Raw genomic sequence first — 142,829 nt, forward strand, 5'->3', positions numbered from 1 at the left:
CTTTCGGAGTATAGTATTCATGTTCTAACTCATGGCTGCAACCTTGAAAAAGTAAATTCTCCTATTTTTCCTAATCATAAGGATTTCCTAAGAACCTGCGTTCCAAAAATTATATGCCCACATTTATAAAATAAAATAAAATTTAAAAAATGACAAAGTCCACCCATGGAAATTTTTATAGCCAGAACGTGTTGGAAGAAATGTCCTTCTGGGTTCAGTTCCAAGTGGGGGAAAAGATACTGGAAACACGGAGGCTGCTTGGGAAGATGGTGGACAGGATCACAATGGTTTGAGCTCCTGAACAGAAAAGGGAGGAGGAGATGCTGAGAATGCCCTGGTTTTATGCCCTCTCTGGGTCCCACCTCAGAGCTTCCTGTTCCTGTATAAGAAATGCATTCTGATTGGTTGTCAGACTCCCAGGGGGGTGGAGGGAGCTAACTTTGTAGGCTGTTCTAAGACCCAAGCTTGTTTGCTTTGCTGGTTGATGTAATTTCCCCAGGTGTCTTTTTGTTTGCTAGATGGGTCTGCCTGAAGTGGGTAGATTTTGTTATGTAGAATAGACTGGCTCAGGCCTTAATGGCCCATTGACAAAGTGGGGGGGGGGAGCTGAGTTTCTGCCTCTCCCTTTTAGAGAAAATATTCTGGCATTTTAATACATCCTAAATTATTTCATTTGCTGGTAGAGGGGTGGATTTTAACTTCCTACCAAATAAAAGCAGACCTTTTCACAGAAATTCACTTTCTGACATTTTTAAAAAATAAAAATCTGGGGCCCAAGGCAAGTGTGCTTGGGAAACTTACCAGTACGACTATTAATTCATGGTATTTCTATTTCAACTGAGAGTTGAGGACAGTCCCTCATGAAGGCCTTTCCTAATTTTAACTCAACAACTTCCCAGAAAGATAAGATGGGTTTATCTGGCTCAAAGTCACCCAGTAATGATGACTCCTCCTCCTCCTCCTCCTCCTCCTCCTCCTCCTCCTCGTTGCTGTTTCTGAAAGAAAGAGAGCGGAGGAGGAAGAGAGGAAATCTGGTTAGCAGCTAATACCCATGAAGTCATCCAGGCTACCTCCTTGAAAGTGCAGTAAAAGCAATAATCCACTTAGTACAGTGTTTCTCAACCTTGGCAACTTGAAGATGTCTGGACTTCAACTCCCAGAATTCCCCAGCCAGCGAATGCTGGCTGGGGAATTCTGGGAGTTGAAGTCCGGACATCTTCAAGTTGCCAAGGTTGAGAAACACTGACTTAGTATCTTTGACACAGCTCCCAAATCAGGAAACGCACATCGTAACATCCGGTGCTCCAGAAGTCATCAACCTGGGAGCACTTTAATTCTTCGGAGCGGCATCTCCAGACGGGCAAGAGGAATAGAAGGCATCGCTCAGGGCTCACTTTCTGAGCAGACAGAGTAAGATTGCATCTTTTTTTTTCACAGAATAACAGAGTTGGGATCCCAAAGGTGCTTTTTCCAGAGGCAACTGGACTTGATTTTTTTTTTCTTTTGAAGATGTGTTGCTTTTTATCCAAGAAGCTTCTTCAGCTCTTGACAGGGTAGTGGGGAATGGAAGGATGGATATTCCTTGCAGACAGCTGGTCATTTGCATCCTTTTAGAGGGTCGGTGAAGCACTTGGAGGTTTATCTGTGTCCTCAGCAGGAGTGGGTTCCTGCCAGTTCCTACCTCTTCTGTAGAAGAGGTTCCACAAATCTACAGTGCCGTTTAGAACCGGTTCCAGCTCCCTCCCCCCGCTCGTCCCCACATCATCAAGATGAAGAGCGAGAAGAAGAATTCTGGGAGTTGAAGTCCACAAGTCTTAAACCTGTCAAGTTTGAACACCCCTGGCGTTTTCAACGCTCTTGCTTAGCATCCAAAATGTTGGCTCAGAAACTCTGGCATTTGAAGCATGCAAGTCTTAAAGCTGTCAAGTTACAAGACCCTTGCACCCCTAACCCTTTAGAAAAAAAACCCCAGGGGTGTTCAAACTTGACAGGTTTAAGACTTGTGGACTTCAACTCCCAGAATTCCTCCTCTCGCTCTTCATCTTGATGATGTGCGGACGGGCGGGGGGGAGGGAGCTGGAACCGGTTCTAAACGGCACTGTAGATTTGTGGAACCTCTTCTATAGAAGAGGTTAGAACTGGCAGGAACCCACCCCTGATCCAGTTCCAGGTCTAAAGGGTATTAAGTGACCAATCAACGGGCCCCTTTAAAGCCACCACTCGGGAATGTCTTTCCCATGGCGTCTTCTTCAGTATCTTTACATAGCTAGACAATGACACTGGTTTCCTCCTAAGCATTTTAATCAATCAATGAGTTAATGTTCATTTGGTTCTAATTATCTGAGCTGCCGTATTTGTTCCTCGACTGGAAATGTGATTTTATTATTGAGTGCTATTTTTTTTTAAGTGTTTTAATTGACCAAGGCAGTGATGGCGAACCTTTTCAGCACCGAGTGCCCAAACCAGTAATGCGTGTGCATATGCATGCATGTGTGCATGCCGGAGCACTGAAAACCCAAAGACAAGCTAGCTGGCATTCACTTGCCTGGGTTTTGGCTATTTTGAGGGGCATTTTCAGGCTGTTTCCAGCCCGTTTTAAGGCCATTTTAGGGTCATTTTTTTGGAACATTTTTGGCCCAAAAAGCAGTCCAAAAACAGAAAAGAGCCCGACAAACGGCATGGTTTTGGGTCATTTTTCTGCATGACCTGACAAATGCGCGAACGTCAAAAGCGCGCCAACAAAACCACGGCGCTAAAACCGCGATGTCAAAAGCGCGCCGACAACAGCGTGCCGACAAAAGCGCGCCGACAGAAGCGCGATTTAAGTTAAGGTAAGGGTTAGGGTTAGGTTTAGGGTTTGGTTTAGGGTTAGGGTTACAGTGCGTTTCTGTCGGCGCGGTGTTGTCGGCGTGCTTCAGTGCTCATTCGTCGGCGCAGTTTTGTCGGCGCGGTTTTGTCACCGCGGTTTAGTCAGGCACGCTTTTGTCGTTCGCGCATTTGTGGTGGAACCATTTTTCTGGCCATTTTCAGGCTGTTATTGGGCTGTTTTCCAAGTCATTTTGGAACATTTTCAAGGCCACAAATGGCTCAAAAAAACCAGCCCAAAAAACTCCCCAGAAAAATGACCCAAAAGCAGCCTGAAAATGGCGTGGAAAATAGCCTGTTTTGGGGGGGTGGTTTTTTGTCCATTTTCAGGTCATTTTCTGGCACCCCGCTTGACCAGTTGGCGATGATGCCCCTGCCCACAGCGAGGGCTCTGGGTGCTACCTCTGGAATGCGTACCACAGGTTCGCCATCTCTGGACTAGGATCATCCTGATGGGCTTGTCTCTGTAGAACAGCTACACATTTTTAAAAGTGAAACACAAAACAAAACAACGAACGAATAAAAAAAAATGAATAAGTCATCCTATAAGGTGTGAACAGTTAACACTGCAACCACACATCACACTAAGGCCCCGATGGGCCACGGTTTGTTGCATAAACCACTCTTAGCTATTTCAGTGCGCTAAGCCATAAACTACCATTTATAATAGCATAATGGATGGGTTCACCGTAGGGTTACAAGGAGTGGGCTGCCCAGATCCAGAGGTTTTCTGCAGCTCTTAAATTGCCCTCTGGTGGGCATCTGGGATTCTTGCAGCACAGATCAATAGGCCTAATTCACACATTATTCTAAGCCACTGCCAAACACGTTGTGGCTTAGACTGATGGGTAAACACAGCAATTGCAGCAAAGTCAATATGAATGCAATTAAATCCTGACAAGTCTCGTTTCAAATAGCTGTGAAGGTGTCAAACGGCCTTAACTCAGCAAAGGCTAGAAAAGCAGAGGTTAACTTTGCCTTCTACATGTCATTTTCAACAGCACCATGCGTTTATTTTATTTCCCAAATGTTCCCAGGTTTTCTTCCCATTCAAAAAAATAGGCACTTATTTCTCTACCTTCTTCTTAAACTATTTAATTTACTTGGCTCCCATTCTCAGAGGAGCAATTTAAAGCTAGGTCTCAGATCGCAATCTGAAATACGTTCAGAGTAATACAATACAATACAACAGCAGAGTTGGAAGGGACCTTGGAGGTCTTCTAGTCCAATCCACTGCTTAGGCAGGAAACCCTATACCATTTCGGACAGATGTTCTTAAAGACTCCCAGTGTTGGGGCTTTCACATCAAACATCAACACTAATAATCAAAGCACTAGATCAGTGGTTCTCAACTTGTGGGTCGGGACAACTTTGGGGGTCGAACGACCCTTTCACAGGGGTCGCCTAAGACCATCAGAAAACACATATTTTCAATGGTCTTAGGAACCGAGACACCAACTTTATGGTTGGGGGTCACCAAAACATGAGGAACTGTATTAAAGGGTCGTGGCATTGGGAAGGTTGAGAACCACTGCACTAGAGGTTAGCAGACAGTGCTTCTGCAAACTTCTTCCTTGTCAGATATGGAGAACTGTTCCAGCTAGAAGGAGATTTATAGTAAGACACCCACCCACCCCCAGTTACAGATAGTCTTCAACGTAGAACCACAATTGAGCCCAACATTTCTGTTGCTAAGCAAGACAGTGGTTAAGTGACCTTTGAAACCATCTCATGAACTCTATGGCTACAGTTGTTAAGTGAATCGCTGCCGTTGTTAAGTGAGTAGCCTGGCTGTTAAGTGAACCTGGCTTCCCCATGGACGTTGCTTGTCAGAAGGTCCACGAAAGGTCATCACATCACCCGGGGACACTGCAACCCTCATAATTAAATGCAGGGGTGGGCTTCAAAAATTTTAGCAAGGGGTTCTCTGCCCGGTTGCTGGGTGGGCGTGGCCATAGTGGCCATGGCCTAGTCGGCCTCCTGAACCATGGGGGGGGGTGTTGCCCTCCCCAGACTCCAGAGGCTTTCATCGAGCCTCCAGGAAGACAAAAACTGCCTTCTGATCATTGTAGATGGGGACTGCAGCCAAGAAATTAAAAGACGCTTGCTCCTGGGGAGGAAAGCTATGGCAAATCTAGACAGCATACTAAAAAACAGAGATATCACCCTGCCAATAAAAGTGCACGTAGTCAAGGCTATGGTTTTTTCCAGTTGCAATGGATGGCTGTGAAGGTTGTACCATAAGGAAGGCTGAGTGCCAAAGAATGGAGGCCTTTGAACTCTGGCGCTGGAGAAGACGCCTGCGAGTCCCTTGGACTGCAAGGCGATCCAACTGGTCAGTCCTAGAGGAGCTCAAACCTGGCTGCTCTTTAGAAGGCCAGATCCTGAAGAGAAAACTCAAATATTTTGGCCACCTAATGAGAAGGAAGGACTCACTGGAGAAGAGCCTCATGCTGGGAAAGACGGAGGGCAGAAGAAGAAGGGGATAACAGAGAATGAGGTGGCTGGATGGAGTCACTGAAGCAGTCAGCGTGAGCTTAAATGGACTCCAGAGGATGGTAGAGGACAGAAAGGCCTAGAGGAATGTTGTCCATGGGGTCGTGATGGGTCGGACACGACTTAGCAACTAACAACAACAATGAATCCAGTCACGGTGCGACTAAGCTCCAATGAATTATCATGAGCAAATGCTCCCACTGTCTATTTCTATGTTGCTACTTCTGTATAACTCATTGGTTTTCTTGAGAAGGAAAAGATGGGGGGTTTTCCCCCTCCTTTGGAGCTTAATTCTATGTACCATCCCAAAATATCTTACCAAAATGTTCTTCTTCCTAGGAAGAGGAGGAGGAGGAGGAGAAAGAGGAGACCCATTGCTTGTCCATAAAAAAGGAAAAGGGAACAAAATGCAGGCGAAATTTCAGAACAGCAACAATATTAGCAAAGAAAGGATAAATGCAACATGTTGTTTCTTTTACTGTATTGTTAAATAAGAGCCCAAAAGTGCTGCCCTATGTTGGATGCTACAAAAAAGGACATGCGTCACACTACTTTTTAAACACAACTGCAAACTTTGTAGAAGAACAGTGTTAATCAATGGTAGCAAAATTCAGAAGGATCCAGTAGCATCTTTTCCAACGTGCACATTTTATTCAAAGATAAAAACTGCAGTTTGCGAAAGCTTATAATAACCTTTAATAAAAAAATTTAGTTGGAAAGTTTTGAATAAAATTTATTAGTCAGAAAATTTTGCATAAAATTTGTGAGCTGGGAAATGACAACATTTGTTTGTCATTTTGATCAATCACAACAGAGGTCTCACAAAGAGAGACATAGCCTAAACTATTCTAGGTTATTGATGCGATTTTTCAGGTTATTGATGTGATTTTTTTTAGTGCATTCAGTCAAACCTACCATTTATGGAATGTCTTCCCTCAAGCCACAATCATTTCTTACGCGTCTCTAAATGTCAGAACGAGACACGTATCGTAGAATGTGCTACACCATGATATAACTATGGTTTGCTAAGTAAACCATAATTGACTAGGTTGGTATAGAACACTGTATTAAAATCAAGGTTTTCAGAAGGCTGCCCTAAACCAAGTTTACCCAAGCACTGTTGTGATGATAGTCTGTTTCTATGCTCGACATTCATCGACCTAATACAGGATATTAATTTTATTACCATCAAGTTCCATATCAAAATAACTGAGTTTATTTAAAAGGCTTCATATAACAAGGCAAAGTGGTGAAAAAATCCTTTAAACCACAACTTAAAAAGGAACACATGTTATCCCTATGGCAAATATTGTGTATGTGTGTGTGTGTTGCAATTGTGCTGATAAACAAATAAAGGGAGACTAGCATAGATCTATTTCAAGCCATTTTAGCTCTCATCAGCTAGCCATACCCTTACTGATGAGAGCTAAATAGCTTGAAATAGATCTATACTAGTCTCCCTTTATTTATTTATCAGCACAATTGCAACACAAATGTAACAAAGGCAACATTTTAAAAAAATGGCTTTCTGCCTGGATGGCTCCCAGAGTGAGCCGATACACAGAAAAGGGAAACAGTATGCTCCCTCCCGTATTTGGGCACACCAGGGATTGTGACACCATGTGTGTGTGTGTGTGTGTGTGTGTGTGTGTGTGTGTGTGTACACATACGTATGTATATGTGTATGTGTGTGTATATATACATATATGTGTGTGTGTACAGGGCGGGGCATAACCTTTTCCTAGGGGGTCACAGCAACACTTGTAATAACAACACAAATAATTCATACACCATTCGAAAGCCCATCAAAAACTGAGTTTATTGACACGATTTAATAGTCAGTATGACCACCATTAGCCCTTCGAACAGCATTCAAACGAGGTGGATAAGAACACAACAAATCTTCAAACAGTTCCGTTCGATTTTCCAGATTTTTCAACACAGTTTCCAAATTCATTCTCAAAGTTTCAACCGAATATCGATTTTGACCTTGCTCCTGAATCATCAGAGCTTCCACTTCATCCTTAATCCTTAATTATGGCCCCAATGTTCTCTGCCGGATTGAGATCTGGCGAATTTCCCGGCCAGACGTCATTGCCCCAAAATTCGACATTGTTTTCCTTTAACAATTGCTGAGTCGCATTTGCATTTCCGAATCGAATTTTCCAGCCATTCTTAAAGCAAATTTAACATTTAATAGCTCATTCAATTCAGTTTTTTATGGGCTTTAAAATGAGGTGTCGCGGAAGTTGTAAACTGCTGTCGATCTTGCTGTGACCCCCTAGGAAAAGGTTATGCCCCGCCCTGTACATACGTATGTATATGTGTATATGTCTGTGTGTGTGTGGGTGTGTATGAGCTTAACTTTTTTTAAAAAAAGAAATTTTTCAATGCACAAAAAGATTTGTAGATTTGTGAATATAAGACACAGGAAAGAGGAGGATTGGTCACTTCTGCCTTCATAAGCTTGAGAGCCCATACCTAACACTCAAACCATAAGTATTGAAACCGCTCGCTTATTTCTCATGGCACTGTGTAACTTTTTCCCTTGGGAAGTTGGCACTCTTTGAAAGTTTTCAGCTGAAGTCACGGTCTGGAAGTGCAAGTGGGGCAATCAACGTCCAAAGATACAGGAGAAGCCCAACCCAGCTGGATGAAATCTTCACCCAGACAGCAGTCCATGGGCTGGTCAGCTCTTGGCGGCTTTCATTAGGCCTGGAGGAAAGACAAGAGGTATATCAAACATTCAAGAGTTTAAGAGATTCAGAAAGATCCCTGCCCGTCATATCCAACCTTTTGTCAATTATCAATATTCCTCAGGGTGACATATGTGATTTTTCTAGTGTTTAATCACAGTCATCCTATAAGGTTGGAGAAAATCTGACTCTAGGACAGCTGATGGGTTTAAATCCATGCTGCTCCCATCTCTTAGAAATCTACCCATTCTAAGAAACCATTATTCCTAAATGTTCAAGCTTACACTGAAGCTGAACAGCCGCGCACTGGTATACCAACCAAAGCATTTTCAAAGTTTCTAAGGAAAAGAACTCTATGCACAGAACAAAGCATATTCAAAGCATGTTGTTTTATGCGCCAAGAACAAATGGAGCCCTCTTCAGCAGGCTGCAAACACGTTTGCTACAGAAACCCACACTGTTCATGTCAGATTATTTGTTGTGTTCTTCTAAAGATAAAGGTTCCCCTCGTACATATGCGCTAGTGGTTCGTGACTCTAGGGGGCAATGCTCATCTCCGTTTCAAAGCCAAAGAGCCAGCGCTGTCCGAAGACGTCTCCGTGGTCATGTGGACGGCATGACCAAATGGCAAAGGCAGACGGAACGCTGTTACCTTCCCACCAAGGTGGTCCCTATTTTACTACTTGCATTTTTACGTGCTTTTGAACTGCTAGGCTGGCAGAAGCTGGGCCAAGCAATGGGAATTCACTCCGTTACACGTCACGAGGGATTCGAACCGCCGAACTGCCCACTTTTCTAATCAACAAGCTCAGAGTCTTAGCCACTAAGCCAGGGTACAGCTAAAACAGAAACTTATTTGTTCCTGGATCTGTGCACAGATTTGTTCAAGCCGGTACACCTATTTGTTTCAACATCTGTACACAGCTGGATAGCAACTGCAACGCCGAGTTGACGCACTATTGTTAATCAGATTCTCAGGCCTACCAAATGCAACAGAAACTTGTAATGGAGAGAACACATGCATCAGCTGTAACCTTCATGTTCAGTTCAGACCTCCTTCTAGGTCACTCTCTAATGCCGTCACTAACACAATTATACGGAGTGCCATTTAGAATAGTGTTTCTCATTTGGTAACTTGAAGACGTGAGGACTTCAACTTCCAAAATTCCCCTGCCAGCATTGAGTTGCCAAGTTTGAGAAAGAAGTTTAGAAACTTCAGAAATTTCACCCTTCCAAACACACTACAACAAATTAATCATCCGAAATTCTATTTTTCAGGCACAGTAGACCAGTGTTTCTCAAGCTTAGTGACTTTATGTTTATGGAGGTTCTCCGTAGAAGTTTCTTGGATGAGAAGTGAAACATTTTCAAAGAAAGACAAGGAAGTCTAGGTCACCCCTTGAAAAAAGCACCTATGGGACTTAACAACTTTTAAACTTGGGGATTCAGTGGTTCAGTGGCTAAGACGCTGAGCTTGTCAATCAGAAAGGTTTGGTAGTTCAGCAGTTTGAATCCCTAGCGCCATGTAACGGAGTGAGCTCCCGTTACTTGTCCCAGCTTCTGCCAACCTAGCGGTTTGAAAGCAGGTAAAAATGCAAGTAGAAAAATGGGAACCACCTTTGGTGGGAAGATAACAGTGTTCCGTGTGCCTTCAGTGTTTAGTCATGCCGGCCACATGACGTCTTCAGACAGCACTGCCTCCCCCTAGAGTCAGGAACCACTAGTACATATGTGCAAGGGAAACCTTTACCTTAAACCTAGTTGTTTGGAAGTCCACATATCTTAAAAGGTTGAAAAACAGGGCACTAGACTAATACCACACTAGTTCTAATCCAATTTCATATCAGTCAAAAGCTATACTACCAACAGAATGCTTTTTTTTCAATTTGCTGATGTATTAAACTGGATGGGCCTTCACAGTAGCAACTGCATAAACTGCCATTGAAAACAGACCTGAGACAACCGGGTGGATTTGCATCCCAAACCCAACTAGGGCCAATTCTTAATTCCTTTCTGGGTTGGGTTGTTTTTTTACAGATCATTTTAGGTCAGCTCGAATGTTATGTAAGAGAAACTTACAAAAAAAAACCTTCTACTCAAATCCAGGGGTGAGCTGCTACGGGTTTGCCTGGGCTCGGGAGAACCCATAGCTAATGTTATGGCCGGTTCAGAAAACCTCCAAACCCCATCCCTGGCTGGCCCCTCCTACCCCTCTCCACCCTTCAACCCCTCCCCTCTCAGGAGTCTCCACGCAGCACGGTTTGGATGCGAGGTAAGTGCATGGCCTGCATAGAGGCTCAGGGAGTGTGGGAAACGGGCAACCCAGAAGTTCTGGAAGACCAAAAATGGGCCCGTTTTTGGCCTCCGGAGACTCTCCGTAGCCTGAGTGAGGCCATTTTTGCCCTCCTAGAAGCTCAAGGACAGCCTGGGGAAGGCAAAAATGCCCCCTCCCACCATGGTGCAGGAGTCTGACTAGGCCACACCCATCATGGCCACACCCACCCAGCAACCGGGCAGAGAACCTGTTGCTGAAGCTTTTGAAGCCCACTCCTGCTCAAATCCACTACATGTTTTACAATTCCCTCCCTCCCACTGTTCGCCCCCACACCTCTGCTTTAACACAGGCATTCCCAAGGTTAAAAAGAAGTTCTATTCCTCACGGTTTTTAACCTTGAATTTGTATGGAAGTTGGAACTCATACTCATAAATGAGCTGCCTATAAGTAAAATGGGTGAACAAGGATTCCTTCCTGAAGCTGACAAAATGCAGAAGCCACATAACGTTTTTATGAACCCCTGATGCCACTTGTTTATTTAATATACAGACTCTTTTTGACAATTCATGAAAACATTGTGAAGCTTCGGGGTTCCTAACTGTGTGTTGTCTGTAAGTCGGACTTTCTTCCCACAGGACTACTGTGTTTTCCCAAAAATAAGACAGGGTCTTATTTTCTTTTGACCCCTGAAATAAGCGTTTGGCCTTATTTTCGGGGAGGTCTTATTATTCTTGAGGTGCAGGAGGTGGCGAGCGTGGTCACTTCACGGATGCTGCTGTGCTGCAATATTTTCAGGGAGGGCTTATTTTTGGGGGAAACAGGGTATCTGTACATCCCATTGCACTCCATCAGGATAGATGCATATAAGCATGACACATTCAGTATTTATTAATCCTAAAAATAATTCCCAAATCCTTGAACATGTCACTCCCAATGAGGCTGGCTTCTAGCTCCCTTAGAAGAGAAAGAAAAGACCATTCAAGGGAAACTATGAGGCCTGGGATTGCTTACAAACGCCTCCAAACTCACGGTTCCAAATCAAACAACCAGGCCACTCCAACTAATGGAACACAGCCTGTGTCCTCAAAGGCCTTGTGGAAGGCCAACGAAGGGGAAACGAGGGCAAGGGAAGAACTGTTGCTCAGAGGTAGAACACCAGTTTATGTAGGCAAAATCTCCTGATAGTTTTAAGGGCAAAGGTCAGAGGTGGGTTCCTACCAGTTTGCACCTATTCGGTAGAACCGGTTCGTCAAATCTACCGAACCAGTTAGAAGAGGTTCCACCAGTGGACCCGGAAAGCAGGCCACACCTACAGAAGAGGTTTCAAAAATTTTTGAAACCCACCACTGGCAAGGATCTTGTAACTTGACAGCTTTAAGACTTGCATGCTTCAATGCCAGAGTTTCTGAAAGCTAAGGTGGCGCAGTGGTTAAATGCAGCACTGCAGGCTACTGCTAGATCAGCAGGTCAGCGGTTCAAATCTCACCGGCTCAGGGTTGACTCAGCCTTCCATCCTTCCGAGGTGGGTAAAATGAGGACCCAGATTGTTGGGGGCAATATGCTGACTCTCTGTAAACCGCTTAGAGAGGCCTGAAAGGCCTATGAAGCGGTATATAAGTCTACTGCTATTGCTATTGCTACTTGGACCGACCTAAGTACTAATTCATAATTTCATATCCGGTCACATAGGTGGCAAGCCACTCCCACAAAGGAGGCCACACCCACAGAGTAGGTTCCAACAATTGTTGAAACCCACCACTGGCAAAGGTCTACTACCAAAACCTTGGGACATTTTTGCAAATCCGTATCAGTAAGACTAGTCTAGATGGAGCACACCATGCTAAACCTGGAACCTAAAAAATATGAAGAATGGTTGCAGGAACTGTGCATGGCTAGTCTAGAGAAGAGAAGGATCAGGGATGACATGATAGCAATATTTGAGGGGCTGTCACAGAGAAGGAGGGGGATAACCTATTTTCCAAAGCACCTGAAGGCCAGACAAGGAACAATGGATGAAAACAGTTGAAGGAGAGGTTCAACCTAGAAATAAGGAGAAATTTTCTGACAGTGAGAACTATCAACCAGTGGAATAAGCTTGCCTTCAAAAGTTGTGGTGCTTCATCACTGGAGTCTTTCAAGAAGCTACACATCCACTTGTCAGAAATAGTATAGGGTCTCCTACTTGAGCAAGGGGTTGGACTAGATGACCTAGAAGGTCCCTTCCAACTCTGTTATTCTCTTATTATTATTAAACTAGTGTTTCCCAAACTTTTTCCTTCACTACCCAAAACCACTTATAAGAAAGTTTTAATAAATCTTGAGAACTGATTATAAGTCTCTTGCTTCAGCATCGTCGTAACTTTGAATGGTCACTGAACAAATGGTCATAACTTGAGGATTACCTCTATTATAAAAACAGTATCATTGAATGATCTTTATGTCATTTGAACAAGTTACCGTTGGTCATTGATGAAATTATTCAAATTTTTGTCTTGGGAACTTTTCAAGTCTATTTTAGTAAACTTTAAACATCCTTGTTGTATAAATGGGTTTATGTGTTGTTACCCAAAGAAAAACCACTTTTATCCAGGTTTGGGTAATTAATTTAAGCCTGGGCTAAACCACACTGTGGTTTGTTTGGTTCTGATTGAGCTTCTGCTGCAAACTCAGCCAATGCGGCTTGTAAACCAGGATCTGGCACATAAATCCAGCCGAGCGTAGCTGATTCAATAAACCTTAGTTAAACATGCCGCAGTTTAGGGCAAGGTGGGAAACCAGCCAAAGCCTTTGTAAATGAGTAACAGCCCTCCCAGACAACTTTTTCCTGCCTTCTTCCCAAATAAACTCCAAGGGGGAGGCAGAAGGACCTCCAGAAAATCTGTAGGGCACTGCTCTCCCCAACCTTGGCAGCTTCAAATTATGTGGACTTCAAACTCACGCTGGCTGGGAAATTGTGCCGTTGACGTCCCCACATCTTAAAGCTGCCAAGATTGAGCAATACTACTGTAGGGCCTTGTTGACACACACACACACACACAAACACACACACACCAATAATGTGGCAGGGCTGGATTCTCCCAGTTCTGTCTATGCGGTAGCAAAGCCAGCCCGCCTGTCCGTCTGCCTGGGGGGGAGAAGAATAATAGGATTTATTTGCTGCCTGAGGTCCTTTCCTGGCCCTTTCCTTGTTTTTCAAGCCTGGTTCTTGCAGTTACGCACTCAGCCTGACCTTGGACGTCCTCCTCTCCGAGGGAAAGCAAGATCAAGAACCCAACCCCAATTTAGCATGCAAGGCCTTCTCTGGTTTGTTTTCATTCGGAAAGGGCAGCGGCAGCCAAGAATTTGGCAGGGCAGCCCAGTTTTTTGGTCAGAGCAGTGTCACGGACCGGACCATCTTCTAGTACACACACACACACACACACACACACACACACACACACACACACACCGTGTCAATCCTGCTGAGGCAATATATGGCCAGTGCCAGCCCACTGCAGCGCGACTTGGCACCGTTGCAGGTCTGGGGGGACGTGACAGAAAGTCATGCGCTAAAAATAACCGAAGGACTCGGCGATAATGTTCTGTGCCATGGAATATAGTGGTCTTCGGGATGAGGCAATGCCGTTTGCAACCACGGTCTCACCTCCCCTGCATTCTCTCCCCCGCCGCCCCCCCAACCGCCCCCTCCCCGGTCCCTCACCCCAAATGCTCCATTCTAGGCACGGCTTGCCAGCTTGTAAGAAGCACCTGCTTCTGCTTCCCCAGCCAACGCCGAGTTCATCTGAGGAGAAATTTTTCTTTTTTGCTCTCCCCAAAGCTTGACTTGCGCCAAGCTGACAAATCATGCTGGTTTCCTAGGCAACGGGAAGAGGGCAAAGCAGGAATGCTAGAAACCTGAAGAAGCATAGCGCATCCTGAGACGCTGGGATTTTTTTATTTTTTAAAAAAAGATTTGAGAAAGCCATAGCACGTTGCTTCAGCCAGCACGCTAAATTATGTTGCAAAGGTTTGCACCACACATGAAGCCCAATCCAACCAAATTATGGTTCAATATCTTCTCGGTACCATTCTTCTCTATACGCCCTTTTTCCTAAGCTTAAGAAACCCCATTCAATTTGGGTGCCAAAGATTCTGTTTATTGATTTGTTAATTGTATATGGGAACCATTTCAATCAGGGCCAACTCTATAAACGATTGTCTCTAGAAGGTTCCGAGGTGCAGGAAGGCAAGGCGCTAGAAGAGTGAGGATACACCATGTCACTTGCTCTGCACCTTCTACATTACTGTTTATAGGAAATGTCCAAATATCAAGTCTTGAAAGAGTTTGCACCAGAGGTAGTATTCAGCCAGTTCTGACCGGTTCTGGAGAATCTGTTGTGGAAATTTTGAGTAGTTTGGAGAACCAGAAAATAGGCTGGCCATGCCCCCACTCACTGCCTCCCAGCTGATCTTCTTTTGTTGTCCTGAACAGGAGAATGGAGCTGGAAAGCAGGCTAGTGGGGTGGGGAGGGAATGGGGATTTTGCAGTATCCTTCCCCTGTCATGCCCACAAAGCCACACCCACAAATCCATGCCACGCCCACAAAGCCACGCTCAGAGAACCGGTAGTAAAAAAATTTGAATCCCAGCACTGGTTTGCACCTTAGTTTGCACTTGAAAAAGGAAGGAACACCATCTCAAAGAAGCAACATCTATTCGTCTTTAGCTTTAAAACAGACAAGTTCATACAAGAAAGTAAAACCTAGGATACCCACCATTGGGGCCTCCTCCAAAACCACACGGGAAGTCCACAAAGACAGCACTAGCTAATACGTGCTCAAAAGGTTAAAATCCCAGAGCATAAAGTTCTGGGCCAGTTGATGTTTTGAAACAACCTTCAGCTAGCCACCCCCACTCCTCAAACACAACTCAAGCTAATGAATCTTGAAAATTATTTGACACAGATGGAACTGGAGCAGGAGAAGAAGGGCAGTGCCACTTGTACCTACCTATACCAGTTGGTAAGTGTCATCATGATGTAGAGGGAGGCCAGGAAGAGGCAGATATGGAAAAAGGTGTAGTTGTAAGACACGCCTTCCTCTTCGTTGTCATAAGCTCGGTTCATCCCATCTTCAAGGTTAGTGTTTCCACCCCCTAGCATAGCTGGGCTTTCTTCTGTGAGCATCATCTTGTTCACTTGTGTGTGGTCCGAGGAACGGATGCTAGAATCAAAACAAATGAGGCTTAGTAAGTTGATCTGCAATCAGTATCACCCTCCCTCCTGCTCATCTTCCATACTCACAATCCATTATTCACTTACCAATGGAGAAACTATTTGGATCCATTGTTTTAAAGCTTATTGAAAAGTTTAAAAGCATCTTTTAAATCTAGTTTTATCAAGAGTGTCATAGGGCAATGATGGTGAACCTATGGCATGCGTGCCAGAAGTGGCATACAGAGCTATCTCTCTGGGCATGCCAGCCGTCGCCCATTTCTCTGGATTGCGCCGGTCAGCTGGTCTTTATGCATGCATGCGTGCCAGAAACCAGAAGAGCAGGTGACTGGCATGCATGTGCACATAGGAAGCCAGAAGCTCAGCTTCCCAGCATGCACATGTGCACTGGGGAGCTGCTCTTCTGGTTCCCGGTGCTCCCCTCCTGTGCATGCGCACACTCCCGTTTCGGCACTCGGTGCCAAAAAGGTTCAGCAACATTGTCATAAGGTAAATGAAGAATTGGGGGTGGGAGAAACCACCTCCAACTTCTATGGCCTGTTTTAGAAGCAAGTCCTTTGGGGCTGGTAGAGATATTTGATATTTTGAAAATAGATCATGGCAGTTTCTTTTAAAATTGCTGCCAAGGTCGATCCAACCAGTGACCAAACCTCCATTTACCATAAAGCAAACACACATGAATAAAGATGTGGAAAGCCTCTCGGAATTGGGAACAGAACATTCTGGAGATCTTGGGCTGTTCAATTTCCTTTCCAGACCATGCCCTTCCAAGAGTGATTGGGTGGTTTCTGGAAGTTAATCCGCCAAACCAGAAGTGATTTGTGATGTACTAGGAGTAATCAACCCCAAAACAGGTAGATCATCTCAAACAGTGTACAGGATTTACTTAGACAAGCATTCCTGGAATGGCTAGGAAATCTGGAGGAGATTCAGTGTAGTGTGAAGGAGAAATCAGAGAACTCCAAGCTCCTGTAGGATGTTCTATTTCAGGGTCTGTGAATATTGTATCTCCCTACAAATAAGACTAATCACCACTATAGTCCTCAAGTCCTACTCCTAGTAATTCCATATCATAATCACCTCAAATTTAATTTGCCTTGGTTGACATTTATAGCCCACCATTGCTATCTCTAAAGAACGCCTAGAGGGACCCATGCAAGGTCCACAGGCATTCTTGTCAACAAAGACAGGGGAAGGGTTGGCCTATTCTCCAAAGCACTTGAAAGAAAGACAAGAAGTAACAGATGGAAACCTATCAAGGAGAGAAGCAACCTAGAACTAAAGAGAAATTTCCTGGCAGTGAAAACAATTAATCAGTTGAATGGCTTACGTCCAGATGTTGAGGGTGCTCCATCACTGGAGGTTTTCAAGAAGAGATTGGATGGCTATTTGTCCAGAATGGTACAGGGTCTCCTGCTTGAGCATGGGGATAGATTAGAAGACCTTCAAGGTCTCCTTCCAACTCTGTTATTTTGAAAGTGCAACATGCCAAATTCCCTTTTCATTGTGTCTCATTAAGTGTATCTAATAACACATGGGACGTGATGGTTCAGTGGCTAAGACGCTGAGCTTGTTGATCAGAAAGGTCAGCAGTTCGGTGGTTCAAATCCCTAGTGCCACGTAACAGAGTGAGCTCCCGTTACTTGTCCCAGCTTCTGCCAACCTAGCAGTTCGAAAAGCACATTAAAAAATGCAAGTAGAAAAATAGGAACCACCTTTGGTGGGAAGGTAACAGCGTTCCCTGCAACTTCAGCATTTAGTTATGCCTGCCACATGACCATGGAGACATCTTGGGACAATGCTCTTCGGCTTTAAAACAGAGAGGAGCACTGGCCCCTAGTGTCGGGAACGACTAGCACATATGTGCAAAGGGAACCCTTACCTTTAATAACACATGGCAAGCAGATGGGTCATGGAATCTGCCACACCTCTGATATGACAATGTGACTGTCACTGTAGTATCTGCATATCTGGCACACCCCAGAGAAGGGAGGATGGACATCTACCTTGAGTACAGGAACCATATGGGGAAAGAGCACAGATCCTAGAGTCTGGTTCTGCTCCCTTATCAATAAACATGTGATACAGGCTTTTCCATGGCTGTTATTGAAATATGATTTGATGCATGGGGAGAATGATCTTTATAATCCAGCCTATAAAAAGTACAAATACTTGCCAGGTTGATTAAAGCTGTACTTTCTAGGCAGAGACTGTAAGGAGATTGTTTTAACCATTTTAAACCCTTCCAAGTCCCTACTCTTCTAAATAACCTGCACTAAAGACTTTCAAGAACACCATGGATAGCCAAGAAAACAAACAACTAGAGCACAGAACAAAGAAATCCAGAGTTTTCATTCAAGGCACAAATAGCCAGGGTCAAATTTTGGACACATCATGCAAAAGACCTAACTCCCTTGAGAAATCCATCGTTCTGGAAAAAGAGGAAGGAAAGAGAAGAGGAGAAGCAAGTAGATGGACTTCCATTACAGTAATGATGGGTGCAACAACACTGAAAAACCACAAGGGGCAGGACTGGGGCCAGTCATCCTGGAGAACGTCAAGATCTCCATGGTGGCTCAGAATCAATGGCATATATTCAATTTCTCAGTATGTACATGTATACATCCGAACTAGACTGTGTTGTTTCTCTGTGTCATATAATATATGTGGGTATATGCCGGAGGTGGTATTCAGCCAGTTCTGACTGGTTCTGGTGAACCGGTAGCAGAAATTTTGATTAGTTCAGAGAACCGGCAAATACCACCTCTGGCTGGCCCCGCCCCCATTTATTCTCTGCCTCCCAAGTCCCAGCTGATTAGAGTCCCAGCTGATTAGAGTCCCAGCTGATCGGCTGGGTCTTCTTCTGTTGCCCTGCACAGGAGAACAGGAGCTGGAAAGCAGGTTGGTGGGATAGGGAGGGAATGGGGATTTTACAGTATCCTTGCCCTGGAGTTGGATGGAAATGGGAATTTTGCAGCACCCTTCCCCTGCCATGGCCCTCAAGCCATGCACACAGAACCGGTAGTAATAATGTTTGAATCCCACCACTGGGTATGTGCATAATATTTTATTTTTTATTTATTTATATTTTTGTCATGTTTATACAGTGTATATTGGAGGCGGTGACCCTTCGAGAGCTGTATGCAATGAAATTTTATTTTAATGCATGCTGATTAGGGTACATTTAAAGCGACAGTAAAGTTATTCTAAGTCTAGTCTAATCAATCAAGAGCCTTTCATTTATAAATGAAGAGCAATTTGAATCTCATAACCAGCAGAGGGAGTCCCGCAGCTGAAACGGAGAGACTCAGCGTACAGAAAACACCTCAGCAAAGCATTGTTGGAGGCCCCGGAACAATATCGCACTGAGCTACAATGCGATTTGTTTGGTTTTGGCTTAGGAGGAGGAGGACATGCTGATCTGCAAACCAGTTGATGGATTAGCACGTTCTGTAAACCTAACCAATGTTGTCGCGTCGTAAAACAAATGCTTAAGCAAACCGAGGCTTAAATTCATGCAGGTCATTGGATCAGGAATCTCACCTTATGAAGAAAGTGCAGAAGACAAATATGATTAGGCCTACAATGCTTGGAGCATCCCACCACTGAGTTGCTTGGCCAGCCTCCGGCAGGCCTGCTGTGCTGTTCATTGCCACCCTGATCAGGAGAGTGGGATTGCAGTGTTTCTCTAGGAAAAGAAAAGAGAAATTCTATGCACGTTTCATTTCAAGTGTGACCACTGCCTGCTCCTCAAAGTCTCCCAGGCTTGCTGATTGGTCAGGTCTTCCAAGGGAGCGAGGTAGAAATATTCACCCACCCACAGCACCAGGAAGAAGCTTAGCCCTCTTCTCTCTGGCCAGCATGAATCATGATCCTTTGTGAGAAAGGTTTTTTTTTTCCCAGAAGAGGGCACTATGCCTGAATTTGTAGAGAAAACTAGAGAAAAGTAATGGAAGATGTTTAAAAGTCCAAGAATCCAGGAATGTCTCTTAGAGCAGGGGTGTCAAACTCAAGGCCCGGGGGCTGAATCCGGCCCTCGGGGTGCTTCAAACTGGTCCATGGGGCCATCCTGGAAACAGCAAAGGACTGGCCCGCGGTGCCTCTGTCAGCAAAAACGGAGCTTTGGAGAGCCTCAGGCAGCCCTCGCAAGCTCTGTTTCCACTGGCAGAGAGTTGCAGGAGGCCATTGCAGCCAAAAACAGAACTCCCAAGAACCACAGGCAGCCCTCTGGAACTCCGTTTTTGCTGGCAAAGGGTTGCAAGAGGCCATTGCAGCCAAAAACGGAGCTTGGGAACCTGTTTTTGCTGGCAGAGCACACAGGCGCCCCCAATACGAGTGACGTCGAGCTGACCACACACACCCTGCCCTCCCCAGGTCAAACACAACTCTGATGTGGCCCTCAATGAAATTGAGTTTGACCCCTCTGTCTTAGAGGAATTAATTGAATTAAAAGTTCTCCCAAGAATTAATGTCATGAAAATTAGAAAAAGACAGAAAGTTGGTCAAAAGAGTCTCCACTGGGTGTTTTTTTTTAAAGGCACAAAGACTTCAAAAAAGAACAAAGCAACACTGCTTACCTGGTACGTTGGCCAAAGCTGACCAGGTGACATACATGGTGTAGAGAGTAATGATGGAGGCTTGGAGAAGGCCAGAATGAGGCTGAGCATCCTGTAGAGAAGCAGAAACTCTTCTTACGAGGAGCAAAAAACCAGATTCAGGGCAAACAAGGGCTGAACTAGGTACAATAATGGGGGTTCCTTTGCACTATGCTACCATGATCATATTCATTGAATGCTCTAGATCAAAACAATCAAACTTGTGGCCCATGGGCTGGATGCATCACATGCTGGCCCTGTCCCCGTCCGGTTAAACGAAGGGGGGGGGAAGTCCCAATATGTCATGTGATGCTGCTGTGACAATATTATTGCTGTAGTTCAGGATTGTCAAATTCGATTTCATTAAGGGCTGCATCAGGTTTGTGTTTGAACTTCGGCGGGCCAGGGGGCTGGCCAGGGTGGGGGTGGCCAGCTTGACACCACTAGTGTCAGGGGCACCTGTGGTGGCCCGAGTGCTCTGCCAGTGAAAACTGGCTCCTGAGCTCCGTTTTCAGCTGCGATGGCCTCCTGCAACCCTCTGCCAGCGAAAACGGAGCTCGGGAGAGGCACTGCGGGCCAATCCTTTCCTGTTTCCAGGGCAGCCCCATGGGGCAGATCGAAGCACCCCAGGCCTTGAGTTTGACACCACTGGTCTCGTTGCTGGCAGATAACAGTCCAAAGGATCCCCATCGGTATGGAAAGAAGATGATGGCAGTGATGTCCTTTCCTATGGAACAGCCTGCTCCCTGTTGGCAAAACTGGTCATTAGAAGGCCCTCAGTGTCTACGATGGAGCTCCCATATTACTTTTAATGATAAACTAATCGTGACCCGTCAAAACTGTGCTCGACTAAGCCATGCCTGATTAAACCGCGTCCCTGACGTCATCAACAGGGCGACAACTGCCAGCGCGGAGAAAGAAGGGCGCTTTAAATAGCACTTTGAAAGCAAGCCGATTCAACTTAAGGTAAGGGTTAGGTTTAGGGTTAGCTTTAGGGCTAGGTTTAGGGTTAGGTTTAGGGTTAGGTTAAGGGTTAGGGTTAGGTTTAGGGTTAGGTTAAGGGTTAGGTTAAGGGTTAGGATTAGGTTTAGGGTTAGCTTTAGGGCTAGGTTTAGGGTTAGGTTAAGGGTTAGGTTTAGGGTTAGGTTAAGGGTTAGGTTTAGGGTTAGGTTAAGGGTTAGGTTTAGGGTTAGGTTAAGGGTTAGGATTAGGTTTAGGGTTAGGTTAAGGGTTAGGTTTAGGGTTAGGTTTAGGATTAGGTTAAGGGTTAGGTTTAGGGTTAGGTTAAGGGTTAGGTTTAGGGTTAGGTTAAGGGTTAGGTTTAGGGCTAGGTTTAGGGTTAGGTTAAGGGTTAGGTTTAGGGTTAGGTTAAGGGTTAGGATTAGGTTTAGGGTTAGCTTTAGGGCTAGGTTTAGGGTTAGGTTAAGGGTTAAGTTTAGGGTTAGGTTAAGGGTTAGGTTTAGGGTTAGGTTTAGGGTTAGGTTTAGGGTTAGGTTAAGGGTTAGGATTAGGTTTAGGGTTAGGTTAAGGGTTAGGTTTAGGGTTAGGTTTAGGATTAGGTTAAGGGTTAGGTTTAGGGTTAGGTTAAGGGTTAGGTTTAGGGTTAGGTTAAGGGTTAGGTTTAGGGTTAGGTTAAGGGTTAGGTTTAGGGGGGTTAGGTTTAGGTTTAGGGGTTAATTTTAGGTTTAGCGTTTACAGCGTTCTTCTGTCTCCGCGCTGTTGTCGCCCTGTTGATGACGTCAGCTATGCGGTTTAGTCGAGCGCGGTTTAGTCGAACGCGGTTTTGTGGTGGAACCAAACTAATGGCAATAAACAATACACATTGCATTGTAAGTGTCCACCCTCCCTCTACCTAAGATTAAGGCGGTGGGGAAACGATACAAATAAATGGTTTGCAATACACTTACCTGGACCTTGGGCAGTACGGAGACCACCGAGACCACAATGCATAAGATGAGATTGAGACTGATAAAGACCTTGCTTGTGGTACAGCCATCTGATTTGGTGTAATAGACGTAGAGTAGCACGATGGCAGCAATGGAGACAGCGTACAACAGAAAGGTGAAGACAAACAGAGCTACGGAAGAGGAGGAGGGAAGATTTGGTATTAGATCTGGCAGTGTAGAATATATGAGGCATTTGCTCAACATGCTGAAGATTTGCCTGATACACCCCTTAGCTCAAAATTGCCGGATTACGCCATCATATACTAGTAGTCGTTTACTTGCTTTTAGTTAGTTTACTCCAGTTTACTTCATGCTTTTCGCTTCATGGGTTGCAGGAATGCCCACCATCATGGTTTGTACATCTGAATTCAGGCTTAGTAAGGAGTTTACAACCAAAGCCCCAGCTCCAGACGGCCCATTCAAACCTTGGACGCAGAGGCCCTACAAAAATTGCCTTTGAACTGTGCTATCTAATGAGGTAGAAGGGATAAGGTGACTGAATGCAAGGAAAGTAGCCAGATTAAATGAGCCATGGTGGCGCAGTGCTTAGAATGCAGTACTGCAGGCTACTTCTGCTGACTGCCGGCTGCCAGCAATTTAGCAGTTCGGATCTCTGACTCAGCCTTCCATCTTTCCGAGGACAGTAAAATGAGGACCCAGATTGTGGGGGGCAATAGGCTGACTCTGTAAACTGCTTAGAGAGGGCTGTCAAAGCACTATGAAGCGGTATATAAGTCTAAGTGCTATTGCTATTAAATCAGTGCTTTTACATGATATTGTTTAGTAGTAGGGAAAGATGTAGAGTTTCTTCTAGTCTTAGCTGCATCGACCGTATTCTGAAACAGGCATGTTTCATACACACCTGCATACCAGGACTTGCTGTTGCCTTCATCTGCATTGCGCAGCCAATTTTGACTCCAGGAGTGAGCAAAATCAATCAAGAGGATGAGCTGGATGAGGACGAAGAAGAAGGAACCAACCACGCCAAAGTAGAACCAGACTTCATTGGGGAGAAAAGACACAAGAGACACAAGATAGTCATTCTCAACTTCCAGTCAGGCCTGGCAGCCATCTTTTGCATTGGGCCTTCCAGCCTGCTATATTCAATGCTATGGGAAAATGGGAGGGGGGGATTATATGGAGTATGGGAGATATATAGTCCAAACAGCATTCCTTTCTTCGAGAGTCAAGGACATCTTGCCTGCAGTTGTGATGGTGTGATTAGGAGACATCTCCAGTTGGAGCGGTGCCTGATTGGATCATGTTGTTAGGAATAAAATTCCAACGGTTGTGTTGGCAATATATAACTCATGTAAAAATGATGTACCTGTTTTTTTAAAATCATACTGTAAAATGTGATTGGTTGCCGTTTTCCTCAATCGGCCATAAGAGGGAGCCAGAATGACTGTTAGCTCTCTGTTCGTTAGATGCTGGGCTGATCTGATCTGAGTGCCGTGAGCTATTGTAAAATTTGCAACTGCTAGCAAACTTTGAGTACTGAACTGATTATATGATACTGGACTATGTTATTTGGATTATCCCTTAACTGAAAGACATTGATGACTGACTATCTTATCCGTGTATGACTTGGACTGTTTGATGGACTCTGATACCTCTGTTTCCACGAAAGTAAAAGCCTATTTAAACTGCAGTGTCTCTGGATGCTGGTTTGTGTGTTCTCCAACACAACTCTCACAATGCTTCGCTGAACGTACTCGCTCTCCCAACGGGGAGCTTGTGATGGACATGTGTGTGCTGGGCAGGGACTTGGACTTTCATTTGGGTGGGGGAAACCTGGAAACATTCAGATTCGGGTTTCCCCAGATGTGCCAATATGACATTGCTAATAAAGTGGAACTTTGAGGAAACTGTAGCCTCGGTGTCTTCTTTTTGTTGAGGGTGTTACTTGGAACCTTATTAACCCAAATCTCATGCTACCATCCTTGAATGAGACAACAAACCCCAGGAAGAAGTTTAAATATATCACAGAGGCCTAGTGGATGTGTAAGCTTTAAAAACACTTTGGAAGCACTGTGTCAGCCTTAAATGGATTATAATTTCTCTCAGGCTTAATTTCTTCCTGTTCCCAAAAATTTGGCATCCATTAGACCTGCACAACCTTAAGTAGCCTTACCTTAATATCTTTCTATTTTTCTGTTGGCAGACTCCTCAAGAATTAGCCCCCAAATTAGCCCACCTCCCTGGAGGTAGCTGCCAGTTCGATGGCGGACTTCACCTCGCTCCGCCTTGCTCTCTGCTCTCCATCCACCCATCCTTTTGGCTATCAGATTGATGTGTTATTCTCGCTGTGTTCCTTTGTCATTGCTTGTTTCATTGCTCTATTATTTTACTTCTGTTCTGCTTGCACGCCTTTCCGTTCCTTCCTTCTGATTATCGTAAGCGGCCCAGAGTGGCCCCACAGTAAAGACAGGCATTAAATAAAATTAACAAATATACTTAAGCACCATCATTAAGTGTTGCATCTTACGATTCTTGATGAATGTTTTTTTTTTAATATACACTGAGAGCATATGCACGAAAGAGAAAATTTCTTGTGTGTCCAATCACACTTGGCCAATAAAGAATTCAATTCTTTTCAATTCAATTCTCTATTCTATTCTGTACTCTATTCTATTGTATTTATTCTATTCTATATTCCTATTCTCTATTCTATTTTATTATCTATTCCAGTGTTTCTCAACCTTGGCAACTTGAAGATGTCTGGACTTCAACTCCCAGAATTCCCCAGCCAGCGAATGCTGGCTGGGGAATTCTGGGAGTTGAAGTCCAGACATCTTCAAGTTGCCAAGGTTGAGAAACACTGAATTCTATTCTATTTCTTCTATTCAATACTCTATTCTACTCTATTCTCTATTTTGTTCTATTCTATTTCTTCTCCTCTATCCTCTATTCTACTCTACTGTCCTGTTCTCCTATTCTATTCTATTCTATTCTATTCTATTTTATTCTTTCAGCCCTGAGACACTCCCTTTAATTAAAGCAATTCCTGCATACATATAAACAAAATTTTGCATCACAGATTCATTTAAATACACAGAAAAAAAGGTTTTTTTTTCTTTTACCAGATGTGAATGTTCCATCGGGAATATAGAAGGCACCCACGGTTATTCCAATCAGCATCAGGAGCTTGAAGAACCAAAACCTGAAGTTGGCAGCAAGAAAATTTCTCTTTAGAGTTGTGGAAGAGGTAAGTCAACTACAGTTAAGATATCCCTCACTAGCAATCATGTCCTGCAGAACACAAAACTATCGCTGGCTTTGTGATTTGATCAGGTTCTCAGCATCCTTTGTCCTCTCTAATATTCCCTTTTTTTTTCCACGTTCCAGCAATGGACAACGTGTACCCCTCCAATCCAAATAGAAATTATTAGATTTGGAGCACTTGCATGTTAGGTGGGCAAAGACTAATTGTCAGGCCTGGAAGCCATCTTTTGCTTTGGCCCTTCAGGCCTGCCACATTTTTTGCTGTAGGAAATTGGGAGGGAGGATTATATGGGGTAGTGAAAATAACATTCCTTTTGTCAGAGAGTCAAGGACACATGGAGTGGTGTGACTGGGAGGCATCTCCAGTTCAGACGGTGCTTCATTGGGCCATGTGATGGACATGGGGATGCTGGGCAGAGATTTGGACTTTCTTTTGGGTGGGGAAAACCTGGAAACCTTCAGATTTGGGTTTTCCCAGATGTGCCAATATGACATCGCTAATAAAATGGAACTTTAAGGCAGAGGAAGAATGGGAGGGAATGTAAGAGTAGGAAAGAGGGGAGGAATGGGAAGAAGAAGGGAAGGGCAAAGGGGAGGAAGGGGAAGGAGAGGAGGAAAAGGAGAGGAGGAAGGAAGGAAGGAGAGAAGAAAGAGAAGAAAGGGGGTAGGAAGGAGGGAGGAAAGGAGGGAGGGAAGCAAGGAGGGAAGGAAGGAGGGAAGGAAGGAGAGAAGGAGAGAAGAAAGGAGGGAAGGAAGGAGGGAAGGAAGGAGAAGGAGAGAAGAAAGGAGGGAAGGAAGGGGGGAATGTAGGAGAGAAGGAAGGGGGGAAGGAAGGAGGAAAGGAAGGGGAAAGGAAGGAGAGAAGGAGAGAAGAAAGGAGGGAAGGAAGGAAGGAGGGAGGGAAGGAAGGAGGGAAGGAGAGAAGGAGGGAAGGGGGAAGGAGGGAGGGAAGGAAGGAGGGAAGGAAGGAGAGTAGGAGAGAAGAAACGAGGGAAGGAAAGAGGGAGGGAGGGAGGGAAGAAGAAGTAGGACCGTTGTAAGATAAGATGGATCTATGGGATGGTAAGAAAGCAAGCTTCAAGTATATTGTCAACTGTAAGGAAAAAATTGTTATAAATAAAAAAAAATGGAACTTTGAGGAACCTCAAGCCTCGGAGTCTTCTTATGCTCGGGGTGTTACTTGGAACCCTGACACTAATCTTTTCTTCAGTATTTTTATAGCCGTCCTTTCATTCTGCCAACTGTGCAGGGGTGGATTCCTGCCAGTTTTAAGCTCTTCTAGAGAAAAGGTTCCACAAATCTACAGTGCTGTTTAGAACCGGTTCCAGATCCCTCCCCCTGCCCATCCACACATCATCAAGATGAAGAGCAAGAAGAGGAATTCTGGGAGTTGAAGTCCACAAGTCTTAAAGCTGTCAAGTTTGAACACCCCTGAGGTTTTTTTTCTAAAGGGATAGGGATGCAAGGGTCTTGTAACTTGACAGCTTTAAGACTTGCACACTTCAATGCGAGAGTTCCTGAGCCAACATGGCTGGAGGAGGAATTCTGGGAGTTGAAGTCCACAAGTCTTAAAGCTGTCAAGTTTGAACACCCCTGGGTTTTTTTTCCTAAAGGGTTAGGGGTGCAAGGGTCTTGTAACTTGACAGCTTTAAGACTTGCGTGCTTCAAATGCCAGAGTTTCTGAGCCAACATTTTGGTTGCTAAGCAAGAGCGTTTGGTTGCTAAGCAAGAGTTTCACCACATTTTACAAGCTGGCCATGCCCACCCAGTCACATGGCTGGCAAGCCACTCCCACCCAGTCACATGGCTGGCAAGCCACTCCCATCCAGTCACATGGCTAGCAAGTCACTCCCACAAAGCAGGCCACACCTACAGAAGAGATTCTAAAAAGTTTTGAAACCCACCACTGCAACTGTGGGGGATGGGGGGAAAATAAACCAGGAAATGCCAGAAATGAGTGCAAAAAGCAGTCCTTGTTTTGCAGACATTCTAACAATATCACTTTCCTGAAGGACTAATTGTGATATTGTGATTGTAAGTTAATCATTACTTCAGACCATATGGCTGAACTGAGTCAAGTCAAGCTAGCCTACAACAACCTACATTGCAGACAGTCCTCAAGTTACGACCACAACCGAGCCCAAAATTTCTGTTGCTGAATGAGACATTTGTTAAGGGAGTTTTGCCCCATTTTGCCACCTTTCTTGCACAGTGAATCACAGTAGCTGATCGCATAATCTCGGGACACTGCAAACCGTCATAAAAATGAACCAGTTGACAAGGATCCGAATATTGATTATGTGATCATGGGGATGCTGCAAATGTCATAAGTATGAAAGATGGTCGTAAAGTCGTTTTTTTCCCCAGGGCCGTTGTAACTTCAAAGGGTCACTAAACAAATGGCTGTAAGTGGCAAAGGTAAGGTACAGGTAAGGACTACCTGTAGTTCGGATTTCATGACATACCTGGCTATATTTAAGATGAGCTGTAAGAAAACATGACTAAAGACCTTGCTGAAGAACAGTCTCGATTCAGAAACTAAGCTGAACTACAGTATGGGTTAAAAAGGTAAAGGTTCCCCTTGCACATACATGCTAGTCATTCCCAACTCTAGGGGGCAGTGCTCCGTTTCAAAGCCAAAGAGCCAGCGCTGTCTGAAGACGTCTCCGTGGTCATATGGCAGGCATGACTCAACTCCAAAGGCACACAGAACGCTGTTACCTTCCCACCAAAGGTGGTCCTTATTTTTCTAATTGCATTTTTTACGTGCTTTTGAACTGCTAGGTTGGCAGAAGCTGGGAGAAGTAACGGGAGCTCACTCCATTATGCGGTGCTAGGGATTTGAACTGCCGAAATGCTGACCTTTCTGACTGACAAGCTCAGCGTCTTAGCCACTGAGCCACCGCGTCCCTTATAGTATGGGTTAGTATACTTCTAAACCAGGTCACTAATGGACCAAGGTTACGTTTATTTTAAGAGAGGATTTATTTATAAAGCTTGCATGGTCCTGTTTCAGGGAAGGCATGGAGATATTTAATACCGCCTTCCTACAAGCCTTGGTATTCTAGATTCACATCGGAGCCTTTACATCAACAGACAGTGCTATAAAATTTGGGAACTAATGGGGAGAAACTGAATTTCAACAAGTCATTGGAACACATAAAAAGGCACGGAGAAATAAGCTGTTTGATCGGGCTTTCAATCCTGAACTGGCTTTAAAAGAGGCTTTAAAATAAATATCCGTCCATTGATCCGGCTGTTTTTCATGGGCAGTTTATTCTGCCCTGCTTAGAGTTTTTAATTGAATTTGACAATACACAATAAAAATTGACCCAATTCTCTGCACAGGCAAGGTCAGTTTCAACATTTTTATCTGTTCCTTGGATCTCTTGTTCTTTTTTGACTGGAATTTTGCCAGAGATGATCTTGGCAACATCTACAAGAGAACTATACTTCACAAAAGTTTAATTTTTAAAAAAAAATCTATTAGAAGCTTGGAAGGAACAGATCCGTGGAGAAAGTTATGGAAGAGGGGATGCAAGAAAGAAGCCGGAAATTTAAAAGAAAAAAACAACCACCAATGTTTTACATGCGGAGGTGAAACAGGTTTGGGTTTACACACAGGACAATCCTATCAAGTTCAGCTTAATGTCCCGAGATGACAGCTGTGGAAAAACTAGCTTTAAATGATGCCGGAGCAACAAAAAAAAAAAAGGAAGGGAAGGGGAAAAGCCCTGAAATCAGTCAAAATCAGAGATGGGATTCAGTCAGTTCGGATGGTTCAGGTGAACCGGATGTTAATTTTAATCTGGTTCACTGAACCAGTAGTTGCAAGGACTGGCTGACCCCCATCCACCCTGCCTTGCCCCTCCCAGGAATCTCCACGTGGCCCATTTAGGATGCCAGGTAAGTGCAGAACCCATGCAGAGGTTCTGGGAGGGCGCAAAATGGGCCTACCAGAAGTACTGGAATTCAGTTCACCGACAAAAGGGCGAACGACAAAACCGCGCCCAACTAAACCACGTCGCTGACGTCATCAACAGGGCGACAACAGCGCAGAGAGAGAAGCACGCTGTAAACCCTAAACCTAAACTTAACCCGTAACCCTAAACCTAACCCTTAACCTAACTCTATACCTAACCCTAAACCTAACCCTAAACCTAACCCTTAACCTAACCCTTAACCTAACCCTAACCCTTAACCTAACCCTTAACCTAACCCTAAACCTAACCCTTAACCTAACCCTTAACCTAACCCTTAACCTAACCCTTAACCTAACCCTTAACCTAACTCTAAACCTAACCCTAAACCTAACCCTAAACCTAACCCTTACCTTAAGTTAAATCGGCTTTCTTTCGACGCGCTATTTAAAGCGCCCTTCTTTCTCCACGCTGGCTGTTGTCGCTGCGTTGATGACATCAGCGATGCGGTTTAGTTGGGCGCGGTTTTGTTGTTCGCCCTTTTGTCGGGTCACACTGGAATTCTGGAAACAGGCCCATTTCCAGCATCCACACAGCCTCCGGAGTCCGGGGGGAGGTGGTTTTTGTCCTCCTGGAGGCTCAAGGAAATCCTCTGGAGCCTGGGGAGGGCGAAAACGCCACCCCCTGCTATGGTGCAGGAAGCTAACTATGCCACGCCCCCATGGCCATGCCCACCCAGCAACCAGGCAGAAAACTGGTTGCTAAAATTGTTCAATCCCACCCCTGGTCAAAATCAATATTGCTTCTGCAGCTTCATTTGTCTTTTAGTCACAGATACACAAACACCCGAAGTGAAACTGCAAGTTGAATGAAAGGAAGGTTCCCAGAATTAACCCCCGGATTTCCTGAGCTGGTTTTTTTGCTGTCTTGGACAGGATAAAACATGAGCACGAATAGCATCAGCTGAACGAAGGGCCTCACCCGTTCTGTATTGAGGCTCGGGGATCCTTGCTGCTCCTGACACAGAGCATCAGCAGGGCGAAGAAGAAGAAGAACGAAGCTGTGGCAAAACACATGCGGTACACTGATTTGAGTCCCAGGAAGGCCTTACAGTCAACCTTGATGCCGACAGGTGAACTGCTTCCTTCGCAGAATCCAGGAAGCTGGTCAAAGGAAAAAGACAGCTTTAGAAAAGCCCTCATCTTTAATGCAACAATTACTGATTATTTCCCTGCCTGTTTCTCAGCATTATTTTTCAATTGAACAAGGGGGGGAAAAAACCTATTGATGCAATAATTTGTAAAGGGCAATATTATAACGTTGGTGAAATTCCCCGTGTTGCGTATGGACCATATAATGGCATGTTTGGGAAGAGGTTCACATTCTAAACAGCCACTCATGGCTCGGCTTGAGAGAAAATTAAAGTTAATCAAATTAAGAGAAGAACTTCTTTACCCATTCATATGAGCCAGAGATTGAGAAATGTCTCCCTCTTATGAATCTATGAGCTAAACTGAATCCTAAATAGGGGAAACAATCTAGTTGCTGGGATTTTTTGTAACCGCATCCTCTCCCCCCCCCCTTTTTTTCTTTTTATGAAGAAAAGGATGAACTTTTTTTCTTTTATATAATCCCTTTTATTGAGATGGAGTTGGGGTAACTGAATGGAGCTGAGCATTTACTAGCAAGATGCCCTTCCTGATGCCTATACAGAGTTCACAGCAGATATTTTCTCTTTGCGCCCTGATAAAGAATCATCTGTCCCTACCTAGGATTAAATTCTCAACCTTCTGAGACTGAGACAAGAGTCTTCATCTCTAGGCCACCACACCACTCATACTCTAATTTCCCCTTTCAATAAATCTTGTTAAAGAAACTTGGGGAAACTGTTGCCTTTGGTGGAGGTGAGGAGGCCAATGACACCATTATCTTTCTATCTTCCACGGCATGTTATTTTTCTGTTCAGTTCCAAACTCAGGATGAAACACTTCCCTTGGGTGTTTTCCCAACCTGGAAATCTGAACAACCAGGAAAGCTATGGGGTGATGAAGAAACATACAACAGAAACCAATCAGGAGTAGCACCCTCCACCCACTGATTTGTCAACAAAGGTAGCACAAAAAGACCACCAGAAAAAGCTCTTTAAACACAGCAAGTGTGAGATGTGGAAGGAAGACATTATACAAACAATTTAAAGAAGAAACATACCACAAATTGAGCTCTTTGCAAATTTTCACTCTTGTTAATTGGAAGGTTAAAGGACCAAGAGGAAATTTGTGTATTTATTATGCGTTTTCTAAAGCCCCAAAATACTTATTAATGGCATAAGGAGAGAGCCATATGAATTAGTTTAACAAATAACATGTATACATGTATGAGGGTGGGGAGATAAATCATTATGGTCAATTTTGGAAGTATCCCAATATAGCCACTCTTCCAAAAGAGTTCTGGAAATATTTTGGAGTTGCCTGGAGTTCAAATGTTTCCAGAATATCAAAAGAGTGTTAGAACCATCCAATAACATTAGACCAATCCATCTCAAACTTGTAACAAAGTCTGCTACAAAGTCAAAAGGTCTCACACACCCCTAACAATTACAATAATTGCAAAAATTACTTGTCAGGGTTCCAAGTAATAGACCCATAGCAAGCAAAACTCAGAAGCAAGTAGATTCCTCAAAGAATAGCTTTATTAGATATATCATATTGGCACAGATCTGGTGAAAACCCTGAAGGTTCCCACGGTTTTCACCTAATGAAAAAGTTTTTCATTTTCTCAAAACAGTCACATGGTCCAATCATGGCTCCATCTGGTTGCCTAGTGACATCACTCCTCCTTCCACTGACCAGGTGTGAGAATGCCCTTGGTTCCCAAGGGAAAGTACCATATTTTTGGAGTATAAGACGCACTGGAGTATAAGACACGCCTTAGTTTTTGGGGAGGAAAATAGTGGGGAGGGTGGAAATTCTGCCTGCCAGGTATTCATCTGGCTAGCATCCTTAGTCTGGTCAGCTTCAGCACATAAGTTTGCTGGTTTTTAGCACTTGTGTGCTTTTTATCCCTTTGTAGGGGATAAAAAACAGCTTCTAAAGCACAGCTGATTGTCAAGAGTGAAGCAATGAGGAAAGCAGGGGAACCCCCAAAGATGCTTCACTCACTAGCGCCTGATTAGGGCTGAAAAACAGCTTCTAAAGCACAGCTGATCGTTAAGAGTGAAGCAATGAGGAAAGCAGGGGAAGCCTGGAAGATGCTTCACTCACTAGCGCCTGATTAGGGCTGAAAAACAGCTTCTAGAGCACAGCTGATCGTTGGAGGGAGCAACAATGAGAAAAGCAGGCAAAGCATGGAAGATCGCTAGCGCCTCATTAAGGCTGAAAAAAAAGCTTTGAAAAAGCTACATTCAGAGTATAAGACGCACCCACATTTTAGCCTCTTATCCTCCGAAAAATACAGTATTTAATTTTGCGCTACAAAGTCCCAACTATCTCAAATTGTGCCTCCCTATCCCTCAGCTCCAGCTCAGTGGCAACATTGAAAGCTCCAAGATGGCTTCCGTTAGGTCAGTGTTAGAGTTGACATTACTTTCAGTACTGTCAGCTCACTTGAGATTCTGAAGCACCTTTGGCCTCGTTTCAAAAACCCCGGGGGAATCCGTGTGTTACTCACCTTGTGCAGCTTTTCTTCAACTCCTGGAATTATCATGATGATGGACACTAATGTCCCCAGGAAGAGAAACAAGGTGAAGCTGAGGCGTGTTACAGTTGAATTCTTGGTAGAGGGACAACAGCCACACAAGAGACAAGAAGCTGAGCCACAGAGACATGATACCTGTCGAGAGGAAGAGGCAGCAGCCGCGTGAGAAAGCAAAGAAATATTTTTTTCCTTTTAAGATCACATGCATTTCTTTTAGGAATCACGATGAACAGGGGCAATATCAATATTTCCTATTAATATTTAAAGCTTTGTGGTGATTTTCAATTATTTCTTAAAATGATACAAAGTTGTACATATTCATGGATTCATCTATGAAAATGAATGTTAAACTTTATGACAACCGTACATTTTCTTTACCAGATCTTTTCATTTTTTTACTATGTACTTTTTCTTTTCTTTTTTTCTCTTTTCCTTGTATGTGGTCATTTATTTTGTTTCTTAAATGTTTTGAAACAAACTTTAAAACGTTCCAAATTTAAAAAAAACAGATTACGTGGTCACGAAAAATAAATAATTTTTCAAAGGGACTCCACACGGAAATTGTTACACTTAGTTTTTGTTTCTAGGACAACAAACTACCCAAAACTACCATTAAGGAATTGGTTCACCGATAAATGTGCGTACGACAAAAGTGTGCCGACAAAACCGCGGTGAGAAAACCACGACCTCGAAATCGCGCCGACAACAGCGCGCCGACAAAAGCATGCCATCAACAAACAATGCGAAAACAAGGTAATAACCCCAACCCTAACCCTAACCCTTACCTTAACCTAATCGCGCTTTTGTCGGCGTGCTGTTGTGGGCGCGATTTTGAGGTCGCGGTTTTCTCGCCACGGTTTTGTTGGCGCGGTTTTGTCATGCGCGCATTTGTCAGGTCACGAAGGAATAAACATTATTATAAATAAAAATGCCTAGAATATAATTTAGAAACAAAAATCTGTTCTCTTTCCCAGCTGGTGATAATGTCCCCATGCAGATAAGGTAAAAATCAAGAGAAAAGTCCAGCTAGGCAAGTTTCTGGAATGGTCTTTGCATGATATTAACATCTTGATGCATCTTGATCCTATCTGCTCTTCATGAGATTATGAGCATGTAGACTTGTTTCGCACACCACTTTAAACCACACAAGTGATCCTTGGCTTATGACCACAGCTAGACCAAGAACGTCTGTTGCTAAGCAATGTCATTATTTATCCAAAGTCCAAGTGTACAATCTTTTTCCCTGTGGTCATTAAACAAATCCAGCTTCGCTCCTCAATTTTGCTTGTTGGAAGCAAACGGGAAGCTTACAAATGATTATCACATGACCCCAGAACTACGCAATAGTCACAAATACAGGCTACTTGCCAGGGCCCGAATTATGATCATGTGACCATGGGGATGCCGGGATGATAACAAAGAGCCGAGGTGGTGCAGTGGTTTAATGCAGCACTGCAGGCTACTTCAGCTGACTACAGTTCTGCAGTTCGGCTGTTTAAATCTCACTGGCTCAGGGTTGACTCAGCCTTCCATCCTTCCAAGGTGGGCAAAATGAAGACCCGGATTGTTGTTGGGGGCAATATGTTGACTCTGTAAACCGCTTAGAGAGGGCTGAAAGCCCTATGAAGCGGTATATAAGTCTAACTGCTATTGCTATTGCTAAATACAAGGATTGGTCGTAAGCCAATTTTTTCCCCCAATACCATCACAATTTTAGCCATTAAGTGACTTGTCAGACACAAGTAACTCAAACCACCAAAATCATTCCATGAATAGACCCAAGTATTATTATTGCTTTATTGCTGGTCACCTCTATTACAAGAATCTCACCAGGCCTGTCTTCTCTTGGGAAACAGCAGATGGAGACCTAAGGGTTTGACCTCAGACATTTCTTCCACTAAACCGGGTCCAAGCTGGAATGTATTTTTATTCCCCTTAGAAAGCCCCCCCCCCTCCTTCAGCCTGTTATTCCAACACACCAATAGTCATTAAGTCGATGACTACCTGTACTTTAACTTATGATGGAGTGAGACTGGCTGACTCAAGGTGAGGAGTCAAGTGGGGGATTAGTCTGGAATCTTTACATAAGCATAGAAAGGCAAAATCCAACCACCCCTTGAATGTAGTTGGACCCTATTTGGTCTGGCCCAGGTGCAAACCATCTATTTGTGAAACATCCAGTGAAAAATAGTTCATTGAACTTTTCATGTGCGGAACTGGTTGTTCGTGCCTGACAACTATGACCTACTGAAAGAATGGGTTCACAATAATTGTAAGAACAGCCTATGGTTCGTAACCTGCAATGGTTGGCCTGATTTAGTGTATTATGCTAAAACCAAACCAACCTACATCGCTTTGCGCAGCTTGCTTTCTAAAGCAGGAGTCTGCAAGTTCCACTTTCTCTCTACACACATCCGGATGTATTTCCTGAGTACTCATTACACATTTCCCCCACCTGCATGCTCATCAGGTACTTGAGAGACCGCCTGCTGCCAATTACCTCCCACAGACCCATTAGATCTCACAGGGTTGGCCTCCTCCGGGTGCCATCTACCAGCCAATGCCATCTGGCTATTACCCAGGGGAGGGCCTTCTCTGTGGCAGCTCCGGCCGTCTGGAATGAACTCCCCGCAGGGATTCGGACCCTCACCTCTCTCCAGGCCTTCCGAAAAGCCGTCAAAACCTCGCTTTGCCGGCAGGCCTGGGGGTGATGAGTTCCCTCCCCTCTCGACATGTATGGTTGTGCGACTGTTGCTTTTTTTTATTATTTGTATTTCGTTTTTATGTTTCCCTTTTTCCCCCTTTTGAATTGTTCGCCGCCCTGAGTCCTACCAGAGAAGGGCGGCATACAAATAATAAAATTCTATTCTATTCTATTCTATGAGCTAAACTACGATTGATATAAAAGCTCTCTTAGAGCACGAGTCCCCAAACTCCAGAGCTGGCTGAATTCTCCAGAGCTGGCTTAAAGTTGCCAAGTTTGAAGACCTCTGCTCCAGAGCAAGACATTACTGGAACTCAGCACGTGGGGTAGGTCTCGGGCTAAAGAAGGCAGAAGCAGTAACTGCACACCCAATTCACTGAACGACATTCATCAAGAAACCAAAATGGCAGCACCCATGCTCAGGTGGATAGTCTTGGTTGAAGGGCAATGCCAACTTCACCCGCCCGTTGAGCCTCTGCCCCAAACCTTGCAGTAGGCAAACCTGCTCAGAAATGACTTGGCATTCGGTTGTCTTCTTGATGCATTGGGAGCCAACGTGAACTTGAATGACACCTTTGAGGATGTAGACTGATGCCTACAGAGGTGTCTAACAATCACAGGATCACTGCCACTTGTACGAGTGATAAGGGGGCCACAAGGTCTGTCTGGGGAGCCCCACTTGGCTCTTTTGCACATATTCAATGCAGGAATTGTTTCACTGGCATCAAAAGTACATGGAGTGCCAGAGAATGCATACATAGCCATGTTCTCTAGATAAGTCAGGTTAAACAGTAACTCCACAGGATAAGTCACATAACATGTCAGTAGCTACCGTAAATCACACAGAGAAAATAAAGCACAGTGGGGAAAAAACTTGTTTTTATTTAGATTTGCTGCCTATTATGTTCTGAGATGGGATGAAAATAACATCCTTTTCAGGAGCTTTTCAAGGAGAACAGCTATTTAAGGAAGCACTGCTTATACTCTGCCGTTTTCCTGTTTTGAAACTTTGGAGAGCTTGGTGCAAATTCAGAGTCAATTAAATACTTGGCAAGTACTAACTGGTGTATACAGTCCTTTCAGAACTTGCACTTCCCTCTGAGATACTCCAACTTTAACCATACAACGTGACCACAGAATGAGACAACTGACTGTGGCCAACTCACCCTGGTGGTCTTGCCGGGGCCAACTCACTGCAAAACAACTTTCCACATGATAACTCGTAGCGGGAATAACTCAAGAGACAGACAAGTAGAATCGCAGCTCACCCCAGCCTCAAGAACTTCTAACTTGAGAAGGTTCATACCTGAAGCAAGACAAGGCCTGTTGCAATTCACTGATCCCACTTGAGTGAATTGTCCAATGGTGAGTTGGCCGGGGTGAGAGGGCTGGGGCAAGTCAGCCATGGCGAGATGTCCTAGACCAGGGGTCTCCAACCTTGGCAGCTTTAGGACTTGTGGACTTCAACTCCCAGAGTTGATTCTGGGAGTTGAAGTCCACAAGTTTTGCTAAGGTTGGAAACCCCTGTCCTAGACCCACATGGCCAAGTCTTGTGTTGTTGTAGTCCTAAACAGCCAGAATTCAGATGCTTTTAATTTGCTTTTTTTCCCCATTTTTTTTCTACTTTCGTTTAAACCAGTGGCCACCAATCTATTAGGCACTTGGAACTGGTTCCATGGAGAGAGTTTTTTTCCATGGACTGGAAGGAGTGTGGTTTTGTATCCCACAGATGCGGCTTCGCTTGTTTGCATGGCCTGATTTCTGGCATGCTATGATCCAGTGCTGCTTCATGGACGGGGGGTTGGACATCCCTGGTTTAAATGAACTAAATGTTTTATTTCACATTTTTGTATACCAATTTTGTTTTTCCAAATTGTAAAGTTGTTTTTTTTTAACATTGGCTAGAGCTTGTTAAGTAATAGTGTGGATAAAAATGCTTTAATTAGTTGACTCTCAAAAGTTCTCCAGGTTGTGGCATTCCACTTCATAGCTAAAAGGTACCCTCGCACATGTGTACTAGTCGTTCCCAACTCTAGGGGGCAGTGCTCATCTCCATTTCAAAGCCAAAGAGCCAGCGAGGTCTGAAGACATATGCGTGGTCATGTGGCCAGCATGACTAAACGCTGAAGGCGCATGGAACGCTGTTACCTTCCCACCAAAGTTGGTTCCTATTTTTCTACTTGCATTTTTACATGCTTTTGAACTGCTAGGTTGGCAGAAGCTGGGACAAATAGTAGAGATTCAAACCGCCGAGCTGCTGATCTTTCTGATCGACAAGCTCAGTGTCTTAGCCACTGAGCCACTTCATAGTTTTACTTCTTAGTTACTTAACAGCAAATTGCTTTTGTCTCAGTGTTCCCAAGAATTAGGAACAATGTGTTTCCTTTCCTGAAGTTTCCATACAGTCCGTCCAGAAAATACTAATAGGCACGCAACGATATCCTTATCTTCCCTTTCCTTTTACAAACTCTTTCAATGCAACTGTCTTATTCATAATTTAGTGTATTTCTTAATCCAAGAAAACATACAACATCCTGATTGATTCAAGCAATAACCCCGTCCACAGTAACTGTTTATGGAAACTTTACAATTTCCTGCATTTCCTAACTGCTACCGCATTACACATCACAGTTTTTATGCAACACACCAGACTTTCAAATCGCCCGACACAGTTCTGTCTCTGAATTGTCCAATGCTAACACATATTCTGAGCGAGTTTGGTGTAGTGGTTAAGGCATCAGGCTAGAAACCAGCAGACCGTGAATTATAGTCCTGCTTTAGACACAACATGTGTCTTAGTCTAGCCATTCTCCCAGCCCTTGGAAGGAGACAACGGCAAACTACTGCTGAAAGTCTTGCCAAGAAAACTGGAGGGTTTTTATCCAGACAGTTGCCAGGAGTTAACATTGTCTAAAAGGCAAACACACACAAAAAATAAATCCTAAGAACTTTTCACAAAGCCTTTACCCTCCATTGGTTTTAATAGGAGGACATAAAATAGTCTCCTCCCACTTCATGGAGACTTACTGCTTCGTTCTGGAGCCGTAGAATGAAAGGTTTGAATTCCTTTGCTTCCAACAGGATTCAGGAAAAAGTTCCACTCTCAACTACTGAAACGTTCTCTCAACCCAGCCTACCTCACAAGATTGTTGTGGAGAAAAGATTTGGAAGAACAAGTGCGATATAAACTATCTGCTCTTTTTAAAAAAAAAAATTGCAGTGCATAAATTTAAAAACTAAGTGGACATAAGATCAATACTATTTTAACAATCGGCATACATGAATCTTGCTAATAAGCAACTATCACTGTAATTATTATCAATCACCAATAGCCTCACACACGTGTATATGAATATAATGCCACTCAGAGAGATTCTATCTCATTAAGTTTTAATAGTCAGATTCTTGGCAACAGCTCTGTTTTCTTTAAAACGGCTTCTGCTGAAAGCTTTGGAATATCCAGCAATTAAATGTTTTTAAAGTTTAATGCCAACACCACATTTACTCAGAGGTCCATCCCACTGACTGCAATTTGGTTCACTCCCAGATGACTTTCTGTGAAGTCATATACCCTACGTGTGTCCGGCCACCTCCTTATAACATGGTGTGTTGCCTCACACCCATCTTCCCAATTCGCCTCTCAGTTATGGCTTCCAGGGCACAGACAACACCCTACAAAAAATCTTCCAGCAACATCACTGCAAAGATTACTGTTGACATAAACTTCATTTCCCAGAACCAATTATTAGGTTTTTTTTTAATCATTCTTTTTTAAAAGGTTTTTATTTTTTTTATTTTCATACAAATAACCAAATATACCATTACATAGCCAACACTATTTTATATTATTCAGTATTATGTCAATTCGTCTTACCATCAACCCCCAAAAACTATCATTACCTCTTCTGCTCTCCATACACCATATTTATACCCTATCCATCACTTTCTTCTCCCTCTCTCCTCCTCCCTACATCCTTTCTTCCCTCTGTCATCCTTCTCTTCTCTACTTCCCCTCCCTCCCTCCTTCTCCTTTCTCCTCTTTCCACTCCTTTCTCTCCTCCTCTCCCCCCTGCCCTCTCTCCTAACCCTCTCTTCTTCCTCTTGCCTCTTTTCTCTCTTTCACACTCTTCATCTCATTTGCATGGTGTATTTCTGCATCTGAGTGGGCTCCATTTAATGTTGATGATGTTAGTAATTTCATTTTAATAAACATCTTTCAAATTAATAACTTTGACATATATCTTCCTTCTTTCAAAGCATTCTTGTACCATAGATTGGTGGGGGTGGAGTATTTCAGAAGAATGAGAAAAGTGGCAGGTTTCCTGTGTCTGTGGTCCCCATTTTAGAGAAGTAAAAAACAAAACATATCTGAAAGACTCATTGTATAAATATGGAAAACTCAATGGCATCTCTTATTAAACAAAAGGAAAAAGGATTACTGTATCAGTTCATTGTACACCAACTTTCTGAAAAGATTCACCAAATATCTTCAGCCTGCTTGGAATTTAGAATGCTGTCATGGCAAGTAGCCCATCTTAACTTCTCCCTGAAGCTTGTTAAATTTAAAATTCAACCCTTGCAAGATGAAAATGGGACACGCAGGGCATCATTGGATTGAAAAGACTGTCCAAAACAGTGAAATATGAACATTAAATTGTTATTACACCACAGCTTAAGGAACGGATTTCCTTCCCATCCAACTACCTGAGTTCTGAAATGTTTGATGAGAGTTGAATAGGATGTATGTAAACCTACAATTCTACAATAAAAAAACAATCCTTGAATACAGTTCATCTGTCTGGAATCCGCACTGCATATTGGACATTAATACAATCAAACGAGTCTAGAGATATTTCATGAAAAGAGTCCTCTACTCCTCTGCTCGCAACAGAATCCCTTATGCCACCAGACTTGAGATTTTGGGCTTAGACAACTTAGAACTATGCCGCCTTCGGTCTGACCTAAGCGTAGTACATAAAATTATCCGCTACAATGTCCTACCTGTCCCATGACTACTTCAGTTTCAACCACAACAATACAGGAGCACACAATAGATGCAAACTTAAGGTAAACTGCTCCAAACTCGATTTCAGAAAATACGACTTCAGCAACAGAGTGGTCAACGCCTGGAATGCTCTACCTGACTCCGTTGTTACATCCCCAAACCCCCAAAACTTTAACCTAAGACTGTCTATTGTCAACTTCATCCAATTCCTAAGAGGTCTGTAAGGAGGCGTGCATAAACGCACCAGCGTACCTATCGTCCCTACTGTCCCTACTCAATTTCTTATGTATATACTTATACCTGCTTACACTTATATGTTTATATGTTATATTCATACTTGTTTTCTCATACATGTTTGACAAACCAAAATAAATAAAAATAAAATAAAATTAGGCAACCCTGGTTGAGACCAGACTGAGAACCTTAGCCTTTCCCCCATCCATTCCCCCCCCCCAAAAAAAAAGAAGGAAAGGAAGAAACTAAGGAGCTATCCACGAACTTTCGGGAGATTGGGAACTCCCGGCTGAACCGCGAGGGAATCACCTGCGAGTTTCCCAACCCGAGACTCAAAAAAAGAACCAGGAAGTATTACTCGTATCGGTAAGACTTTTTCTTACCACCCACGGAACACAGGTAAGCGGTGTTGGGAGGCGGGGGAAATGTCTCTTTGTATAAGAGCCACACCTGTTGAATTTTCTCCCGTGGGTCACCCATTCAGTTAAAACGGCCTCGCAACCTACTGTTGACCTCACCCCATTCCTAAGCGGTCTGTAAGGGGGGTGCATAAGCGCACCAGCGTGCCTACCGTCCCTGTCCTACTGTCTCCATTTATTTATAGTTATACCTGTTATTTTTTACATGTTTGACAAACTAACTAACTAACTAAAAAGAAACCTTTCTCAGTAGGGCGTGAACGAAGGGGCGGGGAGTAGGAAATATTTATTCATTTTACTTTATTAGTTGGTCAAACGTATACAAGATCGCAGGTAATAAGGATGGACATGAACAAAGGAGATGAATACAACTATTGGGGCGAAAAAGCGCTTTCCCACGGAGGAAACCAAACAAGAGAATCAACTTTTCGCCCGTTTCCAAGTAAAGCCGGGCAGGATCGGAGCGGGACCCAGAGAAGCGGGTTCCTCAATAATTGGGGAGGGAAGGAAGGGGGCGAGAATGGCGTCGGTCTCAGGTCTCCGGACTCCTCCTTCCCCTTCTCCCCCCCCCCCGAGGCCAATCCGTGTCGTCGTCCCCCCACGAGAAGCAAAAAAAAAAAGAACCCGACATGTCGAAGAAATAACAAAAAAGCCTCGGGAAAGTCAGGCTCTCCCCCCCCCTCCCACACACACACACACACACACACTCCTCCCCACGCGGGAAACGAGACACTCACGCAGCTCATCAAAGAGCAGACCCCCAGACAGGCTCCCATGTCGCCGGCCACGCCTCCGGAGCCCCCCCGCCTGGCAAACTCTCAAGTTCGGTCCGGCGCAGTTGCCGAAAGCGATCGACTCCGCGGCTCGGGCTTGGCTCCCGAAGAGCGACCTGCCGGAAACCGCTCGGCAATCTTCGGCTGCTTTCGCCTCTCTCTCTCTCTCTGGCTTTTCCGAGGCTACTTTCCCAGACTCTCTGGCCACGCCCCCTGGGCTCTGCCGGCGGGGAGGGGCGGCTGGGCAGGAGTCCAACATACCTGGCCTCCAGGGGCGGGGCGCAAGATTAAGAGAGTCACGTGACGAGCCTGAGAGAGGGAGGGAGGGGGAAGCGAAGAATTCGGCTGCTTTGGGAGGCTGTTTTGAGGTGGACCTGTCAGTCCGGGAGAGTTGGAAGGCGTGACGTCACTTGACTCGCCTTCCTTATAAGGGCGGGGTAGGGGTAATTGGTATAGATAGAACTCTGGCTTTGAGCTATAAGCAGGATTGATGCTTCTCGCCAGCACGCCGGGAATTTTTTTTTTACCCCCTTCACCTTTATTGTTTCAACGCCTTCCCTCAAAAAGACGCTATAGTGCACTGCGCACCAAGACACCAAGACACAAGGACAGTTTTTCCCCAAACCCAATCACTCTGCTAAACAAATAATTCCCTCAACACTGTCAAACTATTTACTAAGTCTGCATTACTATTACTATTAGTCTTCTCATCGTTTCTATTACCCATCTCCTCCCACTTATGACTGCAGTTCTGTAACTTTGATGCTTGCATCCTTACAATTTATATATTGATTGTTTCTTCGTTGCTTATTTGTACCCTAAGACTATCATTAAGTCTTGTATCTTATGATTCCTAACGAATGTATCTTGTCTTTTTATGTACACCGAGAGCTTATGCACCAAAGACAAATTCCTTGTGTGTCCAATCACACTTGACCAATAAAGAATTTTATTCTTTCTATTCTATTCTATTAGCACTATTGGGTCTTGAAGTCGTGCTTTTTAAAGACTGGACTATCATGAGCGGGTGCCGTTGAATAGGATACCTGCAGATACGAACACAGATCTTGGCGTGATTTGAGGCTTCCTGTCCCGTTTTACTGTAGATCGAAATAAGGAAGGCTGCAAGAAGAAATAGGATGAATGTCTTATAAAACTAATGAAATTGCAATAATATTTTGGAAGTAGAAAAGTGGGTTTGACTCTACTAAAATGTCCGTTGTGGATTGGCAGAGTTCACACATCATGCTACATAAAAGATGGTATTCGATTTTCTTCACTACTGTTTCGGTAGCGGGAACGCATGCACAGAAGGTTCTTGATGACGTCAGGGTGGATGAGTGGAGCCATGCGCTGCCTCCACTACTGGTTTGCCCGAACCGGTGCGAACTGACAGCATACCACCTCTGTGCTACATGATGTTACATTTCAGCACAATATCTATCTCTGCCTGCCTGCCTGCCTGCCTGCCTGCCTGCCTGCCTGCCTGCCTGCCTGCCTGCCTATCTATCTATCTATCTATCTATCTATCTATCTATCTATCTATCTATCTATCTATCTATCTATCTTTGGTTTTTACATAAAGAGCCAGTTTGGTGTGGTGAAGAATCAGGAGACTGTCAGTTCTAATCCCACCTTATATACAAAGCCAAATGGGTGACCTTGAGTAGGTCACTCTCTCTCTCAGCCCTAGGAAGGAATCAATGGTAAGCACCTTTTGAAGAACCTTGTCAAGGAGACTGCAGGGATCAGTCCAGACAATCATCAAGAGCGTTAACTCTGACTTAAAAGAATCAAAAGAAAATGATAACTAAGCAGTAAACAAGTACAAACTGTCCTGTCACAAGAGAGAGGAGCACCTTTATCCATATTCCAATAGGAATATTTAAACCTGAAAATTGTTCTTAAAAATAGTTCCTATCCCATCTATACACGATGGCTCAGGGGCTAAGACGCTGAGCTTGTCGATCAGAAAGGTTGGCATTTTGGCAGTTTGAATCCCTAGCACCACATAATGGAGTGAGCTCCTGTTACTTGTCCCAGCTTCTGCCAACCTAGCAGTTTGAAAGTATGTAAAAATGCAAATGGAATAATAGGGACTTTGGTGAGAAGGTAACGGCGCTCCATGCGCCTTCAGTGTTTAATCATGCTGGCCACATGTCACCACAGAGAACGTCTTTGGACAACGCTGGCTCTTTGGCTTTGAAACGGAGATGAGCACTGCCCCCTAGAGTCGGGAACAACCAGCACATACGTGCGAGGGGAACCTTTATATTTACCAATTTATCCCATGTATTCTTGGGCTGGGTTCTCTTTCAGAATTTTACAAACCATTTTGTCTCTGTGTGCTTGTGTAATAATTAAAACAATTTCAAACAAGAAGATAAAAGCTAATGGAAACTAATAGAAAGTAAAAAAAGGAAAAAATGCAAGGAAAAAAAATAAAAAAGTTAACAATACAGGAGAAGAAAGTATAAAGTGGTTTCTGATATTCTTCACAGCAATTGTGTGTTTTGACCTCTCATTCTAAAGTTACATCCTGACACTCTTCTTTCTATAACCTACCCTTTCTAATCATCACAACCATAAGTCAAAAGTCCTTTATTTTTACACACACACACAATCATAAAAGGCTTCCAGTCACCAATAAATTCTCTAATCAAAGAAATCAATGTATTCATTTCAGTAAAATCTGTCAACTTTAACAACCACCCCTCCGGAGTGGATAGTCTCAAATCTTTCCATCTGAGAGCCAAGGTGGCACAGTGGTTAGAGTGCAGCACTGCAGGCTACTTCAGCTGACTGTTAGCTGCAGTTCGGCTGTTCAAATCTCACCGGCTCAGGGTTGATTCAGCCTTCCATCCTTCCGAGGTGGGTAAAAATGAGGACCCAGATTGTTGGGGGTGATATGCTGACTCTGTAAACTGCTTAGAGAGGGCTGAAAGCCCTATGAAGCGGTATATAAGTCTAACTGCTATTTCTATTGCTATCTCTGCGCGTACAGTAATCTCACTGCTGTGATCATATATTTAATTAATCTCCTGTTGCTTTTTTTCCCCCTGTTTATCCATTAATCCTAAAAGGAAAAGTTTGCTACCTAATTTGTTAAACAATTTCTTGCTCAACCCACTTGGCAAAACAAAGGGGCTCCGTTCGTATACAACACGGAGCCAAAAACCAAACAAACCCCATAATAGTATAGCATAAAGGCTACACCGTTTATGGTTCAAAGCCATCATGCAGGCGGGTTTTGTACATTTCGCAAAACGAGCCATTGTATGGATTTGCAGCGCGAGGATTATTCTTAGCATATTGTGTGAACTTAATTGCAAGCTGTTTGCTATTAAACCCAACAAAGAAGTATGCAAAATCACCAGCAGTCACAATAAGCAACTGAAGACTCAACCAGAAAGAGCAAAATTCATACAAGAAGAAATGCCAGGCTGGGGGGGTGAGGGAGAGAGAGGGAGGGAGGGAGCAAGCAAGGATTTCATGAGCAACCTGAGTTACTGAAACTGAAATCAGACTGCACTAGAAATAAACCTGGAATAGAACTGGTGCAGAGAGGGAGGAGGGGGGGGGGGTTGATCAACCTCAGATTGCAAGTTATTTTCTCTCTCTTGCAAACTGCCCCCAAGATCTGTTCCATAGCTGCTGGTACACAGCCACCCATACACCAGGCTGCTAAGTGAATTCTGCTTAGCTGCTGGGACTATATTTAGAGTCCTATGAAAGGGGTTAGTGAGTTGCCTGGAGCCAGCACAGTATCTAAAGAGGATGTCAATATAACAGCAGTCAGGGATGAAAAATAACCCAGAGCTTTAAGTAAATCCTTCAGCATGAGCTGGGCTTGTGAAGGAGGGCATTGTGCCCTGCAAAACTGCAACTGGGGCTGGAAGAGTGGGCAGTGGGTTGACTTCTCCGAAATGAGGGTGAAAAGACAATGTCTGTATGGGTCATGGAGAAGGTGAGGTAGTCCTCGAACTGGCGATCATTCATTTAACGACCATTCAGAGTTATAATAGTTCTGAAAAAAGGACTTCTGACTGGTCCTCACATTTACAACCATCAGTGTCCCCAAGGTCATGATTGTGATTTAGGTGCTTGGCCACTGTGTGTATTTATAATGGTTGCAGCTTCCAAGAGTCACGTCACGTGATTTTCATTTGTGACTTTCCCAAGGGACTTCCCACAAGCAAGGACAATGGGGGGGGAGACCAAATTCACTTAATGACTATGTGATTTGCTTAATAACTGTGGCAAAAAACGTCCTAAAATTGGTCACAACCCACTTAACTGCACTGCTTAGTGACAGAGGATCCATTCCTATCTATGGTGATAAGTTGAAGACTACTTGCAGAATGCACGGCTAATGGGAAAAGCAGATTTGCACAAAGAATGGAGGCCTTTGAACTAAGGTGCTGGAGAAGACTCCTGCGAGTCCCTTGGACTGCAAGGCCATCCAACCGGTCAGTCCTAGAGGAGATCAACCCTGACTGCTCTTTAGAAGGCCAGTTCCTGAAGATGAACCTCAAATGCTTTGGCCACTTAATGAGAAGGAAGGATTCCCTGGAGAAGAGTCTAATGCTGGGAAAGATTGAGGGCAAAAGAAGAACAGGACGACAGAGAATGAGGTGGCTGGATGGAGTTCAATATATTAGTCTGAAAAGATGCTATCAGGCTGCTTTTGATTTTAGGGCTTTAAAAAAGATTTTAAAACAGGTTTAAACATTTCATGCTCACATTTTTGGAAATAATAACAGGATAGCCTTTCTCACTGGGAGAACTATTTATAGCTAGTGTGAATCCATGCATAAAAATACCCAGAAAGGCCAAGAACAAAAAAGTAGCATTTACATTTTACTAAAGACTATCAGGGTATTAAGAAGCCATTAATTGAAAAGTGTGACAACCTTCAATATTACTTAATACTTACGCACTGATACTTTTGTCTTTTGAATATGGTGTACATCAGACTGCTTCAGCAGTATCTGGGTATCTACAGACCCCTCAAATCCTGGACATAAACTATTTCAATATTTTCCCTCAAGATGCTATAGGGCATTGCACACTAAAAGAACTAGACACAAGGACATTTTTTCCGCATGCCATTACTCTGCTAAGCAACTAATTCCCATAAAACTGTCAAACTACCTAGAAGGGCTGTCTTACTATTCTTCTTCTCATCTTTCATGTTACTTATTTCCTTATCTTATGACTATAACTTTGTTGCTTATATCTTATGATTTATATTGTTTTATTTAGTATCCTAGTATGATTTATGCTGATTGCTTATTTAGTATCCTATGACTATCACTAAGTGTTGTATCTTATAATTTATGATGAATGTATTTTTATGATTATGATTTATCACTTGTGACATGTATGTACACTGAGAGCTATGCTCTGAAATTCCTTGTGTACCCAATCACACTTGACCAATAATTCTATCTATCTATCTATCTATCTATCTATCTATCTATCTATCTATCTATCATCTATCTATCTATCATCTATCTATCTATCTATCTATCTATCTATCTATCTATCTATCTGCCTGCCTGCCTGCCTGCCTGCCTGCCTGCCTGCCTGCCTATCTATCTATCTATCATCACACTCATCCAGATGTTTCTGCTGGCTGCAAATTTTGCATATTACAGTCTCTTCGCTCCCCCCCCCCATCCCATATCAGGGACCACACCACGCCCGGGAAACTTTGCTAGATTTGCACATATTGCTTGGCTATAGCTGAGTTTAGTCTTCATTTGTTGAATAAACTATTACAATCTATAAACCAACTTTACAAATCACAAAGCTGAGCTCACACAAGGTGTTAAGCCAAAACCAAACCATGTGTGATAAGCATCAATTCAGAAATGCAGATACATTTCGGATTTCACTTCCCATCATCCACAGCTGGAAGGGCCAAAGGCAAAGAATTGTGGGAAGCTGTGGTCCAGAAAATATTAAGACTACCTGCCTTTCTTCTCAAGTTTTTTTTCAGGACCTTGGACAGTCCCATCAAAGCAATAACTGGCTTTATCAAATTGTCAATGTGATTGTCCCTTCAGGGTCTGTTCCTTTCATGCAATGTAGATACTTTAGCCTTCTTTAAGAAGGTAGGAATGCTACTTGGCTGACTGATTACATGGTCTGATTTTATTTAGGCTCAGGAAGTCACGGTGAGTGGGTCATAGGCAAGGAGGGTTTTGTAGGGATTTCCTGCTGGTTCTAGCCCAGAGCCTTGGGCATGGAGATCTCTGGTCTCAGGGACCATCACTAGTGCAACTAAAATTTCTCTGTTGCCCCCTCCCCCCGCAAGCTTAAGTCATGGCAAGTCCTGTTTTATTCATTTATTTAATGATATTACTCATTTCATCAAAGGGTGCACACATTATGTTTTCTCCTTCTATTTTTCCCTATGGCAACCTTGTAAGGTGGCTCAGAGAAAGCATCTGGACTAGAGTCACCCTATGAGTGAGTTTCTGTGATTGAGGACTTGACCCTGGATCTCCTTGGCTCCAGTTCACTACACCACACTGTGTCTCAAAGGTTACGCTTCTTCTTAAAAGTCTATCTTGCCTGTTAAAGGCTAGGAGCTCTCTGCAGGATATACAGAAGAACCCTCTGGGCAAGGAATAAGAGCTAGAAACAAATATTCCAACTGTGAGTCCCAACTGAAGTCAAGCTTCCATTAAAGGAGAATATTTGCAGCTCAGGCTTGACATGAGGGGTTCCTGCTGTTTTCTGGGTCTGCCTGTTTTCTTGCAGACATTTCATTACCCAAACTAGCTAACGTCATCCATGGTTTAAGTCAAGGTATCCTGAGTCCAAGTGTGATGATTTGGAGCCATTTTTTCCGTTAGTGTGGATGAAAAAGTCTATTAAACCTTGGCACATGGTTGGCTTGAAGACTTTTGATGCAAGATTTCGATGCATGTGATTAAACACAATCAACTGACTGTGTGTTGGCTTAATTGGAACATATCTGGAAAGCCATATTTAGGTTTGGCTAAGTATGTTGTGTAAATCCATCTGTTGTGGATTAGATAAGAAACCAGTGGTTTTTAAAAACTACATTTAATGCAATAAACAGCCCCGCCTTGATTGGGCAAAACCAGGCATTCCACACAGTATCAAGAGCAGCTTTCGATTTCCTGTCTTTCTAAATGTACTTTCGCTTCATTCCTGAAAACCAGATGACCAAGAAGGTGTAAGAAGCAAACACTTCCTTGAAACAGAACTATCAGGAGTGCCGTTTTATTGAATGTGCTGCTTGGGATTCCTTCACTTTAACAGCCAAAACCTCCTTGTAAAAAAATAAATAAATAAATCCAGGTGGCTTTTTTCTTGGATTGGATTGTCACCCCTTCCTCTACTCTGAAGAATGAAGTTAGACTGGTAGCCAGCCTATCTGTCATGTTGATTTAGCGTCTAATTTAAGAGCCCAGTCAGACTGCCTCTCTTAGAATCCATTAACTTCAATGCCAATCCATGTTCCTTTTCATTCCCCCACTTCTCGTTATGTGTTTTCCTTTGTTTAAAGCTTAGCAAGGACAGTTCTCAAAACCTGAATGCAAAGATTAAACCTTGGAACCTGGAAAGCCCACTGGTGTCCTTCCAGGAAATTGCCTTTCTCCCTTAAGAAATATTTGCTTCTGCTCCACCCTAGAGCAATTTTGGAGTGGCCATGGGGCCGTCCTACAGCTGCAGGTGGGGTGCCTGTGTGAAAAGAACAGGGATGTGCAAAAATAAAATAAAACCGATAACCTGTTGCTCAGAAATGACGGGGGTGGGGGGGAGCAGGGCATGGGAATGCTGGGGAGAGAAGCGAACTAAACACAGCCTTGCTCGGCAGGGAGGTGAATCTATCAACACCCCCCATCTCCAGCTGCTGAAAACAAGCATGTGTAGCAGAGGCAGATTCCCAGAGTTGTGCCAACTGAGAGGCAGGGCAGGAGGAAGCCGAGAGAGGAGAAAGGGGGGGGAGATTTATGCAAGGCTGATGGGAAACAAGGAATTCGAGCTATCTTCCTTTGAATTAGGGGAGGCCGAAAAGGCAGAGGGGGTGACGCCAGCTTACCTGGCCAAGGAGAGCCACCAAATGTATGCGAGCCTCCCCCTTGCACCCCCTTCGAAGCAATTGGTAGATCCGGCAGGCGTTCCAGGCAAGCAACTCACAGTCTGCTGATAGCCAAAAGCATCTTGCAAATTGAGGAAGAGGGATGCTCCGGGAGACCATGGAGACGCATTAGGAACAGTGGGGGCAACATGCTTCGAGGCAGATTCCATGACTGATCATTCTTCTCCTGCACCCCGACCTTGTCTAACAGTCCTCCTTGGAGATCAGCCCTTCCATTTTTTCCACAACTCCCTTGGTAAGTATGTCAGCTTGCTTGCTCCTCTTGTTGGGAGTAGAAGGAGGAGGGGTTGCACTTTCCAGATAGGAAGGGAGGGAGGGAGGGAGGGTGGACTAGGGCAGCAGGCAGGGCAGGTTACAGGTAACCGTCAACGTTATTCATCTGGTTGGCTTGGATGCAATCTGTTGATGAGCCCCTGGTTAGGATGCTGCCTCCCTGAAGGTTTGAAGAACAAAAGAAGACGATGAGGCAAGGTGGGGAATAGAATAGGAAAGAGCAAGGTGGTGAAACTTTCCACAATGCAGCATTCGACTCTCCAGCTGCTTCCATCTCTGGGTGCATTAGGAGGTTTTATGAGCATTCTGCAAAGATTCCAAGCCAGCACATTGCGATTCCCAAAGGGAAGCAGGGAAGGGCTGCCAAGCCTTGAAACCTCTTCAAGGATGAGGAGAAGGTGGGGTTGGAGGGTTTTGGGTGTGGTGGGGAGTTGGGATTAGCAATGCTCATCTGTTGCTGCTACAGAAGGGTTCTTGTGAGACCCCACCACCCCTCCTTAAGGGCTAACCATTTCTAGTGCCATGAGGATGGATTAAGAGCATCAGCCTAAGCAAGGCTGGGATTCGCTTGGTTGACAATTGCAGACACCTTGGATGGGTTGGTGTGGGAAATGTGCCCTGGATGCTTTGGTTTCACTTCAATGGGCTTTCATGCATTTGAGTGCTCGATGTTAACCAGAGGTTGGGAAGTCAGTCAGGGTATATTGAGAAAGAGAGAGGACATTGTGCAAGTACCAAAAATTAGGCAGGTAGCAGAATTTGACTATTATCAAGTCCAGAATATTTTGTGACAATATATAAGAAAGGGAATGCAGCCAACCCACAAAAACTTCTCCTCTAAATCCCAATTTAAAGGGTGGATTTACACATTGGAGTAAACTCATTCATTCTTGACTTAGCTGTGTGTTGCGTGATCTCAACCGTAGTCTCTTGTTCTTTTACCAACAACCAGCCTCTGAGAGGGCACAAATGATCCAACAGCCAGCTCCTTTCCTACTATAAATGTGGATGCCAGAAATCCACCTTCCACCCACTCGTGCCCTATTTAAGCACTTCCCATTTCTTCCTCTCTCTCTCTCGTTTTCCAGCTTTTCTGCTCTGGATCTGGAGGGAAGCTCCAATTGCAACCCTTAGAATGGTGCTGAGTTGCCCCTTCTGCAAAGGCATTTGCTCATTCTTCTGCTCCTAAGCCTCCTGGTATTAAAGTCTGCCAACTGAATTGCATAATCCCAATGTACTGTAGGAAGGTGCCGCCTGGGTCATAGGTAATAGCTTTTCATCCCTGGCAGATTAGCTTTTAATATGCAGGCTGGGTATGATTTCTTTTTTTTAAGTCTGTTTCCCCAAGGACTTTATATCAATATACAACTTTAAAATCAATCAGCTGAGGGCAGTTCAGACAGCAGACTCAAACAATAGCTAATAAAAATGAAATAGCCTGCTTTGTTCACAGAAGTTAAACAAGCATGCCAGATGATGTCGCCTTTCCCTTTGTGCCCTTCTGCATTTCCTATCACTTCTCCTTTTTTTCTTTTTATTTTGTTGTCCTTATCAGAAAAGTCGAATTAAAAAGAGAAAAGATGGAATGGCATCATTCCCAACCCAATTTTGATGGCTGGCACTAAGGACTATCAGTAGGAAAACACCAGCAATTTTTGCAGCCCTCTTAAACCAAAATGAGCAAAAATTATATCTTCCAAAGTAATTTTCTTCCAGGACTGAGGTCCACAACCAGGGTGCTAACATAGAAAGGGGTGTGAGATTGGTTTCTCTACCAGCTTTGGCTAAAAGGGCCTATACAGCGCAGGTAAAGTAGCAGTATCTTTGGCTTTTTTTAGAAAATGAAATGGATTGGACCTGGTTAATATTTGTCTGGGAAAATATTTGAAGGAGAAGCCACTAGGAAATCCCTCAATTGTAGATTAGATTGGAAAGTTAGGGGGGGGGGAGGAGAGAATATCCTGAAAGAAGAGAGTGACAAACCACTTTCGTAACGTTGCTATGAAAGCTGCACAATGTACCCAAGTAAATCAACAAGTGTCAAGCTCAATTTGAAGACATTTTTTTTCCTGTATGGAAAGAAGTGATTTCTCCGTCATCTTGCTGACAAAGAATGTACAGTTTCATAAAGAACAATTGGCATGTTGAATAGGGCTCTGAAAGAACTTGTAAATGCAAAAGCTACTTGGCTCAACTCCCTGCTGATATAAGACATCAGGTGGATACACCATCTGGGATAGCAAGGGATTACCTGGCACTTAAGCTTTAAAGAAGGAAAAACCCACAAAACAGTGATTGAGTTGGCAGATTGCATGTAGCCTTCTGTGATTCTGGGTTTTCTTTTAATCTTTGGCCGAACTTGTTGGGTTAAGCCGGCTATACTGGCTTGGGACCATAGATTATATTTCAGGACAGGGGTGTCAAATTCGGGGCCCAGGGGCTGGATCTGGCCCACAGGTTGCTTAGATCTGGCCTGCAGGGCCACCAGTGGTGGGTTTCAAAAATTGTTCAAACCTACTCTGTGGGTGTAGCCTCCTTTGTGGGAATGGCTTGCCACCCATGTGACTGGTGGGAGTGGCTTGCCACCCATGTGACTGGTGGGAGTGGCTTGCCACCCATGTGACCAGATATGAAGATGCCGACAACACTTGTCAGAACCACCTTAAATTACCTCACACACACAGCACTGGCATGCATAAGAATATGATGTAAACTTGTTTTTTAAAAGGCATCTTTGGTTTGCGTTAAAACAACTTCAACACACGCAATGTTCTGATTGCACCACAAACGCAGTAGTCATCCTTACCTTTCACAGAGGCACTGAGTTTTATAAATAGGAGCATGATAGTGTAGAATTATCATATCCAAGGACCAGTGGTGGGTTTCAAAAATTTTTGGAACCTCTTCTGTAGGTGTGGCCTGCTTTCCAGGTCCACTGGTGGAACCTCTTCTAACCAGGTCGGTAGATTTGACAAACCGGTTCTACTGAATAGGTGCGAACTGGTAGGAACCCACCTCTGAGGGCCACCCTGGGAACAGCAAAGGAGTGGCCCACGGTACCTCTGCCAGCAAAAATGGACCTCGGGGGCCCATTTTTCCTGGCAGAGTGCTCAGGCCGCCACAGGTGCCCCCGACATGAATGACATGGAGCTGGCCCCACCCGTCCTCCCCCCCTCGAGGTCAAGCACATAACCCTGATGTGGCCCTCAATGAAATTGAGTTTGACACCCCTATTTTAGGGGCTTGAGGGTGGGGGAGGGAGGGGGTGGACGTTGTGCCTTCAAGTCAGTTTTTTAACTCCCAGGGACTGTCTGGATTAGTCCATGCAGTTTTCTTGGCAAGATATTTCAGAAATAATTTGCGGTTGCCTCCTTCTTAGGGCTGAGAGACAGTGACTGGCTCAAGGTCATCCAGCTGGCTTTCCATATCTAAGGTGGAACTAGAACTCATGGTCTCCTAGTCTGTTGTCTAAACCACTACTCCAAACAGGCTTTCATGCTTTAGCACCCTGTTTCCCCCAAAATAAAATCTCCACAGATAATAAGCCCAATCAGGGGTTTGAGCGCATGAGCTAAAATAAGTCCTCCCCCCAAAATAAGCCCTCCCTGAAAAAATTGCAACACAGCAGCAGACATGAGGTGACCACACTCGCCACATCCTGTACCTAAAAAATAATAAGACCTTCCTGAAAATAAGGTCAAGTGCTTATTTGGGGGGGCTTATTTTCAAAGAAACACATTTAACTATATCATCACTTCATTTTATACATAATGCTCTAAATTTAACTAAATTTGACTTAATTTTTTATTATAAGTTTTCATTACATCAATCTGTGTCTTTTCAGTAATAGTGCAGTCTTATGTCTCTTGCCATTTGTGGCATTAGTATTCTGGTTATTTCCTTAGTATGTTTTGTATGGGCTTCTCTTTGCAACTTATTGCTTGTTGCATATCATGTATAAGCTCAAAACCCTCCATCTGCTTCTTTGATCAGCTTATCTTTGGTTATCACTAGTGCTTCTGACAAGATTTCTCTCCTTAGTTCCATCAATTCTTCTCTCTTTTCTTCTTCTATACTTTGAAATCTGGGGTAGAGCTCCAGTCCATCTATCTCCCCTTTCCATATTCCATTCTTTCCATTTTTAACCACGCTCAGTTCATTGTTAGTATCGACAATTTTCTTGTCTCTTTGTTTATTTTTTCCTTCAGTTTTTAGAACTCTGACCTCCACTTTCTTCATTTGATGAGCATCCTCAATTTTCCCATCAAATTTTACTGTTCTACGATCTACGATTCTCCAATCTCTTCTCAATTTTCTCTGTTACTTCTAATAATTTTTGAATTTCAAACATAATCTTTTGCAATGTTAAGGTTTCTTTTCATGTTGCACCATTCTTCCAACTTGAAAACATTGCCACTCTGGCATTCAAAACTTTTTATTAAATTTAAAGCAAGTTCATTTATAATCTTTCAAGACAAGGCTTTGTTTTCACTCCACTCCAGCTGCCAATAAAGCTCCCAAAGAGCATATTTATAAACAACCCATGCTCTTCTCACTATCACTCTTTGTAAACAAGCTGAAGAACCTTGAAATGCAAAGTCAAATGATCAAAGAGAAAAAAGAAAAGACAATATTTCCAAGCCTTCCAAGCCTCCAGCCTCCAAGTGGCAGTGTTACTTCCTTTCCCTCTGTTATTACAGCCCTCTTTGTATTCCTTTTATATTTTCTTTACATTCTGGGCTTAAAGAAAACAAAATTCTTAAATGGAGCAAAAAACAACAACCATCCAATCCAGCATTATAAAAATAGGGGAAAAGATTTTAGTCCATAAGTATAAAAAAAAGAATATAAAAAGTAGAAGAAGGAAAACTAATCCGTTCAATTTAAAGAATAGGAAACATTTGCAAAAGTTCCATCCATAAAAGAATTCTTTTTAAAAGGATAACACACTGTCTAATGTAGCTTAATTTCGCCGCTTACTCTCTTCTGTTTTCAAATTAAATTTAGCTTTAATGTTTTTTTGGCTAGTCTCTTTTATAATAATAATATTTCCTCACTAGATGGACACACTTTCTCTTTCAGTTTTCCTTCTGTTCCGGAGCTGTCCCAACTTCAGCAGCTTCAATGACTGTGTTTCTGTCACTGGCAAAAAGAGAATCTCCTGGATCAATCAGGGACTTTGTGCTGTCCCTGAGATCAGCAGAACATACTCTTCCCTGTCACTCTCCCCTTGGAGTTCCAAGATCGCACGTCGTGTCGTCGCGATATCAGCTCCTCCAAGTCAAACTCCCCTGTGCTGTTTGACTCTTGAAGTGAAGAAGATATATAGGGCTTGTGATTAGTCAACATTTCACAACATTTCACAACATTTCACCAAAAGTGTGAGTTCTTTCCATTGACACCATGTCATGTGAAAAATCTATCAATACATATTCATCTCAGCTGTCTTGTTCGCTTACTGTAAAGGATGTAGAGAAATCAGAAAAAGCTAATAAGGATGATCTGAAGTATAGGAAGAAAACCCTACGGCCTGGAAGAGAGGGGAAAACCTTCATAGACTAACATGAGTTGGAAGGAACCTTGGAGATCTTCTAGTCCAACCTCCTGCTTAGGCACGAAACTACACCATTTCAGACAAATGGATATCCAACATCTTTTTAAAAACATCCCGTGTTGAAGCATTCACAACTTCTGGAGGCAACTTGTTCCACTGATTAATTGTTCTAACTGTCAGGAAATTTCTCCTCAGTTCTAAGTTGCTTCTCTCCTTGATTGGTTTCCACCCATTGCTTCTTGTCCTGCCCTCAGGTACTTTGGAGAATAGCTTGACTCCCTCTTCTTTGTGGCAGCCCCTGACCACATTCTTCCACCAGATATCACCTAGAAGTAGGTATTGATTGTCATTTATTCTTCCCACTTTCCCCAGACACCTGGCAATCAAATAGGTATTTTTACTGCCACAATTACTTCCAGGGCCAAAATTAAGGGAAGAGAAACATGTAGACTGCGTTCATGAAGAGAATAAGCAAGTCCATGTTATATTTCCTATAGTGAAATCTTGATGCCTTCTGAGCTTGATTGTGTTTTTGCGGACAATTCATTGCCCAGCTGGATAACATAATCACCTTGTGCTGCTGATGTTACCTGGTTGGGCAATGAAATATTTGCAAGCAAAGAACCCAAGCTCAGAGACCACGAAGAACTTCATAAGTCAACCCTGAGCTATAAACATTCGCTTCTATGCCCCACAGTGTTCAGATGGTTGGATGAAGTCAGGAGCATTTTCTTAACTGGTATCTTCTATAAGTGCAAGGATTTGAAAGAAACTCCAGCAGAAGCAGGCCCTGTTCAAACATGAGAACTTAAGAGCTACCTGGGTAATCCAAAATGCTGATGTGAGCTTTGGCTGGGATCTCAAATAGTTTTGATTTTTAAAAATATTTATAAAAAAATAACTATATATTGGGAAAGTGAATATTAACTTTTGACATGGACACCGGGTTGGAAAAACTCAGAAAAAGGCAAAGTCACCAGTGGCCGTCAATCTATCAGCTTTGCCCTCCTGTGGCACAATCACTTTTCATCCAGATGTTACAGGTACCCTTCCTTCATCAAGGGGAAAAGGCAACTTTCCTTAGAACATGAGTTTGCATATCATAGTTGCTGGCAGGGCTTTAACCACATGTCAAAAGCAGATGGTGGAGTGCCTAGAGAAGAGGGGTGGGGGCGAGCATCTGTAAGACTGTCTGGGGAAAGAACAGCTGAGCAGGATTTTCTTTGAAGAGGTGGGTGGCAGCAGCTGGCTGAGTGATCCTTCAAGGTTTTCCCTTCAGCTGACTACCCCAATTATCTAGTCTGGGAATAGCAATCAGGATGCCAGCATGCATCCACACAGATGCTTGTACACACCAAGAGACACAGTGGATGCCACTGTATCACAAAAAGCTCCCATTCTGTATCGTTTTCTGGGTCTAGCTATGCCTTCATCATCTAGATCAAGGCTACCCAACCTGGCCCACTCTGCGATGTGTGGATTTCAACTCCTAGAATCCCCCAACCAGCATGGCCATTATTAAGAATTCTAGGAATTGAAACCAAGGTTTTCTAGGTTGGATAACCTGATCTACATAAAGGTTGAGAAACTCTTAGGTCCCCAGATATTATTGACTCCTAGTTGCACCACATCGTGGGTTCAGAAGACTGGATGTTTTCCAGTTTTATTTGGGGATGTTGCTGCCATTAGAAGAAAAGAAAGAGGTTAGTTAGATCAGAGGTGGGATGCTTCCGGTTCGGCCCGAGTCTGGCAAACCAGTAATAGCAGCGGCGGGAGGCTCCATTCATCTATCCAGACACTTCTGCTCATGCCCAGAGGCATTGTGCACGTACGAGCGAACTGGTAGTAAAAAAATTGGAAACCCACCACTGAGTTAGATCTTGTTTTCATTAAAATCCAAGAATTGCCCAGAACTAAGGGCAAGGAGAAACATGGGGAGGCAAGCATACATCATAAGAAGCCATTGTTTTCTTATCAAGTTTTACTACAGTGATGCCAAAGTCAGGTCCAATCCAAATAAAATAGCCAGCTTCATTCATAAAATTAATTCAGTTCATAACCCCCTTCATAAATCATTTGCTTTGATTAAAGAAACCAAATCATCAATCCATATCAGAATGTTGATTCAATCTGATGACTGCTCTTCCAATAAATGTCCCTGAAGAAAGGCTTCCCACTGTCCTGGCTTTTGAAATAAATTAACATTGGCAGGCTTCATAAAACACACTTAGCCAAAACTGAAAAAACTACAGATTAATGTAGGAGAAACTTATCTAAGAGTTGACCAACTCTAATGGGCACATTCTGGATGTGTATGATTTGGCTGAATGGAAGCTTGTTTGAAGGGGGGAAATTTCCATCTACCTTAGTTGAGATGGTTGGGCCAATGTGGCGTTTCTGGTGTCGTTTCAGGGAAAGTATGACTGAGGTGGAACCTGTGCTGGATTTTGCATCATCCGGGCGCACTGGCCGAAGAAACGCCTTGCCGGATATCCTGGGCTCACCAGCTGGTGTCAGCCCCACCGACTTGCCCCTGAAACTGGCAGAAATGTCTATTACCTCAGGTAGACCTTATTTGCCTCATTTCTTGTATCATGGGAGCTCTTTGCCAATGGAATAGTTCCTTTTTTCATCATGTCCTCCGTCCTGGTTTGGAAGGGTTTGCTCACAGCCATTTGTGCCTTGACCACTTCCTGTTTGGATAATTGCAATGTGCTCTACATGGGGTGCCCGCTTCTAACCATCCAGAAATTACAACTAGTACAGAATGCAGTGACACATATAGTATTGGCTGCTGTAGGCTTCTTCACAGTGCTCCGCAGTTCCACAAGCAGCTCTGAACTCTAGTTGCTGTCAGTGCAGGGATATATCCCCATACAAGGGTCTCCACCTCCTTACTAGCATGTTGCCAAGGCAGGCTGAAGCAGGTCGAAGTCTTCTGGCTTTCAAGTAATTAGCTGAGAAAAGAATTCTTCCCAACTAGAGTTTGTCAGAGTTTGTTGCAGAAATCACATCCAGAAAGCGCACACAGATAACTGATTCAGCAGGATTCATTAACTTCTTTATATACATAACAACACATGAGTAAATGTATAATACCAACAGCGGATTCTTCCAATGTGGTAGAGAGGAGCGAATGGTTTCAGTTCAGAGCTCAGAGCTGTTTAGTTAGCAATAGCAGTTAGACTTATATACCGCTTCATAGGGCTTTCAGCCCTCTCTAAGCGGTTTACAGAGTCAGCATATTGCCCCCAACAACAATCCGGGTCCTCATTTTACCCACCTCGGAAGGATGGAAGGCTGAGTCAACCCTGAGCCGGTGAGATTTGAACAGCTGAACAACTGCAGAACTGCAGTCAGCTGAAGTAGCCTGCAATGCTGCATTTAACTACTGCGCCACCTCAGCTCTTCGGAGTTCTCAGCACAGATTTGCAGTTTTATTATAGAACAGTTGGACTAAGCCGCACCCAGGCGCCTAGCCGTCTGGCATAGCTCTGTCACCAAATAGTTCCCATTGGCTGACTCAGTTGCCATGCCTATACATTGGCTGACCTTGTTACCATGTCCTCTTCCAGACAGTCCCTAATGGCTAACTTGTTGCTATGTCCTATTCCAGTTCATGAATATTCTGACAGAGATGACTCACATGGAAGAGTTATATCTAGACATCAATGGCTTGCTGAGCTTTAGCAAGACCATTCTCTCCCTTCCATGGCTGGCAATGACTGCTGGACATATACCCAGCTGTATGTCAGGGTTCCAAGTAATAAATCCATAACAAGCAAAACTCCAAGGCCAGCAGATTCCACAAAGAACAGAAATATCATATTGGCACAATATGATTGGTGAAAGCCAACTCTGAAAACGCCCACGGTTTTCACCTAATTAAAAGTAAATGCTTTTCTACCTTCTCAAAACAAACAATCACATGGTCCAATCATGGTGCAGTCTGGTGACTGGGTAGCATCACTCTGCTTTCCTCCGACCAGGTGTGAGAATGTCCTTGGTTCCCAAGAGAAAATATTTTGTTTTGGCTACAGAATCACCTCTCTCTCAAATCCCCCCTCCCTATCCCTCAGCCTCCAGTGTAGCAACACTGAAGTGGTCCAAACGCCTTCAGTTAGGTCAGCTTCAGAGTTGACACCATGACTTATTTGTGGCTGTGAAATTTGGTAAAAAGATGATTATGAAGGACTTTATGAAGGACTGAATATGGTCTTCCATGGGTATGGATTCCCTTTTGTAAGGAGAAAGCAGTAGCTGATTTGCTCTATCCCATCCCATATTTAGGATTAACAAAACTGAGATTTATGGCCAAGACAGAGTGCTTTGTGAGAACTTCACAACTTTACAATTTATTTGTCAATAAATCACAATTAAACAAGACATGGCTTAGCACAAAGCATAGATCTCATCGGTTGTCTCATTTTCTAGTCACCACTGACAAATACTTTCTTTATATTTCTCTGCTTTTCTTTCCCCAGACAGATCACAAGAAATGCAGTCCCCAGCCACAGAGGTGCCTCCACCAGCACCTCAAAGTCCAGAGTTGAAAGATACCTCTTAACCCTTCCTCCTGGAAGCCAACTGAAGAAGGAGAAGCTTCCTATCATCCAAAGAAGTTTGCCTGGAGTTTGCTGGGGCTACCTGGTGAAACTTGTCTTAACATCCTGTGGCATGAAGGAGAGACACAGGAGGATGGAAAAAATAAGCCACCACACATTTTATAAAAACCTGAGTGGGACCTTTAGGGATTCCTTCTTCACTTGAAGAACTGCAACACAGAATGGAAGGGGTTGTTACAGAGTTAAGTTTCTTTCCGCAGCTCTGATGCAGAGAGCAACTATGAACAGGAAGTTACGTCCAAGTTGCTTGGAGTCATCTAATTCAGGATTGTCTTGGTTGAAAGCTGCAAGTTCTCTGAGTTTCAGCCAGGGGCGTTGTTGAAGCTCAACTGGAGATGCCCAGAACTTGGCACGGGAACCAGCTACATGCAAAACAAAGACGGTTCCACTGAACGTCATCCTTACCTGTGCATCTGCCACATATTTGTGGGTCCAAAATGTTATTCAAAGATCCATGAGCTGTTGTTATTTTTTAACAATGTGCATTTTTTCACAGTATGCATCTGTCACTGTGATGTTTGGAAGCAAAGCCTTCCCTTTTTGGAGACTGTGTGTTGGTTTCACCACCAGGTCTATGGTCCTCTCCACAAAATATTTTAGAGGCAACGGAGGTCGGCTCCTTCTGCCCTTGTTGAATTCCTCTCAAGGGGGAAGCTCTTTCCAAAGTGATCTGCCTATTTTGGAAAGTGTTCTGGCTTGTGGAATAAATTGAAGAGCATCTCACGTACAGGAAATCAATATGGCTGTTTATTACCAAAGGTGGCTGTCCTTACCTATGAGATTTTCAGGTCAATTCATAACGATTGGACAAGCCATTTATAGTCATTTTAGAGATCCCTTAGTTCCCACTAGAAGTAGCCGATTGACATTCATACTTTGGATAAAGTGCCATTGAAGTGGAATTCCAACTGGTTTTTCTTGATGAATGGAGTTTTCAGTTAATAGATGGAGAAGAAAGATTGTCTTGCTTTTTGTGGCCCATTTCTGGGTTTCTATTTTTAGAAATCAGTAAGGAAGGAGTCACATGTGGATAAAGTAGCTTTTGCTAAAAACCAAGCACACCGAAAGACCTGAAAAGTCAGGTTAGGGATAGACCAACATGGAAAAAAGCTATCCATGTGGTCACTAGGAATCAAAAATCACTTGGAGACACATAATGAAACCCAACCCCCTGCTATTTATTTTTTTATATTTATTTATTTATTTATTGAGGCTTCTAGTCCCAAGTGACTGAACGGCTTCCTCTCCAATATGCAGAAACAGGATTTAAAATGTTCGGTAATATCCAATAACGCTCCCAAACAAATCAATAACAGATACCCCCTTCTCCCAAAAATTATAAGTGCACTATTGAAAGATCTGAAGAAGCCGGTTGGGGACAGATCACAAAGGAGAAAATCTACCTAAAGTTACAACCAGTCCTTGCACTTACCACTCACAGCATCCACATGGTCATATAATCAAAATTTGGGTGCTTGGCAACCAGAAATTCTGGTCCCAATTGTGGTAGTTACTAAGTTGACACCAACTTGACAACACATAAGGAAGCAAGCAATTATCCCAGAAGGACCTCAAATCATATTGATCGTTTGTGTGTGAATATAGGTTAAAAAAAACACATATCATTGAGAAACATTTGAACTGATGATCGGGTGCAAATCATTTTGAGAAGTTGAAGATAAACGAAGCACAGAGATTGTATAGTCCCAATTTATTTTATAGCTGTTGCCTCTAAAGAAAATGGCATTTATAAAAATCACATTAAGGCAGGATATATTTAATATGTTCCATTCATAATAGAAAATAAACGGGGTGGTGGAATCCTGAAAAGTCAACTGTGTGTTCAAAAATACAACGTAATTTTTGGGGGAGGAAGGGAAATGCATATTTGCCCATTTTTCTGGAGTGAAAAACTATGTCTAGTGAGGATCTGTTTGTGCAAAACTCATTAAATTTCTACCATGGAGACCACCATTCGCTCTTCCTGTCTCACTTGCAGTATGAATCTTTCGCACAAGGCAAAAACTCCTTTTTTTGAGGGCACATCTTTTCATTATTGGAAGTACTTTTACTACAAATTGAGGGTGAAGTGTTGCTTGGCTCAATCTGAGTGATTTTCTGCAGCATTTTTTTTTCTTTTGGATATATATTCCAACCCCCATGGCCCAGCGCTCCCCAGAACTTGCCATGTGGCTCAGTGGCTAAGATGCTGAGTTTGTCGATCAGAAAGGCAGTTCGGCGGTTCGAATCCCTAGCACCGCGTAACGGAGTGAGCTCCCATTACTCTTCCCAGCTTCTGCCAACCTAGCAGCTCAAAAGCAGGTAAACATGCAAGTAGGAAAATAGGAGCCACCTTTGGTGGGAAGGTAACAGCGTTCCGTGTGCCTTCAGCATTTAGTCATGCCGGCCACATGACCACCGAGAATATCTTTGGACAGCGCTGGCTCTTTGGCTTTGAAACGGATATGAGCACCGCCCCCTAGAGTTGGGAACGACTAGCACAGATGTGCGAGGGGAAACTTTACCTTTTACTTCCCTTCAGGCAGTTTCTCCTTCTGTTGATGGGCCTCAGCAGCCTACCTGAAGTGGTTCTTGGTCACACAAGGCATTTGTTCTTGAGGCAGCTTCAGAGAATGCTCTTCCAGCCTCAGAAAATCACCCCAAAATACATCCCCATTTCCTCATGATTTTTGGAGGCTCTGCAGGCTCCACAATTTCTGGTGGCCACAAGAAAAAATACCCAATTTTTTTGTGCAGCCTCTGAAAAAGAGTCATTGACTAAGATGGGCCATCATGGAGAATGAATGAATGAATGAATGAATGAATGAATGAATGAATGAATGAAAACACACAAGAACAGGGTGTGCTTTCAAGGGCAGTTGCTGTTAAGTTGTTGGCGAATGCTGACATGCACTCAAAATATTGTGGCATGTCACCTTTGGCACGCATGTCATAGATTCTCAATCACTGATCTAAGGTTTCTTTATTTTTTTTTCCAAACAGCTGAGTACAGAAATATGATGACACGACCTAACCAATAGGTGGTGCTGCTCCTCAAATACTTTCCAATGACTTTGACAAAAGTGAACAACCTTGGTTTGCTTTCCTTGACAAAAAGAAAACGTTTAGATTTTTACTATTTCGGATTGGCTGTATTTAATATTGATTTCACTCTGCCATCACTTAAGACTGTTAATTTGCAAGGTATGGGTGGACTGCAATTCTCATAATTTCTGGTTAACGTACGCTTGCATCCTTTTAAATAAAATTTCATTCCATTACATCAGGGTGGGGTCAAACTCGATTTCATTGAGGGCCGCATCAGGGTTGTGTTTGACCTGGTGGGGGGAGGGCAGTGGGCGAGGGTTCCACCACAAAACCGCGGTCGACTAAAGCGCGCTCGACGAAACCGCGTACCTGACGTCATCACAGCGCGACGAAAAAAGCACGCTGTGAGCGGTAAAGCTAAAATTAACGCGTAAACTTAAACCTAACCCCCCAAAACCTAACCCTAAACCTAACTCTAAACCTAACCCTTAACCTAACCCTAAACCTAACCCTAAACCTAACCCTTAACCTAACGCTAAACCTAACGCTAACCCTTAACCTAACCCTAAACCTAACCCTAAACCTAACCCTTAACCTAACGCTAAACCTAACGCTAACCCTTAACCTAACCCTAAACCTAACCCTAACCCTAAACCTTAACCTAACGCTAAACCTAACCCTAAACCTAAACCTTAACCTAACGCTAAACCTAACGCTAACCCTTAACCTAACCCTAAACCTAACCCTAAACCTAACCCTTAACCTAACCCTAACCCTAACCCTAACCCTAACCCTAACCCTTACCTTTACGTGAATCGGCTTGCTTTAAAAGCGCTTTTTAAAGCGCCCTTTTTTCTCCACGGTCGTTGTTGTCGCGCTGCTGATGACGTCAGGTACGCGCTTTAATCGGGCGCGCTTTAGTGGACCGTGGTTTTGTCATGCCACGGTGGGCGAGGTGAGTGTGGGTGTGACCAGTTCACTCATGTCAGAGGGGTGGCCCAAGTGCACTGCCAGCTAAACAGGCTTTGGAGCTCCATTTTTGGCTGCGAAGGCCTCCTGCAACCCTCTTCTAGTGAAAAACTAAGAGCCGAGGTGGCGCAGTGGTTAAATGCAGCACTGCAGGCTACTTCAGCTGACTGCAGTTCAGCAGTTCGGCGGTTCAAATCTCACCGGCTCAGGGTTGACTCAGCCTTCCATCCTTCCGAGGTGGGTAAAAATGAGGACCCGGATTGTTGTTGGGGGCAATATGCTGACTCTGTAAACCGCTTAGAGAGGGCTGGAAGCCCTATGAAGCGGTATATAAGTCTAACTGCTATTGCTATAAAAAGGAGCTTGGGAGGGCCATGTGCGGCAAGGGTGGGTTGCTCCCAGATCGGCCCAGATTGGGCGAACTGGTAGTGGCGGAGAGGGGAGGCTCCGCCCACCCACCCGGACGCTTATGAGCATGTGCAGAAGCATCACATGCACATGAGCAAACTGGTAGCCCCGGAATTTGAAACCCACCTCTGGTGTGCTCCGTTTTCACTGGCAGAGGCACCAGCCCTTTGCTTTTTCCAGGGTGGCCCCACAGGGCAGATCTAAGCACCCCATGGGCCTGATCCAGCCCCTGGGCCTTGAGTTTGACACTCCTGCATTAGATAAAGGGGACTGGGTTCAGGTCACACACTAAACCATATCCTATGTTTTGTATGCTGCATAATCTAGGTTTACCCGATATACTAAGCCAAGACTGTAATTAATAACGAAGGATATTATGTGAATAGGGCCTAGTGGAAAGTATGAGCTCATCTGCTGACTGTAACTGCGCAACAAATTAAGCCAAAATGTCTAGCACGCCTTTTCCTCTTGTTCCAACCTTTTTTAAGCAAAGCTCTTAGAGGTTTTTCCCCACTGAGCTTTAATGCTCTCTATTTATCCTTGAACCAGCAGAAACGTAGACCAGCATAACATTTCTTGTTGCTCATTCTGTCTCCATGGCTACTGTTTTGAGTCCAGACAATCACCTGCGTTCCCTTTCAGGTAAAAGGTAACCAAGCCTAATTGGTTTAACCCGCAATTTGTGGCTGCCCTTGGAAGAAGGGTAGTTAGGATGTGGGAGGGGATACTGTGACATCGATATAGCTAAGGGTGACTTATTTATATCCTGCCTGTATTATTTTTATGAACAGCACAAGGCAGCAAATATACTTAATACTCCTTCCTCTTTTTATTTTCCCTCCAGTGGGGGGTTGCAGGCGGTACACCCCAGTACAGGCATACCGGAGCCTGCCCGGAACACCTGGTACCGTTCCGGGAAGGTGCTCCAGAGGGCCCATCCGCCCGCCCGAGCTCCTTACCTATCCTTTAAAGCATTCAGCACTTCTGTGCATGTGCATGGCGTGAACAGCACCTGCGCGATGCTCCGCCGAGTTGCTGGAAGCTTGCGAAAGCATCACCGGCAGGTACAACGCCTGCGCGCAGTTGGATCCGGAACCCACCACGGATGGCAACCTACGCCAGTGATGGCTAACCTTTTTGGCACCGAGTGCTGAAAAGGGAGCATTTCGCATGTGTGTGCTCGTCTAGGCCGCGACCAGGAAGAGGACTTGCCCAGGGGGTATGCGCATGCTGTATGTCATGAAAAATATATATTGCCTTTCAAAAATACAAAGTGGTCATCAAAAGCATTCTAGATCCTACCTTTGTAATCTCCTAACAAGATATGCTTTCTTGCATGCCAAGGATGGAGATCAGTGTAATGTCTAAACACTTAAAAGAGAATAAATGTGTGCATTCAAATTCTAGTTTGCAGAATGACATGCTGGGTATCTGTGACTTATTCTCCACTACAATGATTCAGACACAGGAACTATGAGCGCTTGCATGCAGGCCGGCTGGCATGCATTCTGGTTAGCTGGCCGGAAGCGCATGCTCACCGTGGAATACGGAAGACCAGCTCTTCTGGTTTCCGGCACTGGCACATGCACAGAGGCCAGCTGATCGGCACATGCGTATGTGCACCAGAAACCCAGAAGAGGAACAGCCGATGCTGCGTACACCAGGTGACATGGCTCCACATGACACTTCAGGCAGGTGTGCCATAAGTTCGCCATCACGGACCTACCCTATGAGGAGTAGTGGGCTGAAAGTGTCTGGCCCAAGTCACCCATCTGATTTCATGCCTAAAACGGGACTAGAACTCACAACCTCCAGGTTTCTAGACTGATACCTTGAATGACTTTACTGTAACAAACTCCTGGGCTGGGGATAAGATGAAGACCTGACACCCAGATGCAGAAGGAAAAAATTGCCACTCTAGTTAAGTGAAAATGATAATATGGCCTTAAGCTTTCTGGGCCATTGTTACTGAAGTGGCCAGTGGATGGCAATTGTAAGCAAAGCTTCCATAAAACCATTTTGGGGGGGGGGGGATTTGAGTGACACTGCTTTGTTTGCTTCAGAGTTGCAGCATTGCTGAGGGTTGCTTGCACACACAAAAATTGTTTTTTTGGCTGTGATATAAAAAAGATACTGAGACTCTAGAAAGAGTGCAGAGAAGAGCAATAAAGATGATTAGGCGACTGAAGGCTAAAACATATAAAGAACGGTTACTGAAACTGGGTATGTCTAGTCTGATGAAAAGAAGGACTAAGGGAGACATGATTACAGTCTTCCAATACCTCAGGGGCTGCCACAAAGAAGAGGGAGTCAAACTATTCTTCAAATCACCTGAGGGCAGGATAAGAAGCAATGGGTGGAAACTAATCAAGGAGAGAAGAAACCTAGAGCTAAGAAGAAATTTCCTAACAGAACAATTAATCAATGGAACAATTTGCCTCCAGAAGTTGTGAATGCTCCAACACTGGAAGTTTTTAACAAGAGATTAGACAACCATTTGTCTGAAGTGGTGTAGGGTTTCCTGTCTGAGCAGGGGGTTGGACTGGAAGACCTCCAAAGTCCCTTCCAACTCTGTTATTCTATTCTAAAAATTAAGATATTTTTTTGCTTGACTTTAAGTCTAGAAACCTGGTCTCTGAATATGTAGAGATAACAGCTGCAATCTCTTTGCTAGTAAATGTGCCTGCCTGGGAAGCAGCATACGGTTTGTTAAAGAGCAACAGGTGAGGTGGAATGTAAGCTATCACCTCATGTGTGCTCATTAACCCATTGCAGAGGCTTAACATTTAAACAGACATCCAAGGAATATTAAACCACAACCTGGCTTTTTTCAATGAGGTGTTGTAACCCAAAGGCCTTCTGAGTCTTCCCCCCACCCTCTCCAATTACCATGTTCACTGCTGCTCAAACTAATGTTCGGCCAGCAAAAGTGTGTAATCAGCTTGTTCAGTTGAGATGTGTTAAAAAGTAACTATGCTGGAAGAAGCAGAAGTAGTTAAGGAGCCAGTGGGGAGGAAATGAAAAAAAATGGACTTGTGAACTCACTCCAGCCATTACAGGTTGGTTCCCCTTGGACGTGTGTTCCTGACTCTAGGGGGCAGTGCTCATCTCCGTTTCAAAGCCAAAGAGCCAATGCTGTCTGAAGACATCTCCGTGATCATGTGGCTGGCATAATTAAATGCCAAAGGCACGCAGAATGCTGTTACCTTCCCACCAAAGGTGGTTCCTATTTTCCTACTTGCATTTTTACATGCTTTCGAACTGCTAGCTTGGCAGAAGCTGGGACAAGTAACGGGAGCTCACTCCATTACACAGCACTAGGTATACGAACCACCGACCTTTCTGATCTACAAGCTCAGTGTCTTAGCCACTGAACCACCACATCCCTCCAGCCGTCACAGAAACCTTTCCCAAGGTGGCGTCCTCCAGACAGATTTCTCTCAATATTTCCTGCAACATCGCTGGGCTATTTGTTACGGCAGAGATTCTAGGGCAACACCTGTCTTTCCCAACAAGGTCACTTTGTACCACTGACCTCTCCTTGGGCTGCTTTCCCAGGATGGGCTCCAGGCCAGAGATGGTGCGAGAAGTCAGATGGCCTGTTCTAATTCCTTCCCCAGCAATGGCCTTTAAACTGTTCCACATTAACCAGCTGTAGAAAGATTTTTTTGTTGTTGTTCTTGGGACCCACATTCGTCTGACTCAGCATGCTGGTTTGCATTTAAAACTATACTTCTGCATTTGGAGTGTAAGCCTTAGCTGTACAGGATCAAGGTTTTATGGAGTCTCTTCTTTTTTTTATATATATAAATTATTTTTATTTTTTGTTACATGGACAACAATGGGAGAGGGAGAGGATGGAGAGAAAAAAAAGGGGGGGAGGGAAAACCCATCTTCACATACAATATGTCTTTTAATCACAGGTGCATCCCTACTAAGTTTATACATCCCGTATCTCTCTATTGTATATTTAATAAGCACCACAATAAGCTAGGGTTTAAAAAACAAAAAACAAGAAAATAAAACAAGGGAGAGAGGAAGAAAAAAAAAGGGTGGGGGAAGGGGGGGAGGCCAAAAAGGACAGAAAATAGGTTCAAGAAGGAAAGGGGAAAGAAAAAAAAGAGGGTGGGGGGAGGGGGGGAGGCCAAAAAGGACAAAAAAAGGTCTAAGAGGGAAAGGGAAAAAAACAAAAAACAAAAAGAAAAAGAAAAAGAAAAAAAACCATCATCACATGCAGCATGTCGTTTGATTACGGTTGTTTTAACATCTACATCTTCAAATAATGTTTACCATCTCAGATATTTCCTCTAATGTAACTAAAGGTCTCATTTTCCTTCTACCATATATATTCAGTTAACATTAGCATTGTTTGGAGTCTCTTCTTATGCAGGGAGGATGCCCTGAGTTTTCATGAAGCTGGAGTTGCTCTAAGTAATAGGGTTCTTTTTCTGCATTGTAGAAGAAAGCAAGAAATTTTGAACCAGTGTCCCAGTGGTGGGTTCCGGATCCCGTTCCAACCAGTACGGTTGGAACAGGCCCGGCGGCATCCACATGGATGTGTGCAGTGCGCGCATGCATCCTAGCACCTCTGTGAGCCTCTGCGACACTCCAGCTTCTCAGCGGAGCATCGCACAGATGCTGTATGTGCGCCTTGTGTAGAAGCGCCAAAGACTTAAAAGACTGGTGAGGAACTCGGGTGGGCCCTCCAGAGCACCGTACTGGAATGGTATCCGGTGCTCTGGGCAGGCTCCGGTACGCCCATACCGGGGCGTACCGCCTGCAACCCACCACTGCAGTGTCCTTTTAGTGAGCCCAGTAAGCAGTTCAGTCCAATAGTTGGTTCCACCACAAATCCGCGAAGCCCTTATCTGCGGAGACATAAGCGCGAAGACTAATTCGCGCCGTTCAAAGTGCTAAGGAAAAACGCGACCCTACCGCGATGACATAATCGCGGAGGGCAAATCTGCACATTTCCAAGCACTCAGTACCCTAAACCTAACCCTAAACCTAACCCTAAACCTAACCCTAAACCTAACCCTAACCCTAACCCTAACCCTAACCCTAACCCTAAAACAAACCCCTAAACCTAATCCTAACCCTTACCTTAATTGAAATCGGCTTTCTGCCGCGTCGCCATTTTAAAACGCCCTTCTGTTGCCGCACTGTTGTCGCGGCGGTGATGACGTCGCGGCTTTAGCGACGCGCTTATGTCTCCGCGGATAAGGGCTTCCCCATGGCACGCAATAGTTAGCTCCAGTTTTTCAAAGTAGAGAGTTCAATTAAACCAGATTGTCCCACCTGATGATGAGACAATATTCCATAACAGGCAAAGTAAGAATTCCTTATGAAGAAAACACTTAGAAGTTGGTTTGAATGTAAGCTGACTTTCTCCGCTGTCTATCAAGGAGGAAAAAAGTAGAATTTTGATTGTACCATGGTCACCACCATTTTACTTTTCTGACCATACCCCGGTCAACTCAAGTAAATGTTTAGGGTCAGCCACATTCTAAGCTGGTCTTGGCAAACCTTTTCAGCACTGAGTGTAAGTTTTTGCAAGTTTGCAAGTTGAATAACATTTATATGCTGCCCAATCCCGTAGGACTCCAAGTGGCTTACAGTACAGAAATAAATAAATAAAAATACAGAGAAAAAAAGATAGATTTAAAACAAGATAAGAGTGCCAAAACAGGAGTGCATGAGTGGGTGCCCAAAACCGGAAGAGCAGGCGCTCGGTGCACATGCATATGGCGGGAAGATGATCTTCCGGTTTCCAGTGTGTGTGTGTGCAACGACCATTTGGCCTTCCAGTTTTTGGCACACATGCTCGTGCAAAGACCAGGTGGCCAGTGTGCCTGTGCATGCCAGAGACTGGAAGAGCAGCTACCCAGTGCATATGTGCTTGCTGGGAACATGATCTTCTGGTTTCTGGCATGCACATGCTCACTGGCCACCTGGTCTTTGCGTGCACATATGTGCCAGAAACCGGAAGACCAGGTGGCTGGTGTGCATCCGTGTGCCAGAAACCAGAAGGCCATCTTCCCGGCATGCGCATGGTGAAGACCAGCTAGCCGGCACGCCAGAACTCGCAAGAGCAATGGCCAACGGCTCATGTGCCCAGAGAGATGACTCTGCATGCCACTTCCGACACGCGTGCCATAGGTTTGCCATCATGGTTCTAAGCATTAAGCCATCCGAAGTGCATCTAAGGTGACTTTGTTTGGTGGGGAGAATATAATGTTTGTTGAAACAAGATAAAAAACAAATATAAAGCCAAAAGGTAAAAAAAGCAAAAATATGCCAGAAAAGTAGAAAAAGATACAAAGCAGCTTTCCAAAAGTCTTCACCGCAGTTTTAAATACGAAGACATTTTTAACCATCTCTCCTTAAATCACTCTCGAAAGTTGCACCCTATTACTTTTCTTTCTGTATAATCTCTCCTGTGGAGACATGCGAACCATAAGTCCCAAATTCTTTTTTTTTTTTTTTTTTTTTTTTGCTTCCGCAAAACCTCTTAAGTGGCTTCCAGTTACCAATAAAGCGTAAAACTGCCGCGGGCGCCTCTGGAGGTTACCACGAGGCATGGGGCATTCTGCCAGCAGATCCCACCTCCGTTGCTGTTAAAAGTCAACCTGGGTAAAGATCAAAGCCAGTTTACCTGTGAAGCTTAAGCTTACCCTCCCTCCGCAGAGCGGCGTGCTTCGTTCTTCAATTAGAAGCAGTCAGACCGCGCCAGGGGAAGGGAAACTGGGGGCCCTCCAGATTTCACCGCCCAGTTCCCCCAAACCAGCATAGCCATAAACTCTGCTATTTCTCTGCATGGCCTCCCCCTCTCCTTCCCTCCATCACACACACCCTAGTCCCCGGGCCTCCCCCCCCCCTCTGAATCCTAGCCTGTCCTGCAGCCGCTGGCAGGCCGGATTGCGCTGGCGAGCTTCTGAAACAAAACCCCAAAAAGACACGATTAGAGAGGCGCGGGCGCGGCTTTGCCGAGGGCAGCACAGCAAACGATCCTCGCAAAGGCGCCCGGCGGGCTTGGCAAAGAGCGAGCGATCCCATCCCGGCGCTAGGCGAGAGCAATGCGACAGATTCCCACATCCTTCTATTTAAAGAGACCCACCTCGCGAGGAGGAGGAGGGCGCCGGCCGGTGGGAGGGGTAGAGGAGGTGGAGGAGGAGGTGGAGGAGGAGGAAGAAATAAAAGGCGAGCCCCGTCGGAAAGCGGGCGCGACAGCCAGAGAGGGAGAGCGCGTGTTTGCTGAGCCGGCCGCTGTTGCATTTCGGAGGAGAGACCGAGGGGGAAAAAAGCAATTTTCAGGCTAGCCATGGCGGAGGCGTTTGTCGGAGTCTGGAAACTGGTGGACAGCGCTTATTTCGACGACTATATGAAATCTCTCGGTACAGTAAGGAGGGCAGAGATTTGGGGCGGGGGGCTTGGAGAATAAAGGTTGAATTGGCTGACGGGCAGGGGCGACGCCTCGACCGCGGCGGGCTACATGTTTTTGCTCGTGCCGCGGTGTGGTTGGGGTTAGGTTTCCACGGGGAAGCGGTCTTTCTCCATCGTGGCATTTTTAAAAAAAAAAGATGTATGTGGTTTGGAAATAGGGGGCCTGGGTCTCCCACTTCGGGTCCCCCACCTGTGCCTTCGAAGCACGTCTCATCAGGCTGGTAATTATTTTATTAATTAGGGGAATGGTCTCGCTCGACAGTCTCCCAGGGGAGGGGCAAGTTCCAATGGTAGAAATAGAATTCTTTATTGGCCATGGGTGGTTGGACGCACAAGGAATTTGTCTTTGGTGCGTATGCTCTTAGTGTGCATAAAAGGAAAAAATGTATATTCGTCAAGAATCCTATATTTTGTAATTTAATGATAGTCATAGGATACAAATAAGCAATAAGCAATCAGGAAACAATATCAATATACATAGTAAGGATACAAGCAATAAAGTTACAGCCCTGAAGTCATAAGTGGGAGGAGATGGGTGATAGGAAGGATGAGAAGACTGATAGTAATAGTAATGCAGCCTTAGTTAATGGTTCGACAGTGGTGAGGGGAGTATTTGTTTAGCAGAGGGGTGGCGTTCGGGGGGGAAAAAACTGTTCTGGTGTCTAATTGTTTGGGTGCGCAGTGCCCTATAGCCTCATTTTGAGGGTAGGAGTTGAAATAATTTATATCCAGGATGCGAGGGGTCTGTCAATATGTTCACAGCCCTCCTTTTGATTCGTGCAGGATACAGGTCCTCAGTGGAAGGCAGGTTGGCAGTAATTGTTTTGTCTGCAGTTCTGATTATCCTCTTGCTAACCCAATGAATTGGGATGACTGTAATTCATACAAATGATAGACAGATGCTCCTTTGTGTCGGTGGCAACATAGAAGTCAAACCCACAAAGGGCTACTGCAAAAGCCCGGTCCTGAGGAGCCATGAGAATGGGGAGCCACCTGGTAAGGGGAGCAGACTGGCCCAGAGAAGGAGAGCCCCCACCAGCAAGTTCCTTCCTACCACCTTTCAAAATTGGGAGAGGGACCTTCAGTAGGTGCTCTGGCCACCTAGACTGATAATTTAGAGGTGATAATTATCCAGGACCTGTAGTTGCACTTACACAATGCAACGGCTGCGGTGTAACGTGGTAGTAACGAACCTGAGCAGCCGGCCCTGGGTCAGATGTATGCTGCTCCTGCCCCTCCCTCCATTTCAAATTGTTCCAGTGTGGTCTTCAAGGTAAATGAGACTGAAAAACTATGTCATATGACATGTGGAATGAGTGACTGTCCTTGGGAGTCATTTGAAGCATGTGGATACAAAGCAAATGACACCTTGAGATTTTTTTTTTCCATTGCTCAGAGATAAAGCAGCAAAGAGATATGTTTGCAAGGGTTGGGATTTTAGGGCTGAGCATTACCCGAGCTACTCCTTGTGTAAACTCATTTGCTGTGTGGGAGATTTAATCGGAATTCTCTTTTGGGCCGGCCAGGCGCCTGGCCATCTTTGTTTTCCGTCTCTCTCTCTCTCTCCCCAACCCATTTGGCATCTGGTAGCAATTTCTGCAAGAGGGAGAGTGTAGCAGCGTGTATTTCACTGAATGAGAGGGTGTGTAGAGGTGGGGTGATTGTTCATGTGATATGTCCTTTTCTGCCAGAAGCTGCTCTGATAGGACAAGGCTCTGCTAAGGCTCTCATGAGTAAACCTAGAACCCTGGAGGGCTTTCCTGCAACTTAAGGGCTTTAAGGAACGGATGCACTCAATGTTTGTGTGTGTTGTAAGGGGAGAAGGTGTGGGGCTATTGGCTCATTCAGCTGGCTGGTATAAAACTGGGCTGTTTTACAAACTCTCCCCCCTCCACTCCTTTCTGGGCCTGATTCTGCAAGAACAAGACTTCTCTGACCTCTTAACTCCTATGTAGGCTTGGCTTTAAGTCGACTTTGCACAGCTCTTGCCTAGCTTCGTTGGGTGCGGTTGTTAATTACTTTTGCAGATAGCAGGGCTTAAAATTCTGGCGTCCCCCCCCCACACACATTTCTTGTGTGCTGAGTAAGGAAGGGTCATTAACCAGGTGGATTCCCACTGTGGTTAGCAGGCCTTTGTTTCTGCCCAAAACAAAGATAGGATGATTGCAGAGGAAACATTTGCATTCATCTCCCAATTCTCTATATATTACATGTGTATCCTGTCTTTTATTCAGAAGCCCCAGAGAGGAAGCCCAGCGGTTCTTAATTTTAATTTTCCCTGATGAAACTTCTGGGGAAGTGGGTGGGGCAGGGAGAGTGATTGGTCAAAAGACCCTCAGGGACCGTCTGTGGCTGGAGGTGGAGTAGAAAGTGAGTCATCTTGACCACTCTTTCTTTTTTTAAAAGGCCCTTGACTTTTAATGCTTAGTAACTATTTGACGTTAGTAACTATTTGACGTTAGGAGAGACTTCCCCAGGGCTATCACTGAAGTTCTGATATCAAGACTCCCTCCTTGGGGGTTATGAAATTGCGTTTTAGGTGCTCTACAACTGAGTGCATAGGGATGCAGTGGCTAAGACGCGGAGCTTGTCGATCAGAAAGGTTGGCAGTTTGGTGGTTCGAATCCCTGGTGCTGCATAACGGATTGAGCTCCCGTTACTTGTCCCAGCTTCTGCCAAGCTAGCAGTTCGAAAGCATGTAAACATGCAAGTAGAAAAATAGGAACCACCTTTGGTGGGAAGGTAACAGCATTCTGGGCGCCTTTGGCGTTTAGTCATGCCGGCCACATGACCACGGAGAAGTCTTTAGACAGCGCTGACTCTTCGGCTTCGAAATGATGATGAGCATTGCCCCCTAGAGTCAGGAACAACTAGCACATATGTGCAAGGGGAACCTTTACCTTTACAACTGAGTGCATTTATAGCCAATTGCAGTATCTTGTGGTCATAACTTATTGGTCCTAAGTTGAGGACCATCTGTAATTATTGAAACATAAATCTTACCACTCTACTTTGAGTAGTTCCATTAGCGCCCCCCCCCCCTCCTAGTTAACTCATGTAAGGTTCTGCATTTACACGGAGAGGGGAGAAGCTTTTAGCTGATTATGTGTATTTTAAAAAATTTAAAAGAAATAGGAAAGCAAACCTACTGCCATAATATAACAGGATTTTTCCATTAAATTCTGCTGAGTGGAACCCTAGGCATTTGCCAGAAATTGCCAGGGTTAGAGTAGAGTTCATGAAGGCAGGAATGAGAATGATTTATAACGGGGAGGTATTTGCAACCTATCTGCATCTTCAAGGGAAATGCTGGCTATTTGTCAGGATTTTTATGGCAGTTTTCATTCCTTTGACTCTCTTCAAACCACCTTGAAGCTAAAGCTTTAAAGGGAAAGTTTACTTAGCAGCTACACCATTATATAGGTAGCACAATAATAATAATAAAAAAAGAATTCCTAGATGCAGTGATGAGGAAGCATATGCCCTTTATTTTTTATGAATCAAAACAACCTTGATAAACTGTAGTTTAAACTGGGGGGGTGTAGAGAGCTTGCTTGAATCTGGGACTTTCTAGTTCTTGATTTCCAAGCAGTTCCAGTACCAATGTACAGTATGTGTCGAGCCAAAAGACAGTACAACAAAATCCAAATGTCAAACGGGTGTCAAACTGATGGCATCATGTTGTACTGTGACTTTTCCCCCCTTTGCTAAACCAGGGGTGGGTGTGGCCAGTGCGTGATGCATCCAGCCTGCGGGGCCGCGAGTTTGATACCCCTGCTTGATTTGCTTACATCTAGTAGAATCTTGCCAGACTAAAGCTGTAACCCTCTACTCAGATATATCCTGATAGATGCTAGTGTGTGACAACTATCTTGAATCTCTTCTCCCATCCAGCTTGGGCCTGCTCAGTCTCTTAACCTGTTCATTCTCTGGGAAAGCTCTGGGTGGCCAGCACTATCTCCACTGCTTCCCCAGGGGCACATTCCATCACAATATGCACCCAAACATTAAGAAAGGCACTCACAATTGATCTCATTGCAGACGATCAGCAAACGTCTTGAGTGAGTTGAGTGGAGCACTTTCTCCAACTGCTCAGTGCAGGGGAAAGAAGCAAAATTGGCGTTTCAGTCAGCATGCCTTCTCCCTACATTTGCAACCATGGAGATGGGTGTCTCTGCTGATAGTGCTTCAAAAGAAACGCCATTGTCTTTATAGTGTTTCCTTGCTATCAGCAACTAAGCCAGAAGTCCATATTTACATAGGCATAGTTTCAACACTCTTGAAGGTGAATCCTCTTAAATAAAGCTACACAGTCAAAGAAGCAAGGGGGTAGCAGGGAGGGGGGCAATCTGATGACTATTTGGAGGCCAGATATGGTGAGCCTGAATTAGCCCGTGACCCGTCAAAAGCGCGATCGACAAAATCGCGCCTTTGACGTCATCACAGCGCGACGAAAAAGATCGAAAAATTCAAATAAAAATTAATAAAAATTAAATTAAAGCAAGCCGATTCACATAAAGGTAAGGGTTAGGGTTAGGGTTAGGGTTAGGTTAAGGGTTAGGGTTAGCTTTAGAGCGTTAGCGTTAGCGTTAGGGTTAGGATAAGGGTTAGCGTTACGTTTTTCGTTACTTTAACGGTTAGGTTTAGGGTTAGGTTTAGGGTTAGGTTAAGAGTTAGGGTTAGGGTTAGGTTTAGGGTTAGGTTTGGGGGGGTTAGGGGAAGGTTTTAGCTTTATTTTTACATTTTTTCGATCTTTTTCATCGCGCTGTGATGACGTCACAGCGCGCTTTTGTCGAGCGCGATTTTGTCCTACGCGCTTTTGTGGTGGAACCGAATTAGCCAGAACCTGAAAAGAGGAGATAAGCCATCTTCCTTGGTGAACAATTTGTGTAGACTTTATATGCATACTTCCTTATCTTCAACAGTAAAAGGTGGTCTGGGTTTCCCTATCTGGTGCCTTCTCCAGATTATTGATCCCATTGCTCAAGAGCAGCTTTTGGGGAGGGCTATTGCTCAATGGCAGAGCATCTGCTCGCATGCCAAAGATTCCAGGTTCAGTCCTGAGGATCGCCAGGTACGGCTGTGGAAATCCTGTGCCAAACCATGGAAAGCTAGCATGATTAAGTCAGTGGTGCCAAAAATCAGACCGCACGGAGCAGCAGATGGGTGAGGCGAGTTACCATCTTTGGCTAAGCGGGTCTACAATCTGAGAACTGGAGTCTTAAGAGCCCCAGTTGGAGAAAGCTGGATTAAACGTAAACATTTTTTCTCGTGAGAAAGTTAGGGGAAGGGCAAGCTGCTACAAGCTGAACGGAATTATCTTTCTGAGCTCATTCTGTTCCCTCACTCACTCAAAAGCATTTGGATGTTCTTTTTGGCTTGAGGGGCAAAAAAAACGACATGAAGAAGACATGCTGGGACCTTCAGTGTATCACCTTGGGTCACTTAGTCCTCTATCAAAGGATCCTTTCCCTTCCAGAATTATTTTAAGCAGAGATGCAAGGGAATGACTCCGGGGCTTTGGGCCTGGAAAGCAAGTATCATTCTCCTTAGCTTCACTCCTTCGTTTAGTTCTCCAATTCTGTTGCCTAGGGAAACTCCAATTTTAATAACGAGAAGAAGAAAAAAACAAGCCAAGACGGTTTCTCCCTCTGATGAATGGAGACATCAGTCCTCTTCATGCTCACAGCTAGTGGCATCAAGCCGTCTTTCTGTGCTCATAACAAGCACAGGTCAAAGTAGCCAGAAGGGGAGACAGTGGAGATTTGAACTCTGATCTCCCCAGTTCTAGTCAGGCTCTTGAACAACTGCCCCTTGGTACTTAACGACCTAGAGAGGTTGGGGTACAAATGCAACTCTCGTGGGCAGTTGGAATACAGGACCGCCTCCTGCCATTTACCTCCCAACGACCAATAAGATCACACAGGTTGGGCCTCCTCTGGGTGCCGTCGACCGGACAATGCCGGCTGGCAGCTCCCCGAGGGAGGGCCTTCTCTGTAGCTGCACCGGCCTTGTGGAACGAGCTACCTGCAGAGATCCGGACCCTCACCACTCTCGCGGCCTTCCGTAAAGCAACCAAGACCTGGCTGTTCCAGAAGGCCTGGGGCTGTTGATTAATTTCCAGCCCCACTTGATGGATGTTGTATTGATTTTAATTCTGTATTTTTAAATGTTTTAAATGCTTTTACTTGTTGTGAGCCGCCCAGAGTCCCTAGGGAGTGGGCGGCATACAAATCCTATTAAAGTTTAAAGTTTATCTGTGATGGGTAGAGTCATGTACATGAGTTGGGCTGCTTTATAAATTGGATAAGGGAAAGATGAAAGGACAGCACATCATTTAATAAATAAATTAATTAAAAGGAGCATGGAAGAACAGCTGCTTCGTGCTGAATACGTCCATTAGATCAGGCAGCAAACTGCAGAAGGGCCAATCCACACCAGAGGAATGCTAAGTACTATAAAAGAGCCTTTGCATTCATCCAAGAGGCTCTCTAGATCACACATCTTGTTCAAAGAGCATATATCTGGCAATTATATATGCACACACAGACGGTTCTTTGAAGTCCTCTCCATTGACTGGTTCTCTGCCAGACCAAAAATAAAAATAAAAATGGCTTGGCAGCTGAAAAGCAGTTCACAGTCTTTTTGGGTGAACCCCTTTCTGCTGCCTGACAAAACCGCCATCTTTAGTTCAGCTCTGCTTGGATTCTGGTAAACAAAGGCTTTTTGCTTTTGAGAGAAGGAAATCTGTCCGCCGTGCCCCCCCCCCCCAGCTTTTCAGGATCTTTCAGTGTTGCTTCAAGACTGAAAAGCCTTTGACTTTATAGTTCCCTTACTGAAAAGTTAAAAGATGGGTATTGGCTGTTTTGCACATGCTAAGAGAATGGTTTCTTTTAAAATACAGCTGGATCATCTAAAACGGCAAATTTACCAGCCAAATACAAACAAACCATACCAGAGTTTAACATGTAACACTAATAATTATGGCTTAGTACAATATATGAGTCCAACTCCTACATTCTACAATTATTATTTATAGTTTAGTCAAATTATAGTTAACAATATCATGACTGGGTGTGATACATGAAGCCAACTATTACAGAAAGATCTTCTAGGGGCTAGGCAAACCAGTTTGATTCTATAATATATATATATTATAGAATAGGAAGGGACACTTTAATCTAAAGTAGAATTGAGCAATCTCTGATTAATTTGCAGTAGCTAACAATGTTTTCCATGTTTTAGGCTGTAAATATTTTTTTTAAATTTTGGCCTCTTTTTCCTTTTTTGTAGGTGTGAGCTTTGCCACAAGACAAATTGCTAATTTGACCAAACCTACCACCATTATTGAGGTGAACGGTGATACAATTACCATCAAAACCCAGAGCACTTTCAAGAATACGGAGATCATTTGCAAAGTGGGAGAAGAATTTGATGAGACAACAGCAGATGGCAGGAATGTGAAGGTAAAGACCTGATCACTACGATTTGAGCAGTGATCTTGGCCATTAGCATCTACTCACCAATTGGAGGGTTTCTTGGTCCATCAAAATTAGCACTGACAGCTCCAATTAGTGTCTACTGTTGCCTTGTTTTGCTGGCTATTTAAAAAAAAAGGGGGGGGGTTAATTACAAAAAAGTTAACTGATTGCTTAATTTCTCATATGGAATATTGCCACACCTACATGAGAAATGTGGTTCTATATACTAAATTAATTCCCTCTCCCACAGCACCTCAAGACAGCTCACAAATATTTTAGAATACCATGCAGTATAAGCCAATAAATTTAAAAGATCCTTGCTCCTGGGGAGGAAAGCTATGGGAAATCTAGACAGCATACTAAAAAGCAGAGACATAACCTTGCCAACAAAAGTGTGTATAATCAAGGCTATGGTTTTCCCAGTTGCAAAGGATGGCTGTGAAGGTTGCACCATAAGAAAGGCTGAGTGCCACAGAATTGAGGCCTTTGAACTCTGGTGCTGGAGAAGACTCCTGCTAGTGCCTTGGACTGCAAGGCGATCCAACTGATCAGTCCTAGAGATCAACCCTGACTGCTTTTTAGAAGGGCAGATCCTGAAGATGAAACTCAAATACTTTGGCCACCTAATGAGAAGGAAGGGCTCCCTGGAGAAGACCCTAATGCTGGAAAAGATTGAGGGCAAAAGAAGAAAGGGACGACAGAGAATGAGGTTGCTGGAGGGACTCACTGAAGCAGCAGGCATGAGCTTAAATTGACTCCAGAGGATGGTAGAGGACAGGAAGGCCTGGAGGAACATTGTCCATGGGGTTGCGATGGGTCAGACACTACTTCGCAACTAACAAACAACCCACAGCATCTCAAGACAGCTGACAAATAATTTAGAATACCATGCAGTCAATGGTATATATTTGTGTTTATCATATTGACATTATGTGCCTAAAATGTATAGTATGATTTTGGGGCAAAATAAGATCCTTGCTGATAGATGAAAATTATCATAGGGCAAATCTCTCTTGATATGAGCTTTCCCTAGATACAAGCTAAGAAAATTCTCCTTGGTTGTCCTTTGTCCATTTATCATCATGGGTCATTTTGGATATTATATTTCAGGTGTCCTGTCTTCTAGATTAAGACAGGACAACTGGAATATAGTATTCAAAAAGTATCCAAGATGATGGAAGATTGAACAGGGGAAATTTGTCCTCCTTGCTCTTAAAAGAAGGAGGTAAGCCAAATTCACGGAGGAACAATGCTTCTCCTTAGTGGTGAGTCTCTCTTTTTCTTATAGAAGTAACACATGGTAAAATCTCGTCCGCCACTATTTTCTTATGGCCCTCAGGTTGGCTGGTGCTAAACCTGAAAGTTTAGATAAACTTTTAGCTTGTTCAGAATTCCATTCAGCCTTTCTGAAATCTTACATAGATAGTTGTGAAGGTTTGCATTGTGTTGTGTAGTCAAGGTTTGCCTATAGGGCGTCTTTCTATTGATCTGTAGCTTCAAGGACATTCAAAGTGTGTCATATCTGTGGACACAGTCTGAAGTTGAAGCTCTTTGTATGTTTTATGTGAATGTCCCAGAGTATCAACCCACACTCCCTTCTTTGATTGGGAGTTTATTCCTAAATAAACATTGAAGCCGATCTTAACTTGGATACTTATTCATGAAACTGAACTCTTATCAGAACTTAGATAAAGTAAGCCCATTCATATGGCTTTCATCTTCCTGGTCCTTAAAAGGAATGTGTGCTCTTGGTTTTTGTTTAAGTAGTGATAAATGACACCCTGACAGAAAAAAAAACCTTGTGATGATTATTTTACTAGCTTAAAAGTGTACGCCCAGAGTTACCCTATGGTAAGATGGGTGGCCAATGAATTCAATAATACAATTCCAGTCCTGACTACTCCATAGCTATGACTTGACAGAAGAATCTTCCTTAGAGTTCAGCCTTGCCAGGATATTTAAAATTTAAAATTAGGACTGCAGGAAGCCATAAAGCTTCAGTTTTCAGTCTGCTTTGGCTATAGAACTTTACATGATAAGAAAATCAGACAATGGTTTCAAAGTAGTTATTTCTTTGGAGTAGTAGCCTTTTTACAATTAAATTGCATACAATTCCATTAGCTAGTATCATTCTTCTGAAAAGACACCTCTATCAAGGATTTGCTAAAGTACATTGTTATTTATTGTGATTACAAATTGCCAATAAATTAAAAATACAATTTAAGTGGTGAACAGCATGAGTATCAGTGGAAATATCTTGGTTCTTGGTGGACCTTCAGAGCAACTCCGGGAATTTGGCTAATAGCCAGCCAGAGAAAACCAGCTTACAGCAGTTTCTTAAACTTGGGAACATTAAGACATGTGGACATCAATTCTCAAAATTCCTCAGCTAGCTGTGGAATTCTGGGAGTTGAAGTCCACATGTGGAGTTTGAGAAACACTGTGTTGTGGGCCACCAGCAGAGCTGGCAGCAGATTCAGACAGTGAGGAGGTTGGGGAGGAAGATGAGCCAGTCCTGGAGTCTGGGGAAGACTCTGATGAGGGCTCTGTGTCGGAGGCAGAGAGGGGACCAGAGCAGTCTGGCAGTTACCAGTTGCCTTCTAAATCAGACATTAGTGAGGCAGATGAACAGCTGGAGCCTGTCCCCAGTGTGTGTATGTGCAGAGTTGCCAGATGAAGGGAACAAGTAAAGAACAGGGGTCGACTTGGGAGTAAGGCCACAGGTGGACGATGAATGACCCTCCCAGAGGAAATAAAAGGGGAGTGGAGTTTGCAGGAGACAATTAGTTTGCTTAATTGCCTTGTGACTCTCCGAGACTCATTGCCAAATGCCAAATGTAGATATCGGCCTGTCAGCTCTCCAAGACAGATGAGGTCTGTGACTGTAAGTCCTTCCTCGAAAGACTGCTGGATGTGAATGTGCAGAATTCACAGTAAAGTAATAGAGGGTTTTTTGTCAGGACAAGGAGTTTGTTTCATGCTCATGGGAAGCCTCGGTCAGAACACACTGATCTTAGTGTGACACTATAGAACAGGGGTGTCAAACTCACATTGTCATCTCGTGATATATTGGGACTTTTTTCCCCTTTCCTCCCTGCAGGCTGGGAGTTTGACAGCTTTGCTATAGAAGCATGATTCCCTGGGAGATGTGGCCTTAATATAAAATCCAATCAGGGATAATTCCAGTCCTCTAGCTTCCAAAAGGACCATGTACTCTGCAACGAAATTGCCATTAGCCATGAGTGGGAATAGTGGCTGGTGTGAAAAAGAATTTCTTGGCAGGATGATTGTAGGTAGAATTAGTTGTAGTGTTGTCTCATGAAAGCCTCCTCCAAATCCTTCAATTTCTTTAAGTATTCTTCACCTACTCATGGAAAATTTTACTTAGCTAATCTCTTTCTCTTGTGCATTGCTCAAGGATCTTCAGCAATCCCTTTGACGGTAATTACCCCATTTTCCTTTGATGCAAAAAGAGGAAGGATTAGGAAGCTATTGGGGTTGGGAAAGGTTTCTTAGATTTATCCATGATAGAAGAAAAAAAATATTTACCGTCCTTTCCAGAGGCTTAATTGTGATTCCAATCAGGAGGCTCTGTGGCTGTTATTTAAAAAAAATAGAGCAAACTAGTTATATAGCATTTCACATAACATGCAAAGTTATCTAATCTAATCTGGCCTTCTGCTTCGAAAGACTACTGTTATACCTGACTAATGCAAACACAAGCAGCAAAATGGGCAAGTCACAATTGTAAACTCAATTGCCTTTTAAAAATCTTGCATAATCCCTTTTTTCCATTCATAATCCCCAAGCTGTCTAGCTATGAAATGAGCATGATTGTTTCTTTCTACAGTCTATTGTGACACTAGATGGAGGGAAGCTTGTTCACATACAAAAATGGAATGACAAGGAGACCTCACTGGTTCGAGAAATAAAAGATGGCAAGCTGATTTTGGTAAGAGAACCAATACATTCCCTACCCCCCCATCCCGGCAACTGGTAACTTCTTTTGTGGGGAGAAGTTCACTTGGAAATTGTTGAGATGGAGTGATACCAAAGCACTTCTAGACAGTGAAAATTAACTAGTATTAATTGGGAAGTCTGAATGATTTCTTCTTTCAAATGAATGAACCATCAAAGGGAGCATAAAACCAAATAATGCAGCTTGCAGCATCCCTGGTTTAGTTACCTGGAAATATCTGATTTCCAGAAACTCATTGTGTGCAAAATGCTTCAAGTTCAAAACACGTGGTTTAGGATGAGAAGTGGATTATTTGGCCCATTTTAGTAAGTGCCTTGGCACCCTTTCGAAGTCTGGTGATTCAATCTGGGACTTTGGTGCTCAAAAAGTGTGTTTCAGATTTGAAAACATTTTCACAATCCTGCCAGAAATATCTTCAGCCTTGAAAAACACTTTTGAGCATAGAATTGATCAACTGCTGATTAACAGAATTGATCAATTCAACTCTTAGTTCTTTCCTCTGGGGAAGAGAATATAGACTTCTTGGACAAAAACTAGAGTAAATAATCTTAATGTTTAGGCCAAGTCTTTATTCTATTACAAAACGGTAGGGAACAATCCTTTATTCATAGAGAAATATAGCCATAGGGCTGACTTAACCCATTGTATCATACTTTGGTTTATTTTAATTCAATTTAATATGCAGGGCAAGTCTGGCTCATTTTTGGTTAGCAAAATAATGGTTAATGCCTTTGTAAATTTGGCAAAAACCAAGCCTGTAATAATTACAGCGCAGTAAGTGATAATGTTCTTTCCCATAGGCAGATTTTCCTTCAGCATTTCAGGATAATTGTCTTATGTATCATCTTCTCTTTCAGACTCTGACAATGGGTGATGTGGTCTGCACTCGTACCTACCAGAAAGATAACTAGAAAGTGTCTACCTCCTTCCTACTGTAATACTATTTTTCACTGCCAAATTGCTGATGTTTTTTTCTTTCTTTATGTTTTGTACACTTACTGGAATTTTGGAGACCTTTCAGTATCCAACTTGAGCTCTCTTCATAAGTGCCAGTCATCCTGACCTTTATGGAGTTTTGGGTGTGACCACACATTTTTACCATCGAAGAGATCTTTAAAAAAAACAGTAATAAAGTGAATCAATTGTTACAAAAAAAAAAGCCTAGTTGAGTTGACTATGCCTCATTTAAAATCCCACATTTTCATCAAAATTGAAGGTTAGTTTCTATTTATCTACCTGACAGAGGCAGTTACTATGTTCATGCTGTTGCATGTCTGAAGCACTTAGGAAACTTGAGTATACAAGTCTGAATTAGATCTCACTGCTGCCTGCTAGTAATTGGCAACCAAGCCACAGAATCTGCCATACAGAGGTGTGCTTGCCTTCAACAAAATTACCATATTTTTACCAGTTTGCGAGACAAAATATGTGTAAGACTGATATTGGATTAGACCTGTCCAATCTCATCCTTGTATTCTAGATCAGTCGGTTTTCCAAAACTACACATTCCATTGCTTATCAGTCAAGATTGTTTTTCCCATCACAAATATTACTAAAGATCTAGTACAAGATTAGTCAAGATTCTCCCAGCTAGTTTACAAATTGTCTCATCAGTCTGCTAGCTGTAGGGTGATTTGATAGACAGAGAACTACCTGTGTTATCTACAAGGCTGTTTGATATCAGAGTGGAATCTCTTGAAGATCTGAGTTATGAAATTCCTTTTCTAGTGTGGGATGTAATGCCTGTAATTTTAAACATTACATAGCATGCACAGACCCTGTTTTTAGATGTTGTTATAATGGCTAGGATAGTCCTGTATCTTTATTTGGCTTGTTTGTATATAAATTAGCCCTAGAAACATGAATATGGCTTATTTATCAATTCAGTTTTAGGGAGGCACAAAAATAGCCAGAATGGATCATATACGCAGCAGCAAGCAAACTGAAATCACTCAAACAAAAACCTCTGGGTCGAGTGAACAACTTTTAAAGTACACAGACAGGTTGGGAAATATGTGCCACATGAGTTTTATTTTCTCCTGCTGTCAGCAACAGTATTTCCAAAGCACTACATGATTCCTGGGAGGGTTGTATCATTTTTGACCAAAATTTCTTGCTCTTTTGCTTAAGTCAGTTTCTAGAGATTCTCCAGTGTATGCATTTAGGGAGGAGCATATATTTCTCCTTTCAGCTACTTTAAATGAAGCACACTCAAACAATAGATGTCTTTGCAGACAGCACCATCTCCTAAAGCGGTATTTCTCAACCTCGGCAAATTTTAAGATCCGTGGACTTCAACTCTCAGAATTTCCCAAGCAGCATTCAGTTCTGGGAGTAGAAGTCCACGCATCTTAAAGTTGCAAAAGTTAAGAAACACGGTCCTAAAGCATTTTATCTGAGTGACCGGTTATCTCCAAGTATTTCCAATGAGTTTCTTATAGAGACAAATCATCAAATTTTATATAACAGAAAACCCTATTTGTTTCTGGTTGTGTCGATCTAAATTGCATTGGACACTTAAAACATTTTATACTTCTGGAGTATCAGTACGTGAGTCAAAAGTAAAGCAATGTACTTGATATCAGCACTACGACTACTGACATCAATGTTGTACCCTCCAGGAAGACAAGAATGCCAGTTATGTATTTTGAATTTATGTCACCAGCTAAGGGTACTTAAGCATTACATTAGTGTTGCATTTCTACATCTACGAAGTTAGCTACAGCTCAACAACCTAGGCTTTTGAATAAAAATGTTGTCAAGTCCTTTGGGCTGCCATGGACTAATGCAACTCTCTTGCTACAGTTTCTACACTGGATAAACAAGAGGCTTGTTCCAAATGTTAGGATAACTTAAACAGAAGATATCCAGTTGACAATTCATGGGAAGGTCTACCTGACTCATCAACCCCCTCCCTCTTATCTTTGCAAACTAAAAATAAAAACATTAACTGGCATGCACTGGAGAGAGGAACAATCCTGGGTATTACTTTATATGCCTTTATTCATCCAATATATCTGGTCATTAATTATTTTGCACACTGCTCTTGAGAGACTTAGGGCTTCTGCTGGAAAAATAAGACTGCAACTGGCATGCTTTGGCTGGCATGCCAATTGCAGTCCTACCCTATCTTAACTGTAGTGACTCATGCCCTTGTCACCATCTGCTTAGATTACAGCAACACACACTACATTTGAAGATCATTTAGTTTTCAGTTGGTTCAAATTACAGGAGCCTGTGTGTTGACTGGTCTTTGCTGGTGGGATCATACCAGTAATGAAAGTCTTGCACTAATTGCCAATGGCCTTTCAGATGCAATTGAAAATGCTAACTTCTATAACTCCATGAGACTTGGCCCTTATTTGCAGGGCTGCAGTCTCCCATTGGAATAAGTCTGGGCAGTTTGATATACTCAAGAAAAAATATTAGCTGCATCCTTTGGAATTTGGGGGTGGCTAAAGCTCTATGACACTGCGTGGCTGGATGGCAAGACCAGTTCTTTGAAACAGCTTCCAAGTGCACATCTGACAGGCTCCAAACCTGATTACACCCTAGAATTGCTCAAAACAGATAGCACTTGGGTCTTAATCTTAGTTGGGTTACAATTTAGCTATTTTGTTACTTTATGGCTTCATTCGCTGGTGGACCTTTGAGTGATATATTTTTGTTATTGTGTATCATTCCTTGTGCATCGTGTAATCTTTAGTCCTTATGCATGCACCACACAGAGGCACTTTGTTGAAACGTATATTCAGCAAAGTGGCCCTTCAAAACAATTTGCAGCTCTATTACAGACCCCACCTTAAAAACTTTATAAACCAAGCTGAAAACTTTTAAGCATGCAACAGCTTTTCCTTCTAACACAAAAAGCAGATAAGACTACACTCGCAGAAACTTATGTATCCAGTATGCATTGTGTTAATCACAAAGTAGGAAAATTCAATAATACACAAGCAGTGGTTTGCTTTGAAGAACTTCTGAAGGTAATATAGGCACGGACAGGTTATTTTTGGCAATTATGGTTCTTGGAGAATTACATTTCTGAGAAATAGTACTATGCTAGAGGCATGAACTGTAAGACATGTACCTTACCTAATCTCTGATCAAAGAAAGTTTAGTTACACACCTTATATAAGTTGCCTTAGATTTCCTAAAGGCAGAAATACAGGATATAACTAAGACATAAGCTTCAAAGTTGCCAGGTTAATACAGAAAAGCTGGCATGCCAATGGTTATGTCACTGACTGCATCTCTGCACTCTTAATAACTAAAATAATATAAGGGGGGGGGGATTATTTCAAGTTGGATTCGGCTCCTGGTATTTCATGGACTTGTGCTGCTTTAGGGGTTTTTTGTAACCAGAAGTCACTACTGGTATGTTATCTCTGATTTCTGCCAGGCTGTTCTTCAACTTCCCAATTTAGACTAGAGCCCTGGAACAGACCAACAGTTTCCTGTCTAAATAACAATGCCTTAAAGCAGCGGCCTCAACATTTTGGGCACCAGGGACCACTTCCATGGAGAGAGGTTTTTCCTCAGACCGGAGAGGGTGTGGTTTTGCATGCTGCTTGCACCCCACGGATGGGGATTTATTTGTTTGCGTGGCCTGGTTGCTGGCATGCCATAGCCTGGTGCCGGTCCATGGACCGGGGGTTGGGAACCCCCTACCCTACATGTAAGTGTAAGAGAAGCACACTACCCTCATTTCATTTATATGAGCCCCACTCAAGCAATTCTCTTCTGGGCGAGGGGAGCATAATAGCTCTATGAAGGCTCACTGAGGTCTGGAGTCTTCATTTCACCTCTTAAAGCCAGTCTGGGAAAAATAAATTCCAAAATGCAGCATCACCCACTGCAAGTCACTCACTGCACCCCTGCAGCCTCCAAAACTAACAGAGTAAAATGTGAGGCTCCAGACACAAAAATGCTGACACCCTAGTTTTTAAAACATCTCACAATAGGAAAGTGAGACAACTTCTTATTTTTGTCCCTTCTCCAAATCCAAATCTACAGTAAAAGGAATCCCACAAACCAAAACTTTATTCATGGTTCAAAGGTGAACACTTGGTTCGTTTCTCGGTTTTTAAGACAACTGGTCCTGTACCCGATTTCTTCCCCCTATAGTATTACAGGACAAATGGGATATCAGGAATGCAGTGGCATGATCTGTTCTTCAACCAATGTGTCCCTGTCGGGCGAGAGGGTACATTCACAGTTCCATCTGCTGGTCGGCAGATAATAACTGGCGGATGCTGAGTCATCACAAGACTGTTCCCAAGTGAGGAAATGCGCCAATTGCCAGCTCCATACAAGTTTCTGCAAGATAGCTCTGGGTTGCTTCAAAGAGGCTGGCTAAAATCCAAGCATGAAGAAATTAAAGAATGGAGAACGGAAAGAACATCTGGGACAAGGTACCACCCAGTGGTAGGTTGCTCTTTCCTTTCCACTTTATGGGAGGAGAATAGCTATCCTTGTGATAATCCTTGAAAAACAAAGGTGATTTTCAAAGAAGGAAAAACCATTTTATCTTAATGCATCCATTTGGTTCAGTTGTCTTTTTCCCAACTGATGACCAGAGAGAATGGAAGCCACAATTTGCACTGAGAACACATGCAGCCCAGAGTCAGATTCTCATTCTCATTCCTTGTGCTTTTTCTTATGATGATGCTTTTTCCTTTTCCGAGATGGACTATTTTTTTCCTTGCGTTTTGCCTTCTTCCGAGCTGGCTGATTCCCATTGTCAGAATTGGTGCTGTCAGACGCCTCCAAATCTGTGTTCTTACGTTTCCTTTTTTTCTTTTTATCCTAGTCAGGAGAAAAAAAAATGTTTTGATGAATTCTGTATGACAGAGCAAATATATCACTATACAGGCAGTCCTCGACTTGAGTCCACAATTGAGCCCAACATTTCTGTTGCTGAGACTGTTGTTGAGTTTCCCTCATTTTATGATCCTTCTTGTCACAGTTGTTAAGTGAATCCCTGCAGTTGTTAGTAACATGGTTAAGTGAATATGGCTTCCCCACTGACTTTGCTTGTCAGAAGGTTGCAAAAGGTGATCACACGACCCTGAGATTTGGCAACTATATGAATCAGTTGCCAAGTCTCCCTTTTGAAGACAGCAAAGTCCAGATTCTGAAAAGAGAGGACCACTGGTTTTAAAGAAGGGTCAAAGAGGCCATTTACATTAAAACTGAACAGCTTTAAGGGGGGAGGGGGGGATAGGATACCACCTGTCTGTTTACAACACAGCCCTTTCAGCAGTGCCAAGAAGGTTCCACACCCATTAACACTATTCAGGTGACCCTGAGGCACAGATAAACCTCCAAGTGGCCTCAACAATTTTCAGAGGGAATGCTAAAGATCAGATGACTGCAAGGAATATAAATCCTTCCATTCTCCACCATTCAATCAGAACTGAAGAAGCTTATTGGATGAGAAGCAAAACGTCTTCAAGAAAAAATAAAGAAAGGCTAGTTGCTTCTTGGAAAAGCATCTTCGGGCTGTCGTGACCTGGATGTTTGAGAATGTCCATAAATACCTTTTTCTTTTTCTTCATAGAGTGGTGAGCTTTCTTTTCATCTTCTGCAGGGACTGGTTCATCCTCTGGTATAAGGGTGTATTTTGTCCCTCCTGGCTGCATGAAGCAATCTTTGGCGAAGTGACCTACAACAAATGAATTATATAGATTCATAAAACCAGGCAACCTTTTTAGATTACTCTTCTCTATTTCTTCAAGAATTATACATAACTGTAGATGCTATTTATACCTAAGTGCTTAAGTCTCATTACATTCATGTTCTCCAATTTTGAGGGAAAGGGCATATATTGTCAACATATGGAATAAAAATAATGTAGGCCCACAAATAAAAGTATATTTCCTTCATTTCTTAACTTCTTTCAAACCCCTACCTTCTATACCACTCTGAAAATGCACAATAAATGAAAAAAAGTATTAATCACATACCTGGACAACCACACTTCTTACACACAGTATTCAAAACAGCTTCTAAAGTGATCTTTTGACTGGTATAATCTCTAAAGGAACATTTTTTCCGTGCCTCTTGACTGCATAAAAACACAAGAATGTTCAAAAATAGAAACACCATTAATATGGGAAAACTACTTGCAACAATGAACACATTTGGGGGGGGGTAGATTTTTTATTGTTTTTTTCTTCCATAATATCTTACAACAATAAGTTATGTCAAGAAAATTAATATTAAAAGATAGCTTCCTGAATTGTCATTCTCTATGATTCTAACTTAATCAGAAATCTCTGCAATCACAAAATTATTTTAGCAACCTTTTTACATCATCCAACCTCTCACAGCTCAAGAGAGTTTATATACTACAAAAACATATTTCATAAAAACATGCTAAAAATTACAAATGCAGCCCAGGACCACCCGTCTACACAAGTATGGATTTCAACTCCCAGAATTCCACAGCCACATTTTAAAGTTGCCAAGGTTAAGAAACACAGGTCTACCCAAAAAGCCTGCCAAAACAAGTTGGTTTTCACTGCTTTGAAAATACATGTTTGGGAATAACAGAAATAGTGAAACTTATTTGCCAACACAGAGATGAGATGGGCAGTTAAGAAGTGTGGGATATAAGTGTGGGAAGAATCCAACACCTTGGCATGGTATAATCATACTTACTAAACATAAAATATTGACTGGCTATTCTATAGGAGGGAATAAAATCAACAGAAAAAGTGGAATGAAGTGCTTTTCAAGAAGACTGGATGAAATACTGAACAGGAATCCTCCACACTACATTTTGTTGCAGGGTCTCTTGGTGCAGCTGTCCCCAGCCTTTTTGGCATCAGGTTTCATGGAAGACAATTTTTGGAGGGGGGAGGGAGGAACAACACACAAACTAGATCCCTTGCATGTGCAGTTTACAGTAGGGTTCACTTGGCTACCTCCAGCTATGTGGCCTGGTTCCTAACAGGTCAAGGACTGGTACGGGTCCATAGCCTGGGGGTTGGAACCTCTGTCTTGGTGGTCTCTTTGACTGAGCTCAAAAGAACTCTTGGATCTTTACACCTTCTTCATGACAAGTCATACCAGAAAGACCTTTGGTATAGAGAAGAAAGAAAGATTAGAGGTATGGAGATTTCACTTACTCAAGGACAACATTATTGGGGTCTAAGTCGTTTCCAGTTCCTTGGTTAACAACTTTCATGGAAAGAGATAATTTCAGTTTCTCATCCGTCTTCTGAAAACACAAGGCAATACATTTTGATTTTTGTTTCATTCCGATACCCGAGACAAAAACTGAAGTTGAGGTTGTACCGATCATTTTAAGGTACCCTACTTCAATCACTGCAATATATTAACATAAAATACATTAGCTATTCACAATGAGCTTTCAGATAGAATCAACCTATTTATGATTTAAAGCAGAACTGGACTGGATATTTCAGACTGGGTATTATGTAATATGTCATGTGTAAACAACTTTGATTGAGTTGCATACTGTTACAAGAAATTTACAAAAGGATCAATTTTTGAACTCTTGTAAGCGTATCATTCATAAAACTCAATCTCATTCAATTCCATGTTTATTTAAAATTCCAATGAATTTAGATTTTCAGACTGCATGTTTTTTCAGTAGCTTTGCCTGTGAACTTCAGAGTAAATGTTAAGACTCTGATATCATTCCTCTTTAATAAAAAATGTTTGTACAGTAAATGCTAACTATTAAAATCTTTATTTGGTAGAAATCAATAAATGGAGCCACAAATTTACCTCTTTTCCTATAAGTTTCACCCACACTTTTTCTCCAACATCCACCATCTCTGAAGGTTTGTCTACTCTACAGTGTGACATTTGGCTTTTGTGAACAAGGCCTACAGCAATAACAAGAAAGAGAGAAAATATTATATTTTCTGTTAGAAATGAATAAAATAATTTTCTAAAACAATCTACATTCTACAAAGAAATTACTCAATTTTGTTTTCTATTCATTTCCCCATAATATAGGTAATTCTCAACTTACAACATGTTCATTTAGTGACTGTTCAAAAGTTGCAACAGCTCTGAAAAAAGTGAGTTATAACTGTTTTACAACTGTTGCAACACCTCCATAGTCATGTGATTAAAATTCGGATGCTTATCAATTGATTCATATTTATGATGGCTGCAATGTCCAGGATCATGTGATCACCTTTTGTGACCTTCTAATAATCAAACTCAATGGGGAAGCCAGATTAACTTAATAACTACAATAATTCACTTAATAACTGTGACAAATAAGGTCATAAAATAGGCAAAATTCACTTAACAACTGTCACTTAGCAACATAAATTTTGGGTTTAATAGCGATAGGTCAGTGACTAGCAGTGTAAGCTTGGTATAAACCACCAAGGTTACTTGGGAATGGGTATGCTCAATACTTATAAATGGAAAAGTAACACAAATCACTATACTAACAAAAGAATGTCAACCCAATAATCACCAGCAATAGCAATAACAGTTAGACTTATATACTGCTTCATAATGCATTTACAGCCCTCTCTAAGTGGTTTACAGAGTCAGCATATTGCCCCCAACAATCTGGCTCCTCATTTTATCCACCTCGGAAGGATGGAAGGCTGAGTCAACCTTAATTAATTAATTAATTAGATAATTATCAAACCTTGTTTTTGGGTTCCTGGAATTTTTATAAATGCTCCATATTCTGTCACAGAAGCAACCTGTAAAAAAAAGCACCACTCAAAAAACAAAGCAACATTAACATACTGTCTTCTTACCCTGCTCCCCAATAACAACAGAAGCTAACACAATATTCTCAGTTTTGTTTGTCTGATGCTAAAGATCAGGTAGCTTCTTGAGATCTAACTGTTTGGAAATATCAGAGGGAATATTTACATAAATATGGGTCTTCTAGTGTGCTATTTCTTTCACTGAATCTTATCCATCTAAAAATTGTCTCTTTAAATAGGAATCTCCCCTCTTTGGGAATAAATCTTATCCACTTTGGCATGACTAAGTTGTGAGTGTATGTGTGAATGAAATTTAGCACCAAACCACCAGCTGCTATAACACAATTCCACACTATTTCTAAGATGTTATTCAAAAAGCTTTACCAAAGCCAGTTAGTTAGTTTCTAAACCTATTGATTAAAGACATCCTAGTATGGGAAGGATTTTTTTTTAAAAAAACCGCACTTGTGCTAATTAAAAGAAACCCACTTTATTAAACTTATTATCTATTCAACCTGTATGAACGTAAAACCTTGTTAACTGTTTCGGACCATACCTCTCCTTGGAAAACAGAATAGAGTTCTGGAAGCTGATCCATTGCTTTCAACTACCACAAACGGATTTTATGCCAATCTTCTGGTCAAGGTTTCTTTTCTATATTCTACATTATCCCCGGGGCAGCTAAAAAAAAGAGAAAGCTCTTGCACTGAAAAAGAAACAAAGTTAAGGGAGACATATTACAAATAACACATGTCACTAAACAACAGTAAAGCGAGGCCAAGCTTTTTTCCCCTCCCCATTTCTGTCAACGTGTACACCTTGCTCCCTCCCCTCATCCGGCAGTGGATGATGGGAGCCGTCCTTCACTTCAATTTCACGTTGGACTACAACTACCATTAATTTTACCTCACAGGAAAAACCGTGAGGAGAAAGTGACAGGCCTTGTTAACCTCGAGAAGGAGGAGCCGAACTGAAGAGAATTTAAAACTCGAAGCCGCCTTCCCCGTTCCTTCTCGTCCCGACTCGCATCTTACCGTCGTCAGGTTACAGAGAGCTCCAACCGCCGTCTTCGTTATCTGTCGCCCTCAGAGCGCAGGCAACCTTCTGCCCCCCCACACCTTTCAGCCAATGGGGAGATAGAATAAACGCAGGGTCGAGCGAGAGTCCCGACCATTCGGCGTCCTCCGTGTTAAGCGTGGCGACCTCAATGCCTACGTCTTGGTCCTCCCGCCTCTCCGCCAGCATCTTCAGCCAACCGGCGTCGGGAAGAGGCCTGTAAAAGAGCCAATGAGGAGAAGTGGGCGGGGTCTCCACACACTTGGTCCCGCACGGCGGCGTTGAGGGGCTCCGGCGCGATGATCGACCCGCAGAAACGGAAGGCTCCCGGGCCGGATATGGCTTTGGTGGCGGCGGCTGCTGCTGCTAAGAAACCTCGCCATGAGCTCATCTTGGGGCCGGGCCCCGGAGCTGGTCAACCGCCTCCGGGGGCCTTGTTACAGGCGGTGAGTTTCTTCCTGGGAAGGGAGGCTGCTGAGTTTTCCCCTTGAAATGGATGTTGGGGGAAGGGGACTAGCGGCTTTTGCCCTCAGAAAACGTCATTTCCTGATTCTCGTGTCTTTCTGCTAAGAATTTTATTTTGCATTCGGTTGCCCACTTGCTTTTTGCCTTTTGGTCCTGTCCCATGTTCCAAAAGCGATGACAAATCTAAACAGCCTACAAAATAGCAGAGACACCATCCTGCTAATTCGATTCCTTATAAATTCCCAGGTAGTGACAGATTTTATTTTCCTGGGCTCCAAGATCACCACAGAGGGGGATTGCAGCCAAGAAATTAAAAGACCTCGCTCCTGGGGAGGAAAGCTATGGCAAATCTAGGCAGCAGACTAAAAAGCAGGGACATCACCCTGCCAACAAAAGTTCATATAGTCAAGGCTATGGTTTTCCCAGTTGCAATGTATGGCTGTGAAAGTTGGACCATAAGAAAGGTTGAGCGCCAAAGAATTGAGGCCTTTGAACTATGGTGTTGGAGAAGACTCCCGTGAGTCACTTGAACTGCAAGGCGATCCAACCGGTCAGTCCTAGAGGAGATCAATCCTGACTGCTCTTTAGAAGGCCAGATCCTGAAGAGGAAACTCAAATACTTTGGCCACTTGATGAGAAGGAAGGACTCCCTGGAGAAGAGCCTAATGCTGGAAACGACTGAGGGCAAAAGAAGAAGGGGACGGCAGAGAATGAGGTTGCTGAATGGAATCACTGAAGCAGTCACCGTGAGCTTAAATGGACTCGAGAGGATGGTAGAGGACAGAAAGGCCTGGAGTAACATTGTCCATGGGGTGACAATGGATCGGACATGACTTCACAATTAACAACAACAACAATCTACTTGTTATGTTTTTGGGTAATGATAAATAATAATAATTAATAATAATAATAAAAACATTGTACATCTTAAGAAGATACTTGATTGATACCTAGGATGCTGGCAGCAACCTGCATCAACCATTAGCACCAGTCAATGGTATTTGTGACACATCAGTTGAATGAGTTTCACATTTAATGAATAAAAGTATAATAATAACCACAACACCGTCAAGCATCCCGATTTGCCTATCCCAGGTCCTTGGTAAGAACTCGATAAGTAGACAAAAATGCCAAACCCAGTCTGAATATCTGGCTCACTGTGTGATGATCAATAATAATAATAACACAATTACTTTAAAACACCATCAAACAACAATATCTGCCTATGTGGTCATTGTTGCTCTCTGAGCTTCAAAGGCTGGGGGAATATGAACGGATTTCGAGAGAAAAATTGCAGCACTACTCAGGTGACCCTTAGGACACAGATAAACCTTCAAGTGCAACAGCAACTCTAAAAGGATGCAAATGACTAGCAAGGAATATAAATTATCCCATTCCCCACTACCATCCTGTCAGAGCTGAAGCAGTTTCTTGGATGAGAAGTGAAACATCTTCAAAAGAAAAAAATAAAGTCCAGTTGCCTCTTGAAAAAACACTTTTGGGACAGCCATGACCTGGATGACAGAGAATCTCCATAAAATCTCTGAACTTGGCTGTTTTCCAGCACACGTCTCATTACCAAACTAGATAACATCATCAGTTTTAGAAAGGAGTGGGTTTGCGCTCTGATGTTACACTAGTTGGGAAATGAAATGTTTGCAAGTAAACAACCAAGCTCAGAGAGCATCAAGGGTCTCTCAACACTGAGCTACAAATATTTTCTTCTATGAGAATGTCTGCCTATTCTAAGCTTTTAGGAAGGAGTTGATAGGTGGATAAAATTCCAAATCTAGTTTAACCTTCTGGCTGAATGTGCAACAAAGGACAATCATCATAACCATTAAATTTTCATGCTGCTTGACTCTAAACAATATCTCTCTATTAAATTATTAAACTTTATATTAAACATGTTGACTGGTTTACACATATATTTGCTGCATTTTCCCAAATGTCGCTAAGTGAATGTGATAAGTATTTGTTCAATTTATTAAGATGTTAACGCCCTCATTAAAAGCGCTATATATAAGCAAACTTATAAAAATGCAGAACAAATAATAACAATAAACATATTGATCTCTTTTTGTGCGAATGCTGGTATTAATAGAATAAATGTTTATAGATTTTTAATGCAATCTTTCCTAATTCATTGTCTGCAGTTGGATCTACAGTTTCTGCTACTTTAGCCATAGCTATGTTTACATTTTCCACTGATTACAATATTCATCCTGTTTTCTTAGCATTAAGTAAGAGGTGTCAGCCTTTTCAAAATGTATAGATCAATTTTCTTTCTGACTTAATTTTTTTCTATCAACGGTTTGTGCTTATTTATATCTTCTTTTTAACAAACATCACTGCGTGAACAGTGTAGCACCTGGGTGTCATACTTTCTAGTACAAATATAACTAATAAAAATAATCATAATTGTTACATTCTACCAACTTATATATTTCTAATAATACATAAATAGATTAAGTTGCAGTCTATCATTATTTGATTAAGTCATGAATTTTCTTCTTATTGCTCTTATTTTGTTATATAAAAATAAATACATTAATATTCCTCCTTTCTCTTATTTCTGTCTCTTATTCTAACTTTTAATTATATCACCCTTTATTAAAAGACGTTTTCTTTCTATCCTACCTAACTTCTAATTGTGTCACCTACCTAAAATATGAAAGGAGGGAGGGGGAGAGAGAGAGAGAGAAAGCAAATCAAAACAATAACAATAACCATATATCTTCTTGAATATGTTGCATTTCCTTCCTATTTTAGGGCCCCCCAAGATGTTCCTCATTGCAAGCACCCATAATGTTACTTTCTGGTCACGAAGGAGAAGTTTATTGTTGCAAGTTTCATCCTAATGGATCCACCTTAGCCTCAGCTGGGTTCGACAGGTTGATACGTAAGTCAATTCTGTGATCTTTCTTTGAGCATGATAGGCTTGTTAAAGCTGCACATTAGGTATTCTCAGAAGAGCCCTTCCATTCTAATGAGAGTAAATAGAGACATACCTCTAATGCAGGGGTCCACAACCCTACGTTCGTGGACCGGCACCAGGTCACGGCTTGCCAGAAACCAGGCCACACAAACAAGCAAAGCAGGATGCAGGCAGCACATAAAACACTCCCCCCCCCCCCCCGGTCCACAGAAAATTCTCTCTCCATAGAACTGTCCCTGGTGCCCAAAAGGTTGGGGGGGCACTGCTTTAATGGTGTGCACTGCTTAACAGTTTTTAGCAGAACTTTATTGTCATTAACAAAAGAATGCTTTACCCTCCTCATCCTTTATATTAAGCAGAATTTTATTTTTGCTGGGTGCTTCGGTCCGTTGGTAAATATGTCATTTATAGGGTCAGATATTAGCAGCACTTTGACTACTTGCAATCTTACATTCAATAGCACCTGCCTAATTGCAGGCTATGTGTATTAAGAAACCTTTGGTTTGAAATGGTTGTTTGATATATTCCAGTTTTCAGGGGAAATACTATACTTAGGCTTGATCCTCCCTCTCATTTCAGTCCTATGGAATGTGTATGGTGACTGTGATAATTATGCCACTTTGAAGGGCCACAGCGGCGCAGTTATGGAATTGCATTATAACACTGATGGCAGGTTAGTGTCTGTGGTTTTTTTTTTTTTTACATTTTGTATAATATGCTGAAATACTTCTTAGCTTGATTTGACACCCCTCAAAAAAAAAACCTCAATAGGAATACAGAAAACTAGCTTCATATCATATTCATATGTTGTGTTTTATTTATTTATGATTTGCTCTTGCTTTTCCTGTTTTCTTTGAAAAGGATGCTTGAGGTTTTTAAAAATATATATTTTACTATAATCCTCAAATGGCTAATATATGTACACTATATTGCCAAAAGTATTCGCTCACCTGCCTTTACTCTCATATGAATTTACTGTAAGTGACATCCCATTCCTAATCCATAGGGTTCAATATGACATCGGTCCAGCCTTTGCAGCTATAACAGCTTCAACTCTTCTGGGAAGGCTGTCCATAAGGTTCAGGAGTGTTTATGGGAATTTTTGATCATTCTTCCAGAAGCGCATTTGTGAGGTCACACACTGATGTTGGATGGGTTTACGTAGCCTACCACTTTGTGGCTGCGTTGCTGTCGTTTCCAAACACTTCCACGTTCTTATAATACAGCTGACAGTTGACTGTGGAATATTTAGGAGCGAGGAAATCTCACGACTGGATTTGTTGCACAGGTGGCATCCTATCACAGTTCCACGCTGGAATTCACTGAGCTCCTGAGAGCCACCCATTCTTTCACCAATGTTTGTCAAAACAGTCTGCATGCCTAGGTACTTGATTTTATACCCCTGTGGCCATGGAAGTGATTGGAACACCTGATTCTGATTATTTGGATGGGTGAGCAAATACTTTTGGCAATATAGTGTACGTACGTACATATAAAAGGTAAAGGTTTTCCTGTCCAGTCATGTCTGATATTAGGACAGGATGCTCATCTCTTGTTTCTTGGCTGATGGAGCCAGTGTTGTCCGAAGACAATTTCTGGTGGTCATGTGGCCAGCATAGCTAGATGCCAGAGGCACACAGGACACTGTTATCTTCCCACCAAAGTAGTATTTATCCAGTCACATTTGCATGCTTTCAAATTGCTAGGTGGGCAGGTGCTCTTGTGTGTGTGTAACTAAAAAAAAGTACACTACAAAAAAAACCCTATATGTTTTGAAATAAGCTAACTCAGTTTTTAAATAAGAAATGAACCATGCTCATAGCAAATCATATTCTTCAGTGTTTTTATTGGATTGATAAACAGCCAGTTCAAAGGCTGGGAAGGAAAGGCACCTATTTTTTCAGTACAGGATTTTAAGCTGGGTTAACTACAGGTTCAATGTTGATCATAGAGCAATAAATGTCAAGTTTTAATTCAAAATCTTTAAAACCTATTTCTGCTCTCAAGACTGTATTGATGTTTTAAATATCAGCTTAACACACTAGCCAGCCAAATATATATGAGGCAAAATTTCCTCAAAGGGAGTGCACCGTTAGCATGAAGAACTCAATAACGCACTCTTTAGAAACTCCTACAGTAAGAGTGCTGCATAATAGATTATATTCCCAATGCTTTCAGATGCTAGCAATAGCACTTAGACTTACCATATTTTTCGGAGTATAAGACATACCAGAGTATAAAACTCACCAAGGTTTTGAAGAGGCAATTTTTTAAAAAAGAAGGTAGGTAGATAGAGGGATAGAGAGGGAGAGAAAGAAAGAGAAATACAGTAGGTAGGTGTGGGGGGGGGGAGAGAGAGAGAAATACAGTAGATAGGTAGGGAGAGAGAGAGTAAGGTTGGTAGGTAGAGGGATAGAGAGAGAGAGAAATACAGTAGATAGGTAGGAAGAGAGAGAGAGTAGGTAGGTACGTAGGTAGATAGAGGGGGGGGAGAGAGAGAAATACAGTAGATAGGTAGGGAGAGAGTAGGTAGGTAGGTAGATGTTTCCATGTGTATTTATCCATGTGCTAGAGAAGGAAATCGCTGACAATCTGCAGCACCTAAGACTTTGTTTTTGCTGGCACAGCACTTGATCAATGTAATTCTCATCAATCGGTTAAAGAGGTTTCCAAAAGGGAAAAAAAAGTTTTTGCACTCTGCAAACCTCCCAAAAACAGCCCATTTTTCACAAAAACGGGCCCGTTTTTTTTTAAAAAAAGACACATGAATAACTTTGGAGAGATTTGCAGAGTACTCTGCGGGGAGGGGCAAGCAAAAAAAGGCCTGTTTTTCGCAAAAACGGGCCTGTTTTTTGTCAAAAAAATTGCATGCATAACCTTATGGAGGCTTATAGAGTGCTGCTGGGGGGGGGGGGACAGTTTTTGAAAAATGTTTTGAGTTCCTGTCTAGTATGTTTCTCTTATCTCATGGACCATTTTTAATGTGATAAATAACTTTTCAGTGTTGAGAAGTACTAGCTTTATAAGATTCATAGCCATTGCCTTCTTTCTCAGCATGCTGTTCTCGGCCTCGACGGATAAAACAGTAGCAGTGTGGGATAGTGAGACAGGAGAGAGAGTGAAAAGACTTAAAGGACACACTTCATTTGTCAACTCCTGCTATCCAGCAAGACGCGGACCTCAGCTGGTTTGCACAGGCAGTGATGATGGGACAGTGAAGGTCAGAATTCGTACTCTACTCTTGCAGAATAACAGTGAAGGCTGGTTTGGTGTAGTTTTAATTACAGAGCAAAAAACCTGGAGACGGAGTTCTAGTCCTGCCTTTGGCTTAAAATAGGCTAGTCTTTCTAATTGCCAGTCTGTCTGGTTGTCTGTTAGAAGCCAATGACTTTCAGCCTCTTTCAAATAGGCGGTGGCATTATTTTTTCCTATATTTTAATACTTGGTATTTTGATTCTGCTTATATATAATCTTGTGGCAGCATTTGATAAATGTTATCCGGAAGGTTTGGGGCCTCCTGAGAGGGATGATTGCTATCTTTTTCCCCTGGTAGATGCACACATAGATTGGTTGCCTATGGCAAAACAAGCCTACAAGAGAAAAACTAGAGCAATACGTGAAATTTTAGGAGAAGCTCTGTAGGCCAGAAGTGTCCAACCTTGGCAACTTTTAAGATTTGTGAACTTGCAACTTCCAGAACTCCCCAGCCGGCATGTGCTGGTGGTTTTACCACCAAAATATTATGTACAAATGGGTTCTTTACCCTGTTTGCCATCCTTATAATGAATATGAATAAGAGGTTTGTTTTGGGGGGGGTTTCTTTTGCCTCTGGATGCTTATCTCTTTTCAACCAAACATGCTCAATCTTGCTGTGGCCCACCAGAGGAGCTGAGGGCAAACGCAGACAGTGAGGAGGTTGGGGAGGAACATAGGCCAGTCCTGGAGTCTAGGGAAGGCTCTGATGAGGGCTCTGCATCAGAGTTCAGGGGGGCAGAAGAGCTGCCAGAAGGGAACAGTTAAGGAACAAGGGCCAACTCGGGAGTAAAGGCACAAGTGGACGTTGAAAGGCCCCTCGCATAAGGAATAAAGAGGACCAAAAGGGGAGTGGGGTTCACAAGACACAATTAGTTCGCTTAATTAGAGTGAAGATTTGTTCATGACTCTCAGAGAGAGTCAAGTATTTGCCAAGTATTTTCTTGCACAGCATTGCATTTGGAAGATATCGGCCTGGCAGCTCTCCAAGCCTGATAAGGTCTGTGGTTGTAAATTCACCCTTAAAAGACTGTTTGCCGGGACTTTGCTGGATATGAATGAGAGGAATTCATATTAGCTTAATAAAGAGGGGTTTTGTCAGGACAAGGAGTCTGCTTTGTGATTTTGGGAAGCCTAGGTCAGAAGAAATGTGTAGAACTTGGGGAGAGTGACACCCAGTAACTGCACCTTCATTGCTCCTTCCCTACACAATGATCTTCTGTTCATAATTAGTAGGTTTAAGAGAAGCCCTGATTGTGTCATGCAATCGGCATATTTTTAATGTATAAAAATAAACACTTTTTCCTCCTCCTCAGCTCTGGGACATCAGGAAGAAAGCTGCTGTTCAAACCTTTCAGAACACCTATCAAGTATTAGCTGTGACCTTCAATGATATCAGTGATCAGATAATATCTGGCGGTATCGACAATGATATCAAGGTCAGTTGACTTGGTCTTGCAAGCCAGGTTTGATATTTATTTTGAAACGGATTTCTGTTTCCTCTTTCATTTCGCGCTGTAAAATAACACGGGCAGCCCCCCCCCCCCCCGATAAAATGGGTTAAAAGCATAGATGGTATGGAGGTTCTCTAATTTCTTCTGGCACTTGAAATGTAACTTCTTTTGTGAGGGTGAGTAGGCAGTGCTACTTCGCTCTGATATTTCGGGTTTTTCTAAGAATAGGAATAGAAAATGGGTTTGGCTAAATGCCCCATATGTAGGCCATGAATAATGTGGGGCTGTGCGGGGGAGGGGGGAGAGTCATCTCTTTCCACACCCCTAAAACTGTTTTGGATTTTATTTCTAAAATGTCATTGTTTTTAAACAGGTAGTCCTCAATTGTCCAAAAATTTCTATAGCTAAGGAAGAGAGTGAATTCTAACCCATTTTACGACCTTTCTTGCCACAGCTAAGTGAATCACTGCAGTTAAGTTAGTAACACAGTTGTTAAGTAAATCTGGCTTCCCCCATTGACTTTGCTTGTCAGAAGATCGCAAAAGCTGATCATGTGACCCCGGGACACTGCAGCCTCATATATAGGAGACAGTTGCCAAGCTCCTGTATTTTAATCACATGACCATGGGGATGCTGCAACAATCATAAGTCACTTTTTTCAGTATCCTTGTAACTTTGAACGGTCAGGGACTACTTATAGAATCAATTGGTGGAAAAGAAATCCCTGCGTCTGGAACATGGGTGTAGACTAGGAGTCTTTTTATTACAACTTAAATGTGGCACTTTTAGGGCCTCACTTTATTTATGGTAATTGCTTGTTAGTTTCGAGTGGTGCAATGGCCTAGAGGTGGAGCGCTCGCCTCACAATCAGGATGCTGTGAGTTCGATCCTAGGTAGTGGCAGATATTTCTCTCTGGGCACACTGAGAATATATCTGCTGAACAAAACTTTTCATTGGCGACAGGAAGGGCATCTGGCCTTTAAAACACTCTGGCTAGCTCCATTCAGTTGCCCAGGCTCTTCCCCACAAGGGATTATACAGGGTCGAAGATGATGATGACTTCTTAGTTTCTAGTATGTCTTTCAAGTGTAAAAGGCCAAGCCTGTGTTAAATGTCTTAAAGGTATGGGACCTTCGTCAGAACAAGCTAACTTACACAATGAGAGGACATGCGGATTCTGTCACCGGTCTCAGCCTAAGTGCAGAGGGCTCTTACTTGCTTTCCAATGCAATGGACAATGCAGGTAATCACTTTTTCCCTACTCTCCAGATATGGTATCCTCATCAGTTGCTCATTAGTGGCAAGCAAATGAGAATAGCAACGGCACTTAGACTTCCATACAGCTTCATAGTGCTTTACAGTCCTCTTTAAGCAGTTTATACTCCATGATGCTGCAGCCATTTAAATATTGTGTTTCCCCAAAAGTAAGACCCTGTTTATAATTTTCCCACCAAAAAAAGGCACCAGGTCTTATATTCGGGGGGGGGATGTTGTCCACTGACTCACCTCACTTGCATGCATCGCCCCTGGCTCTTTTTTGCTATCAGAGGCCTTCGGAACTTCTTCATCTGGCTAGGCCAGCAAAGCTTTCCTGAAGGCCTCTGTAGCCGATAACAGAGCTCCGGATCGATCCAGAGCTCTCTTTATCGGCTACAGAGGCCTTCAAAAAAGCCTTGCTGACTACAGCAAAAGAAATGGGCCAAGGTATGTGAGGTCTGGTTGCAATTTTCTGAAGGTAAGTAGCAGGGCTGCTCCACCACCCCCATCCTCAACTGTGCACCCTGGAATGGGCGGGGTCTTAATTAGGGCTTATTTTTGGGGGGGATAGAGCTTATCTTGGGCGCATGTGTAAAAATCAAACTAGGGCTTACTTTTCTGAGTAGGTTGTATTTTCAGGAAAACACGGTATATGCCAGTTGTCAAGTGCCTGGATTTTGATCACGGGGCTGTGGGATGCCATGACAGTCATAAGTGCGAGGACAGTCATAAATCATTTGTTTCAATGCAACTGTAATTTCAGTCCCTAAACAAATGATTGTAAGTCATGTTATCTGTAATAACATGGCCATGGTAAATAGTTGACTGACAGTACTCATGGTTTTAGAGCAACAGTGGTGTAGAGATGAAAATTAAGAATGAGGGACTGGCTTGAGTGACAACTTTCTGGTGGAATCCAAGGAGTGAAACAAAGAGATAAAGAATAATTAAGAGAGAATCCTACAATGGTTGTTATGTCACTTCCCCGTTCAGGAATAATTTTAAATTATCTTCTTTTGATTTGAGCAACAATAATGGGTGAAATTCAGCACTCATGTTGGGTATTGAGTATTCGGCTTTAAGCTGTCCTCCCAGGGATCTTTTAATCTTGGCTGTCAGGGAGAACTGAGATGATAATCACTCTACATGTTGCAACTTTATTTGATGTTATTGTTGTTATTATTGCATTAAAATTACATTTTAGCAGCTGGCTGGCAATTAAACCTGCATTATGAGCCAATATCGAAATAATGAGCTCTGGATGCTACATGCTGGTTTTGATTTTGTTCTAGTTCGCATCTGGGATGTTCGGCCTTTTGCTCCCAAAGAAAGATGTGTGAAGATACTCCAAGGGAACGTGCATAATTTTGAGAAGGTAAGTGAAGTGTTGGCTGAAACATTGCCTGTTTATGGCTGGTAGTTGACAGTTAATTGATGAATAAATGGCTTTTAAAACTCGGAATAGCTGCAAACCCTTTAAGAAGGCCTACGTTGGAAATTAATGCGTGGGATAAAATTCCAATTAAGAGCTGCTGCAAAAGAGCTCCCTCCCCCCTCCCCCCCAAGTGCAGTTGTTGTCGTCTATAAATTAACCTTCTTGACATTCACAACAAATTTCATAGTAAGAAAGCAAGATGCTCATAGTGCTGGCAATAAAATCTGGTACAGAACTGCAGACTAAGGTTTCAGAGGAAAAGCATTCCTGGAGTATTGTTAATATCGCAAGCCCTGGTAGATTTCCCTTCGGATAAAAATAAAGAACATGAAATACGCCTGGAATTGGACTGTGTTTCCTTCTTTGTTAGAACCTTTTGCGATGTTCCTGGTCCCCGGATGGAAGTAAAATAGCTGCTGGATCTGCAGACAGGTAACAAATCTGCTGGTTTAACTTTTTAACATTTAAAAGCCCCCCCCCTTTTTTTTATTTTATTTTAGCAATAAATAAGTAAATAAATGATGATGATGATACTTAAAACCAGGCTGATCCAGAGAATGTCTTGGTTAGTCTCAGTTGCAGTGGCCACCTTTATTATTGTTTTTTACTGTATTTTATTTAGTAATTTGTCTTGTATGTTCCTTTTAATTGATAATTCACAGAATTGTGTTTTGATTTGCATGGTCTAAAATGCATAACAAACCATATACCTGCTGCAGTTTCGCAGCAGTACGTTCAGATTCATTGATTCTAACTCAAAGGATATAGGGTTGTGTTAAATACGGTAGCTGCAATTCACTGGTCTGAAACTAGCTTCTGAGGTTGGCAGATTAGGGCAAGTGTGTCAAACTCAATTTCATTGAGGGTCGCATCAGGGTTGTGTTTGACCTTGGGAGCGTGGCCAGGGGGCATGGCCAACTCGACATCAAACATGTTGGGGGTGCCTGTGATGGCCCAAGAGCTCTGCCAGCGAAAATGGGCTCCCGAGCTCCATTTTTAGCTGCAACGGCCTCCTGCAGCCCCTCTGCCAGTGAAAACAGACCTCAGAAGTGCCACACGCAGCCCTCGCGGGCTCTGTTTTTGGCTGCGATGGCCTCCTGCAACTCTCTGCTCGTGAAAACGGAGCTCCCTCCCAAGCTCCCATTTTCGCTGGCAGGCACACCGCAGACCAGTCCTTTGCTGTTTCCAGATTTACTAAAATGCAAATCTAAGGACTTAAAAAAAAATAAAATTCTCTAGTGGTATTTAATGTGGACAAAACAAAATTATATGTTCAGCAGCTTCTGTGTTTATATTTCATTTGAGGAAACTGATCTCTTATGTTCAGGGAGGCCTTTATGTGTGTTTGTCATTATACACAGGTTTGTTTATGTGTGGGATACAACCTCCAGAAGAATCCTCTACAAACTTCCAGGCCATGCAGGTTCAATAAATGAAGTGGCGTTTCATCCAGAAGAACCAATAGGTAAGTCCTTCCTATGCACGACCAGCAACCTTGAACATATGTGCTAAAGTATGAAATTATCCTTTTTAATAATCTAACATAACTCTGAAGGAGCTCTTCTTCCTTGCTGGTTCATTGCTCTGTTAGAGCACATAGGCTGCAGATATTTAAAGAAATGCCTTAGAAACACAAATATTTAAGCTGATAAAATAAAACAAGTCCCCAGAATGATTGAAATGGGACCTTTCACTTAACCTTTTAACCAAATCTGCCTTCCTTTCCATCAGTACTTTCTGCATCTAGTGACAAAAGACTGTATATGGGAGAGATTCAATGAGGAAGAGCGTGGATTAATTCTGAAGATTTGCAGAACTTGATTGCTTCCAACTAATTTGAAAAGGAGGAGGAGGAAGAGGAAGATGGTCCATGAAAAGATTGCAACTGTCATCTTTCCAGGGCAGCGTTAACTCGCTATCTGTATCCTAAAAGATCTCGTCTTGAATTTTTTAACCATATTTGCAGCAGCCTAAAACACGCGGCAGCCCAGCTCCATACTGTTGATGGATGCGTAAATGCTTTATTTTACCTTTAAAATGTGCTCTCTCTTTTTTGAAATCGTTTTGACCATGGTAAAGTGGGGAAGTTAGCATTTAATATTGAATGCTTCCCTAAGATTCGTTTGTCATTTTTATATTAAAAAAATATGAAATGCCTTGTAAAAATTTCGGGTGGAATTTATTGACATAGATGTCTTTTGCTCTACGATAAACAACAGTCCAGGGGCAGAAGACTGGGCTAGTTACCGTATTAAATAATCCTTACAGTGGGTAGCAGCGTGCTAGCGTAATATTTCATACAGATCTAATTAAGATTGTTTTTATTGGATTTTTTTAAACTCAAAAGGATAGCCTAAACTGAATTGCAGAATCACTTGTCTGTTCAACAGTAAGCATCACCCAAAATAACTCATTCAGAAAATGATTAATTGAAAACAATGATATACTGAATGAGGTTGTGGATGTCTTCATTCACATAAGTGGTCTGGTCCTTTCTCGGTAAATTGTGTCTGTTCTTCCCGTCACAGTGCCACAAGTGTAGAAAATTTCTTTCTTTTAGTATGTATTGAAATATTCATTTTAGAAAAGGAAAAGTGTACTTGAGGGGACACACGCACAAAACACGTGGGTGTATGTCAGGGGTGGGTTCTATAGAAGAGGTTCCACAAATCTCCAGTGCCATTTAGAACCGGTCCCAGCTCCCTCCCCCCGCCCGTCCGCACATCATCAAGATGAAGAGCGAGAGGAGGAATTCTGGGAGTTGAAGTCCACAAGTCTTAAAGCTGTCAAGTTTGAACACCCTTGGGGTTTTTTTTCCTAAAGGGTTAGGGGTGCAAGGGTCTTGTAACTTGACAGCTTTAAGACTTGCGTGCTTCAAATGCCAGAGTTCCTGAGCCAACATTTTGATTGCTAAGCAAGAGCGTTGTTAAGTGAGTTTCACCACATTTTACAAGTTGGCCACACCCACCCAGTCACATGGCCGGCAAGCCACTCCCACAAAGCAGGCCACACCTACAGAAGAGGTTCTAAAAAATTTTGAAACCCACCACTGATGTACAGTATATTCAGGAGTGGGAAATTGCCAGTTCGGACAAACCAATGTTAATTTTAATCTGGTTTGCTGAACCAGTAGTTACAAGGACCGGCTGACCCCGCCCACCCCTCCGAGGAGTCTCCATGTGGCCATTTGGGATTCCAGGTAAGTATAGGTCCCACATGGAGGCTCTGGGAGGGCGAAAAATGAGTCTAACGGAAATCTGGAAACGAGCCCATTTCCAGCCTTCAGAGAGCCTCCGGAGCCCAGGGGATGTAGTTTTCACCCTCCCAGAGGCTCAAGAAAAACCTCCGGAGCCTGGGGAGGGTGAAAACACACACACTGCTGCTGCTATGGTGCAGGAAGCCGACTTGGCCACGCCCATCCAGCAGCCAGGCAGAGATCTGGTTGCTAATTTTTTTCAATCCCACCCCTGATATATATTCTCAGTACACCAACTTTGGAAGTTGCGTTTCTGTTAAGATTGTAAAGATACACCTGTGTTGTCTTTTGCATAGAAAATAATTGGTCTGTCCTATTAACGGATGGGCAGAATTGCAAATGGAGCTGCGCGTGGGCTTGCCGGCCGCTCCCGCTAAACCATTCCCTCTCCGTCCCCTGCCGGTCCCCAAAGCCGAAGGTTGGGGAACTCTGCCCTAAATGTACCAAGAGTCCTCTGTACTTTATAGGAGTCGGTTTCCAGGAGGCCACCTTAGCTTTTTCCAAGGCTGCCTAAAGCTCTGTGAAAACTGTGTCCCAAATGAGACGCAGCCTTTGAAAATGAGGCTTGACCAATGAAGATTATAGGAGAGAATTATTGTCTAGGTATGAAAGCTGGATCTATTAAAGGCCGTATAAATGGATGATGATGATGATAATTGCTGTTTGTATTGATTGTCGAGCAAGAGCAGGTCTCCTGGGTGTGTGACTAGAGCAGAAGTGGGTTTGTGGGTTCTTAAATTATGGATAAGCCTTTTTTTTGAATCTGGTACATGCTGCAGGCTTCGGCCCCCACCGGCAATGCTGCTTGCAAAGAACAGATGTTAGTTTCTTAAGGAAGAATTGCATCCTATCCTTTCAATTACCATATTTTTCGGAATATAAGACGCAGCTTTTTCCCTCAAAAAAGGGTGAAAATCTGGGTGTGTCTTATACACTGAATACAGCATATTTTGCCTCCTGAAACCCCGCCCCCTTCACCAAAATGGCCGTGCATAGCCTTTAGGAGGCTTACAGAGTGCTCCTGGGGGCTGGGGAGGGCAGAAATGAGCTTAAAATGAGCCGTTTTTTGCTCGATTTTGCTCCCCCAGCCCCCAGGAGCACGCTATAAGGGCTATGCATGCCCTTTTTCTGACAAAAAACGGGCCGTTTTTGGGAGGTCTGTAGAGTGCAAAAACTTTTTTTTTTAATTTGCCTCTTCAAAATCTTGGAGTGTCTTATACTCCCGTGCGTCTTATATTCTGAAAAATATGGTACATGGCACTCACCGATGTTTCCCTTACCTTTTCCTCCCTAAGAAAGCATCCTAAGGGACGTGAGAAGGTAGAGACGGAGCCTCTTTGTGAATCATTCAGTAGCAGGAGGGGGGGAGGAATGTCCTTTGCTGCTCCAGACAAATGAGTGAAAAGGGACAGGGGATTTGCTTTTGACAGTGATCAGAAATGACAGTGCCACCTAGGCAGGCTAAAGTATGGCAGCTTCCTGGAAGCTTTTTCATGTAAGCAATGAAGTTCCGTGTTAGTACAGTAAACATAATCGGTTTCGGAGCGTTCTGGCGTGGAGAAGAAGCACTGCTGCATAATTCTAATGGGAGCAGTAAAAGTGCCTCTCTTCAGACTGCTGATGGCTTTGGGGGAACCCAGAGATTTGATTACCTAAAAGGAAGCCTTCCAGACATTCGTTCGGAGCACTAAGGAGTGAGTCTGTGCCTGCAACAAAACACTACATCCACGAATGGTTCAACTCAAAACTTCCAGCCATCCAATCTACTATACCTTCCCCCCCAACAACCGTCATTTTCCATTTCCCATCTGCAACACGGAGTTTTCCAAGGCTTTAAATATTCTAATCTTGGACCGATCACTTCCTCTTTTTTTTTTTCTTACAGGGTTCTTTTCTCTCTCTCTTTTTTTAGCATTTTGCAAATCTCAGGATTCCCCAAGTTTTCTTTTGGGGATGGATGATGCCCTTTTGAGTCCATAAGGAACAACGCTCAGAAAATGAATGCCATTATTAGCTCAAGGTTTCTCTTTGTTCCCGTCTGGGTTTTTAAAAATTCTGCCATCTTTGTTCTTCGTGGGGTTGTTTTCTTGCCTTTAAAAAAAAAACCCAAACAGTTTTACTCCCGCTGTAAGGTGACATATAAATTTGCTAAATGAATAACCCTCCAAAAGCCTCAAGTTTCCTGTCCTGGTATGACACATTACCGTATTTTTGGAGTGGAAGACGCTCTGTAGTATAAGATGCACCTTAGTTTATATAGGGAGGAAAATAAGGGGAAAAAATATCTGCCTACTAGGTATTCATCTGCCTAGCATCCTTAGCTTCAGACATTCGCTTCCTTCGCCTGCATGTGCCTTATTGGAGCTGAAACGCAGCTTTCTAAAGCACAGATGATCGTCGGAGGGAGGTGCAGTTGGTAAAGCAGGTGAAGTGTGGAGGAAGTGGTAAGACAAGGCAGCAGCTGTTCTGGTTTGCCATTTTGGGCTCTACCCCTCGCGTTTTCAGCCTCCAAACACTCCATTTGAGACCTGTTCAAGGCTGCGGGGATCGCCAAAGCACATTGCTGCCAATAGCTGCCCGAAAACACGACCTGCAGAGGCCTAAAACACAACGCACAGAGGCCAAAACGCAAGGCGATCCCAGCAACCTTGAATGGGTCTCGAACGAAGCGTTGGGAGCAGTGATGGTTACGACCGGTACGCCCCGGTACAGGCGTATCGGTGCCTGCTGGGAGCACCAGGTACCGTTCTGCCCACCCGCGCTCCTTAACTGGTATTTGAAGTTTTCGGGGCCTCTCCACAGGGAGAGTACGGTGCCTGCGCGATGCTCAATAGCAATAGCAATAGCAGTAGACTTATATACCGCTTCATAGGCCTTTCAGGCCTCTCTAAGCGGTTTACAGAGAGTCAGCATATTGCCCCCAACAATCTGGGTCCTCATTTTACCCACCTCGGAAGGATGGAAGGCTGAGTCAACCCTGAGCCGGTGAGATTTGAACCGCTGACCTGCTGATCTAGCAGTAGCCAACGAGCAGCTGGAGCGTTGCAGATGGTAAGTACACATGTGCACGCTGCGTGCGTGTGCGCCCACGCTGCGCACATTCATGTGATGCCCAGCCCCTTTGCACTGTTCCGGTTGCAATGGGATCCAGAATCCACCACTGGTTTGGAGGCTGAAACCCCGAGGCGTGGAGCCCCAAAACACAAGCCATTGTCTGTAGCAATCTGCAGCCAGGAAAAAGACACATGGCGGCCGAAGGGTGTGGGCCGGCAGGTGGGCAGGGCTACATTTGGAGTATAAGACTCATTCAAATTTTCAGCCTCCTTTAGGTGGTGGTGGTGGGGAAAGTGCACCTTATACTCCGAACAATACGGTCAATGGGATCTGCAAAGGATGGGGAGGGCCCATTTCTTCTTTTTTCCCCTCCCCCTCTTTCTTATCCTCAGGAAAAGGATTGGGATGGAGTGTCCTTGCTAGTCCTTTTAACCCACTCCAAAATGGGAGCCTGATGGGCTACGAAAGACCAACTCCGCCTGCAGCTTTATTCAGTTTCATTAGCTTTGCTGCCCGAGCGAAACCCTGGAGGCCAGCTCCCCCTTTTGCTAGGGCGGCCTGGCAAGGTAGCTGCCTTTCCACGTAATTAACCAATATAAAAACATAACAGCCAAACAATAAAATGCAGGCAGTGTGCATCTTATTAATTAAATCACCCAGACAGGGACTGCTGGAGTAATTAACTGCTAAACAGCAGAAGGAGCTTCTGCTTAAGCAATTTGCATTTAGCAGGAGAGAGCTGGAGGATGCTCGATGTGGTCCAGCCCCCGTGGCAAGAGGATGCCAGGCCTTGCCAAAGCCTGCGCTGGGCCACAGTGGTCACGCAGGGTGAGGAGGATGGGAATTGTAATCCAACACCATGTGGAGGTGACAGATAGCTGTATTTTAAAGCAGAAAATGTCCTTTGAGGGGAAATTAATTTTGCTCCTGCTGTGGGTATAATCAATGCTGTATTGCACCGAGTTGCCCTTCTTACGAAGGAGATGAATATTGTATAAAAGTGACCTGCAATAAAATGTACCACACACAACAACTCAGCATTTCTCAACCTTGGTAACTAAGATGTTGTTTGCTGGCTGGGGAATTCTGGGAGTTTTAGGCCACCCTTCTTAAAAGTTGTCAAGCTTGAGAAATACTGCAGGAACTGTTGATAAGCGCCTAGCCATTTTCCCCATCCCCAAGTGACTCCAACCCCATATCCCATACATAGCGGCTACATTCAGGATTTACGTTAAATGCCATTTCTTAAAGAAACTAGGAACAAGAAAGTGCCAGTCTTGCAAACAAGCAAGGTAAATGGGACCACGAAAAGAAAAAGTCCTGCTTTATTTTTTTCCCCAAACCGGAGCCAGAAGTTGTGTATTTTGAATATTATTTTGAATAGGATTACTGTATTAGTTCAATATGGTAATACTACTGTATTTAATGTCCCTTTGTAATGTGTATGTCATATTATCAGGAAGTAAGGAAGGAAAAGGAGGACGAGAAGGAAGGAAAAGGAGGAAGGAAGGAAAAGAAGGAAGAAAGGGAAGGAAGGAAAAGGAGGAAGGAAAGAAACAAGAAAGGAAAAGAAGGAAGCAAGGAAGGAAGGACGGAAGAAAAGAGAAGGAGGAAGGAAGGGGAGGAAGGAAGAGAAGGAAGGAAAAGGATGAAGGAAGGAAGGAGAAGGAAGAAGGAAGGGGAGGAAGGAAGGAAGAGAAGGAAGGAAAAGGATGAAGGAAGGAAGGAGAAGGAAGAAGGAAGGGGAGGAAGGAAGAGAAGGAAGGAAGAGAAGGAAGGAAAAGGATGAAGGAAGGAAGGAGAAGGAAGAAGGAAGGGGAGGAAGGAAGAGAAGGAAGGAAAAGGAGGAAGGAAGGGAAGGAAGGAAAAGGAGGAAGGAAGGAAGGAAAAGGAAGGAAGGAAGGAAGGAGAAAGGAAGGATTGATCAGACAAGGCTTTGAGGATTTTGTCATCCAACCAGAGAGCACAGTTTGATACTGTTGTGAAAAAGAAGAAAAAGTTTGCCTCCAAGGCTAAACCAAAAACATACTAATACACTAGAGCTGTGATGGCGAACCTATGATACGCATACCGGAAGTGGCACATAGAGCCATTTCTCTGGACACGTTAGCCATCGCCCGTGGCTCTTCTGGGTTCCAGTGTTCCAGCCAGCTGGTTTTCATGTGCAAGGGAGTGACAGAAACCAGAAGATCGTCTTCTCGGCACCGAGCGGCTGCTCTTCCGGTTTCTGGCATCCGCACACACACACTCTCCAACCCCTGCATTAGGGATTCCCTTTAGATGCTAAAACATTTTTGTGTCAAAGCACCCATGGATTTGAATGCCAGTGAAGTCTACTTCCTCTATCGTTGATGGAAGAAAAGATGTTTAGAAATGGCAATGCTCTCTTTCGGTTTCCAAGGTGAGCTACAATTTTCACAAGACATCCATGAATCTGTGTGCTTGCCATGAACGAGTCTAGTCTGGTCAGTGGTGGGTTCCGGATCCCGGTGGAACAGGGCCAGTTGTCCACCACATGAACGTGTGCATTGCGTGCACATGCATACTTACCGCCCACGATGTTCCGTGATGCCTCCGCGACACTCCAGCTGCTTGGCGGAGCATTGCACAGGCACCGTACGCTGTGTGCACGGAAGCCACGAAAACCTCAAATACCGGTAAGGAGAGCAGGCAGGCGGATGGGCCCTCTGGAGCACCCTACTGGAACGGTACCTGGTGCTCCCGGCAGGCACCGGTACACCTGTACCGGGGGTGCCGATTGTAACTCACCACTGAGTCTGTGGCAATTGTGGGGGACAGAACGAGGCCTGGAGAAATGCAACCCTTGTGCTGATCACTGCAATTTTGGTTGGGTTTCTTAGCAGCATGTCTTTCACCAAGCCCTCCTGGGACCTCAAGTTCCTTAGAAAATGGAGTAACCTTTCCCTTCTTTTCAGTGCTATTTTTTGTTTCTATTTCTCCTATTCTCCCATTCTGGACTACTGCAATGCGCTCTACATGGGGCAGCCCTTGAAGAGTATTCGGAGACTCCAACTCGTCCAGAATGCAGCCGTGCGAGCAATTGTGGGTGCACCCACGTTACACTTATCCTCTGCGAGCTGCACTGGCTACCGATCGGTCTCTGGATACGCTTCAAAGTGCTAGTCGTAACTTATAAAGCCCTTCATGGTATTGGACCTGGGTACTTGAGAGACCGCCTGCTTCCAATTACCTCCCAAAGACCCGTCAGATCACACAGGGTCGGCCTCCTCCGGGTTCCGTCCACCAGCCAATGCCACCTGGCTACTACCCGGGGGAGGGCCTTCTCTGTGGCAGCTCCGGCCCTTTGGAACGAGCTCCCCGCGGAGATTCGGACCCTCACCTCTCTCCAGGCCTTCCGGAAAGCCGTCAAAACCTGGCTGTGCCGGCAGGCCTGGGGTTGATGAGTTCCCCTCCACTCTCGACTTGTACGGTTGTATGATTCTTGTTTATTTTAATTACGTGTATTGTGTTTATGTTCCCTTCCCCCGCCCTTTGAGTTGTTCGCCGCCCTGAGTCCCTCCCGGAGAAGGGCGGCATACAAATAAACTAAATCTTAATCTTAATCTAATTTAGAAGCGAGAAACAATATAAGGAGCCTGGGAGTAGAGAGAGACTATCTTGGCTGTCATCTGGAAAAAGAAAAGAAAAAAGAAAAGTGAAAACAGCCCAGGAAATCTCCAAGGATTTACATCAACATGCAATTCTGGCACAGAGAAAATTGTTTTCTTAAACAGCTGCGTGGTTTGGAAGGAATAATTTGCTTAATAACATGCTCCACTCTAAATTAAATCTACCCAGGGATCTACCTAAACTCTCCATATTACGTTGAGAATTTTTTTATGTGGGTGCGTGAAATGGCAGCTTCAGAAGGAACCTGAAAGTATGGACAAGAAAGCCCAAATGGTGGCAGTGATGGTGCCATCAAAGTGCAATTTGTTTTGTGTGTATGTGTGTTGCTCTTTGATGGCATCATGATGGCCATTATCTTGATTTTTTTGTTAACCTTAACCTGCAGCCACACTTGTTGTTGGCTTGCCACTTCAGAAAGGAAAAGACCTGCACCATTTTTATTGATTGATTGATTGATTGATATCCCATCATTATTACTTTCACAAATAACTAGAGGTGGTGAACCTATCCAACACACTTTCCTCCACTTATTTTCCCCACAACAACTCTGGGAGGTGGGTTGGCTAAGGCACAGTGACTGGTCCCAAGTCACCCAGATGGCTTTTGTGGCTAAAGCGGTACTTGAACTCATGGTCTCTTGCTTTCTAGCCTGATGCCTTAACCACTGGACCAAACGGCTCTCTCAATTGGTGGCCATCCGATCAGTGGTGGGTTTCAAAAATTGTTCGAACCTACTCTATGGGTGTGGCCTCCTTTGTGGGAGTGGCTTGCCGCCCATGTGACCAGATGGGAGTGGATGGGACGGGATATGAAGATGCCGACGACACTTGTCAGAACCACCTTAAATTACCTCACACACAGCACTGGCATGCATAAGAATATGATGTAAACTTGGTTTTTAAAAGGCATCCTTGGTTTGTGTTAAAATAACTTCAACACACGCAATGTTCTGATTGCACCACAAACGCAGTAGTCATCCTTACCTTTCACAGAGGCACTGAGTTTTATAAATAGGAGCATGATAGTGTAGAATAATCATATCCAAGGACCAGTGGTGGGTTTCAAAAATTTTTGGAACCTCTTCTGTAGGTGTGGCCTGCTTTCCGGGTCCACTGGTGGAACCTCTTCTAACCGGTTCGGTAGATTTGACGAACCGGTTCTACCGAATAGGTGCGAACTGGTAGGAACCCACCTCTGCATCTGATGTACCTCTATGGAGGTGATTTCAAAGTGATCTCTGTCAATGGCTATCGCCCCATTTTATGATAGTGAATTCTCCTGGTCCACATTGTCTACAAGGTCATGGGTTTTCTCTGCTGGTCTGGCATCTTCTGCTCTTCAACTATATGGGACAGCACTTTGCTGGGTAAATCCCCCCCCCTCCAGCTGCATTCTTCTTAATTAAAGAGTGAGGCTATCAACTCTGACTTAGCTTCTCTACCTAGATGAAATATCTAGCCAAGAAGGAACAATCAATGACCCAGTAGCCTATTTGCAGCTCCACCAGCCCTACTCTTTTTTTTTTTTGCTCCTGGAGTAACCCTAAATTGTGCTACCAAACAATAAGTTTGCTTTTAAAAAAAGTAGATTTCAAGTAATTTTAAAGTATTTAAGCAAATCCCTGAATCTATGATTATGTACAATCCTTCCCTTCCCTTTGTCTCCCAAGCCAAATGACTGTACTTTGAAACTACTGTTAGTCCTATGACAGCCCTCTGGGCTTAGATGACCCCTTAACCCTACAGAAACTACAGTACAGACCACAGTTAATGAATTATGCCAAAGCGGAGGGGGAAGGAGGAATGGGGATTGGGAGGAGAGCAACCTTCCCAGACAGTCCTGTTAATCAACCCAAATGGCTTGGAAGCCTCGTGAAGAGAGGAGATGGCTTTCCAAGCACAGCCTCAAGCCATTGCAACTAAAGCTTATGGACGTGTCTTTTTTTTGATTTCCTGGAAGTTTTCTTCTGCAAAAGAAGCTTCTGTTGTTCGCTTGCTCTGGCTGTTCTCCCTGGCAGATTCTATTGCTGGCCAAAGGAGCCAACGTTCCTTTCCACGTGGGATGCATGTGCCAACCAATTATGGAACTATTTTGTACCCTCACCTCCAAGATGCTCTTCCTCTCTTGTTAGAGGGAAAGTGCATTTACTGGGCAAAAAACCCAACTTCCAGTCAGTCTAGTATAGGTTCTCCTGCTTGAGCAGGGGACTGGACTAGAAGACCTCCAAGGTCCCTTCCAGCTCATTCATTCTAATTCTAATATGGTTTTCATATTGTTTTAATTCCTGATGGGGAGCTGACCAGGGCTTGCTATAAGGTAAAGGCAACGGTTCCCCTCACACATACGTGCTAGTCATTACCGACTGTAGGGGGCGATGCTCATCTCCATCTCAAAGCCGAAGAGCCAGTGGCCGGCATGACTAATCGCTGAAGGGTGCATGGAATGCTGTTACCTTCCCACCAAATGTGGTTCCTATTTTTCTACTTGCAGTTTTACATGCTTTCAAACTGCTAGGTTGGCAGAAGCTGGGACAAGTAACAGGAGCTCGCTCTGTCATGCGGTGCTAGGGATTCGAACCGCCGACCTTTCTGATCTAAAGTTAAGACGTTGAGCTTGTCGATCAGAATAATAATAATAAAGCAAATCAGAGGTTAGGCTTATGCCCACACCCACTCTGATTTTGGCAGTTAGGCTCTAATGATTAAGACGGTCCACTGATATAGGAGTCTTCCTTCCTTCGGATTCTTAAGTTTAAGCCTTCAATGTGCGTTGTGTTTCTGTAAGGGGAGCTCACTCTGTTATACAGTGCTAGGGATTCGAACCGCCGACCTTTCTGATTGACAAGTTCAGCGTCTTAGCCACCGAGCCTCTGTGTCCCTGCTATAAGATACCTAAATAAAACGAGCTGAATTAAGTTTGAGAACCCCCCCCCCCAATAAAAAAGTATCCGCTGCTTTTGACTGGCAGGCAAGGAACAAGATCTGTGGCATATGAAGCATGTGAAGCGAAGTTGCTAGGCAGGCCTTGCCTTACAGCTGGGTCATGACACCTGGATTTAAAGGAGGGTCTCTTGCAGGGACATCACTGTGTGCAGGCTTGTCATATCTCATCCCATTTGTTTGTTACCCAGACTGTAAATAAATGTTGATGGATCAATTGATTGATTGTCCTATTTTGCAGTAGACAACCCTGCCTTCGTAGCCTCCAAGGCTTCTTCCACCAGCCTGCTTATGCTGAATGTTACTCTGAATGGGTAACTGCCTTTAACATACTTTTATCTTAGCGTCATTGGGCTTTTTGTTCAACCACCACGGGAAGGAACAGGGAAAGCAAATCAGGACAGGGACTAAAAACTATGGTATTACAAAGAAATAATCTGAAACTACTGTGCGCCGTAGAAGAAAACATCCTCTTCCAGAAACTGCAGCTTTGTGTCAGCTTTTATGTCATCTTTGGGAGAGATGCAGTGATGCAAAATAAATGAGTTCTGGTCAAATACGTTTGGATTTGGTTTTCTGTTTTATTGTTTCTTTTAGGGGAAGGACTTACATTTCGAAATAGTATTTTTTTAACAGTCACAATGAACACAAAATGAATAACAGGATCCCAAACCCTAAGGAAATAGATGGTCATGAAAACTGACCCTCTATTTAAAGCTTAAAGGTAAAGGTTCCCCTCACACATACATGCTAGCCGTTCCCGAATCTAGGGCGCGGTGTTCATCTCCGTTTCAAAGCTGAAGAGCCAGTGCTGTCCGAAGACATCTCCATGGTCATGTGGCCAGCATGACTCAACGCTGAAGGGTGCATGGAACGCTGTTACCTTCCCACCAAAGGTGGTTCCTACTTTTCTACTTGTCTTTTTACATGCTTTAGAACTGCTAGGTTGGCAGAAGCTGGGACAAGTAACGGGAGCTCACTCTGTTACGCGGCGCTAGGGATTCGAACCACCGAACTGCCAACCTTTCAGATGGACAAGCTCAGCTCGTCCCTATTTAAAGCTTACCACCCAATCAAATTAAAACTCGGCTACCTTTTAAATATTTCTTACTTCTGTTGGCTGAAATGCAACATTTGGGTAATGTGGATAATATGTTGATTAAAAAGGAAAAAAAATGGATTTGAAATCAATTGGTATAGCAAGCTTTGCGAAAGGATAAAAAGAAGTCGCTATTATGGCATTTATTGCAATAGAGGGAAAACATGAATAGCCCTAGACCCAAAGGGACATTAAAAAAAAAAATCTTAAATATGCTCGTGAGAGTTGAATTGAATTGAATTGAATTTATTAGGTTTCTATGCCGCCCAATCCCGAAGGACTCTGGGCGGCTTACAAAATAAAAAAAAATTAAAGGAACTTAAAAACAATAGGACACACAAAGTTAAAAAAGAATGTAACAAACACCCAATCAGAAGGCCTGCCGGAAAAGCCAGGTTTTAATGGCTTTGCGAAAGGCCATGAGAGTGTGGAGGGCCCAGATCTCTGGGGGCAGCTCGTTCCATATGACCGGAGCAGCAACAGAGAAGGCCCTACCCCTAGGCGCCGCCAGCTGGCATTGTCCTGCTGAAGGCACCCGGAGAAGGCCCATCCTGTGCAATCTTATTGGTCTAAGGGAGGTATGTGGCAGGAGACGGTCTCGTAGGTTACGAGTTAAGCAATTGTCGTCTTCATCGGTTCCCACCATAGAAAAATGGGAAAACGAGCTGCTAAGTTTCAGTAATGTGTGGAATTACTGAAATTTGGCAAGATCATTTGGAGAGTTGGGGTTGGGGTGGGGGGAAGGAAGCTGGATGAGCTTCTCATTGTACGTGAATATCAAATGCTGCTGATCTCCCGTAACGAGAAAAAATTGGGAGAGAAATTAATCTCCCCTTTCTGCTCCTTCCATGCAGCTGCAGATCAAAGAGGGGGAGAAACAGAAGGCGAAACAGGTTAGAAGAAGACACATTTAATGAATAAACAAACAAACAAACAATAGACTAACCTGGTTAGGTTAATCGATTATTTGTTTGTTTGTTTGTTTATTCATTTAATTTCTATGGCCGCTTTAGACTGTCTAAAATTTTAAAAACAAAACAATTTAGGAAACATCAAAACAATAAAAAAAGCATCCACAAAAACAATGACTTGTCTGGAGTATTTCAGAGACCTGCAATGGATGCAAAAATGCAGTTTTAAAAATTAACCACGATCTAACATCAAGACGGAACAAAAGAAATGGGGTGAGAGGCATCCAGGCAGATGGCACCGCTCCCTGCCACGCATATATGTCCCTTTCCAAGTCGGCCTTGTGACTACTCGTGAGTAATATGGAAATGAATGTCTGACAAAAAGCGGTTTTCTTCAACAACCCAGTGAACAAATCCACACCGCGGAGCCCTCTGAAGAACCAGAGCGGACACGGGCTGTCCATCAACGGTGCTCCCCAAGGAATTAGCGCAAGGAGTAGGCAGTGCACAAAGCTAGTCAGGCTTCTTTTGTCTGACAGTTTGCAAAATGAAGCCTAGGTCGAAAGAAAGGAGCTTCCTCCCCCCCACACCGCGGGGGGAGCGAGGGAGAGATGGGGAAAGGGGGACAAACCGTAGGACACCCCTGTGCTGAAGACATCTGACAGATGGTAGACCTGGAGATGTCCTTGGCCAGAGACCTGCTAATGGACAAATACAATGCAAACATTAGTACGCTGCAAACATCAAGATGCTCCAGGGACGGTCGGGAGATGATGTCTCGAAGCCCCTGTGAAATCAGGTTGGCAGCTTATGAAAGATGCAACTCCATTTGCACATGGGCCTCACACGCATGCACACACACACACACACAAACACAAAAGCCAATCAATGCAGCATCCTATAGATACAGTATGAATACTCTTTCTTCCTTTCTTTGCTTGCAAGCCCGATGGTCTCTCTCTCTCTCTCTCTCTCTCTCTCTCTCCCTCCCTCCCTCCCTCCCTATCTATCTATCTATCTATCTATCTATCTATCTATCTATCTATCTATCTATCTATCTATCTATCTATCTATCTAGCAGGATTCTGAAGACCTCATAACTGCAAAGTGCGCAAAAATACAGAGAGATACACACACCGTATCTAGGAATGTTGTGTAAATCAGGCCATCGCTGGCTCCAACAATATTTTTTAAGTCCCAGCAGTCTCCTTTGGAAGGTGTCCAGAGATGCTTTAGGATTTACTCCCAGGAAATACAAGCGGGGTTGGCAAAGGGAGCTCCGCGTCCATTCTCAAGAACGGATGGGTGGCCAAGTCCTTTCCCATGGGTTTGCTTGTCGTTCAGTCTCCCCTTCCCCATTTTTTTTTCTGTTTTAGGTGTCCGTGTGAGTCTGGAGTTGTATCTGCAGTTTTATTGCAAGAGGACATTTCTGATTTGTGTTTGGACTACTGTAGAACCAAGCAAGCAGCCTACACTTCAGGTTTCCACATAAAGGCTTGAAATGTTGGGCTTGGACCAGGGCCGGATTTAGATGAAAAGAGGCCCTAGGCTATTCCATTTATGAGGCCCATTCACCTCCCATTTTTAAGTTTGCGAAATTACATGAGAGACAATAAAATACATCATTACTGTGATATATATCAATATATATCAATATATATAGCTGGCCTCCCGACGGAGGGCGGCTCTGCTCTGCGGCAAAGGCAGCGAGGCCAGCCGCCTCCCCTGCTGCGCTCAGCTGCCTGGCTCGGTCCCCTCAACCTCACCTGCCTGGCCGCTGGTGGGCTCCGCGTCAATGGGGCGGCTACTGGGAGCGGCCGCGCCTCTCGCCCGACCGCCGGTGCCAGGAACATGGGCGGGCTCCCCAACTGCCGCGGCGTGGAACGATCTTAACCAATACATTTTTATGTTTGTTTATTAGTCATACGCGTAGAATTTCTCCTTATTTTCCGTTCAGTGTTTTAGTGTTCACTGTTTTTAGAATAGTGTAATTTTAATTTTGCTAACAATTTGAATGTTGATCTTGAGGCCCTAGGCTGAAGCCTAGTTAGCCTATAGGAAAATCCGGCCCTGGCTTGGACAATCTGGAACTGCTCTGCCTGCAGTATGATCTTAGCACAATACACAAAATTGTCTGCTACAGAAGGTAAAGGTAAAGATTCCCCTTGCACATATGTGCTAGTTGTTCCTGACTCTAGGACTCATCTCTGACTCATCTCTGTTTCTAAGCTGAAAAGACAGTGCTGTCCGAAGACATCTCCGTGGTCAAGTGGCCGGCATGGCTAAATGCTGAAGGCGCACAGAACGCTGTTCCCTTCCCACCAAAGGCGGTTCCTAGTTTTCTACTTGCATTTTTACATGCTTTCGAACTGCTGGGTTGGCAGAAGTAACGGGAGCTCACTCCATTATGCGGCACTAAGGATTCGATCCACCGAACTGCCACCTTTTTGATTGACAAGCTCAGTGTCTTAGCCACTGAGCATTGCTCGTAATCATAACCAGTGATTCATAAATGATTCATGTATCTGGATAAGCCATGATAGCACCACGTTTGAGAAGCTTTTTACTAAGGCATAATGTGATTATTTAGTTTCAGTTTGGCATATTACAGTATATAAACTTAACTGTTGTGATGAATTCAATTAATCGTAGTTTACAGCCATTTGTGAACCCAGCCAGAGAATTAGGCAGTGCGTTTATCTCTCCGTAGCATTCGTGTTACTCGAAATGTGACTCTTCCCGTTGGTTTTCATGGGGATCTTCTACATTGACCCAAACTCATAAGGACAGAGAACAACTCATCGGTTATTTTTGCACAATGCTCTAAATCAGACTTCAACATGGTTGGCTAATTGGTTGAGGGCATTTTAGGAAGGTCACCGGATGCGAGCCAGACTATCACACAAGTTGTTATGTGATTGCTGGGGGCATAATACAGTACAGTACATGAAATGAATACAGAAGTACAGTTTAAACACAGTTTAGTTGCTTTGGGAGTTCTGCGAACCAAGTCTTGACCAATAATTTCCCCAAACTGATGGAGATGGCAGGTTTTTTTTAAGCTTTTAAACTATCAATAAGATAGGTTTCACTGTGAATTGGAGTTCCAACCCTACTATTTATATTCCTTTTCTTTCTTTCTCCCAAGAGTGTATTCAGTATATTCCTCCTGAAATATTATAACAATAATAACCCTGTGAAATAGATCGGGCTGAGAGAGACAAGAGAAATGGAGGGGAGAGGGGGGGAGGGAGGGAGGAAGAGAGAGGGAAGGAGGGAGGGAGGAAGAGGTACACAGAGAGGGATATACAGACAGAGACAGAGAAAGACACAGACACAGACACAGACACAGACACAGACACAGACACAGACACACACACAGAGGGAGAGGGAGAGGGAGAGGGAAGGAGAGGGAAATATTTATCAGCCAGTGAGAGCTATTGCATCTCAGCTGCAAAAAATATGATGTGACCACAAATATGTCAGCAAAGAGTCCAGAGTTTTCTGACTGCTAGGCTTCACAACCTAGGAGAGATTTGAATCTGGACCTTCCAGACAACCTAGTTCTAACACTCAGAACCAGAAACCTCCCCCAGGGAAATTCAAGGAAATTGAAACAAGACCAGTTCACAAGGCAGCAGTTGCAAAATCAGAATGTCACGGGAAACACTTTGAAGTAGTTTTTGTAGCCTCATTTCCCCCCTTAATAAATCATGTTTTTTTTTAATTCTGTCAAGTTCTCTGGCTTACCTGCATGATCTTGGAATTGTGCCACCAAAGATCCGCCTATGTGATCTTACGGCAATAGAATCTGATTAATTCGGTTCTGATGGAATCCACGACCCCCTAAATGGGCATTCTTTATCTTGTTGCCACTTATGCTACTTATGTCCAGGAGTTGTTACCCAGGGTGGGTGGAACATAGGGGTCTGGCTATTAAGCCTCTGCCTTCCTCTCCTGTGGCTCCCCCCAGTCATTGCTCATCCAACTTTCATAGAGTCTGGCTGCATATTGTCCTGACAACTGTATCAACGCGGTGTTGAGTTAATGGAAAGAAGGCCTTGGTGAGTTCCCTGTAGATCTCTAGATATCGAAAGGGGTTATGGAATTTCCTGGCTCCTTTTAATTACTTCCTACTCACAGTCAAGTGGCAGGTGCTCATTTGCATATGTTTACTCCGTGCTGACTTGCAGAACAGGCAAAAAAAATAAAATATCTCTCGGCAGCCATGGTAACCCAAATGGCCAGCTTCCCATCTCCAACAATGCACCAAGATGAGCATTCTCTCCATCCTATTTGGGTTTGTGTGTGTGTGTATAAAACCAGGATAATGAACCAGGTAGCCATTGCCAACTCTGCCCCGGAGATCCTGAAAATAATCCAGACAATGGGGTGACAAATGCCACAGCCAAATGGCCCTCGTTTTTTGGGAGGCGTGGCATCCAGCACTTCAGGTTCACCGACAAAACGGCTTCGGGATGTCTGGAAAGAGGTTGCCGCATTTGCGGGATCATGGTCCTATCCCCCCTTTTTAATTTATTTATTTTTAAATAGAAAAAAAAGAAGGAAAAAGCAAGTGAGGGCAGTTTGGCTGCAGTATTAACCCTGTTGATCAACAGGGTTACTTTGGCTGATCTGACTGGTTAATGTTGTGGTCCACCAGTGGCCATTGGAGCTGGCAGCAGATTCGGACAGTGAGAAGGTTGGGAAGGGACATGGGCCAGTCTTGGGGTCTGAGGAAGGCTCTGATGAGGGCTCTGTGTCGAAGGCAGAGAGGGGGCCAGAGCCGTATGCCAGTTATCAGCTGCCTTCAGAGTCAGACATCAGTGAGGCAGACGAGCAGCTGGAGCCTGTTCCCAGTGTGCGCATGCGCAGAGTGGCCAGAGGAAGGGAACAGTTAAAGAACAGGGGTCAATTTGGGATAAAGGCCACCGGTGGATGATGAATGGTCCCTCCCAGAGGAAATAAAAGAGGAGCGAAAGGGGAGTGGAGTTTGCAGGAGACAATTAGTTTGCTTAATTGGTTCGTGACTCTCTGAGACTCCTTGCCAAGTTCTGCAGATATCAGCCTGGCAGCTCTCCAAGACAGATAAGGTCTGTGACTGTAAATCCTCCCTTGAAAGACTTTGCTGGCTGTGAATGAGAAGAATTCACAGTAAATTAATAAAAGGGTTTTTTGTTGGGATAAGGAATTTGCTTCGTGCTCTTGGGAAGCCTCGGTCAGAACATTTAGATGTGTGTCCTCCTTCTCCTTCATTACTCCATGTGCATTTCTCCCAAAGCTCTGCACTCAGTGGGAGAGGATGACCATCCAAGATTAGAAGGAGGGTACACATCTTCAGTCAGTGTGGGGGAAGAAATATCCATCTGGTTCAGTTCCAAGCTAGGAGAAAAACACCGGGAACATGGAATCTGATTGGAAAGATGGTTTATTTATGAAGCAGAACCACATGGGTTCTGGATTACTGACCACATGGAGTTGAGAGAGGGGGCCTTTTATACCTTCTCTTGGGCTTTGCACTTGAGCTCCCTGTTCCTGTGCAAAAACATGTATTCTATTGGCTGTTGTAGGGGTTATGTAGGGGTCATAGCTGGCTCCGTAGGTTGTCTAAGTTTGGTTGAAGTTTGGGCTGCTGATGTAATGAATTGGGCAATTCCTATTGTGGCTGAAGGCTAATCCTACCTTTGTTGGACCTTGGGTGAGAGTATTTGCTTATAAATAGAGCTATCTGTCTCTTTATCTCTTAAGCGCTGACATCTGCTGAGGGCTATTAAGAAAGGTGGGGGCTGCCTTCCAAGAGCATGTTTCTCCATTCCTCCTTCAGGGAAATATAATATTCTGCCTTTTTAATATTTCCTAAGATATTTCATTCTTCTAGGAGAGGGGTGGGTGCCAGCTTTCTACAAAAGCTATACAGTCGCTGCTCCCTCTCCCTCCAGACAAGCTCAAGGTCCTCCTATCCCTTTTAATGAGTGCTACATGGACAATGCGTGCAAAAAACACCCCAGCAGGGCTTTGATTGTGTAGTCAAAGCCGCTGCCTTGACTTCTTTCATATACAGATAGCACCTATGGTACTTTTACACGGATTTCTAAAAGCCCCTTGACATTTCCTCTCTGTTTCTGAACTGGCCTGAAATTTGGCTTTTAGATCTCTCTCTCTCTCTCTCTCTCTCTCTCTCTCTCTCTCTCTCTCTCTCTCTCTCTCTCTCTCTCTCTCTCTCCATCATCTATCCATCTATCCATCTAGCTCTATCTATCTCTATCTCCCTCTCTCTCATCTATCTATCCATCTATCTATCCATCTATCTATCATCTATCTCTATCTCTCTATCTCTATCCCTCTATCTCACTATCTCTCTATCTCTCTATCTATCTCTCTATTTATCTATCTCCCTCTCTCTCATCTATCTATCCATCTATCCATCCATCCATCCATCCATCCATCCATCCATCCATCCATCCATCTATCTATCTCTATCTCTATCTCTCTATCCATATCATCTATCTATCTATCTATCTATCTATCTATCTATCTATCTATCTATCTATCTATCTATCTATCATCTATCTATCATCTATATCTATCTATCTATCATCTATCTATCTATCTATCATCTATCTATCTATCTATCTATCTATCATCTATCTATCATCTATCTATCTATCTATCTATCTATCTATCTATCTATCTATCTATCTATCTATCTATCTATCTATCTATCTATCTATCTATCTCCATTTCCATCTCCATATATCCATATATCCATATATCCATATATCCATATATCCATATATCCATATATCCATATATCCATATATCCATATATCCATATATCCATATATCCATATATCCATATATCCATATATCCCTCCCTCCCTCCCTCCCTCCATATATATACATAAGCCTACACATATACATAAGCCTACACATTTGAACTTTGGCATGTATGTTCCTCTTGGCTTCTAGATGCTCGCTAAGAAAGGATTTTTCGAAATGACCATTAGCTCATTAGTATATCCCTTATACAGTAATTAACACGCTCTGATGCTAAGGAGTTCTACTCCCCCTCCCCACCTGAAAAGAACTCTGTTCCAACTGCCAGTTGCCTTATATTAACACGCTCTGATGCTAAGGAGTTAGACAGTCTACTCCCCCTCCCCACCTGAAAAGAACTCTATTCCAACTGGCACTTGCCTCACATTCTGTTACCTCAGTTCAAACTGGCAGATGTTCCACTCCTTCACTCAGGAGCAGTCCGGGCTCCTTAGTATTAAACCTCACCAAAATGTCTACGCCTTCCACCTATGAAATTGCTTCATTCTTCTGGGGTGGGGGCTTTCCACTAAACTGACTGATGCTAAAGTCACATGAAAATCAGATCATCCACGTCATACAAAATTTTAGATTCGGGGCTTTTCAAGCTTAGTCAGATTTTCAGGTTTGCAATGGGTGTGTGTGTGACCCAGTTTCAACTCTATGCAGGTAAGGTGGCCATCCGTTGCTTTCCATGTGCTAAGAAGACAAACTGTTCATTTTCTCCATCAGTGCATCCATTACCGCCATCAATGGCCTGGCCATTAAAACTTAATGAGGGAGCTCCGCTCTGCATAACAAAACACCACCACTCAGCATAATCTTCAGCTTTTACCTGACTTCCTTTACTGGCAGAGCAAGGCAGGAGCCAGGTGTGTCTGCCAAAGCCTTTCTCCCATCTGATTGGGGATTGCCTATCTTCGATCATTCAGAGATGAAGTTGGATGTGCAGAGCAAGAAAACATGGCGCTAATGCATCTGGAGGACCTGAAGAGAGATGGGAGTTATTCTGAGGTTCATTTCTCCACATCCATCCCGCCCACCAGTTTAACTTCAGGAAGTCTTTGTCACTTTTCTCTTTACCTGCCAGGGAGATGCAGTTTCGGCATATAGTTTATTTAGCAGTCTTGACTTTCCATCCTGAGAAAGGGGATTTTATTCATTAATTAGATTTTTATCCTGCCTTTATTACTTTATAAGTGAGTTACTTGTGGTGTGAGCATTCATATTTGTGAGTTACTTGTGGTGGTGAACATACATGCTCCTTCTTTCTGCTATTCCCCCCTGTGGGAAGTTATCATCCAGCCCTCTCCCAGAAAAATGAAATATCCTAGGAAATATTGAAAAGGCAGAATATTTCTCTGGATGTGAAAAGAAACATGTTTTAAAAGACAGAATAGTTGCCTGTAGCTTTCTGCCCATCCCAAGTTAATGGGCCATTAAGACTAGCCAGGCTAGCCCACTTTACATAATAAAGACTTCACCAGCAGCTACAGAAAGGCATGATAATATACTCAACTGACCACAAGGCATCTGAGAACTCATCACAGCCTAGAGAGTAGCCCCCTGCATGGCACCATGGGAGTCTGACAACCAATCAGAATACATTTCTTACACAGGAACAGGAAACAGAGAGGTGGGACTAAACAGAGTATAAAAAGCCTAGCAAGCACCTTCCTCAGTCCTTCTCTTCTTCTCCATCTACATTGAAACATGTGATCACCATTTCTGTACAGGGCTCAAGCCATGTGGCCCTGTCCAACAATAAACCATCTTTCCAAGCAGCCTCCATGTCTCTAGTGTCTTCTTCCCCACTTGGAGCTGAACCCAGAAGGACATTTCTTTCAACACCCCCCCCACAACAACCCTGTGAGGTGGGAGAGAGGGACTGGGCCAAAGTTTCCCAGCTGGCTTTCATGCCTAAGATATGACTAGAATTCACAATCTCCTGGTTTCTAGGCCAGTACCTTAATTACTATACCAAACTGGCCTCCTGAATTGCAATTGTTCTGCTTCAGAAGAAAGCACCAGAATAAGAATGCTTTTCTATACTAGAACCTAGTAACAAAATCCCCAGAACATCTAGGTCAACAGACGGCTAAACCCTGATTTATGCCACAATAGCAATAGCACTTAGACTTATATACCACTTCATAGTGCTTTACAGCTGTCTCTAAGTGGTTCACAGAGTCAGCCCATTGCCCCCAACAATCTGGGTCCTTATTTTACCCACCTCGGAAGGATGGAAGGCTGAGTCAACCTTGAGCCTGGTGAGATTCGAACTGCCAAATTGCAGTCGGCTAAAGGTCAGCCGAAGTAGCCTGCAGTACTGCATTCAACACAAGAAGCTGGAACACACTCTGTTAGGAATATAATCTAATGGTTGGGTTGGCAATATATAAATCATGTAACAATGCTATACCTGTTTCTTTAAATCATAATGTAAAATGTGATTGGTTGTTTTTTCCTCAATTGGCCATAAGAGGGAGCGAGAATGACTGTTAGCTCTCTGTTAGATGCTGGGCTGATCTGATCTGAGTGTTTTGGAAGCTGGCTGTTAGAAAGTGCCGTGAGCTATTGTAAGTTTTGCAATTACTACCAAACTTTGAGTACCAGACTGTTTGTATGATTATGGACTATGTTATTTGGATTATCCCTTAACTGAAAGACATTGATGACTGACTGTCTTACCCGTGTATGACGTGGACTGTTTGATGGACTCTGATACCTCTATTTCCACGAAAGTAAAAGCCTATTTAAACTGCAGTGTCTCTGTATGCTGGTTGGTGTGTTCTCCAACACAACTCTCACAACGCTTCTCTGAACGTGCTCGCTCTCCCAATGGGGAGCTTACTTAACACACTCAACATTAGTGACCAAGCTAGCAGAGTAGGTTATCCCAAAAGTCCTTTTTTTCAGGAGGCAACTGGACCTGGTTTTCTTCTTTTGAAGACATTTCGCTTCTCATCCAAGAAGCTTCTTCAGCTCTGACAGGACAATATGGAATGGAAGGATTTATATTCCTTGCAGACAGCTGGTCATTTGCATCCTTTTAGAGCAGTGGGTCTCAACCTTCCTAATGCCGCGACCCTTTAATATAGTTCCTCATGTTGTGGTGACCCCCAACCATACAATTATTTTATGTTTTCCGTATTTTTTCAAAAATATGTGTTTTCCGATGGTGTTGGGTGACCCTTGTGAAAGGGTTATTCGACCCCCAAAGGGGTCCCGACCCACAGGTTGAGAACCACTGTTTTAGAGAGTCCTGAAGCACTTGGAAGTTTATCTGTGTCCTCAGGGTCTCCTGAGGAGTGCAAATGGTTCCTGTAGTCTACAATCCCTCGCCCCCCCTGGAAATCCATTCTTACTCCCACACCATTCAAAGGGTGTTTGCCCCAAATTGTATAGCTATAGAAGTGAAATGTCTTCAGAAGAATAGAATAGAACAGAGAATAGAATAGAATAGAATTCTTTATTGGCCAAGTGTGATTGGACACACAAGGGTTTTCTCTTTGGTGTTGTGGAAAGGACATTTCTTTCAACAATGCATATGCTCTCAGTGTACACAAGGAGAATAAAATACATTCATCAAGAAGAAAAGGATATAAAACTTAGTGATAGTCAAGGTTACTAATAAGCTATCAAATTGTACTAGGGAACAACAAAAACAATATAAATTGAAAGAGACAAGCAATAAAAAGCACCTTTGGGACAACCATGACATGACTTGGATGACTGAGACTCTCTACAGACTTTTAGCAGAGCATGATAAGTGTGGTTAGTAATCCTTTTTTGGCTCGGACCTTTGCAACGCCTCACTATGTTCCCAAATGCAAAGAGATGCAAATGCATCAGGATTCCCATCATTTTCCCAGTTGGAAGTCCCTATTCAACCCCCAGGGATAACCAAGTTACCCAAATCCAGCCTTGGCAAAAGGACAAAAGCGTCGTGTGTGTGTGTGTGTATGTGTGTTCCAGACGCGCCCTCGACCCGCTGCAGTTTTGTGTCGAGAAGAGACGCGAACCCCCGCCACCCCATTATTCCGCCACCCTCCAACTTCTGCCGACTCTGCTTTCGCGCCCTGAGGGACTCACAACTGCCCGGGAAAAGAGAGTGGGCGTGGCCTCTGGAGGCCCAGCCCCTCGCTCCGTGGCGTCCGTCTCCGTGACTGGACAGCCGAAGGCAGAGGCGGGGAGGGGCTCGCGCTCTCGCCTCTCCCCCCCCCACATCCCTTCTCCCCCACGCCCAGGGCGCAGCTGGAGAGCCACGTGGTGGCCGGGGAGGGGGGAAGGCTGTTTGTGGAGGGGGGCTGTTCCCCACTCTCCCGCGCGGACCCTCTTCTCCTGCCTCAGGCCGAAGCTGCGGGTTGGTGGGCTGCCTCGCTCTCGCGGAGGGAGTGACGCTCGCCGCCTTCCATCCATCCAAGCCCGGCGTCGGGGCGCGCTCGCTCGCTCTCTCTCTCTCGTCCCCGCCCGCGCAAGCCGTGGGTGTGTCGGCGGAGGAGGCGGAGAAAACAATAGAGCGGAGGCTTTGAGAGAGGCGCTTCTGCAGGCGGCGGAGAGGCTTTCTCTTCCTCTCCCCCTCCCCGCGTTGTAACGCGGGACAAAGCCCCGGGCAACTCGGGGCGACGGCGACGACGACCCTCCCCGCGCCGCCCCTCATCGACCACCGGCCTTCCTCTCAGCCGGGGAGGACGGAGCCCGGTTGCTGAGCCGAGCGCCTTCCAATGGAGCCGGCGGGCGAGGGGAGCAGATAACGCCTCGGGGCGGCTCGGTTCTCTCTCCCCGCCTCTGCCTCGCTCTCTTTCCCCGGCGACAGGAGACAAAAGGCGGCTGCGGGTGGAAGAAGCGGTGCGAGCCGAGAAGTCTCTCTCTCTCTCTCGCCGGGCAGCGATGGCGCACAGGAGCCGGCCGGTGCCGTTGCTGCAGCCTCCTCCTCCGCCGCCGCCGCCTCTGCCGCTTTCGGCTGCCCTCTGAGCCGGGGGTTGTCACTGGCAACGGGAGGCGCGGCGCTCTTTCCCGACGGTAAAGGCGAGAGAGGAAGGCTTTTTTTCCCGCCCCCCCCTTCCCGGCCCCGGCGATCATGGGCAGATGCAACGGACGCTGCACGCTGGTCGGCTTCTGCTCCTTGCAACTGGTGAGCCCAACCCGGGGATCCACTCCGTCCGGCCGAAGGGGTGACCTTGCTTGTCCAGCATGCTTGGCTGGAGATCCCGAAAGATGGGGAAGGATGCCGGGATGGGGAGGCCTCCCCTGGCCAGCCCTGGGTGGAGAGCCGCGGGGTTGGGTGTGTGTGTGTGTCTCCTTTGGGGTGGGTGGGTGGAGGAGAGAGAAGCAGCTTAATAAGAGGCGCCGGGACGGGGTTTGGGCGGCCGGGCAAAGCTTCCCTTCCTCCGGCTCAAACTTTAAATCTCTTCGCCGGGACGGGCGAGGGCGCCCCTCCCTCCCTCCTCTTCCTCTTCTTCTTCCCCGGCCTCCGGCGGAGTTGGACGAACTCCATGGTTGGGTTGGCCAATGACGGAAGGTCATCGGGATGCAGGAATGGCCCGTTTGGGCTGAGAGAGAGAGAGAGAGATGCCCGGTCTTTCCGGCCCCCGCCCTGTTTTGATTGATTGATTGATTGACTGACTGATTGGTCAAATTTCGATCAGGAACCGAAGGGGAAGAAATGAAACGGGGTGACTGTGAACATTCTGGGGGTACCCGAGAGAAAGAAAGAATGCAGATAGTCCTACTTGTTCATTTAGATGCCGGTTTTGTATAAAGTACAGGAAGTCGTTGACTAACAGTTCTTTTATTAACCGTTCAAAATTACAAGCACACGGGGTGAGGGAGTGGCTTAGGGCAATTTTTCACACTTTATACCATCCTTGCAGCATTCTCTTCTGGTCACATGATCAAAATTTGGATGCCGGGCAACTAGTTCATATTTATGACGGTTGCGATGTTGTGGGGGGGGGGGGGGATCATGGGATCCTCTTTTGCGATCTTATGACCAGCAAAGTCAATAGGGAAGCCAGATTCATGTGCTTAACTTTACCGCTGCAACGATTCACTGAACAACTGTGGCAAGAAAGGTCGTAAAATGGGGCAAAATTCACTTAACCAATGTTTCACTTAGCAACAGAAATGTTGGGGTCAGTTGTGGTCATAAGTCGAGGATTACCTGTGTTTTTTTTAAAGAAAAAAACCCAGACGATGACAAGGAAACTCTCAGATGCTGTTTTCTAGTAATAAGAAGCCGTCGGGATTCCACAGGTGAAGATAGAGCGTATGAGTATGTTTAACGGTGAAGAAAGCTGCCCATTTTTCTGAGCTTTATCCCTGACCCTCATCTCCTCTTTACCACCCTGCGTTGAATTTTATATTGTAAGCTGCTCAGGGCCGGGAGGTATTAACCTGGGGTGTTTTTTTGCACGGCTGATCACCAGTTGAAGATCTCCAATGAAGTTCAGCGTAAGAGAAAACTAGCACAGGGGAAAGGTAAAATATGTGATTGTCTTTTTCAAGCTGCAGGTGCTGGAGCTGTTTTTAGCTTTTACGAGAAGTGACTCAGGATGCTGTGGTTCAAAGAGGCTGAGAAAAACTGATCTTTCTCTTTCACAGGACTGTAACGCTGAGGGTCTGCCAAAGTGGTTTTTGCTTTGGCTATTTTAAAAGAATGCAGATTAAAATGACAGCGCATTGGTCATTTTGTACTAATGTCACGAAAAGAAATTTAAAATAAGCTCACAAGAGCAATAAACAGGTCTACTGTTACCGCAGATTGCTATTCTTATGGCATAAAAGTTGACATAAAAGTTCTTCGCTGCTTCATTAGTGTCATGTTTCTACTCTCCAGTTTTTATTTTTGTAACAGGCTAGCTTGAAAGAGAACACAGTGGAGCTTTTAATTCCGTAACAGGAGCATTTGGGGCATAGCTTTGGTGTTGCTTTGAAAAAAATAGAGATGATTAGCTCGCCTACCTTACAAATGGTGAAAATTAGTGCTCTCGTAGAGTAATTGTCTATGTTCAAAAGTTCCAACGTAGCCATTTCCCATCATTCCAGCCTAGCACGTGGAATGCATGATCTTCCCAATTTATTTGTGGTCTGGGTGCTGTTGTCACCATCACTGTATGTGTCCATGGAGGTGGAATGTCCAATTACTGCTTGTAACCGTACATTTGAATGCCCATTGGAAAAAAAATCACTGGATTGAGTGCACAACACAGGACCATAGCTCAGTGGTTGAAAATGTATTTTGCCTGTTGATGGACCTGGGTTCAATTCTCATTGTTTCCAGGTAGAATTGGCATAAATTGTGCCGAGCTCTTACTAGCCAAGAATATGATGATGATCATTAAAATCCACAATATCATCTCATATGTAATAATAACACGGGCAAAATTCATTTAACTTGTCTTATGTGATGACAGCACTATGCCTATGACATCCCAGTATGCTCATGGGCCAGAATAGTCACCATTGAGTAGTTGGGTTAGTCATTGATTCAATGTAAGCCATTTTTTTAAAAAAATATTCGTACTCATTGCTATAAAGTTGATGGGTTCAGACAAAGCATTACATTGAAATTAATCTAAACACATTACAAGTTAAGATAATGTGCGAACCCAAAGGTGCTTTTTCAGGAGGCAACTGGACTTTCTTGTTTTTTTCTTTTTCTTTTGAAGACGTTTCACTTCTCATCCAAGAAACTTCTTCAGCTCTGGATGGTAGTGGGGAATGGAAGGATTTACACTCCTTGCATTTGCATTCTTTGAGAGGGTCCTTGAAGCACTTGGAAGTTAATCTGTGTCCTCAGGGTCACCTGAATGGCGCTCCCAGTTCCTGTAGGTGACCCTGAAGAGACAAATAACCCTCCAAGTGCTTCAATGACCTTCTAAAAGGTTGGAAATGACCAGCTGTCTGCAAGGAGTATAAACCCTTCCATTCCACACTATCCTCTCAGAGCAGAAGAAACTTCTTGGATGAGAACCTAAATGTCTTCAAAAGAAAAAAATGAGAAAGTCCAGTTTCCTCCTGAAAAAGCACCTTTGGGACAACCATGACCTGGATGACTGAGAATCTCTGCAGACAATAATGTGTGAACCTTTTTTGATTGTAAGCCGCCCTGAGTCCCCTCAGGGAAAAGGGCGGCCTATAAATAAATAAATCTACAATCTACAACCTCTCCTGTACATGCTTTGCAAATCAGAATCAAACCCTGACTGTCTGAAGCCAATCCATAATTGCTTCATTTGCATCTTCAATACGTTCTGGTATCAGAATTGCATCTAGAGTCCATGGATTTCTATAGTCTCTGTAAACTGTTCTCTTAGGATGGACAAATTGTTATGCTGTTAGTGTTGTTATTCCAATCTCTAACCAAGTTCACTCAACAGGCTAACTCGTCGTAGATGGCTTGGCTTAGCACGTTGCTATTGTGATTTTGAAAGTTGTAGCTTTTTCCTTAGTATGTTTTGTTGGATTTGGATAATGTGGAGATAGCATGCAAACTTTTGTTAATAAGTATCCATAGGCATTTGTTATCAGGCATAGTGAGAGAGCATGCCCAGTATCGTGATGCCATGCAAATGACATATAGTTTGTAACTCTTCAGATTGACACGGTGACATGCCGTACATCATTTGCACAACGCTGAGACAATGTACATGACATTCTTTGTCTGGCCCATTGTGAACCCTCCTTTATTTTTTTCCTGTCGGTCTTGAGTGCACAACATCTTTCAACCTGTACTGGGCCTTAGGATTTGCACTAAAAAAATAAAAAAAAGGTTGAGTCAGAACAAAAATGATTGAATCTAACTAAAATTAAAAGAATGAATTATAGTTATTTTGTTTTGCTTTCCTTTGTATTAGAAGTTTTTAACCCACTGTATTCAAAAGGCACGCGGTGGCTCAGTGGCTAACATGCAGAGCTTGTCATCCAAGAAGCTTCCTTAGCTTCTTGGATGCTAGAAAGTTCGGCGGTTCGAATCCCTAGCGCCGCGTAACGGAGTGAGCTCCTGTTACTTGTCCCAGCGTCTGCCAACCTAGCAGTTCGAAAGCAGGTAAAAATGCAAGTAGAAAAATAGGGACCACTTTTGGTGGGAAGGTAACAGCGTTCCATGTGCCGTCGGAGTTTAGTCATGCCGGCCACATGACCAAGGGGACGTCTTTGGACAGGGCTGGCTCTTCGGCTTTGAAATGGAGATGAGCACCGCCCCCTAGAGTCAGGAACGACTAGCACATATGTGTGAGGGGAACCTTTATTCAAAGTTCAGCAATAGTTTTTGAAAGGGCTCCGATGGCCCTATCGAAGGATTTAGGAAAGGAAGTCTGTGAGAACCCTAAGCCTGCATAGCGTGCACCCCGAAGCAGGACCAGAGAGGCCCAATGCAAATGATAGAAGATCTTTTGTATTCCAAGAGATGCTTTAAAATGCAACGTTTTGTCCACCCTTTCAAGGGTTCTTAATAGGGTGAAGTGACTGTTAGGCAACTCATGTTTTATGCAGTTGTTTTCTCTGGGTTCAGCTTTTAAACCGTTTTAAATTCAGGTTGGCAAGGTTGAGAAAATACATTCTCTTCCTTGCCATGTTTTTCTTCTTTTTTTGCCCCCCCCCCCCCCCCCCCGACGGCATGCTTCAGTGAACCAGGGCAGGTTGGCTTTGTTCCCAGGAACCAGCTACAAGTAAATGGCCCCAGCCGGCGTGGACTTGATGGGGATGTGTTTGTCCCAGTCAGCACCCAGTTTTTCTACAGCCGTCAACCAGATGGTTATGTGGGGGAAACAGCAAGCAAGGCACAAAGAGCTTTCTTTCTTCTACACCCCCAATGTTGCCTTTGCTCCAACTCTGATGGCCAGAGAAAGTTGAGATTCACGCATTGCACTGCCCTTCATTTGCAGAGTAAACCACACATGGTTGGGTCTGCACAGTGGTGGGATTGAAAACTTTTTACTACCGGTTCTGTGGGCGTGGCTTGTCGGGCATGGCATGGCTCGGTGGCCCTGACGGGGAAGGATACTGTAAAATCTCCATTCCCTCCTCACTCCAGGGGAAGGTTGCTGCAAAATCCCCATTTCCTCCCAATCAGCTGGGAATCAGGAGGCAGAGAATAGATGGGGGTGAGGCCAGTCGGAGGTGGTATTTGCCCGTTCTCTACTCAAAATTTCCGCTACCGGTTCTCCAGAACTGGTCAGAACCTGCTGAATGCCACCTCTGGGTCTCCAAAACAAGAGAAGTCAAAGGAGTCGGCATGTAATCCCACGGGATCGGGACTGATTCAATTCCTTTGATTCTGAGTCCATGCCTAGCGGAGTGCATGCCCAAAATAGAGCTAACCCATTAAGTAAATGAGCACCACTCTCATTGAACACCCTACCCCTCCTTCTCTTCCCTTATACATCACACAATCCTACTCATATTACATCACCGGCATATCTTGTGTGGTGTTCCAGCAACCAAGAAGTTAGTCACCCTCTCATTAAGTCAGCAACAAACAAGTCGCATTTTGACTTTGACCTGTGTGTCCACCCCATTTCCACTGTTTGCCCACAGCTGTCGCACCTCTCAACCCATGATTGACGTTGCAAGCTCCATACGGGGCTGGTTGTATCTGCTGTTTATAGGCTTAAGGCTGCTCTCTCGCAAGTACCGTGGGAGGAATGGATCCCACTGCGGTTTTTTAAACAGCTCCTTTTGCAATCCCCCCTTTGTTTATCAGCGCAGCCCTGCTTCCACAGGATGTCAGCTCTGTTTGATAACTGGATGTGTCTCTTAACGTGGAGCCCTCCTCTCTTGACTCATCAGTTGACTCATTTTCCTCTTCGAGAGTTTGGGGGCCTTATAGAAAGCAGGGTAGTCTTGACAGTGCGTTGCATGGCTTGGCTGACTTGGGGGTGAATTGTAGGGAGTGTACGCAAGTGTTCCCAGGTTGCGTTTGTAGGTTTCTCTTGGTGCTGCTGGGTGACAATATGAGTATCTTCTGAGAACTAAAGAAGTTTGTCGGATGAGAAGCAAAACGTCTTCAAGGAAAAACAAAGAAAGTCCAGTTGGGTAGGACAAGAAGCAATGGGTGGAAACTAATCAAGGAGAGAAGCAGCTTAGAACTAAGGAGAAATTTCCTGACAGTTAGAGAACAATTAAATCAATGGAACAACTTGCGTCCAGAATTTGTGAATGCGCCAACACTGGAAGTTTTAAATAACATATTGGACAACCATTTGTCTGAAGTGGTGTAGAGTTTCCTGCCTAGGCAGGGGGTTGGATTAGAAGACCTCCAAGGTCCCTTCTAACTCTCTTATTCTATTCAGTTGCCTCTTGAAAAAGCACCTTTGGGACAACCGTAACCTGGATGTCTGAGAATCTCCGTGGACAGTTTGAGACCCCCTTTAGTGTAGCAGTTTCTGATCGCACCCTGGATGGCGAGATGCATCTGAGAAGCAGGAAAATGAGAGGAGGGGACAATAGCTGTCTCCCGGTGTTGCTTCCTTGCAGCTGGCACTGGGAGAATACTCTGATTCTGTGGGTAGCGTGCAGCCATCAAAATGAGGAGTAATGGATTGCTTGATCGTCCTCTCATTTGTCTGCTGTCCATTTAAAAGTCTCTAAATCGCTGGCCATCAGGGTGTCTGGTGTTAATGAATTTCATAGGTTAACTGCCTGTTGTGTAATGAAATCATTTGCAGATTGCACCATCTATCTTGTAAATAGGCTATGGACTTTTCTGCTCAACCAAGACGTGACAGCTCTCATTAATGCTTTTGTTAGCTAGACTACTGCAACGTCATCTTCATTGGGTTTTCCTTCATTATTATCCCTAAGCATCTCTTTCTTTTTGAGCTAGTTCTGAATTAAGCTACTGAACCTAACTCTAATTGATATTTTTTTAAATACTGGCTAACATGGAGAACAGACCTTGTCTTCTCTGCTTTTAAATACTGTGTGTGTTATTTAAATATTGCTAGGAATGTCGGGTTGGCCAAATACTGATCCAAGAGCATTACAATAGTGGTTTGTGTGCTGTATTGCCCAAAGCTGCAATGTGGTTTATTTGGGTTTGGCTTAATGTCTTGTAGAAACTCTGAATGTGATTTGTAAATCGTATATTATGATTTAATATGCCAGCTGATTGTGGTTTACTCAGTAAATCACGAATAAACAAAATACGCATTAATGTGGAACATTTTCCCAATCATATATTAATTGTGAATTCGTTTCTCTGAGTATCAGTCTTTCTGTAGCCAAGAGGGTATCATGCTGACATAAAAAGGAACTATCAATAGAAATAGAAATAGGATTCTTTATTGGCCAAATGTGATTACTGTAGACACACAAGGAATTTGTCTCGGATGTGTAAGACCTCAATGTACATGCAATAGACTGGAAAACCTGTTCCAGAATTTGTTGTTTTTACTTTTGATCCTGATTTTTGGTGACTGATACATGACTGTCGTGTATCTTGACAACCCAGTGTCATATTTCCTATCTGTGGCAACCTCTTTGCAGGTGGATGGTCCAAGTAGTATATTGTAACCATTGTTGAGTATCCTGGTAGTCACAGTCTACACATCTGGAGTTTGCCATGGTTAGACAAAATTGATGTAGCCTATGCATGGAGTAGATAGTGGTTTTGCTCTAAATGGGATATCTCTGAGGTGGCGCAGTGGTTAAATGCAGCACTGCAGGCTACTGCTAGATCAGCAGTTCAGCGGTTCAAATCTCACCGGCTCAGGGTTGACTCAGCCTTCCATCCTTCCGAGGTGGGTAAAATGAGGACCCAGATTGTTGGGGGCAATATGCTGACTCTCTGTAAACCGCTTAGAGAGGGCTGAAAGCCCTATGAAGCGGTATATAAGTCTACTGCTATTGCTATTGCTATTGCTCTCCTATTAAGTCAACTCCCAGAATTCCACAGCTATCATCTAACATGGCTGGTTGAGGAATTCTGGGAGTTGAAGTCCACAAGTCTTAAGATTGCCAAGATTGGAGACCATTATTTAGGGCAGTGATGGCAAACCTTTTCGGCACCGAATGCCCAAACCGGAACATGCACACTGGAGTACCGGAAACCCAAAGATCAGCTGGCAGGTTGCCGGCATGTGCCACTGGCCAGCTGGTCTTCATGTTTCTGGCGCTCTGACTAGCTAGCCATCGCGCATCCTGGAAACCCGAAGACCAGGTGGCCTGTGCCGCATATGCACCGACCAGCTGGTCTTTGGGTTTCCGGCACTGAGGCGCATGCGAAGACCAGCTAGCCAGTGTGCATACGTGTGCCGGAAACCAGAAGAACAGCTTGCGATGGGGCACGTGCCCACAGAGAAGGCTCTGTGTGCCGCATCTGTCACGCATGTCATAGGTTGGCCATCATGGATTTAGGGTCTGGATTACATTCCTTACTCCCCTTCATTTTTCCTTTGAGTGTGTTTTAAGGAAAAAAAAAGAATTTGAGAAAATTCACATTGTGAATAAAAAATTATTAAATGTACAAGGTACCATTGGTAGAATTTGTCCATCGGTTTCTCTTTTATTAAAAAAAAAGAGAAGAAGAAAACCCCAGTATGTTTCCACACAAACTTCTTTTTCTACAAGTCTTGGAATGTCAGTTGAGATTCTGCCCAGTTACGGGATCTTTCAAGAAGTTATGTAGAAAAAAAAGAAGGCTGTGAAAACAAAGACTTCACACAGGGACCTTCTCCCTTGTACGATCATTCAGAGCGGCACTCCGTGGATCAAATCAGTTGAAATTGGACAACTGGAAAGAATATAGTATCAATCTAATTTAAACTCAAAGTAGTAATTAATTTGGGAGAAGCGCACTACCCTAAGGGGCAGATAGCTGCATGGAGCTCTTTAAGCATATTAAAATTAATATGCAAGAGTTTTGTGTGGCTTCTTCTTTAAGATCCATGTGACATAAAAAGAAACAGGCTGTTAAGATGCTTGAGAATGTTTCAATAGAATGATTTTCCAAGTAAAGTTTGGATTTGATATACTGTAATCAAATACCTTAAGTTCAATTGTGTATAGGCCATTTACAAAGGCTTTATAGATAGAGGAGCCTTTACTAGTAACATAATGTCATTTAAAAATCAAATTGATGTTTGCTTGATTAAAGAAATGTAGGATTTTTGTGGGGATTTTTCCTGCACAAAAATCACCAAAGGATGATTTTTCAAATTACACCCAGTTCCATCAAAAAATTGTAATTATCTGCAGTGCTTTTAAAAGAAGAACATCTTAACAGGGAATGATATTTCCCTCGTGCTTATTGGTGTAATATGTGGTAGCATCATCCTTGAACAATTGTTCAATAGAGTAGAGTAGAGTAGAAGAGAAGAGAATTCTTTATTGGCCAAGTGTGATTGGACACACATGGAATTTGTCTTTGGTGCACAGGCTCTCAGTGTACATAAAGAAAAATAAAGAATAATAAAATAGAATAGATTCTTCATCAAGAATCATAAGATACAACACTTAGTGATAGTCATAGGTTACTAATAAGCAATCAAATCATACTGGAAACAAATAAAACAATATAAATTTTAAAAATACAAGTTTGTTTTGTTTTGTTTTGTTTTGTTTATTATTTATAGGCCGCCCTTTTCCCTGAGGGGACTCAGGGCGGCTTACAATTTATAGGGAGGGGGATACAAGACAATAAAACAATAAACATGAAAACAGTGCAAGTAAAAGTAAAACACAACATTCATCATTCGGGTGGGGACAGATTACACTCTTTATCCCCAGGCCTGACGGGATAGCCAGGTTCTGAGGGCTGTGCGGAAGGTCTGGAGGGTGGTGAGGGTACGAATCTCCATGGGGAGATCGTTCCAAAGGGTCGGAGCTATTACTGAGAAGGCTCTCCTCCGCGTAGTTGCCAGTCGACACTGACTGGCAGATGGAACTCGGAGGAGGCCTAATCTGTGCGATCTAATAGGTCGCAAGGAGGTAATTGGCAGGAGGCGGTCTCTCAAGTACGCAGATCCACTACCATGAAGGGCTTTATGGGTGGTAAGTAGCACCTTGAAGCGCACCCGGAGATCAACAGGTAGCCAGCGCAGCTCGCGGAGTAACAAGTAACATGGTTATAGTCATAAGTCTGAAGAGATAGGTACTAGGAAGGAGGAGAATAATAATAATAGTAATGCAGCCTTAGTAAATAGTTTGACAGTGTTGAGGGGATTATTTGTTTAGCAGAGTGATGGTGTTCAGGAAAATATTGTCCTTGTGTTGTTCTGGGTGCAGTGCCCTAGAGCGTCATTTTGAGGGTAGAAGTTGAAACAATTTATGTCCAGGATATGAGGGGTCTGTAGGAATCCATTAATATCAAATGAGCTTGTCTATCATTACTTGAGTGAACTTGTAAAACCATCCACTTTTCCATCAAAATTCCCCAAAAATTGAGTGGCATCTTGCTCCATACCACATTACCTGCATTTGTGGTGCCATACCTGTATTTGTGAACCTGGTGGAAGACTCTGTGAAAGTGGATGGGTTGGTCAAGAGATCGCGAATGAGTAGCTTTACCTCCTCGCTTGTGGCAGGAGGAGAGGAGGGTGAGGAAG

At 43.7% G+C, this 142,829-nt stretch overlaps 6 protein-coding genes and 1 long non-coding RNA gene across 9 annotated transcripts in view; 4 read left to right on the forward strand and 3 right to left on the reverse strand.

Moving 5' to 3' along the window:
* Positions 1–7,672: 7,672 nt before the first annotated feature.
* On the reverse strand, positions 7,673–42,198 carry SERINC2 (serine incorporator 2). Its single transcript, XM_087727015.1, has 10 exons — positions 42,023–42,198; positions 32,897–33,058; positions 30,212–30,393; positions 25,169–25,248; positions 22,948–23,085; positions 22,047–22,216; positions 20,122–20,212; positions 19,088–19,232; positions 15,321–15,533; positions 7,673–8,076 (listed from the first exon to the last, which is right to left on the reverse strand). The coding sequence occupies exons 1-10, from the start codon at positions 42,059–42,061 to the stop codon at positions 7,938–7,940; spliced, it is 1,359 nt and encodes a 452-aa protein (XP_087583141.1). The 5' UTR covers positions 42,062–42,198; the 3' UTR covers positions 7,673–7,937.
* An 8,086-nt stretch (positions 42,199–50,284) lies between these two features.
* LOC148043072 (cAMP-dependent protein kinase inhibitor beta-like) lies at positions 50,285–61,357 on the forward strand. The gene is made up of 3 exons (XM_087727016.1): positions 50,285–50,436; positions 58,441–58,592; positions 60,513–61,357. The coding sequence occupies exons 2-3, from the start codon at positions 58,448–58,450 to the stop codon at positions 60,593–60,595; spliced, it is 228 nt and encodes a 75-aa protein (XP_087583142.1). The 5' UTR covers positions 50,285–50,436; positions 58,441–58,447; the 3' UTR covers positions 60,596–61,357.
* Positions 61,358–72,276: 10,919 nt separating this feature from the next.
* On the forward strand, positions 72,277–85,140 carry FABP3 (fatty acid binding protein 3). The gene is made up of 4 exons (XM_014060047.2): positions 72,277–72,472; positions 79,815–79,987; positions 83,853–83,954; positions 84,839–85,140. Exons 1-4 carry the CDS (start codon positions 72,400–72,402, stop codon positions 84,890–84,892), a joined length of 402 nt encoding a protein of 133 aa, XP_013915522.1. The 5' UTR covers positions 72,277–72,399; the 3' UTR covers positions 84,893–85,140.
* LOC106543942 (uncharacterized) lies at positions 78,691–83,599 on the reverse strand. Its single transcript, XR_001313189.2, has 3 exons — positions 83,552–83,599; positions 80,045–80,122; positions 78,691–79,105 (listed from the first exon to the last, which is right to left on the reverse strand). It is a non-coding gene; the product is annotated as an uncharacterized LOC106543942 (long non-coding RNA).
* A 3,863-nt stretch (positions 85,141–89,003) lies between the features above and the next one.
* Positions 89,004–94,744, reverse strand: ZCCHC17 (zinc finger CCHC-type containing 17). 3 transcript variants are annotated; one of them, XM_087727700.1, is made up of 8 exons: positions 94,729–94,744; positions 94,251–94,400; positions 93,628–93,685; positions 92,739–92,839; positions 92,114–92,205; positions 90,947–91,047; positions 90,521–90,645; positions 89,004–89,786 (listed from the first exon to the last, which is right to left on the reverse strand). In XM_087727700.1, the coding sequence occupies exons 2-8, from the start codon at positions 94,290–94,292 to the stop codon at positions 89,619–89,621; spliced, it is 687 nt and encodes a 228-aa protein (XP_087583826.1). In that variant the 5' UTR covers positions 94,293–94,400; positions 94,729–94,744; the 3' UTR covers positions 89,004–89,618. The 3 variants fall into 3 exon arrangements, with proteins under 3 accessions (XP_087583826.1, XP_087583825.1, XP_087583824.1); XM_087727699.1 differs by lacking the exon at positions 94,729–94,744 and adding an exon at positions 94,601–94,727; XM_087727698.1 differs by lacking the exon at positions 94,729–94,744 and having other exon boundaries at positions 94,251–94,728.
* A 239-nt stretch (positions 94,745–94,983) lies between these two features.
* SNRNP40 (small nuclear ribonucleoprotein U5 subunit 40) lies at positions 94,984–107,707 on the forward strand. Its single transcript, XM_087727697.1, has 10 exons — positions 94,984–95,196; positions 97,988–98,117; positions 98,733–98,826; positions 101,208–101,373; positions 102,722–102,844; positions 103,983–104,103; positions 105,410–105,492; positions 105,923–105,984; positions 106,914–107,017; positions 107,284–107,707. Exons 1-10 carry the CDS (start codon positions 95,050–95,052, stop codon positions 107,331–107,333), a joined length of 1,080 nt encoding a protein of 359 aa, XP_087583823.1. The 5' UTR covers positions 94,984–95,049; the 3' UTR covers positions 107,334–107,707.
* Positions 107,708–131,807: 24,100 nt separating this feature from the next.
* NKAIN1 (sodium/potassium transporting ATPase interacting 1) overlaps positions 131,808–142,829 on the forward strand; it is a 40,445-nt gene continuing 29,423 nt past the window's right edge. The window contains exon 1 of the mRNA XM_087727415.1: positions 131,808–132,415. Coding sequence (XP_087583541.1) covers positions 132,362–132,415 — 54 coding nt within the window. The 5' untranslated portion in view covers positions 131,808–132,361. The remainder of the gene's footprint in view (positions 132,416–142,829) is intronic.

This window comes from Thamnophis sirtalis, unplaced genomic scaffold, assembly GCF_051295495.1.
Source record: "Thamnophis sirtalis isolate CommonGarterSnake01/CBP01778 unplaced genomic scaffold, rThaSir2_p1.2 scaffold_13, whole genome shotgun sequence".
NCBI lineage: Eukaryota > Metazoa > Chordata > Lepidosauria > Squamata > Natricidae > Thamnophis > Thamnophis sirtalis.

Excerpts from the sequence above, each read along its gene's own strand:
- SERINC2 (XM_087727015.1), bottom strand. The coding sequence starts at position 42,061 with ATGGGAGCCTGTCTGGGGGTCTGCTCTTTGATGAGCTGC. Across the intron at positions 30,394-32,896 it reads TTGAAGAAAAGCTGCACAAG|CTTCCTGGATTCTGCGAAGG; the intron begins GTGAGTAACACA and ends TCCTTTGACCAG. Across the intron at positions 22,217-22,947 it reads CAGCAAGTCCTGGTATGCAG|CTCTGTTTGTCTTCACCTTT; the intron begins GTGTGTATGAAA and ends CCTCTTCCGTAG.
- LOC148043072 (XM_087727016.1), top strand. The coding sequence starts at position 58,448 with ATGACTGAGGTGGAACCTGTGCTGGATTTTGCATCATCCGGGCGCACT. Across the intron at positions 58,593-60,512 it reads AGAAATGTCTATTACCTCAG|ACAGATCACAAGAAATGCAG; the intron begins GTAGACCTTATT and ends TTCTTTCCCCAG.
- FABP3 (XM_014060047.2), top strand. The coding sequence starts at position 72,400 with ATGGCGGAGGCGTTTGTCGGAGTCTGGAAACTGGTGGACAGCGCTTAT. Across the intron at positions 72,473-79,814 it reads CGACTATATGAAATCTCTCG|GTGTGAGCTTTGCCACAAGA; the intron begins GTACAGTAAGGA and ends CCTTTTTTGTAG. Across the intron at positions 83,955-84,838 it reads AAGATGGCAAGCTGATTTTG|ACTCTGACAATGGGTGATGT; the intron begins GTAAGAGAACCA and ends CTTCTCTTTCAG.
- ZCCHC17 (XM_087727700.1), bottom strand. The coding sequence starts at position 94,292 with ATGGATCAGCTTCCAGAACTCTATTCTGTTTTCCAAGGAGAG. Across the intron at positions 90,646-90,946 it reads TAAGAAGTGTGGTTGTCCAG|GTCACTTCGCCAAAGATTGC; the intron begins GTATGTGATTAA and ends CATTTGTTGTAG. Across the intron at positions 89,787-90,520 it reads CTATGAAGAAAAAGAAAAAG|GATAAAAAGAAAAAAAGGAA; the intron begins GTATTTATGGAC and ends TCTCCTGACTAG.
- SNRNP40 (XM_087727697.1), top strand. The coding sequence starts at position 95,050 with ATGATCGACCCGCAGAAACGGAAGGCTCCCGGGCCGGATATGGCTTTG. Across the intron at positions 98,118-98,732 it reads TGGGTTCGACAGGTTGATAC|TCCTATGGAATGTGTATGGT; the intron begins GTAAGTCAATTC and ends CTCTCATTTCAG. Across the intron at positions 105,493-105,922 it reads ACGTGCATAATTTTGAGAAG|AACCTTTTGCGATGTTCCTG; the intron begins GTAAGTGAAGTG and ends CTTCTTTGTTAG.